This window comes from Tinamus guttatus, unplaced genomic scaffold (genome assembly GCF_059628265.1).
Source record: "Tinamus guttatus ecotype Peru unplaced genomic scaffold, ASM5962826v1 Tinamus_guttatus_pri_ptg000397l, whole genome shotgun sequence".
Classification (NCBI taxonomy): domain Eukaryota; kingdom Metazoa; phylum Chordata; class Aves; order Tinamiformes; family Tinamidae; genus Tinamus; species Tinamus guttatus.
This window is the reverse complement of record NW_028288931.1, coordinates 122,215-257,445: the sequence shown is the minus strand read 5'-3', so window position 1 is coordinate 257,445 and position 135,231 is coordinate 122,215. Positions and strand designations below refer to the sequence as shown.

The following is a 135,231-nucleotide window of genomic DNA, read 5'->3' as shown; positions in this document are numbered from 1 at the left end:
ACCATGACTGACGCCCCTCCGGACCCTGAGGCACAAGCTGTCACCTCAGCAGACCCCTCAGGAAGGTTTGTTTCCAGTCAATCAGACTATGGAGAAGCTACAGTAACACAGGAACCACCAGCTCACATCTGTGTCTAGCTCAAACACTAGTCACTAGGTTCAAGCAGCAACCAAAGCAAATCCAGGCAGTCCTACAATAACCTTAGATCATGAGATGTGAATTAAGAAACACAATAACAACGAGCCCATCCTTTAACAGCAGATTTAGGGACACACTCTCATGTAGACCAGAACTAAGCAGAGAAAAATGGGCACCTGCAGACACTCAATGTTATCGCTCAGAGGAGGATTTGTGGTTTCTTTTTGAACTGCAAAGGACCAGGGCAACTCAGCACACCAGCGGGCAAAATGCTGAGCTACTACCAGCTGTGCTTCTCTGCGTGGCCTCGGTGTCCACGGTTCTCCAACCCACACTGCTGTGCAGCCCACTTGTTCTGTGCTCGGGGTGACCCACTTACAGCTTCTTCCCATTAGCCCAAGCCTGATTCTCACGTAGTGGGGCCAGGTGCCTTGCAGGGGACAGCAGCCACCTGTGGCACGCAGAGGTCAGACAGCAGTGCTGCCTGTGACACTACACTCTGACACTGCATCCCACACAGCTCTGCTCCCTCACCATTTGCGCTTCATGTAGGCAGCAGCTCTGTTTCCATACAGCATGGCGTTGTTGGGGGCTTTCTGGATCGCTCTGCTGTACAGCTGGATGGCTTGAGTCCACTGCTGACAAGCAAAGGCCTCGTTGGCTTGCTGCTTAATTCTCTCCAGGTAGGGAGGCAGCTCAACCTGGGGACTGAGGGGGGAGAAGGAAAGGAGCACAGTTAAGTCTCACAGGTTAACACTCCAGTTCAGCTAAATATCCAAAGGGTTTTATTCTAACATGGCAGATTCCAGCAAGCATGGCTAATACCAGAAGTTTCTGAAAAGGGCAGAAGAGACTTTCCTGCTAAAAAAACAGGTTCAGTTAGTCAGGTAAAGGTTTCCTTATGACCGTTTTTTTAAAACTCAAATTGAACAGTGAGCAGCCTAAGCACCTAATCCTTCAAACTTCAACGGTACACTTTACTTTGACAGCATAAACAACATTTCCAATCCTGTTTCAGCAATGCGTAACTGAAAGCAAATTCGGAAGGAAATGAAGCATCTGAGCTCACAGGGCTGCGCAAGGCTCATGCTCAGCCAGCCGAAATTCCACCCTTGGCAACTCTGCCGCTGTGATGGAGGGGCCACCTAGAGGAAACAAACTGAAAATATTCAGCAAAGCCACTTTGGTGGAACCTAGACTACCCATATATGGCATTAAGTAACTGTGTCTTGACTGTTAACCATGTCTCATCAGCTGGAGGAAAAGCAGCCAGCAAGATGGGCTGCAAAGTCTGCTTCTGCTTCGCCCCCAGCTGCATTCTGCTCATAAAGAATAAAAGCAGCAGAGCGCAGAGGCAGCGGAAGAGGCCTCTCCACCCATTCCTAGCTCAAATGCAGACTGTGAGAGTAATTACTCCAGTGTCATTAGCACAAAGCAATTTTGGTGGCTCCAGTTCAGTTTGCAGTAGGCAGGAGCCCAACAAAGAGCAAGAGAAAGAAAGACTCTTGGTATGTGACAGTCTCCACACAGCCCCAGCAGGTCAGGAAGTTAAGAACCACTTAGGGCAACTAAAAAAGACCTTGTTTCCAGGTCTGAAAAGTCACTTTTCAGTTTCGTCAGCTGCAATTCACCATAAAAAGGGACAAATCTTAATGGGCAGCATTTCTCCCAGGATGCTGTTGCCTGATGTGACTCCTGCTCATAGCTCACTTACCAGCAGCAAAGACAGCCCCTAGGCCAGAGACCCCTTGATAACCAAGTCAAAACACCAAGTAGACTTGCATTTTGCACCTTGTTTAGCAGCAGCTAACCTCAGCAAGAGGAAGAGACCGCGAGCAAAGCCACGGGACTTTCAGTTAGGCAGATTTATCCTCTTACCTCACATGTCCTCGTCCTTCAGACAAGCGGAAGCCATTGCTGTGCAGGTGGATGCCATTGGACACTCCATTTGTTGACGTTTTTCCATTCTGCACTTCTGCGGGTTAGGAAGTAGGAAAAGAAATAAAACAGGGATCAGACCATGCTGTGGCTCAATGTAAATTAAACAATCCTACCTCTGAAATTTTGGAGTTTTACTCTGGAAACAGTGAAACACACACAAAGAACTATACACACAGATGGCAGTTCGAATCAAAATGACTTCGGACTGAACCTAGGCCATAAGCCGAGTACCTGGCTGATTGACTTCTGTGATTTAAAACTACAGCTTTAGAAATCAACATACTTTTACATACCTTTGCATTTTTTTTCCCAATGCATTGAAACAAAGTATCATGGACATAAATTCCAGAACATTTCAATCTAGGAATTCAATGTACGAATTCTAGATTTTTTTTTTTTTTTTTTAGCCCTACAGCTTAAAGGGTAGTCCTAAACTAATCTGCTGAAGGTCATATAGCTGCCTCAACTGCCATTTCCATAGAAAGCATTTGGCTTTGGGTTTTACAAGCTGCCTGCATTTAGGCTGCAGCTGGGAGTGGTCCTGGAGCCATTTTGAAGCTGGGAAACTGGGGACAATGTCCGACCAGGCTTCGGAAGTGTACGGAAGATTAAGCGTGCAGCGACATGCATACACATGAAGCTCATCTTTCACATGGATGCCACCTTTTTCCACAGCTTTTGCCCAAACTTTCTGTGCCTGGCAGCGTGGAGCATTTGCTGCAATTGCACTACTGTGAGCCTGGTCAGACTCCATGCTGGCTTTAAAGCGTGACTGCACCAGACACCACGGTGAGGATCACCCCTGTGCATGCAGGCCAGGTGAGAAAGGCAGGCAGGGCTGGGAGTCTATTTGCTACCACGTTGTGAGCTTTAGATTAAGGCCCGAGTGCTGAGGACGCAGATCAAACGCGGCCTGAGAGCGCTCCGAGAAAAGGGAAGGTGCTGGGCTGGGATCACTCCCGGAAAGAGGAGCCCCTGCCTCCTGCATGGAGCTCCAGAAATTCAGTGCTTACTGCCCACACTATCTGTGTGTGAACAGGCCTGTAAGAAACAGGGCCAAGAATAAAAAGGCTCCTCAATTTATTGACTTTATCAAAGAAATGACTTTTTGTTGCAACTATCCTATCACCAGAAGGGAGATTAGTTCTAGACCAGAGTCTTTGGCTAGGGAATGGATTCTTCTGCCTCCTCCTCAGTGGATGTATAAGGGGATAAACAGATCCATTCTGCATTTCTCTGTGTCTTTCACCATCTTTCATGATGGCATCACACTTACCCCCTGAAGTATGGCACTTCTTTGGGAGAAGAAAAGTGTACGGTCGCTGTTTGTAAGTTAGGTCAAACAAATAGACCTAAGAAATAAAGAAACGAGACAAGAAAAAAAAAAAAAAAGGTAAGAGTAAAACTGATTTCAGTCATGGAAATAAAAGGAGGGCAGGTGGGTACATGACTCCACACACTGTTCATCCTTTGTTATATTCAAATTTCTAACTGGGTAACTTGTTTATGGACATGAACACACTGGATAACAGCACTATCAGTGTCCCATTACATTTCAGCACTAGGTGGAGGAAAAGCAACACTGAGAAACAGAAGCCTTGTATTTCTCATAAGGTAACGAAATCCTCAAGAGAGCTTAAAATGCGACCTGACCAGAAACCAATTTGTTCAAAAAAATGCAACTCTAAGAATATATTAACTATTCTATTAGCAAAGAATATATTAACTATTCTATTAGCACAACAATTTCATACAAAACAAACATTTATGGGCAGAAAAGAGGCAGTTTACTAAACCAAGGCAAATATTTCTCTGAGCAGAGGCCAAGATTTGCAGAGAAACTTAAAAGCAACCCTGCAAAGCCCTGATTTAAAAATGTAATAGATGAATTGTGGATCTGTCAAATTTTATACTAACTTGGTGCCCGCTCTCAAAGAGCGTGCACATACTGTGAGAAAGATCTATAGGGGACAACCACAGAGTAACTGGCCTACAAGGAAAGTTCTTGCTTAATCCATGATAATTAATGCTGTCAAGCGGATTTTCTCATTTCACTGATAGGCTTTACAATAGATCCACGAATATCACCCAATGCTTAAAATTAAAGCAATCCATACCCCAGGTGAAGGCCTTTGCTTCTTTAAGTTCTTTATTTACCAGTTTCTATTACAGAAGCAGTTTGGTGCTTTAAGAATGAGTTACAAAATCTTTTCTACATCAGGTAAGGTCAGTTCCTGATTTTCACTTTTTTCCTCTTTCAGAGAGAGGAAGTGTGAATTGCAAAAATCAGACCAAAATGCTGTTCAAGTTTAATCAGTGGCAGCGTAACAGTTAAATCCCTAATACGAGACATTTAGTCAGAATGAATCAGAAAACTTTAAAAATCAATCAAATCACACAGAGAGAAGTTGCTATACCTGTTTTGAAGAATGTACAACATATGCTGGCCCAACAAACACACCTCAGTGTGAAGCCTTCTGCCAAACCTTAGCTGTCTTCTTACCTGCTCCCCTCCCATGTTGACTAAAAGCTCGGTGCCATCAGGACTGAAGGTCACGTATGTGGCCACCAGAACTCTCAGCCGGTTGTTGTAGTCTGGAAGTTTCACTGGGAGGTGCCCTGAGGAGGGAAGAGGTCCATACAGATCAGTGTAACTAGTAACTGTCATCTTTGTCCTATCCCAGCTGCTCTATTTTACAAGAGGTTGTTGAGAGAGCAAGGTCATGAAATACAAGCACCTAAGGTATTTTTCACGTTCCTGCTGCTGTTTATTAAATCCTTTCATGGGCCACCGAAATACTCGGATGCACACAGCTGTCTTTCCACAAATTCTAGTTACCATTTTTCAATGCGATCTCCATATGAACAGAAGACTGGTTTCTAGCTAGCTTACTAACTCTGAAGTTTGCAGAATCCAGCAAATCTCAGTTTCAGGGATTCACTAAGTATCAGCTTCTGTGATTTGTGGCCAACTGCAAGCAGCAGCATCTTCGACCCTCTAATCACGTTTCCTTAACAAAGCTCTCAACACAATCAAACTCGAGCTCCTAAATATTCAGCTCACACAAGGGTTCTTTTGCTTCAGTCTGGAAATGTCTTGCATGACTAATTCAGGGGACCTAAGAAATCCTCTAGTGGGACTCATCATAAGCAAGATTGTCAAACCTGGTCTGCTGAACATGCTGGTCTAAGATACTTAAAAAAAAAAACAAATATTTTGGGTGGAGAAAAAAAAAATCAGTACTGCAGAAGAATGCCATCTAGGTTGCTCAGGATCTGCATCTCATTTTTCCTTTACAGGATGAAGAAAAAGATTCCTTCCAAAAAGATTTTAAACAGCAGCCTTGATGGGACCAGTCCCAGAAGAAAGTCTGTAGCCCCAAGGATTATCCAAACCTTGACTTTTTTTCCAATAAAGCTGACAAAAGACATTTATGCTAGACAAGAAGGAGTAAGGCCAGCTCACCAACACATTCTACTGCCAAATGAGGGAATGTGGGTAGGTAACATACTCGAGCAAAAATTCACAACATAGAAGTGAGAGAATCTACAACTCCATGAAACATTGCGGCGTTAGAGAAAAGCTCTCCCAAGCAGTGGTTTCTGGTGCGATGGATAGAAAATTCAGTTTCTTTAGCCTTTAATTTTTCCAGTCTCATCTGTCACCTCCCAGCAGAGGTCCCCATACCTGCCACGTAGTACTGAGCTGCACCATCCGGGAGGGGTTTCTGCCGGTCGCAGAACGTGTGTACTCCAGCTGAAGGACTCTGCTTCATGCTTTTCCTAGCCAGAAAGAAGAGTATCTTATAATCACAGCACTAACTGCTGGAAGCCTAATCTATCCTGACACTTCTTGTTCACACACAAGGCAAGGCCACACGCTTAGACAACTGTGCAGTCACAAACCTGCATCGCACCACCCAAGAGTACTTAGGTGCATCGAAGAGTGTGTGCATAAGAGAAAAGACTTGGTCGAACTGCGTGGTGGGACACATGAACTCCTTGCAATGTCCCCTCTCCACCAGAGCCTTTAACAGGTCCCTGCACCACTCGTGTCAGCCGAAGACGTCCAGAAGAGCCAGTTGCCATTACCTGTGGTTGTGGATCATGCGTATGTCGTACAGCCGCACGAAGGGCTCATTTGCCCCCACCGCTAAGTAGTTGTTATCTTGGGGGTTGACTGTGAGACATTTGGCCTCCACCAGCTCCCCACAATACTCGGTCAAGTCTATCAGGACTTCTGAACGTTTGCTGTTCTCCCGCAGATCGTACTGTCTGCAAAGGGAACAGAGTCAGGTGAAATACGTCATGAGAAAACAGAAATAGCAGAAAGGGAGAGTTTAGCTTTCCATGGCGACCAAACTGAAAATGGCTCAAGACACCACATTCATACAGCTCAGTGGTAACGTACATTTAACTATCTGGCTTGTGTACGAACAGATGACACTAAATACGAAGTCATTCGTGTCACAGGTTCCTGGGAGCACCTCAATTCAGTATGCACTAAGTCTCAGTATCAGCATAATCGCTAAAAACAACTCTGCAAAGTGCACAGATTTATTCAAGCTCCAAATTTAAACTCCAAGTTGTGACCTAACAAACAGTATCTAGTTGGCAACCGGAACAGATTCAGATGGTAACACCTACTCATTTCAGTCTCAATGACTTCGGAGAGAAACTCCACTCTTACATCTGCCTTCCTCCCATTTGATTTGGCTGTTCCTCTCTTGGCCTCCCATTTTCAGCAGAGGAAAATACTCTCCCCAGATTCTCTATTTATCAAAGGAGTCCACATTTCAAAATGAAACCTTACAGTTTCAGGAAAGAGAAAGATTACCTATCTTAAACTCTTCACAGAACCACAGAATAGCTGGGATTGGAAGGGATTTCTGGAGGCCACCTGATCTATAGCTCCTTGCTCTGACAGGGTCAGCATAGAGCAGGTTGCCCAGGACTACGTCCTGCTGGGTTTTGAACATCTCCAAGGACGGAGACTTCGTAGACACTCTCAGCAATGTGCCCCCAGCTGCTTAGCATAGAGACAGTCTCTCATTAGGTCTACGCATATAGTGTGAAGAATCTTAGTCCGATTCATTTTGGGCAGAATGATTAGGGTCCTGTACCTGATTAGCCCATCCTCTGCTGCACTCCAGAAGGTGTTTGGCCACATGGGAGCTGTGGCAATTCGCTTAACCCTGTTGGTGTGATCTCCAAACATGTGGATGGTCTCCTTGACAGTCAAGTCATGGACGTGCACCTTGGAATCTGCAGCTCCCGTGATGAGGATGCGATCCCCTGAATGCGGCAAGAACTGTGGAAGACAGACTTGACATTTAAACTGGAGAAGTGCTGGGGCTCTACATATCTCACTCACCTTCCTCGCAGGCCAGAGAGAAAGCAGCTTGCTTTAGGAAAGCAAGCTTTACTACATCCCCCGTATATGATATGGGGCACTCAAGAGTCACAAACTACAGCAACGACCGTTTCATCAAACCTCTTTTGCTACAGCCATTTTCTTTGGTTTTACATAGGTAAGTAGCGAAGTCCAGGAGCAGCATAAACTAAGAGGAACAAGTATTACATTTAATACAGTATCTCTTAACCTTCGAAATACTAAATTACTTCCTTGGGAAAATGGCTTGCACACAAAGGGTTTCCCAGCAACATTTGAAGATCTACTCTCATGCTGCTTAAGCTGCTGATTTCGTGCTAGCCATTTATTCCTCCTAATCACATACCTTGACAGAAAAGATATTTGCGGTATGCCCTGTGTGCATAGAAAGGAGCTTCTTGTGATGCAGAGGATCCCAGACAATCGTATGCTGATCATCAGATCCAGAGGCCAGCAAGCTAAAAGACACAGAAAAGGAGAATTTTCAGTTTGTGCTCCTCTGTTCCAAGCTACAACCAGTTTTTCAGAGCGGTTTAACCCCTTTAAGTTGACCATTAAGTCAGCTCAAGAAATCTCCTTACCGCCCTTTCTCAAATATATATTTGTGTTATTTCCTATGTGCCAATCCCACACAGCCAGTTGAGGGAGCTACACTAGGCAAATGTCAACTCCACAGGGAAAAAAAACAATAAAATCCATTCCATAGAAAATAAAGCACATGTTTTTAGGCCCTTCGACCATCTCACCAGAGGTTCAGATGGCACAATGGAAACAATAAGAAATGTGGTCAACAACAAAAAACAGGGCCTCCATTTTCCATGTTAGCCTGGCTGCGTTAACTGCCTCCACACCAACCTCAAACCCAAGCCAAACTATTCCCAGACCCAAGCAGCCCAAGCCAGAACCCATTCAGTGAGTCCAAACTGATTGTTAAGTGCAGGGTGTGCCTGTGGTACTGCAAGGAGTTGTTTTGTCTTGTATATCTGTCTTCTGCTGCAGCAAATAAATTTGACATCTGCCACCATCAGCTGTTTCAAACTTACTTCTTTAGGAACAGCTCACTTTCAGGTACATGAAACTGCCACTAGCAAATAATTTGGAAGATTATCAGGCAGCAGACTTTGGGTCTTAGGGAAGTATGTCAAGAACTACAGGATCTTCCTTTCTACCCAGTTATTTCTCATGCAGGCATTGTTTACTCCACTTGGTTAACAAAAAAGCTCCTATTTTCCTCTAAAGTTGCAAAGAGGGGTGAATGTTCTACCTTCCTCCCTTATACATTTGTCCCCCAGCAAAAGCTTTTCACAGCACAGGGAGTAGGGAAACATTCCTTCAAATCAACTGGGCAAATCCTAAAGATTCGTTATAATCTGTAACACCACTTAAAAGAAAAGAACCAGCCTTTAATCTCTACCTCTTAATCTGTTTCCCTTCTGAACTCATTAAAAGGGCACATCTAATAATATCTAGATATATTAACAAAATAAAACCTCTTTTGAAGTGTGAGCTCCTAAACTTTGAGCTTCATTCCATATTCGTTTTACTAGGAATAGGAAAGGGCTGCTTAGAGTAAAATGACCTCTACACTCTTGGGAGAACCTGGCTTACCAGTTTGCAGATCCCCTGAATCAAGGCATGTACTTACTCTCCTTTTTCATTCCATTCTAGACAGTTGACACACCCAGAGTGACCCTGAGCAGAAAAAAAAAAAAAAAAAAAAAAAAAGGGAAGAGAGTATTACACAAACTTCAGACTTATCAAACAGGGCTGTTCTGAGACAAGGACACAGTGAGCTCCCCATACACAACTTGTTCCAATACAAGCAGCTTTTTATTCCAACCCTGGAAAAAAAAAAAAAGGAAAAAAGAAGAAAGAAAAGAAAAAACACCCACATGGCAGATAAGCACCTCCAGAGAAGAAAGACACCCTGTAACAGTTGGGGGAAAAAGGCAAAAATGAAACAAACAAAAAAAAAGTAGTAGTGTTGAAAAAAAGGCAGTTCAGTCTCAGAGGCTACTGGTGAAATCCTACTGTGTGCAGGAGAAGGTGACTTTGTTTCAAAAGCCCTTGGCTAGACTGACAAATTGCATGTACAAGTTCTCTGGGAATGCAGGGAAAATGCACTTTTGATAACTCTTTTTGAAGCACCTTGCTGCTGGGTGACTACATTGTACCTCCCCAGACAAACTAGCTAACAAATGTAACAGAAAGAGACTAAGATAGCACTGAAGAGCACTTGATTCGGGAGACTTGCTTGAGAAGGGGACAGAAGAACTCGTGTCCTCCAAACCAGGACAATCTTAAGCTCTTCTCAAGTTGTATCAGATTGCAGTGCAATAATTGGTGCTTTAGACATTACAGTCTTCACTATTAGAGCTGAATATCTTGATGGCTGGCAGTTAAGGGCAGTTTGCCTTGTTCAGACACTCCAGTTAGGATTAGTTGATAGACACCAGTTGAAGGCTTTGTGTAGGTGCATTAGCTAACCCAGAAAGCTCACACAGGATCACACAGAAATATTCCGGTCTCTCATGCAGGGGAACAACTAAACAGTGTATCTCTTCCAAACAAGGGAAGGAAGCCCCCGCAGCCCAGCATGCCATATTTCCTACAGTTTACTGCAGGACAAGGAGCACATTTTGTTCTTTAAACACTGAGCACTTACCTGCAATTCTGCTTCCAGGCCCAGGCGGCGAATGAAGGGATCGGTGACATGATAGTGGCGTTCAAAGCCTAGCGCACCCCTCTCCTGCACAAAGCAAATACAGGTCACGCTGACTACACCAAACAAAACATCTTCTCCTGGACCTTGCCAGATATTGGGGGTATCCTTCAAATCAGATCCAGGTAAGGGGTTTGTAACCCTTCCTGGAGAGGCTCACCCCAAGACAGAAATAAGTTGCCTGGTTTTGGACAGAAACGGAAGATAAAAAGAGCTTGAGGATGCCTGTCTCTGTTCCTAGCAAGGATTTCAGAAAGGAGCGAAGTCTGCCATTATACAGTATCCCAGTATTCCCAAGACATTCTCACTATTCCCTGAGCCCACTCCCAGGAAGAACACAAGTGCTGGGGTCCTAACTGGACAGTATCCTTTAAGATGGCTTGCTTCATCAGAAACGGAGCTGCAGAACCACAGCACGGGCTGTTCCGCAGGGACGAGGACAGCTGCCACATAAGCACGTCGGGACAAATGAAGGTGAAGAAAAGCAGGACAGTTGTTTCCCCTGTGATCTCACAGGGTTCACAGATGCATTAGCAGATGGCTTGGATGAAAGACAGACAACTGCAGAGGCAGAAGTGAAGGGAGTGCAAGTTGTATTTTGGATGGAACAGCTAACGACTGGAGGAGGTTCCTTCCTGAGACACCTGGCTCGGTCTCAGTCCTGCCCAGCGCCACGTAACAGTCCCACAAAGACTATTTAAGCCTCTGTTTATCACCATTTATAGATGAGAATGTTAACAGCCAAGAGACTGTAGTTATGGTGCTAGGAACATGTTAGTAGCTACAGAATGGACACAAGGAAGGGAATGATTGTACCAAGCTATAGCTCTGCAGACCACTGTTAAATAATCAACTCCAGATACTACAGGCTATTTGAAATCAAAACAGAGACACAAGGTGGTGCGGAGTCGGGGGAAAGAACACGAAGCAAGAGAGGCTTTTTTTAGTAGCTTACATTGCAAACTTCACCCCCTTTACATGTTTTTATGCATTCACTAACACACCGCTTTCGGCAGTGCTGATTATCGGCAAAGCTGCAAGTGATTTGAGGTCTGCAAGTCCAAGTAATAATTGCCCGTTGTGCCTGCTGCAGCTAGTCCTTTCACATTAAGGGATATTTCATTAATGCAGCCATCAGATGACTGATCTGACCACAGTAGAAGTTTTTCCCTACACAAAGGGAAGCAAAACATACCAGTCCAAGGAAAGAAGGAAAAAAAAAGAGTGGGGGGAAATCATTTGCTCTACTAGAGCCAGACAATCTTTGATGGCAAGATCACACAGAAAGAAAGAAAATGCAAAGCAGACAGAAAACTCACGAGGAAAGCTAGTTAAGAGTCCTTTACATTACCAAAAGCACAAGTCGACAGATTTCTCTCTACAACTTTTTAATCTAAAGGAAGAGACCTGCTAATGTCAAAGTATCAAGATGCATTCCTGCTAGGGAAAAGGACTATGTTCTTGTCCTACTGTAAGTTCATCCCAGCTCTTCACTAATGAGGGCAATAGGGTTTATGCGTTTGTCTCTTCAGCTTTTTACACAGCTTATCAATATCTGAGCAGCAGACACCTCTTCAGAAGTGAAAGGAAATAGTCTGACTATTTCCTGACCCAGCATGACACCAATTCTCTACCCGCTCTCCACCCTCCACGGGAGAACATTCGGTTAACACATACCTTGATCTGCCTGTGAATGATGTCTCGAGTAATGTTTACTTTTGCCATCTTCTTCCAGGGGGACAGAGTAAAAGAAGCTATGGGAAGAGCTACTGTGCAACCGGGTTTGCCAACGGAGCAGAGATCCACAGTAAGGGCATTTAATTACCTGCAGGACCCAAAAAAAAAAAAAAAAACCTGAACAAATCTGGCGTTCAAACATATTTGGCCATTTATACCATTTATATACAATATACATATCAGCAGAGAACTTGCAATTCCAGGAGCACATCCTGCCCCACTGCCTTTCTTCCCCCTTTACACTTGCAACCACTTCAATCCAATCTCACTTTTCCCAGTCCCCAGACTCCAAAACAAACACACGTAATGACACGGACAGTCTTCTTGGCATGGATACTTTTTTGGCCATCTCTTCAGACAAGCACTAAAAAGGTTTGCAACTGAGCACGAGAGATTCACTTACCACATTTGATCATCAGCCAAACACAACAACTAAAAGAGCACAAGCTCTTAGAAATCATAACAGCCAACCATCAAGCAACGCTATCATCTGAACACCTGATTATATCAGCAACAGAAAACGGATAATCTTTTAAATCTGCATTTCCAAGAATAATTTGCCTTTTCCACATTGCTAGCCCAGTTCTGCATTTCACGCACTATTCAAGCTCAGTGAAACCCTACAAAGTTACTCTGACAAAACAATCAGTTTGCAAAGTGTCTGCCAACGAGCTGCCCAGCAAAGTACCAGCTACCCTAACAAATGGTACCATTCACCCCCTTTACATACTGCAGGCCAGGCACTATCCTACTTACATAGTCCTACAAGTTGCTTTAAAGAGAAATTGTATTTTAAATATCCATTTTTGTCCTGCATATGCTGGTAGCTTTCAGTTCTCACTAACAAGCATCCACAAGCAGAACAGGCCCAAGTTTTCAAATGGCTCCTCTTTTGACCGAGGGAAACGCTGATTCACTGAAACAAGAACATTTCAGCTACATTTCACAGCTCACCCAAGAGAGGCCCAGCTGCTCGTGAGCCTGTGAAGATAAACGTGTCCTACCAAGATCACACAAGACTGGGCGCCCTTATGGTAGCGTTTGAAGCTCGTTTTACGTGTATGATGAGAAATGAGTTGATAAAATCCACACACAGAGAATATAGGCCTTGAATGCAGGGAGGAGAGGTGATTTTGCACCGCGCGTGTTCTCAGCCCAAGCACAACGAGGCCTTCCTGCCACCAGGGCCAGTTCGTCTCCAACATAAGCCCAGCAGGCCAAATTCACCACAAAGGCAGCACAAGCAGCTGGTAAGCTGAAGGATTGGGCCAACCAGGGCTCCTGCACAACCCGCTCACCTGCCAGCCTGGAATTGTCCTCTCCACCAGAGTTGGCATGCATTTATTTACCCCATTTACTGTCACGTATGTCTTTAATCCACATCTCTTCTATTCCCAAAGCAGCACCCAAGGAGTTCTCAGGCATGCCCAGGAAGGCACCTCGTGTTTTAAGTGCCCTTAACCTTACTCACCCTCATGTTAAGTAATACCTGCTGCACTCCCTAGCTTCATGGCAAGCGGCAGCACTGTCAGTGCCTCTGCTCATCAATATTTCACACCAATCCTTGTAGTAGGATGATTAAGCTATCAGATTTTGATACCTATCCTCTGCTTTTTCAGGCCAGCTTACCACTGCTGTTGTTTCGCCTGTTTATGTAGGCAGAAATCAAATCATGTAGGCAGAAGAACAAAAATAACACCTGCCTTTAAGAATAACCGAACGGCAAGCAGCAAAAGGCCGTTTATTCCGTGAGCATCCGAAGGGGAGAAGGCAGGTCCTGGCCCGCGGCGCTGACTCCGCAGCCCCGCGGCAAACACAGCCCAACAGGATGGCCAAGCAGTTCCTTGTGCCCATGCCTCTTCCCCCGTTAACCATTCCTCCTCCCCACCAGAAAGGCATCTCATTTTCCTTTAAGAGCAGTTTAATCTTCTTTTGATTTTAAGTCCCCAGGCAGACAGGTTACCAAGCTGCAGCCAAGCAGGCACTTACCCACTGATAACTGACCTGTTGCTCTCTTAAGACCCCTGAAAGAATTTCACTCAAATCTCTCATCTCCTGTCCTTGCAATTTCCAAGCAGCTCCTTTTCTTTCAGTGACTACCTAGCAAAAAAACCTTTCCCTTCCTGTGGTGTAAAGGCTTTACAGAGACTGTAAAGACAGGGAGTTATGACGAAACTGCTCCTTAAGAAAGCCTTAAAGTCACTTGCTCTCCATGAAGTCCCATCTACAATTCCTTTCTCTTCTGCCACAAGATTAGACATATCCAGGATTTCCAAAGCAGACATTTGTTGTGGGAATACTGAGGTACACCCAAGTTTGCCACCTCTGCGAAGACAAGCTGACTTTTAGAATCAGAAAGGTGTTGTGGAACTTCTCAACTCACCGGACAGGTCAGAGGTGTCCTAACAGATCGTTGCTCCGCAGGTCTTAACAAGATACTAACTTTATATCTTAGAAGACAAAAGTCAATTACCTCACCCATGAAATATTCCGCTTTCACCACCAAAGGGACAAAAACAGGGATTAAAACAAAATACATTTGATACCATCTTTAAACTATCCAACTAACACCTGCACCTAAGGCTCTATCCTAACAAATTATTCCGTGGCTCATAAACCCGAGAGGATAACTTGTGCCTTTAGCATTTGACTATTAAAAAAATAAGTGGCTTGGAACAAACTGCTGGAATGGGAATGCATGAGTCTAAGGTGCCTCTTTTGCCTAGAGGGAGCTCAGTTTGGTGGCTGAACGTTGCAGGACGGTTAAAGGAGATGCTAGGAGCCTTTCTTGCTTTCATGATGCTGCTCTTGGCTGCTCAGCAGGAATTCAACCGTAAGCAGCTACAGCAGCAAAGAGTTGGGCAACCAGCACAACCAACTCATGGAATGAGGGGATTAAGTCCCAGTGACAAGGAACAATTTGAGATAAATTTGCACCATCACTACAAGCGATGGTCTCACAAGCAGCTTCACTTTGGCTATATATAAGAGATCATCTTGAGCTGTTTTCAGTCATTTCTCAGATGACACTGGAACACATTTCTCCATCACACTTTGGAAGAAGCTCTGTGCTCAATTCCAAGCCAGAGTCACCTTCCCTTGTCCCTCGCTGTTCCAAACTTGCCTGCAACACCACACAGGACTGCAAATCTGGGGTCACCACCACTGCTTCCACCTCATTCACATCCTCAAAAAATCCACCTGAAGGGTAAAGATGACTATATCACCCGTGCTTGGCTGTAGTTCACTTATCCAGCTCTTCTGCTCCTGCAACACATATTTCCAGAGGCAGAAAAAAAAGCTTTTGCAATATTTGCCCTTTAAAGTTGCAGTCAAAAATTAACAAGTCACAGATTTCTACAGGTTGTGGCCTCAAAATCCGCTAGACACTATTGACACTGACAGTAACTTCCAGCTTCTGGAAAAGTTATCTTTCCAAGAACGCTTCAGGGTATGGCAGGGAGTACCAGGACTCTTGCTTTTCCCAGCTAGGTCTTGCAGTCTTCCTGAAGCCCTTGCTGCAAGCCGGGAAACAAAGCCTCGGCACTCGTAAAGCAAACAGTTCAGCCCTTTCTTTTTGTTAAGCAGTCCCACCACAGCTGGGACGCGGGGCTGAGCGTTGCATGAATGAAGTTCCTCCTGGCGGGACCAGCTACGCGCGCGCACGCGGCGGCACAGGGAGCTGCTCTGCGCACCGGCGCTTCGGAACTTGGAGCCTCGAAGCCACCGCCCTTCAGAAAAGCTCCTTCGACACTAAGAATCTCCACAGAACAGCAGGAGCCATCAGTAAAGTTGGCAGCACAACTTCCAAGCATTTGGATGTGTTTCTCAGCCTCTGAACTCAAGGTCAGTGAGAAAGCAGCACTTCACACAGCACCAGGCTTTGCAGATGCGCGATCCAGCCCAACAGAACATTCTCACGACCCTTCCCCTAAACATCCATAAATTCTTTCATCCACCCAGATACCACCCGTGACCCAACTCAGTCACTCAGCATGTTATTTTCCCTACTCTCCTTTTTACCCCGATTTTTCAAGAGGTCACAGGTCAAAATAAAACATATATAGTGTTAAGAAACCTAAGAGCCAGGAGGAAGCGATCTGGTTAGTAATAGACACCTAGGAACAAGGTTTTCCGAGAGCTGAAGCAGTTGCCAGGAGCAGCAGTCGCTCCCAGGCCAGATGGCTCAGCCGTTCCAGTGGGATGGGGTGGCCAGGAGAAGAAGTAGGTTCTGAGATCCGACAAGACTCACCGCACAGGGACACTAATGCCAAGGAAACAGAGCCGTGCCCGGCAGAGCGCGCGGACGGCCACCCCCTCTCTGCCATGCAAGCACTGCCCTTCCGCTGGCAGCGCCATCCTCGGGGCACGAAGGTGTGGGACACTCCTGAGGCCAGGACAAGCAGCAGCCAGCGGAGCCCCGGGGTGAGCAGACACTGTTGGAGGCACAAGGAGCGACCTCCGCTCCAAGCAAAGGGGCTGCAGGGCCCCCCTCCCGGGCCGGCAAAAGCTCCTTCCCCCAGGGAGGGGGAGAGCTTCCCGCGGGAAAGGGGACTAGTCAAAGGCAGCAGGGATCAGAGCTGGGGACAAGGGGCTGGATAAGGGGGAAGGGGGCGCTTCTTACCAGGGAGAGGGTCAGGCTGCAGGCAAGGGGGCACCCGAGGAGCTAACCGGGGGGAGGAGGGGAGTATAAGCGATAGGGAAGGGGGTGGGATACCTGGGAGGAGGGGGTCTAACTGGCAGGGAAGGAGGGGAGGTACCGGGGGGGAATAACTGACAGGAAGGGGATAAGTGACAGGGAAGGGCGCCCGGGAAGCCGAGGGGGCGGGGAGGGGCGGCGCGGCCCGGGGCACCGTTACCTGTCAGGCCTCCCGGGTACGGGCGGTGGAAGTTGCGAGGCTCCATCCATGCGGGGCGGGGGGAAGAGCGGCCCCGAGGCGGGCGGGAAGCCCCGGGGGCGCCGCAGGCCGCGGCGCGGGGAGGGCCCTGAGGCTCGGCCGGGCCAGGCCCCCCCGCCCCCTCCCCTGTTTACCCCTCCAGCTGGCTGGGGCTCGGCAGCTCCCCCCACCGCGCCGCTGCGCTCCCGGCGCAGCCCCGCGCATGCGCCACGCCAACTGCGCCACTGCCCACCGGCCCCGGCCCTAACCCCGGCCCCGCGCAAACGGCGCAAGTCGCGTTCCAGAATAGCGCCCCGTCCCGCCCTCCCAACCGCCGCTGCGCCCGGATTGGCAGCACCGCGAACCAACGGGGAGCGGCGAGCGCGTCCTGAGCGGCCCGGCCAACGGGCGCGGACGGGGGGGCGGGAGCGGCGAGAGGGCTGCTGGGAGTTGTAGTCCGCGGGGGGGAGGAGGCGGGCGCCTCCATGAGGGCCCTGCGCCCCCCTGGGCGCCGACCCCCTCCCCATCCCCTCTCCTGGGGGCTCCTCCTGCCTTCCTCCTCCTGCGTCCAAGCTGGGGGGTTGCTGCTTAAAACCTGCCTCTTTACCCGACTCCCCCCGTGGGTTCCAGGCCTGGTGGCCGTGGCCTCGTTGCCATCCTGCAGCCACCGTCCAGTGTCCGCCACTCGTCACCAAACCGGGGCGGCCGCGGCACAGCGGGAAGTTACTGTCACGAGCCCTGCGCCTCAGGCTCTGAGTGAACCCCCAGGGGAAAACTAATTAACCTAATTACCAAACCATCAGCGTTCTGCCTGGCTATCAGCGTCTCCTTCAAACCAGCACTGCTGGCCAAAAGTTAAGTTTTTTGGGAATAAATAAAAAAAAAAAAACTATGGAAAGAGCCAGGCGGTGGCAGTGTTTGCAAGAAACCTGCCCTCCGTGTCCTGCCGGCGCTGGCAGGGCCGCTGTGCTGAGCCTGCGGGTGTTTGCAAAGCCAGAGGCTCCCGGTGATCCGACTCGCGCCCTCCGCGCAGCCGAGGGAAAATCAGCATTTCAGAGGCTGTAAATCCATTTCTCTAAAATACCGTTTACTTTCTGCAGTTAAACGTTTTGACGCCTATTAATAAAGTGTGACGGATAGCTGAAATGCTCCCTCAGAAGGTCAAGCCGCAGCTTCGGGGTGATCCCAGCAGCACAAGAAAAGTCAGCAGCTTCCCTTTCCTGCCTAGGCAGACGGAGCAAAAAGTCTCTTAAATCAGATGTTGCATCTTGAGGACTTTCCCATGCTACCTGTAGATCCACGAGAGACAGACCAAGGGTTAGCTTTAGTGATTTATTTTCACCTCACATGCCAAAGTTCTTGGAGAAGATAACAGTTTACTGTTGCCTCTACATCTGTCCAGGCTCTTTTAATTAAATAAATAACCTCAGGAGCCATCACAATTGTTCTTACAACAGGGTTTCATCCACTTTTCTCAGTTGCCTCCCTCAGGGAGGATCTAAAGCTCTACACAGAAAAATCAAGCAGGCTTCGGATGCCCTTGACACACAAGTTTCACTCGCTGACGCTGAAGAAACTGGGGCAGGCAAAGCTGGGTTGTTTCAGAGCCAGTGACAGACACAAGTTAAGGAGAGCTCTGGGTACTTCCTCATTCTGCATTTCATATAGGCAGTGATTAAGCGACTCACCTGCGGTCACAAAGAATGGAAACAAGGCGTCCTCTTCTCCGCATCCGACTCCATGCCATGGAAACGCTCTCTCCAAGAGCATCCTCTGGAATAAGGGTGCTGGATTTTCAGTGCAAAGAAGCATCCTCAATTTATGTGGCGGGGCTGGAGGCGAGGGAGGGACACAAGGAAAGCGTCCCAGGGCCCGAGGAAGACAACGATGAGCTCAGACAGGGACGCAGCTTTGCACGCAGCATCTGATCTCGCTCTCCAGGACACAATAAGCTAAGCTCTGGCGTATTATAACTTACATAATTTGCTTGATTGGACTTAAGGCTCCATCTGCCTGTTTCATTGCTTTCCATTTGCAGGTTAAGATCCTTAAACCTAATTACAGGCCCTCCTGGTGCGAAGGTGGTGCAAGTTCTCAGACTCGCAGTGGGCATCTCTGCTGGCTCATAAAAAGCCGCAGGGCGCTGGACCACTCTCCTCACACACAAACTACAAATAAATGAAAGAGCACTGAGGCTGCAAGGCTCTGCCGGGCACTGCTGTGGGCACCAGTTTCCTCGGGAAGTGGATTCGGCAGCGAGTCCCCAAATCCCTGTGTCCAAGAAGGAGGAGGTAGCAGCGTTTTTCTACTTTTCCCAGATTTTGCAGCAACTTCACTTATCCCCACAGCACCAGCCCATTCAATAGTTTGCAAAGCCACTATCCTGCTGGGACCCAAGCAGGCCAGAAAAGTAGGCTACCAAAGCAGGGAGAAGTTAATTTGCTGCTGCATCCACCACTGGCAAACGTGCAACAGTTGGGAAGTAGAGACCTCCGGCCAATGCACGGCTGTGGATTGATCTAGATGTGAGGAGGTGGAAAAATCCGACCCAGTTATTTCAAGGGAGCGTTGAACCAGTTTTCACTTCAGGAACTGTTTCAGAAAGAAACCCAGTGCCAGTGCATCCGTCCTGGGCATCCAGCGGTGTTCCTAGCACCCAGCCCGGACAAGTGTTAAGCGTCATGGATCAGGCTTCCCACGCAGACATGATTAAGCTCTTGCAAAATGGGAAACACTCGGGATTTCTTGCTTAATATCTAGAGCAGCTCAGTGCGATGGCTTGGGACACCGCGGGCAGCAGGGAGGCACTGACGCAGGGCGCCGGTTCCTGCTCCCGCCGCTGATTCACGCGAATTCCCCGCTCGCAGTGGCTGCTCATCCCTTCCAGCACATCACTGCCACAGGGATGGTGTTTCCTCTGCTGGGAAGATGGATGGTGCCATCTTAAAACAAAAATATAATCGTTTTAAATCAGCTGGCGTGACCATCCAAGCCCTTTGCAGCTGCAGGGGGCTGCACCTCTGCCAAAGGAGGGGACGTGATTCCTGTTTAGTTATTGCCCCAGTTTAAAACCCCTGCGTCTGTGAGTGGCTGCACGGCCACGCTCGGGACGGGCACAGCGGAGCCAAGGGACATGGGGGGCCGAGCCCAGCAGTGCCAGCCACCGCCCCGGCTGCGTTTGAGCCTCATGGCATTTCCCTGCAGGGCGAAGGCCGGGACAGGCAGGGACACGGGGGTACCACAGGCGCGGGGAGCCCGGCCGCGCTGCCGCCTGTGACGGGCGCCCCGCGGTGACACCCACCCAGCCCTCCCGCAGGGACACCCACCTGCACCCTGCCCCGCACGGCGCCCCGAGCACCCCCTGCGTCACGCTGCACCCGGGAACTCTGCTCCGCATCCTGCCCCTCTTCCATCAGCACCTCCTTTCTATTCACACCCGCACCTACTTGCACCCCGTCTTCACACTGCAACCTCCACCACCTCCTCACACCACCCTTTGCATGGCTCCCTCCCCTCTGCACGCCCCATCTCCTTGCATTGTGCCCCCCTTTGCATTGCATCCCCCATCTCCTTGCATCACACCTCCCTTCGCATTGCACCCACATCTCCTTGCATTGCATCCCCATTTGCATCACACTCCTTTTGCATTGTGCTTCCATCTCCTTGCATCGCACCCCCTTTTGCATTGCACCTTCCATCTCCTTGCACTGCATCCCCATTTGCACCACACCCCCTTTGCGTTGCATCCCCCATCTCCTTGCTTTGCACTTCCTTTGCATTGCACTCCTGTCTCCTTGCACTGCATCCCACTTGCATCTCACCCCCCCTTTGCATTGCATTCCCTGTCTCCTTGCATCGCATTCCCTTTTGCATTGCACCCCATCTCCTTGCACTGCATCCCACTTGCATCGCGCTCCCTTTGCATTGCATTCCCTGTCTCCTTGCATCACACCCCCTTTTGCATGGCACCTTCTGTCTCCTTGCACTGCATCCCCACGTGCAGCCCATTGCATCGCACCCCCTTTGCGCTGCCCCCCCAGGCGCTCCCCCCGCACTTGCCCCCCCCGCCGCTCGGCGCCGCCCCCCCCTCCCGCCGCGGCCCCGGCGCCGCCTCCCGCCCCCCGCCCCCCCGGGCCGCTCCGCGCTCCGCGCCCGCCTCCTCGGCGCTCCCGCCTCCCTCCCGCGCCGCCCCCGGCCGGCCCCGGCCCCGGCCCCGGCGCGGCCCCGCCGGGCCCGGCTGCCTCGTTCCCGCCCGCCCGCCGCCCTATGCGGCCGCCCGGCGCGCGCTGAGCCCGGGCGCCGCCGCCATGGGGCTGCGCGCGCTGCCCTGGGCCCTGCTGCTGCTGCTGGGGCCGCTGCTGCCCGCGCAGGGCTTGCAGGCCGCCCGGCCGCCCGCCTCGCCGCCGCCGCCGCCGCTCCCCGCGGGCGCCGAGGCCGGGGCCGTGACGGCCGCGCCGCCCGCCGCGCCGCACGACGCGGGGCCGCCGCTCCCGCCCGCCGCCAACGGCTCGGCCGAGGGCGCCGCCAAGGCCCGCAAAGCCTTCCCCGTGCTGGGCATCGACTACGGGCACGTCCGCATCCCCTTCGAGATCTCCCTCTGGATCCTGCTCGCCTGCCTCATGAAGCTCGGTACGTTGGGGTCGTGGTCCCGCGGCCCGCGACCGCCTCACGGCAGGTCGGGATAGGAGCTCCCCGCACACCGGGATAGGAGCCCCCTGCACACCGGGATAGGAGCCCCCCGCACACCGGGATAGGAGCGCCCCGCACACCAGGATAGGAGCCCCCCGCACACCGGGATAGGAGCGCCCCGCACACCGGGATAGGAGCGCCCCGCACACCGGGATAGGAGCGCCCCGCACACCGGGATAGGGCTCCCCGCACACCGGGATAGGAGTCCCCCACACACCGGGATAGGGCTCCCCGCACACCGGGATAGGAGTTCCCCACACACCGGGATAGGGCTCCCCGCACACCGGGATAGGAGTTCCCCGCACACCGGGATAGGAGCCCCCCGCGCACCGGGATAGGGCTCCCCGCACACCGGGATAGGAGCCCCCCGCACACCGGGATAGGAGCGCCCCGCACACCGGGATAGGGCTCCCCGCACACCGGGATAGGAGCCCCCCACACACCGGGATAGGGCTCCCCACACACCGGGATAGGGCTCCCCGCACACCGGGATAGGGCTCCCCGCACACTGGGATAGGGCTCCCCACACACCGGGATAGGGCTCCCCGCACACCGGGATAGGAGCCCCCTGCACACCGGGATAGGAGCCCCCCGCACACCGGGATAGGAGCCCCCCGCACACCCGGATAGGGCTCCCCGCACACCGGGATAGGAGCCCCCCGCACACCGGGATAGGAGCCCCCCGCACACCGGGATAGGGCTCCCCGCACACCGGGATAGGAGCGCCCCGCACACCGGGATAGGAGCCCCCGGCACACCGGGATAGGAGCCCCCCGCACACTGGGATAGGGCTCCCCGCACACCGGGATAGGAGCGCCCCGCACACCGGGATAGGAGCCCCCCGCACACCGGGATAGGAGCCCCCCACATGCCAGGATTGCACCCCGGTCTGCTCCGGGAGTGCAGATCCCAGGGCAGGACTCCCAGGCATCCTGGCACAGGGCACCCTGCATCCCAGGGCACCAGCTCCAGGTGCCCCCCCAGCTATCGTGGTGCGGGACCCCTGGGTATCCCAGCCCCCAGTCCCCAAGTATCGTGGGGCAGGACCCCCAAGCGTCCCCAGACGGGGCTTCCTGTACCCAAGTGCCAGCAAATATCCCGGGATAGGAGCCCTGAGCATCCCAAGGCAGGACCCCCAAACATCCCCAAACAGGGTCCCCCCGCATCTTGGAGCACAACCCGCTGGCACTTGGGACAGGTGTCCCAGCACGTGGCCCCCCCACGTCTTGGGACAGGCCCCCCCCAATAACCTAGGGACCCCCATACATCCTGGGACAGGGCCCTGCAGCATCCGCAGGAAGGGATCCCATGGGAGGGCACCTGGGCACTCCTAGGAAAAGCCCCCGCGCATCCCCGAGCGGTACCCGGAGCATCCTGGGGCCGAGCGGGCTCTGCTCCCTGCCCTGCCCTTGGCTCCCGTCCGGGCAGAGCTGCCGCTGCCGCCGGGCGCAGGGCGTTCCGGGTTCGCCCGGTTCCCTCCGCAGCGCTGGGAGGAAGTGGCCGCTTTGTTTCTTTGCTTCCTTTCCCCACCACGGACACCCGCCGTACGTAACCTTGGAGAAGTCACTTCAGACATCCCGGTGCTGCAGCCTCCTGCGCCTTCTGGGGCTGCAGAGCCGGGCGGCCGCTGGATCCGCTGCCCAGCGGCGGCTCCCGGGTCAGCGAGCGCCCGCGCCCGGGACAGGTCACCCGCCCGGCTGACAGCTCTGCAAACGCATCAGTGTTTGTGTGTTGGGGGGAACGCAGCTGTGTCAGCAAAGTGTTTTCCAAACTTCTGCAGCCAGATCAATACCAGCGGGATGATCCTGGCGGGCTGCTGACACCCGCGGTGGGTCCGGCCTCCGCTGGTGCAGAGGTCAAACTCATCCGGCGGCGATTTTGCTGTCTGCGGGCAGCGATAAAGCCTGAAGCACGCGGGCGAAGCGTTAGCCTGGTCCCGTTTTGCTCCTTGATTCCCTTGGGGATTTAATACCGGAGCGTGGACGGCGCTGCCTCCCCAGGCTCGCCCAGCATGGGCTGTTGCTCTGCGCTTGGGGCACCCGCCGCGGAGGAGCGCGCGGGGCGATGGAAGCAGGAGGATCCGTGCGGAAGCCGCTGGAGAAAGGAGGGGCCAGCAGCGCTGGCTGGGGGCCAGCGGAGCCGCGCGCGCCCGCACTCGCGGAAAGGGCTGCTCGCCCGCGGAGAGCGCGGAGCGGCCGCCGCCGCCGGCCCTGCTTTGGGTCCGGCACTGCCGGCTCGCGGGAAGTTATTTGTGGTGCGGAGCCGCGGCGGCCGGTCCTGCGCCCTGGAGCGGTTATGCAAGAGCGCGCGGCCGGGGACATATTTTGGGAAGAGCAGCCCCACAGCTCCGGCCAGGGGCCTTGGGAGGCTGCGGGGGCTCCGCAGAGCCCGAATCGCCCTGCGTTTCCCCGCGCGTCTCGCTGTGCAGCAGCGCCCTGCGGAGCGGCCTCCCGCGCGTCCCCGCCATCGCTCTCGATGCTGCGTCAGAGCAGCAGGGACGACGGCGCCGGCCCCGTGTAACCCTGGGGCAGGTGCCACCCGCTCCTGCCCAACCCGGCCCCGTCCGGGATCCGAGGTGCTGGAGCAGCCAACGAGGCCCCGTCGCCCCCGCGGGCGCTGGCGGCTGCGGCACCCCCGGCCTTCCCGCGGGAGCTGCAGGCAGCAGGAAGAGGCACTTCCTGGTTTTTTTTCCTTATTCCCAGGAAATGCATTAAGTTTTTCAGGCCTAATCAAGACCCGGGGATGTCCTTTCGGAGGTGGTTTGTTGTGGCTACTTTCCTTAATCCCAGCACAGAAGTTGGCACCATTTTACTTAAAATTCATGGCATATTTTAATTCTGTTTAGGAGAAGGAGTTTTTGATCTAGCTGGGTCTTTCTGAAGAAGCTGCTGCTGAGCAAGAGGGTTATAACTGGCCTGGGGCTCAGCGTGGTGCAATGCATTGCCTGGTGGGAAGGGTCTCGCTGGGTCTGGGGCTTTGCTGCCTTCGCTGGGAAAGGAAAACGAGAGCAAAGATTCCTGCTGGGAGCAGTGAACCGGCCCCGCCGAGGAGCCCGCAGGGGTTCGCGTGGGCTTTGCAGGGGCTTCCTTGGCTGCCTCGCAACCCCGGCCCGGCAGGACGGCCCTGCTTTCCTGACTCAGCACTGGCCTTTCGGCTCAGATGGCTCCAGGAGACGTTCAGGACGATTTGGGCTCCGCCGCAGACGTGTTTCCGCTTTGCTGGAAAGGGAAGGGATGAGTCAGGGGTGTAAGGAGCGGGTCGCGGTGCACAGCCCCTTTGCTGGCCGCGGGCTGGGTGCTCAGGGCTTTATTGTGACCCACCTGCCTGTCCATGACCTTGGACACGGTCATGGTGTCCACGTCCACACGGTGTCAGGGTTACCCTCATCTCCCAAGCACGTATTGGCCTTGTTTTCCAAAAGGAAAAGAGCCCAGAAGCGAGATTTCCGTCCCACATTGGGAGACTGCTTGGATTGGGGCTGCCTGCCTGCACCAAACAGCTCCCCTGCATCAAGAGCCTCTAGGTCTCTTGCTCCGTGTTTGTCACCTCACCAGGCAGCTCGGGGGGGTTAGGGACTTCTTAAACCCCCGTGGCAGACACACGGCCGAGCTCCCTTACGCTGCCTTCGCTCCGCGGCGCGTGCTGGGTGCTCCGGTTTTGGTCGGAGCCTGTAGTAATTCCTGAGTCATTGCTCTGCCTGTTTTTTTTTTTTTTCGCTGTCGCAGCGCTCGGTCTTCCCGTGCACCTGGGGCTGTTGTCTGGGGTCGATCCGATGCATGCGGAAAAGCCACCCGTGTGATTGTGGGGCCGGATAAGGCCGTGAGGGGAGGCTGCAGCGACGCGCTGAGCGCGGGACGTGGCGCAGGGGCACGTGGCGCTTCTCGGCCCCGCGTGCCTGGCGCGTTGGGCAGCGCCGGGAGCAGCTCTGTGTCCCCGTGTGTGTCCCCGTGTCCCCGACGGGCGCGAGCGGGGAAGCTGGTGGGGCCTGCAAGCGGGCGATAAGAGCTGGGCAAAGCGGAGGGAAACAGGCTGGAAAAGCCGAGATGGCCCCAAGCCCTCGTGTGCGTCCCCTGTTTGTATCAGCACAGCCTGTTCTGCACGGGTGCCGAGGATGAATAACCAGGATTTTTGAAATACTGATGCAGCTGGCACTACAAAAGTAGAAATTGCCATGCTAATGAATTTAAATAAGTCTCTTGTCCTGCAGACTTGTTGCGTGCCCGCTTCCTTACTGGGGAGCAGTCCAAAAACATGCTGCGGTTTCGCCTCTCTTTCTTGCCATCTCCAAAGAAAACGGCTATGGTGTTTTTGCCTAGTCTGCCCATTGCAGGTGTCTGAGCAGAAAACAACCAAACTGTTCCCTCTAGGGATCCAAGAAAACCATTAGATTAATTAGGGCTGGAAGAGCGAAAGGTTCCTGCTGCGAAATCCGGGCTGGTGACGGAGGAGGGAAAGCCGAGCGTGTCCTCAGTGCGGCGCTGCTCATCACAGCCCGGGCCTCCCTGGGGTGCCGCTGCGTCCATTAGAACTGGCAGGGTTGTGGCTGCGGCTCCCTGCGGCCCGGTGACTTGGCCACCGCAGCGGTATCCGTCATCCTGCGGCGGCCGAGCCCGGGTCGGTGCTGGTTCCGCTTTGCAGGAGGTGTAGCGAGCGCGCCCGGCCTCTGCACCACGAGCTTTCTGGGGTGCCCAGAGGTCCTGTAGAAGTCGGGGGGTGCAGATGTGGTTCCCGGGCTGCAGGGAGGGTGGCGAAATTGAACACTGATGGTTTGAGGGCAAAGCATGTGAAAAAGGGAATCTGTGGGGTGCAAAGGGGAAAGGGAGAGAGGCTTATTCCTTGAGTAACAAGTATGTAAATCTGCAGCGCTGAGGGAGTGGAGTTCCTCTTTTGGAGAAGAGGGAAAGACAACAAAATGTTCTGTTATATAAACTAGAAGCTTGTTTGGTTTGAAAAAGAGTATTTCATTAATGTCCCCTCTTTCCCTCACTGACGTCCGTTCCCCGCGCCTTGTCCTGGTTTTGGTTAGAGGCTGTGGAGACGATCAGAGCCGCCGAGCCCGTCCTGGGACACGGAGGGATTTGGGCCTCTCCCGCGAGCATCGTTCGGGCGGCCGCTCCTGAGCGGAGCGTGGGCACCGAGGGAGGAAACTTGAAAAGCAGCGATAATGAGGATGAATTGCTGCAGCTGCCTTGTAAACATTGGATTTCTTCTTTTTTCCCCTACCCCCATGGTTCCCTAAGGCTTAATTTGTTCAGATAAAAAATGAAATCCATCAGGAACAGTCGGCAAAAACACGGCCTTGCAGAGCCGAGCCTGAGCCCTCGCGTATGGCAGCGCGGTGGAAACACCCCTGCCGCGTGTGCCGGCGGTCTGGGCTCGGGAGCAGCCGCACTCCTTTAACATCCGCGTTGGCCAGTGTCAAAGTGCAGGTGAAGGAGCGGAGAAGCCGCAGCGATGGTTTGACGTGCACCAGGTATCGATGCTCGGTCCCAGAATCCCAGAATGGTTGAGGTTGGCAGGGACCTCTAGAGATCATCCAGTCCAACCCCTCTGTTCCAGCAGGGACACCCAGAACACAGGGCACCTGGCTGCATCCATGTGGGTTTGGAAGATCTCCAGAGAAGGAGACTCCACAACCTCTCTGGGCAGCCTGTGCCAGGGCTCTGTCACCCTCACAGTAAAGAATCCTAGAATCATTTTGGTTGGAAAAGACCTTCCAGATCCCCGAGTCCAGCCGTAAGCCCATCAGCACCGTGCCTGCTAAACCGTGTTCCTGTAAGTGCCTCATCTACGTGTTCCTCATACAGAGATGCCTCTTGCTTCCCGGTGCCCACCGGCGCGCTGCTCCACGCACCGTGTCTTCCGCGTGCCTTGATGGTGAGCTTCCCTCTGTATCTTCCAAGCATCTTCCAGTTGCTAATGCGCTAGTGGAGGAATGGGAATCCGGCTGCGTGTTGTTCTCCAGCTCTTTTACCGGGCAGAAGAACAAATGCATGTTCCTGCCTGCAAACCAAGAAGCAAAATTCAAATCTGTAGGGACGGACGTGCACACACACGTCGCTGTCTGCCAGAAAAGCAAAGATCGCAATCAAAGGTCTGATCACTGCTGCAATGAACGGAGCAACTCCAGCAATGCAGCTTGGGGTTCCTTCCCCAGCACACTGGATCTGTCCCCCAGGCCACCAGCTTTAAGGGATGGGACTGACCACAGGTTCCTTAGAAGTTTATCTAGTGCTTTGAGACCCGTGGGTGGAAGGCTGAAGAGTGCAAAGGGTTTCTTTTTGCAATCAGAAGAGAGCGAATGCGTTTGCTTGGGTTGCCTGGGACTGACTCATGCGCAGCAGAGCACGCAATCTGCTCCGGCTCCAGATGGGCCATGGAAGTCGCAATGCAAACAACCTCCTGGGACCGCTCTGCGATTCCGCTTAATGGTGGGCGGCAGCAGGGAAATAATTCCTCTCCCTCACCAAGCTTGCAAGAGGCGCATTTGTTGACGCGTTGTCCCTCCTGCAGATTTACAGCAGGAATTTTTTATTATTTTTTTTCAGGGCTTGGAATTATCCTGCCTGCAGGAGTCACGGCATGCTAAATCTTAATGACAGATTTGGAGAGAAGGCAGTTTTCTCACCCCATCGCAGCAGGTTTTTAACAGCACAAACGCCACAGGCTTGTGCAGACGAAGACCTTTAAATAGAAAAGCTGGTGGACACAGCCGGGCTAGTGCCCCGATTTCCTCCGGCACTGCTTTTCCTGCTGCCGTGCCCATCCTGGGGGGTGTATGGGCTTCCAGGAGTGGGCATGGACACTGACTTGGCGTCGCCCGTGTCCTCTCTGGAAGGTTACACGGGAGGCTGAAGCGGTGCCTGCGAGGAGGCTCCGCAGCCTCCGCCATCCCAGTCTCCCCGTGTGGCTGCGTCACGGCAGCATCCGTGGAAAGCGGGCGCAGGAGGAGCGGCTGGACGCTCGTGCTGGCGCTCGGCTCGCGGCCGGCGTGTGCTGCGGCGTGCGTGTGCTTGTCTCGCTTTGCAAAGCCCGGTAGTAATCAGGGATATTGCAACTGCCTCCTCCCTCTGTCCGGAGCGGAGCCTCACAGGTTGTTTCCTGAAAAGCTTTGTTAGTTTTTCCTGCCCGTGCTCCCCACAGGAAATCTGCCCTTCCTGGGAAGGGCGATTGGCATCGGGGAGGTTGCGCGTGGTTGCCCTGGGGTGACTTGGGTTTGACCTGTCCTGCGGCTTCGAGCCCAGCACGAGCTGCTAAACGCTGCACCATGCGTGAAGGCAAGAGGCTGGAAAAGCAATTGCGGTCTCATTAGGGGATTGTCCGGATACAAACTCTGGATTCGGATGCTGTTTTGAAGAACTACTCCAGAGATGCTCAATCTTTACATTAAAGAGAGCAAAGTTTAACTTTGCACCGTGCTGGCCGTGACGCGGGCAGTTTTGCTGCAGAGCTCCCACCGCTGCAGCCAGCGCTGCCTTGACCCCTCCTCGCGCAGCTATTTGTGGCATTCAGCGCCTATTGTGAGAGCTAAAGAAATCTGGGAAAAATAAGGCCGGTGAGCAGTTATGTTTAGCTATTCCCTGGTCCTTGAGCACTTTTCTCTAGACTCTTTATTATTAGGCCTTCCCAAAATACCCAACTCCAGCTGCTTTACATGTTCTGATGCAGTTCAAGGCTATAACCCCAACCGAGGATACTCTTGCTCTATGGAAAATGCAGTTTCCCAGGGATGAGAGAGCTGCGCTGGGAAAGGCCCTGCCCATGGCAGCCGGCTCCGATGGGGAAGGACGGAGCGGAGCTCAGCGCAGCGGCAGCCGGAGCGACGTTTCACCCAGTCGTGCCGGTGCCTCCGCATCCCGTTGGCCTGATGCCACGAGGTGGTAGAGGCCGTAGTGTTGACGCCTTCACAAAACCCTGCGCCGAGCAGGCCTGGAGGTTCAAACGGGTTTGCTAATCCCAGCCGGGGGTTGGGGAGCGGCCCTGAAACGTGCCCGTAAGAGGAGCGTAAGCACCGAGTCGGGTTCGGAGCTCCTGGGCACCCTGCACTGCCTGGAGGTTTTTAAATCAGGCAAGGTCAGGGTTGCTTCTCTCTAGCTTTTTGTTCAGTTTTGCAGCGTTTCCTTGTTTCTGGCCAGTTTTTCCAAGCTCATCCGAAGGAGGACGTGGTGGTTTCACATGCTGTTGTCAAGTGGGAGCATTGGCACCCCAGGGTCCTGCTACGCTGCAGCTCGCCAGACCCTGCAAGAAGGTGCAGGAGCAACATCTCCTCCAGCAGCACCTCCAGTTGCCCCCATTTTTCCTGCTGTGTGACGTTCCTGGGCTATTGGGCGGCAGTCCAGGGCGCAGAGGGCTTCTCCTTCTCCAGGGGGCAATCAGATCTTGGTTAATATCTGTTTTTCTTTGAGTGTGTCCTTGGCTTTTCCTCTAGTTTGAAGGAGAAGCCTTATCTAAACGCAGGGCTGGAAATTAGGAGCTGTGAGTTCTGGCGCCTGCTTGGGCAAGCCCATTTAATGCCTTTTGTCTTGTTTCCTCTCTATAGCAGCGAGGAAATTAATACTGCTCCATAAAAGAGTCCCAGTTGAGCTGCTAATTTCTTTTGAGTGCTTCAGAGATGAATGGAGGCTACGTGCCCTTCGCAGCCTCCGTGCCCTTCGCAGCCTCCGCGCTCCCTGCTCGGAAGCGTTTCTGCTCCCTGCTCCGTGCATGGTCCGGCTGCCCGGGGGCCGCGTCGTCCCCGTTTCTTTGCTCTTCGGGAGCGAGGCAGTGTGTGTTTTCAGACGTGCAGGGGAAGGATGTGGGGACGGCCGGGTGGTTTGCCGAGCTCGCTGGGCCCTTCCGGCCCCGGCTTACGGGGAAGGCGGCAGAAGGGGCAAACTGCAAAGGGAGCAGCTGCCCCGGGCTCTGCACCGGAGGGGCTCCGGGAGCCGAGTCTGGACTCCCGGCTGTGCTTGAAACACGCTCAGTCCTTCCCGGGTGCAGGAGCTCCCAGTCCTTTGCCCTGGATGAAGGGCCCTTCCCTGCTGCACAGCCAGGGAAGCAGCGCGATGCCGGAGGCTCCCGACGGGCTGGCACCTTGCGGCTGTGCCGGGGTCCCACCAGCTCTTGCTCCCGTTCATGCTGCTTCCAGCAGCTCGTGCAAAGCTGGTGTGCAGGTCCCTGCAACGCTCATCGCGGGCTGGTGCCCAACAGCATCTGCTCTTGGACTCATTCGCGGTGAGCTCGGCGCTGTCGCCGCGGCTCTTATCTGCCGCGCCAGGGTCCGAGCAGGTCGCTCCCCGTGTGCTCGTGGGCGTCGAGGTTGGACACGCGGAGCCGGCGGCCGTACCAGGCAGCCCTTGGTCCCCTATCACAGGAAACACTCCGTGCGCCGCCGGCTTGTTTGCTGTGCAAAAGAGATGAAAAACAGGGTGGCTGTTTGAGCAAGGGCGGTCGGCAAGGGGGACGGCAGCGTCACACGTAAAGAAAATAAAGGCGCTGCCTTCAGCAACTAGCAACGGACTTAATGGCTAGTGACCGCTGCACAGCAGCAACATGGGTCCAGCAACGTTACGTGCCACCCAGTGACAAGATGTTGGCCGTGATGGCACGTGATGCTAAAGCAGAAAGTGTTTTAGGCAAAGCTGGGACCCCACGCCAGGGTTGCAGGTTGACGGCAGCAGTGACGTCGGGGCTTGTGAGAGGCAAGGGATGTAATTTAAGTATCATGGTTTTACCAGCTCCCCTTACAGGGCGATGTGAGCTGTGGCTTTGCTCTATTTTTAGGTGGAAATCATCAGCTATTTAATTCCCTCCCAGCAAGTTCAATTTCCAGCCCTTCCCGCGAGAGCCCGGCGCTCCGTGCGCTCCGAGCGCGGGTGCCGGGTGCGCCTGGCTCGCTCCGCGCGCTCGCCGCAGGCTGCCTGCTCCGCGTCTTTGCAGGCTGCCCGATGCTTCATCTCCACGTCGCAGGGCAGACGTGCTCCGAGGCAGGGCCAGGGCGCAGTTAAAGCGTCACTGACACATCCCGGTTGCAGCAGTGGCCGAGGGCCGAGCATTTCCCTGCTCCGCGGGGACGAGAAAACCCTGCTCTTTTTGGGGTGTAGAAGCAATAAAACGAAGCCGCAGCCAAAAACCAGCAGCGTGACCTGGGTTTTTCCCCAGCTGCCAACGTGGTCGGGGACTCCAGCTCTGCCTGTTCCTCGCACGCAGCCGCGGGGCAGCCGGGCAGGCGGCGAGGAGGAGAAGCGCCGGAGCGGCAGGCGGCCCGAGCGCGGGGACAGATGTCCCTGCGGGTGCGGGGACGCGGTGGCGTGCCAGCTCCCGTTGGCTGCTGACGCGAGAGCTAACGAGGCAGCGGCGTGGCAGGAGAGCTGGCGGCAGCATCTTCTCCTGCTCCTCCATCCGCGCGGCGCCCTCAGCCTGCCCAGGGACTGGTCCCGCGTCCTCCAGCCTGCGCTACCTTTTACTCCTAAATAAGAACAGTGTCCGAGCCAGGTTGTGGGGATCCTAGGGCTTGGACCCTGCCCTGAGCCACCAGCCCTCCCTGGTGGCCCCACAGTTGTTTCTAAGGGAAAGAGAAGTCGGTGCAGGTGGAAGGAGCAGCTCCGTGACCGCTGGGGCTGGAGCCCCGTGTCCACGGCGCTGTCTCACTGCAGACATCCCTGCTGCACAAGGGGCTGGCGATCCGAGGGGCAGCTCTGGTTTGTGGGGGTGTTTGGGACTGCTGGAGCGGGCAGTGTGGGGAATCTTGCCTTGCTCAGCATCACTGGGGAGCTGGAAGTCTCCAGCAAAGACATCCCGATCCCTGCCCCATCTCCCCATGCGGAGACGTGCGCGGGCGGCAGCTTCCCCGGCTGTCCTGGTGGTGGAGGGAGCTGCTGGTCCGGGCGCCGCTTGCTCTGGAGTGGGACCGGGGGTGACTTTGCAGCACGGGGGTTGCATCCATCAAAGCATCCCCGTGGCCGGGCTCCACGTAGCCCCCTGCTCCCTCAGGAAGCTGCCTGTGGCCACCCGCATCCCTCCCTGCACCCAGGGGAACCCGTGCGGCCCGTCGGGACCGGTACCTGAAGGGGTTAAAGCGGCCTTTGGAGGGGGCCCTGGTGCTGCCGAGACACGTGGGGCCGCTCCAGGCAGCTCCGCAGTGTCCTTCAGAAGGGCAGCCCGGCCGCGCACGCCGGCTCCCCGCGGCTCCAGGGCTCCCGCGCGGCACCTGCGGCTGCAGCGAGCGCGGGGACGGGGGGGACCAGGTGCCACTTTGCTGCTGCTCCCATAACCCCCGCGGAGGGGTTGCTCTTTTGCAAGCGCTCGGATTTCTCGTGCCTCCACGGGCGTCCTCCTGGAAGCAGCCTGGCTTTTCCGCAGGGCTCCATGCAGGGACACGGTGTTTAACCGTGAGGGCGCCGAGCCGGGCGCTTTGCCTCCGGCAGGGTCGGGAATGGGTGCGATGCCCTTCACGTGGCACCGGTTTCCCCATCCCGGCCGAGTTTCCTTGTGGGACCTCGGCTGCCTGCCTCGGCGGCCGCTTTCTCCGCATTCCTGCCTCGGTTTATCGCGTTCAGGCGGCGGCCAAGCCAAGTGTGTGAAGTGGTTTTCCTTCTCCGTTTCATGCTGTGGCTTTTTTTTATCCCTCGTTAAAGGAAGGAACATTAACCCCAGGGTGGCAGCTGCATTCTCCTGCTGCTTCTCCAGGGGAGCTGGGGCTGCAGCCTGGGAGCAGGGGGATTTGCTTTGAACCCTGCTGAGCCCCTGCAGCAGGGAGCGACTGCTGCAGAAATAAAGCGTGGGATTTTTTTTTTTTTTTAACCTTCCCAACAGCAGGATTTTTTAGGGGTCTGAGTCATCCTGCGCTCCGGAGCGGCGTCACGAGGGCGGTGAGGAGCGGGTGCTGCGACACGGGCACCTCGCTGCTGTGGGGGACGTTGTCCCCCTGCCCTGCTGACGAGCAGGGGCTGGGCCGTGCGGGGCCGCGCGGCCGGAGCCAGGATGGGAGTCCCAGGCATCTCCCAGCCCTGTCCTGGGAAGCCAGGGATACGCCCGGAGGCTTCACCTGCTTCCTCTCCCCATAAACACTCGAGTGTTTAATTAAAAGGCAATTAAAAGTGTTCTTTCCACAGTGTTTGGGGGAGATCTTTGTGCGAGGGGAGTGGTGCCAGAGCTCTGACTAAGCCTGACCTTGGATCCCGTTCCATATGGAGCCGGATTACTGCGGCGGAGCGGCTGCGGGAGGGGACAGGAGTCCCAACAGAGCAGGGGAGGGGGATGCCGGCCAGGCACAACCCTGCGGGGGCCATAGGACACAGTCCTGGGGGATTCGACTGGGGAGTTCTGGAAAACGGAGTGTCTTTTGCACCCTTTTTTAGCCAGCACCCAGTGCCAAAGGTGGATTTGAGGGAGGCTCCGCAGGCTGCAGCTTGGGATCTGGGGCCACACACTCCTCCGGGCATGTCCCTGGTTCTGCCGTGGGTGCCCAGGCCTCTCTTCTATCCCATTCCCGAGTGCCGATCCCATACGGTGGATTTGAGTCATTGGGATCTTCTGGCTGCTGGATGGAGCTTGTATAACAGCCCGTCCGCGCTGGTTTAACCCAGCTGCTGATAAGGAAGGTGAAAAGCGCACCGAGCTCCGAGTCTTTCCCAGGCTATCGGAGCGGGAGCAAATATTTGCCAGGCGCTGCAGCGGCCAGGTCCACGGGCAGAGGAGCCGGGTGCTGCAGGGACCCTCTGCAGCCCAAATGGGACCGGCACCAGCCCCGTGCCAGCGCTTGCAGCCTGCGTCCCCATCTCATGTGGCATCTGAGGCCGAAGGCCACGTGCAGGCTCGCCTGCTTTTACAGCCTTCCAGCAGCTTTCGTTGTTGGAAATCTCTGATTTGAAGGCTGCAGTTTCCGCCGATGCCCGATGCCCGGCTGGAGGTGCCCACGGGCTCCCAGCTCTGCTCTGCCGTAGCCTGCGCGAGCCCCGGCTTCCCTGGGGATCTCTCTCCTTCTCCACCTTGCTGGGGACGTGGCTGTGCTGTCCCGCTGGCCCCACCAGCCTGCAGGGTGTGTGACATGCGTGGGGAGCATTTGATAGGACTCTTAACGTCTGCGTTTCCCTGTCCTTGTTTGCTCAAGCTTGCAGGGTTGATGGTGACTCAACGGTTCGTGCTTTTTGCTGCCGTGATGTTTCCTTATGCCTTTGATAGCAGAGGGACTGTACAAAGGAAGGAATTGGGGGTGATGGTGCATGGGCTGTGCTCGTAATTTGGGAATCAAGGGTCTCCCTTAGCAGGGAAATGGCATCTGAAGGGACTTGTCTTCTCTTGAGGAGGTCACAAAGACCAGCAGGAACCCACTGGGTGCATCCCCGCGGCGCCGGCCGCGCTCTCCGCTCCGTCGCAAAGTGCAGATGGCAGAGCCGCCCGTCCGGAAGGAGCTGAGGAATGCGGCGCTGGGGGTGCCAAGACGAGCTCCTTGTGCGAAACCGCTTCCTCTGCCAGGGAACAAATGGGCCTTACTTTGGAATAATAATTATGAAGCCTGGGATATTAGCCAGGAAAATTCAGCCCCCAAATCTGCTGTGGGGCTCAGTGTACTTGGCCAGGGACCTGGTTGCAAGGAGTAGCTCCGCTCTGTGAGGACGTGACTCTCATCACATGTAACGGAGAGGTGCAGAGCAGCTCTGGTGGGATTTGAGCACCTATGAGACAGGAGCTCTTGCAGAAGCCGGCTCTGCTCTGGGTGGTTTCTGACCTGTGAATAAGCAATGCCAGGATATGTGAGCATGGTGAGCCTGGTGTCCATGTCACAGCATGGGGAAGAGAGGGATGGAGGAGGGAAACTGAGGCACGCAAGGAGCTATGAGCTTGGAGTGCGGAGGGAGCTGGCAGCAGAGCTTCCTGCAGACGTGTCCTAGTCCATGCAGCAGCCTCCGGTGGCCTCACCAGCGCGTGTCTTACTCTGTCCTCCTCCTCTCCAGGTTTCCATGTGATTCCCTCGGTGTCCAGCATCGTTCCTGAAAGCTGCCTGCTCATCGTGGTGGGCCTGCTGGTCGGAGGCCTCATCAAAGGCGTGGGGGAAAAGCCCCCCATCCTCAACTCAGAAATCTTCTTCCTCTTCCTCCTCCCACCCATCATCCTGGACGCTGGCTATTTCCTGCCCTTGCGCCAGTTCACGGAGAACCTGGGCACCATCCTCATCTTCGCCGTGGTGGGGACGCTCTGGAATGCCTTCTTCCTGGGCGGCCTCATGTACGCCGTGTGCCAGATTGGCGGCACCGGCCTCAACCACATCGGCCTGCTGGCCAACCTGCTCTTCGGGAGCATCATCTCGGCCGTGGACCCCGTGGCCGTGCTCGCCGTCTTCGAGGAGATCCACATCAACGAGCTGCTGCACATCCTGGTCTTCGGCGAGTCCCTGCTCAACGACGCCGTCACGGTCGTAAGTGGGGCAGAGCAGGCGGGTGGGTGGTGGGGATCAGCCACGAACACGGGGTTCTCTCGGGAGCAGCGTCCCGGGTGGTGGCACCGGGGTTGGCAGCGGTCGCTCGTGCAGGCCGAGCCGTGGACGGTGCCGCTGCCAGCCGAGCCGCGGCAGCTCTGCTCGCCTCTAACCTTTTGCGGGTGCCAAGCTAAAGATAGCAGCTTGAGACACCCCAGAGGTGGTTTAAGGTTCTGCTTGGCTGTTTGGGGAGACCAAAAGCACGGCCAGCAAGGGGAGCCTGACCACTCGTTGCCTCTCTTGTCCTCCCCAGCCGCAGGATGAGGGATGAGAGGGGAAAAGCCAAACGGATCCACTTCCCTGCCCCTGGTTTGTGGCTTTTGGCTGGTTGCGGGGAGCAATACCCTTACAGGGACTTTTGGGAGCTTTCGGGGACGTCTGTGTCCAGGTGTCGGCTTGGCCAACAGTGTGGCCTCCTCCTCTCCGCAGTGCTGACCTCTGCATTTCCTTCTAGTCCGTTGCTTTTTCCTGGCGCTTCTCCCATATCCCATCTGTCCGCTTCCGAGCCGGCTGCGCAGCCTGCTGCAGAGGGGGGCGAGGAACGTGCTGTCCCAGGGCAGGGCTTTTCTCCTCTCTTGGCCCGGGGCTCTCAGCAGGGTCTGTGTCCCCTCTCCCATCGCTGGGGAGCATTTTTGCCTTCTGCTGTCACGTCTGTCCCCCTCACAGGGCCTGGCACTGCCTGGCGAGAGCTGGCACCTTGCCCTCTTGCTGCTCGCAAGTGTCACTGTCCTTGCAGGAGACTCAGAAACCAGTTCCCCTCTGCTGACGCTGCTGCATCAGCTTTTCCTCTAAAATCTGCCCAATAAATATGTTGGAGGTGGGAGATGCAGCCCATAGACTCCTCCTATGAGTTTACCCTTCTAGCTACAAAATGACTTACGGGTTTGAGCTGTTGCCTGTGCTGAGGTGGGCAGATGTCGGGTTTTCTCTGCGTGTAGCTGTCAGGTGTCCTCAGCCTGGACCTCGTTGCTTTTTGGAAAGCAGAAATAGTCTCTTGCTGGGTCTGACCTTGACAAAAGCCCTTCCTGGAGCAGCGGTCTGGACTCATCAGGGATGTGTGTGTGCCCTGCTGGGTACCCATGTCGGTCCCTTTGCTGCTGCTCCCAAGGATGGTCATTGCATAGGGCTCTTCTGAGGTGAGGGTGCCGCTTGCCAGTGAGCGGGTTGAAATCCTCTCTCCCTTCTGCCCCCAGGTCCTCTACCACCTCTTTGAGGAGTTTGCCAACTTTGAACAAGTGACCATTATCGACATCATCCTCGGCTTCCTCAGCTTCTTCGTGGTGTCTCTGGGCGGCGTCTTCGTGGGCGTCATTTACGGGGTGATCGCTGCCTTCACGTCCCGCTTCACCTCCCACATCCGCGTCATCGAGCCCCTCTTCGTCTTCCTCTACAGCTACATGGCCTATCTCTCCGCGGAGCTCTTCCACCTCTCTGGCATCATGGCGTGAGTTGGTCTCGGGGGACAGGAGGTGCTCAGTGGGTGCTGAGGACCTAGGGAGCCTGTTTGCCCCAAAACCTCAGCCCTGCAGTAAGTGCCATCTCCACCCCAGGGGCCTCTAGGATGGTGGCTTTTGCCCTGGCTGGGTTGATAACACAAGGGCAGCCCCTTTGCAGGTGCCCAGCACCCATGTCCCCAGGGAACACTGTGACAAGCTATTTTTCTCACTATAACTGCATCATTGCTGCCCCACTGTGGTCAGCATATCCCCAGTGAGAGCCAGGGATGTTTGGGATATGCAGGAAGGTAGATGAGAAAAACATCTCTGTTGAGCTGTCCTGCAGATCCTGCAGCACTGGCTGCCTGTTTCCCATTCTCTTGGTCCCGGGTAGCAGGCAGGGCCTGCTGAGCTCTCAAAAACACCATGGTTTTTGAGCTTGGTTTTTGAGCATGGAGCTGCCATGGCTCCATGCTCAATGCAGTTGGAGCTGCCTGGCTCTAACACTTGCCTCCACCCTGTCACAGGGAAGGAGAAGCCTTCTTTGCCTTCCCTCGAGGGCCTGCCTCATTGCAGATGGCCCTGCCCTGCCCTGGGCTTTAGTACAAAAGCACAAAATGCTGCCCCGGGGCCCAGTGTTGTGGTAGTCCCCATGGCTGCTGAGTGCCCCAACCTTGCTTCTAGGCTCATCGCCTCCGGCGTGGTCATGCGGCCCTATGTGGAAGCCAACATCTCCCACAAGTCCCATACCACCATCAAATATTTCCTCAAGATGTGGAGCAGCGTGAGCGAGACCCTCATCTTCATCTTCCTGGGTGTCTCCACTGTGGCTGGCCACCACTACTGGAACTGGACCTTTGTCATCAGCACGCTGCTCTTCTGCCTTATCGCAAGGGTTTTAGGTGAGGTGCTGACTTGGGGCAAGGCCTTTGGGAACAGTCCAGGTTCCTCTTACATGATAAGGCCCAAGTCCACCTTGCTGGAGAGCCTGTCACAGATGGAAATGGGATTGACTGGGTGGACACTGCTCTTCCATGGGTCTCAGACCTTCCTGGTCCTTGGCCTTGTGGAGAGAACAGAGTGAAACCAGGTTTGTGCTCAGCCACAACTTCAGAGCAGGCAGATGTGGCCTCTGTTGTGGGCCTGAAGCTGGTGAAGCTGCTGACTGAAGCTGGTGGTGGGGCAGCCATGCAGGGCAGCACCCACCTGTGCCCATGGCCTTGAGACTATGGCAGTGCCCCAGGTCCCTTTGGGTCATCCAACATCCACTCACCCGAGGCCACTTCCCCATTCTGTAGGTGTCCTGGGCCTCACCTGGTTCATCAACAAGTTCCGAATTGTGAAGCTGACACCCAAGGACCAGTTCATCATTGCCTACGGGGGCCTGCGGGGAGCCATTGCCTTCTCCCTCTGCTACCTCCTGGACTATGAGCATTTCAACATGAGGGACATGTTCCTCACCGCCATCATCACTGTCATCTTCTTCACCGTCTTCGTGCAGGTTGGTGGCACGCCACTATGTAGATGGGAAGGGGGTGTCCTGTGGGTAGCCCGTCCATATGGAGAGCAAGGACCATGTCCCCGAGCTCCATTCTTGACCCTGTCGCTCTCCCCCCTCTAGTTTGCAAAGCTGTTCAGGTCCTCTGGCAGGTGACACCGGCAAAACGGAGCCCTGCGTGGCTGCTCCTGCCTTTGTGCTTTAACCTCTGCCGTGGGGAGAGGTCTAATCTGCCCTGGCTGTTCCCATTCCTTAGGGCATGACCATCCGGCCCTTGGTGGACCTGCTCGCGGTGAAGAAGAAGCAAGAGTCAAAGCGCTCCATCAACGAAGAGATCCACACACAGGTAACCCGCTGTGCCAGGCGGGCCCTTGCCGCGCGCTTCGCTTCGCCGCCTTAGCCCTCTTCTCTCGGCTTCTGGCCACCTCTGCTGCTGTAACCGGGCAGCTTTACAGAGCGGGAGCTGCCCCTAAGTCGGTGCCAAGGTAAGCGTGGATGGAGCAAGGGCTCTTCCCCGTCTGTGTCGTCTGGTGCCTGCTCCGACCCAGAGCTCCCACGTGTCTCGTAGTGCGGCGCCCGGCCGCGTAGGAACGTGCTGCCCTCCCGAGGCCCGTCCCGGACCCACAGCCCTGAGCTCGCACCCTCGAGCATCGTCACCCAGCGTGGCGGGACGAGGGCGGCTGGTGGCCCCGCGAGCCACCGCAGCCCTGGGTTTTCTCTTCCAGTTCTTGGATCACCTCCTGACCGGGATTGAGGATATCTGTGGTCACTACGGCCATCACCACTGGAAGGACAAGTGAGCACAGAGCTTTTATGGTGGGACTACGTGGGTGGGATGGGGGAGGTTTGGAGCTGCCACCTGGTAGCATCCCCAGTGCATCCCCCCGGCTTGTCCAGCCTCGTGCGCTCCCCCCAAGGAACTGCAGCCCTGGGTTGGGCGTGCTGGAGGCTGCACCTCTTGGCTCACAGCAATTGGGGAGCCACCAGCATCTGCTCCCTGTGAGACCTGCAGGAATTGAGGACCATCCAATATTGACCCTGCGCTTGTGGGGAATGGTCTCCTGGTGACCTGGACTCATCCCGGCGAAGGGGACAGGGTGCCGGGGCAGAGAGAGATCTCACCTATCACCTCTCCCTCCTTTCTGCCATGTCCTTGGGAAGGCTGAACCGCTTCAACAAGAAGTATGTGAAGAAGTGCCTGATTGCGGGGGAGCGCTCCAAGGAGCCCCAGCTCATCGCTTTCTATCACAAGATGGAGATGAAGCAGGCAATCGAGATGGTGGAGAGCGGGGGTATAGCCAAGATCCCCTCGGCTGTCTCCACAGTCTCCATGCAGTGAGTTCCCCGGCCTCTGCCCATGCTGTGCTTCCAAACAGCTCCCAATCCCACTCCGGACTGCCTGCTCCCTGCTTGCCACCATTTGGCTATGCACATGATGACAACTCTGCTCTATCCGTGCAGGAACATCCAGCCCAAGATCCTCCCTGTGGAGCGCGCCCTGCCAGCCCTGTCCAAGGACAAGGAGGAGGAGATCCGGAAAATCCTCCGCAACAACCTGCAGAAAACCAGGCAGAGGGTAAAGTGTCCCGCGGCACCGGGCCCCTGTGCCATGCACGTCCCCTCCCCTTCCCCGACACTGGAACTCTGCTGTCTCTGCCTGGGTGTCCACTCTGCTCTTGGCTGTAACTGGGGCCTCCATCTCCTGGGCTGCGATCCTGTGCTCTGGGGGGCTCTTTGGGGACACGGGGACATCTCTGCTGAGCTCAGGCCCCCTCCCATCAAACTGCAAACCTGTCTGGTGGGCTTGGAGAGCAGCAGATTCTGCCTCTCCCACCTGCTCCAAGGCCTTTGCCGATTCGGGGCGGCGAGGGATGGTCTAGGGAAGGGGGGTGTCCGAAGTGGGCGCACGTGTGCGGTCCCCACTGGTGGCTGCAGCATCCCAGGCAGTGCCCCATCTCCAAGGGAAGCAGTGCTGCAATCTTCCCATGCCTTTCTGTGTGTTTTTTTAACCTCTGTGTCCTTTTCCTGGGGCCCTTCTCAGCTGCGATCCTACAACCGGCACACGCTGGTGGCCGACCCCTACGAGGAAGCCTGGAACCAGATGCTCCTGCGGAGGCAGAAGGTCCGACAGATGGAGCAGAAGGTGCCGAGGGGACTCCAGAGTGGGGGCAGGCAGGGAAGGACGTCGATGTCCCGCCCGCAGAGGGTACCCAGGGCTCAGATGGTGGCAGGGGACTCGGGGCCAGGACCAGGGCAGGGGAGACGTGTGCGAGTTGTCCGGATCCCGTGGCTGCTGCTTCCCTGGCCTGGGGGTGATTCCAGGCATGGAGCATCCTCATGCCGCCCTCCCTGTGCTCCGATTGCAGATGAACAACTACCTGACGGTGCCGGCTCACAAGGTCGATTCACCCACTATGTCCCGTGCTCGCATCGGCTCAGGTACGGAGGGACCAAGCGGTCAGATTCCCACCAGGGAAGTCGGGAGGGAGGTTGGGATCTGGGCACATCCTGCAATCCGGGATCAAGAATGCAGCGCTGTGCCGGCACATGCCAAGTCGGCAGTCAGTCGGCAGAGGGCAGCTTTGGTCCTTGCAAATCGCATGTCTGGGGCTGGATTACCCTGCACTTTTCCAAAGAGGCAGTGGAGGCCAGAGAAACCACAGGAAATTGGAGAGAAATTGGAGACTAAACATCCCTTGGACAGCCTGAGCCCCTGCTTCCCTGCGGGAGCCCTCAGGTTATGGGTTTGCTCGGTGCCGGCACCCCGGCTCTCTGACATCCCTCCCGCCTCCCCCAGATCCCCTGGCCTACGAGCCCAAGGCGGACTCGGAGAACCTGCCCATCATCACCATCGACCCGGCCTCGCCGCAGTCCCCCGAGTCCGCGGACCTGGCGAACGAGGAGCTCAAGGGCTCCAGCCACGTCTCATCCTCGCCCGAGGAGGATGAGGAAGGGCTGGTGATGCGCCCGAAGGAGCCGTCGTCCCCGGGTACCGACGACGTCTTCACGCCGGGCGCCAGCGACAGCCCCAGCAACCAGCGGATGCTGCGATGCCTGAGCGACCCGGGGCCACGGCCGGAGCCGGAGGAAGGGGAGCCCTTCATCCCCAAGGGGCAGTAGCAGCCGCGCAGAGCCGCGCTCACCCACGTACGGAGCCTCTTTCTTCATTCGTTCTTCTTTCTTTCCCCCGCTCCCTTTTTTGGGTTCCTCCGTCACCACACGCACCGGGTTTGGGAAGGGGATGGACAGGGACTGCCAAGACAGCTCTGCCCAGCGAGCCGCGGCCAGGGCGGGATGGACAGTCTCCGCTCCGGGAACGCCGCGCCGCCTCTCCAAAGCCTGCCTTGTTCAGGAGCAGAGCGCCCGGAGCCGGGAGCCGCCTCTGCTTCGGAACCCAAGCACAGACCACTTCACCTGGGGCCCTTCTGGGGCCTGCATGGATGCTCCTGTGCCGCAGGCGGGAACGTCTCCGCCAGCCTGGGAATGTCTCCTCCAGCACTGCATTTCACGCTGGGTCTTGTTCAATAAGTATCTATAGCCATGCAGGGGGGACGCAGGTGCCCCCGCGCTTCCGAGGCCCCTCCGGGCTGCTCTGTCCCTCCTGGATCGCCCGGCCGCGGGGGCTGCTCGGCCCCTGCCCCGCGCCTGCCTGCGCCCTGCGCTTCCCGGGGCAGGGAATGCCAAAAGCACCGGGTGCTCCTTAACCAAAGACCGCCACTGAGTCGGATGTGCAGGGGGCCACAGCCTGCAGATGATTGTATTTCGTTTTTTTACTCTGTGTGTTTTTTTTTTCCTTACCTATCCCCTAAAAGTGCTTGGGAAGAGCCAAGGGTCCCCTCGGAGGGGACAGACGGGGTCCTTGGCTTGGAAGGAGCCGGCGGCTGTCAGCTTGGCCGGAGGGAGCAGCGAGCGGTTGGGTGCCCTGCAGCCCCTCTCCGGAGCGTCGTGCCCGCTGTGTCCCCCTGCGCCGTGCCTTGTCCCGCGGCACCGTCCCCGCCGCTGCTCACTCTGCGCCCGCGCTGCCTCCAGGAGGGAAAAAAAAAAAAGCAATGAAAATTCTCTCTTGTTTAAAAAGGGAAAAAAAAAAACACATGTAAAGAGAATCTTGTTTTTTTTTCATGAATATTCTAATAAATTAATGTTAATTTTTAGCGGGTTTTTCTCTGGCCGGTCAGGCGTCCAAACCCTGCAGCTGGGCTTGGCCATCACTTGTGGGGACAGGGAACATGTCCCGATGCCTGGGTGCCCAGAGAACCGCCAGAAACCTCCTTCGAGCTCGGCAGCTCTCCAAACTTGCCTTGCCAATGTTCCTCCTTTTGAATTTTGGGGAGAAAGGAGGGAGTTTGGGGCATATTCCCTGGATGTGCGGCCTCCGTGGTCGCTCATACCTGAACGTGTTCCCTCGCTGCAAATTACAGCTCTGCCGTGAGCAGGCGGTGACTCAGGTGCCAAATATCCAGCGCGCGTCACGGCTGGCCTTGCTCACGCGCTTAAAATTCCCGCCGCCTGGGGTCGATGGAGTCTCCGGGCCGGGATTCACCCCATGCGCTGGGATGAGCTGGGCGGCCAGCGTCACCCCCCTCTGTGCGACTCGGGGTGTCTCGGCCAGCAGGTCACCCCGGCCATGTGGGATGCGGGATATGGGGCTGCTGGAGCGTCGTGCCCCTCACGCATGCGCCAGAGCCGCACGTGCGGCCGCCCTCTCAGTTTTGGCCATTCCTTAAATGTGAGAAGCCGCCAAGCAAAGGCATTTCCAGGATATTCTGGTTTCTCTCCCAAGGCATGAGTAACTTTTCTTAATGAGGACAGACTCATCATCCCTGCGGCGCGGGGCCGGCACCGCAGAGCCACGGCCAAGGAGCGCGACGGGGCCGGGGCCGGGGCCGGGGCCAGGGCCGGGGCTGGACTGGGGCCGGGGCAGCCCCCGCGTCCCTCCCGGCTGCGGCCGGGCTGGAGGAAAAGCAAAGCCCCGGGAATCACGGCTTATTCTCCCAGCTCGGCGGCCAGCCCAGCACGCGCCCCACACTCACCCGTGGCCACCCGCTGCCCATTTCGTTGCCTAAAAAGCCAAGGGCCAGGGCGCTTCCTGGACCAGTCACTCCCCGTGCATCACAGATGCAAATCCTGGTGGTCGGCAGCCCCGGAGCCCCGTCATGCTGCCGAGCCCGGTGACATTTTGCAGCCGCCCCGGGGAGGTGACACTGCCGTTCCCCAGCCCTGCGTCACCTCGGTAATGACACCCTGTGCCGCGGTGGTGGCTTTCATCCCGCGCCCCCAAGCTTGGTGGCTCACGACACCTGCGTGGAGGTTGGCGCCAGGGCTGGCGCTAGGGATCATCCTTCCCAGGAGGCAGATGGAGCCACTCAGGCCCTGCGGGGACTTTGCCCTTTCAGGAATGGTCCTCACTGCCTTCACAGAAAGCCCTGTCCGAAGGTCCAAAATCAGAGAACAGTTCCTAGTTTCCCAGGTTTCTGGTTTTCTCCATGCTTGGCCACGGCTCCGGCTCAACTCAGCCATGCCGTGAGGTTTCCAACACATCCCGGGCTTGCCAAAACACCTTCGGGCTCAGCTGCACTCCACAACGGAATTTCTGCCCATCCCAGTTATTGCCACCATTCAGGAAAGGGAAGGAAGCCCCTAGGGAAGGGCTCCGACTTTGCAGCAGCTCCTGGCCGGAGGTGGCCCCACACGCTGGTGGCACCACAGGGAAGGTCCCCAGCAGCCCTTGGGGGACAGGACAGGGGACAAACGGGAGGTTCATTTGCCAAGGGAGGTTTTGCACACAAGCTAGCCAGGATGAAGGGCTCCACCTGCTAAGTCCACAGCAGTGCAGGGTGGCGGGCGTGGGGACGGTGGCACAGGGCTCAGGACAGTGGCACATGTGCACAGCAATAGCCAGCACATGCATGGGTGCAAGTGCCATATGTATGTGGTGGCCGGTGCCTGCCTGGGGTGACCAGCATGTGCGCAGGGTGGCCAGTGAGTGGGGACGATGCTGGGGGGAGTCCTAGGAGGTGGCAGGAGGAATCCCCCACCCTGGGTGGCAGCGTGGTCACCTCAGTGGCCCTGGGGGGAGACCTTGTCCCTCGAGCTCGCTCAGGTTGTTCCTTCACACCCTTGTAACAGTGGGTGGGAAGGAGCCAGCACCTGGTGGCACCGTGAGGGCCCAGTTCCCAAGGGATGAGGGACGGGAGCCCCTGGCCCCACGCGGGCTTCGCTGCGGCCCCGCACGCAGCATCCTCCACCCGCAGCCCGACGCCACCATTATGGCTTAATTGCCGGCAAAACAAATGAAGGAAGCCAGGGTCAGCCCAGCTGAGCTGGGAGGAAATGGCTGCAGATCCGTCCCTGCGCCTGCCGGCACCTCTCCAAGGCACTCGTTAGGTGATGGAAGCTAACGAGCCACCTGGCCAGTCCGGCCAGAGTGCGTCAGCCCTTTTTAATGGGAGTCTTCCTCACCCCGCTGGAGTCTTCCTTGCTGCGGCTCGGTGCTGCCGGCGGGAGAAACCCGCATCCCGGCTCCCTTCCCAGCCTGAGCTCGGGCGCCCGGTGCGCTCCCGCTTTCCCAACAGCCCTGGCACGGCCTGGCCTCTTGGGAAACGCTTCCCGACCGCACTCTCCTGCCCCAGCGATCAAAGGCGTTTCGCAAGGAGAGGCGCTCATCCCTCTCGTTTATCCATTTGATTATTTTCTTTCACATCAAGTTCCTTGGAATTTCACTTTCCCGCAGCGCTTCCCTCCTTCCGGCCACCCCCGTTCCAGCAGGGCTTGGCACTGGGCACTCCACGGTGCAGAGTGGGTGCCAGGGCCCAAAGAGGAGGGCGCCTACGTTGGGATTTCCCTAGCAAAAAATGTTGTGATTTCTCTTTCAAGAAAAAGAGAAAAAATGCAATTTTGATGGGAAGAAAAAGAGAAAAGTTGTGGTTTTCACTATCAAGAAAAAGGGAAACATTGCAATTTCTCAAGCAAGCTGCGATTCCACAAGGAAGACCCCACACCCCCCGGGCAGGTCTACAAAGACAAAAATGACCCCGTGATGCCCCCATTTGGGGGACAATCTATCAGATTTGAGGAGTTGCCCCCAAAACGCTTGACTATATTCAAGCAAGAGGGCAGCGCCGGGCTGCGGGGTGCCGGCCGTGGAGCTGCGGGACACGGGGCCGTGGGACGCCGGCTCGCCCTGTCCCCGGGCCCCACGAGCCCCCGCGCGCGCCCCACGCGCCCCCGCCTCCCGCGGCCGCTGCCCCTTTAAACTCCCGTCCCGCTCCCGACCAATCACCGCAGGGATTCCCACCGCCAAGGGGCGGGGCCTCTCCATCTTGTCCCGCCCACTCCGCCTTTCATCCCGCCTTCTTCCCCGCCCTCTTTCTCCCATTGGATAAGGACGTTCACCTGCGGCCAACGACAGAGCCGGAGCGGCGGCGGCGCTCGCCGGCGATTGGCCAAGAGGCCGGGCCAAGAGGGGGCGCGGCCGGGCGCCTATATAAAGCGGCGCCAGGGCGCGGGCGAGCGCACTGCTCGGCACAGCCGGTGGCGGTGGGCGGGCCGAGGCGGTTCCGCTGCAGCGTCCCGTGCGGGCACCGGCCGCGGGGCCCCTTCCCTCCCTCCCCCCGCCCGGAACACCCCCCCGGATCCCTTCCCCCCTCCCTCCCCCTCCTTTTTTTTATTATTTTTTTTTTCTCCCCAAAATCCCGCCTCGGGCTCCTCTTTCGGCCGCGTTACGCAGGCAGCGGGGCGGAGGGGACGATGCTGGCGGCGGCGCTCGGGACCGACGGCTCGGAGCAAGGCGACGGCGGCGGCCGCTTCAGCGTCCTCACGTGGCCGCAGGTGCAGCGGCTCGACCAGATCCTGGGCGAGGCCGTGCCCATCCACGGCCGCGGAAACTTCCCCACGCTCTCGGTGCGGCCGCGCACGATCGTGCAGGTGAGGATGGGCCCGGGCGCGGGGGGGACGGGCTGGACTCTGCCCCGCTGCCCCCTGTGGGGCCCGGGGATCGTTGGGCAGAAAATAAAAGCGCTGAGGCGGTGATATCCGGCCCGCCTGGCCCCCCGCCAGCCCGGCCTGCGCCGCGGCTCCGCTGCCGGGGGGGTCTGCGGGGAAAGGGATAATTCTGCGGGGGAAAAAAACATCCTAGTGCTTAAAATGCTGCCCTGTCCTGCCAGGGTGGCCTTGAGCTGCCGTTTCACCCGCATCCCACCCCTCTCGGGCTGGCCAGGCTGCAAAATCTTGATGCCCAGCAGAGAACTGTGCTTGCTTCTTAAGCCTTGGATGCTCTTCCATGAAATGCCCCCATCCTGCTGGAAGTGCATTGCTCTTAAAAGCCGCTTCATGATTTAAACACCAGCTCGAACGTCAGCGTCCTCTGGTTCTTGTCAATCTGGCTGTATCCTCCAGTGGGCCTGATGGTGCTCAAGTGTTCCTGCTAGCTTAACCATAAAGTAATAATGATGTTTAATATTAAACTGACAGTGTAGCTCAAATAAGCTGATGCATATTCATGCTTGGGAGGTAACTTCATTCCTTGGTCGTGACTCATCAAATGTAAAATCAGGCATGTTGGCTTCTAATTAAAAAGGCTATTTGCCAGCCCAGGACCGAGGTGCCTTTCACAACTAGCCGAGCGTTGGGATTTTGTGGAAGCCTCAGCTGCTTGAGAAATATTCCAGCTTAAGTTTGGGAAAATAATCGGATGGCATTTGAAAAGCTCCGCTTTGTGCGAAAGCTTTGGCTGGTTTCAGATTCCTAGAGTTCCTCCTGCATTTGTGGGTTGTTGAAGTGCTAAATATCAGCTGTTTGCGCTTCCAGAGCCTTAACGAAAATCCAGGCAAAAGGACTGCTGCTGTTAGATGACTGCAGCCGGATTTTAATAGGGAAGCAAAACACTGGCAAGCCGGGCACAGTGCTAGTCACATCTTCCATCACGCAGCACTGCTCCGACAAAGCCGAAAAGACCCAGTGTGGAAGCTGCTGAAAAGGATGTTGCCACTAGCAACTTCAAACACCAAATACTCAGGGCTGTAATTCTGCCCAGCCGCGCTGGCAGACCCTATATTTTGGTGTGACTAATGTGAAAAGAGTAACCCGAAAGGCAGTGACTTGGCTGGTGAGCCATGCACTGTTCCAGCTGTCGGAGCGCGGAGATGGCCGAGCGCAGGTCTTTTTTTTTTTTTTTTTTCTTCTTTTTTTGTTGTTGGTTCCTGGCTGTCAGAGTCAATTACGTGAACCGCGCTTGACGTGAGGTACTGTTTTGGGAAGCAGGTTGGTAGCTGTCTAACCCCTCAAATATCTGCCCCTCTGGGGAAAACACATTCCTGAGCCCACTAGCTGCAGCTGGGGAGTCGACCTCAGGTGCGCGTCAGGTTGAGACTAGTATGGTGAAGGCTGCCGTGCGCTCGCGGGCCCTGGAGCGTCTGTGCAGAGGCCACCCTGGCTAAGAAGCAAGTTTGTCACTCTAGTCTAGAGCTTCTTGACCCAAGTGGATCAAAGTGGGGAAAGGCTCAAGGGGTTGGTGCTGTTATGTCTTCCGAACAGTCACTGCCCGCCTGGGCTGGACTCGGGTAGCTTCAGTTGTGGGGTTATGAGCCTGAAGCTTATGGTCCAAAAGGCTGTAGTTCCCGAGCCAAGCCCCAAATGGAATTAAGTAGATGTTCCTTGGACATGGCTGTGAAATTGATCTGGAAATGGGATCTTGTCCGAACAGTAGTCCTAACTCTGTGACCTATATCCTGTTTCATGCAAGTCTGGTAGCTTAAACTCTTACTTCCCCAAGTAACGCTGTGCAGAGCTGCACCTCATGTGAGCAGCTTCAGCCTAATAGACTGTCCTGACTGATCAGTTGGCAGTAACTCTGCTGTAACCTCCCACTTGGAGCTCCTCTGGATTAGCCTGTGGATACCCTTGCTCTCCTTGTGGGAATAAACCAGCATCTTGTTCTGAGAACTGAATTTTCTGCCTAGCTGCGCATGTGCAGTTGAGAACAGATATGTTCGTGGCTGGCTTGGGTGTTCTGGTGGGGACTTGGGACTTCCGATGGTGAATAGCTCCCTGGTTAACTGTTGCCTGACATGTGACTGTCGCCATTTGGTTGGCAAAGAGCCCAGGCACCCTTCTAGTTTGAGCGGCAATTGCTGGTGTCAGGGAGCAATTGAGAAACAGTGACAGAGAAGCTGCATCATGAGATTTAACAAACTCCTGAGCTTATGATTTAACAAGTTTGAGAACATTCCTGCAGTTATACTAAAATATCTTGCATTTGCAAGGGCACCTCAGGGTCAGTGGCCTATCTTGGCTTTGTCAATGAGTGGACTGTAACATGGAAAAGTGTGTTTTGGAGTCCTTCACCTTGTAGCGTTTCTTCTAAAAGCTTTTGGAGGGGGACAGCTTTACTGCTGTCCCACTGTAAGGCTGCTCTGAGAGCTGCATGATCAGGACAGGGCCCTGTCTCAGAGGAGCAGTTTAAGCCCTTCTGTGATTTTTTTTATTTTGGGGGGACCTCCCTTGAACTAGGGCAGCATTACAGACTGAGTAGTTCAGTCAGACTCGCTTCTAGTGATATAACTTGTCCATTTGGACCCCAAGGTTTAGTTTTTTTCAGCCTTGCTTCAAACACCAGATGATCAGGCTGCCTTGCTAAGACTTTCAAGACCTTTTGTGAGAGCTAGAGATGCATGAAAGCAAGAGGAAGGACAGGCTAAGCTTCTGGTGGAAGATGTTAACTTAATCTCCCTGAGATCTTTGAGCTCAGTTAAACTCAAATTACAAAATGATGCCCAGAATGTTTATTTTATGGTCTTAAGGTTATTTTAGCCTCTTGCATGTTAAGTAGTCGGGCAGGTGATTCAGCTTCATACTAAGCGAACAAAGCTTTGGAGGTGCCGGTGGGTGTGTTGGTACTGAGCAGGCAGCATTAAAATCACTGAAGTAACACCCCTAAGATGAAAGCTCTTGTGCTTGATAATATGCCAAGTTCAGCACAAAGCTCTGACACACTGGAAATTGTTAGGATACACTTACTAGTTAGGACATGAACTTGGATGTGCCTGGCTTGGGCTTTTGAGCAGTCTGGCATCTTGATTTGCTTTTAATGGATCTTGACAGGTAAAGGAGATGGCTAAAATGAGTGAGCCAACCTGATTAAATCAACAGGGACTGCTGCAGGCTGCTGCCATCTCGTATTTAGCAGGGACTTCTTTGGATCGACCAGTCTTAAGATTTAACACACTAGAATGGCTCTCTGCATCTGCCCTGAGTTAGCCAAGAGGAGGTGGTGAAGGAGCACCTCAAGCCCTGGTGAGGGGAAGAGCAAACTGCTGTGCTGGGAGGGAAACACGGCTGCTGGTGTGCAGCAAGAGCCTCAGAACGCAAAGGAGCAAGGAAATGAGACTGAGGCCTTTCCAAAGTGACCTATTTGTAAAGGAGTAGCTTTCTTTTTCACTGGTCTTGTATTGGAGAGACCCATATGAGTGTGGGGAGCAAATCCTGCTGCTGTCACCTATCTGCTCGGTCAATGTTTTCTTGCCTCTCACACTAAGACTCTCTTCATGTCTCAGGTTGTCCGTAGCCGCCTGGAGAAGAAAGGAATTGCAGTCCACAATGTCAGGTTGAATGGCTCTGCAGCTAGCCATGTTCTCCACCAGGACAGTGGCTTGGGGTACAAAGACCTAGATCTCATCTTTGGTGTGGATCTGAAGACCGAAGATGTCTTCCAGCTTGTCAAGGATGTGGTCATGGATTGCCTCCTTGACTTCCTCCCAGAAGGTGTCAACAAAGACAAGATCACCCCAATGACTCTGAAAGAGGCCTATGTGCAGAAGCTGGTGAAAGTGTGCAACGAGACCGACCGCTGGAGCCTTATATCGCTGTCCAACAACAGTGGGAAGAACGTGGAGCTCAAATTCGTGGACTCCCTCAGGCGGCAGTTCGAGTTCAGTGTGGATTCCTTCCAGATCATCCTGGATTCGCTCTTGCTGTTTGGGGAGTGCTCAGAGAACCCCATGGCAGAGAACTTCCACCCCACGGTCACAGGGGAAAGCATGTATGGGGACTTTGAGGAGGCCATGGACCATCTCCGGAACAGGGTCATTGCCACGAGGAACCCTGAGGAGATCAGAGGTGGGGGGCTTCTGAAATACTGCAACCTCTTGGTGAGGGGGTTTAAGCCCAAATCTGAAGTGGATATGAAGGCACTACAGAGATACATGTGCTCCAGGTTTTTCATAGACTTCTCTGACATTGGTGAACAGCAGAGGAAGCTAGAGTGCTACCTTCAGAGCCACTTTGTTGGGATGGAGAGCAAAAGATATGACTATTTGATGACCCTTCACAGGGTGGTCAATGAGAGCACGGTCTGCCTCATGGGACATGAGAGGAGGCAGACCCTGAACCTCATTGCCATGCTGGCTGTGAGAGTCCTGGCTGAGCAGAACATCATCCCCACGGTGACAAACGTTACCTGCTTCTACCAGCCATCTCCTTATGTCAGTGAAATAAACTTCAACTACTATGTCACCCACGTGCAGCCCTTCCTGCCTTGCAATCAGTCCTACCCCACGTGGCTTCCCTGTAACTGAGCCAGGACAAACTTCAGGGTCTGTCCTCCAAGGTATTTTCTTGCCTTGGGGAGTGGGGTGGGTAGGGAAACCTTCCCAGAACTGCAACAAAAGGAAACTTCTTGGACTCTTGCTCCAGCATCTTGTTTCCGGGATGTGGGGAACGAGGCCTGTCTGCTGTACATTATGATTGGATGTGCAGTGTTATGGAAGCTAGATGACTTGGACGTTTACAGGAAGACTTGATCGCTTATTGAATTCTGTAGGCAATGGGGGAGGGTGGGTGTGTGTGAGGGGAGATTGTAGAATTACAGTAAGGTAGAGCTGCACTGCCCTGAATTGGATCTTTTTTTTTTTTTTTTTTTTAGTGCAGGAGGTGTTATGTGTGTGCAGACTTGTGGTTTCTGAAGATAGAAGCCAGAGTGGCTAATTCCTTTGTAGGACCAAAGAATCCTGTATAAGTGCCTGTAACAATATAAACACAACTGTACTGTAAACCTTAATTTTTCTTTGCAGGGGTTGACATCCCGAGAGCTTGAGGGGGAATGTCTTGAGAGGAAGAGATTTCAGCTGGGCGAGGGGAGGGTCATAAGATCATTTCTAAAACCTCGCTGAAGCAAGAAGGGGGTTGCAGGTTATGCGTTGCTGAGACTTTTGGCATGGCTTGCTGCCTGTGATGGACCAGCTGTAGCAAGTAGCTGTCAAAGCTGAGTTGCATAAACAGGGGCAGGCTTTGGGTGAATGGCTACATGTAAATGCCTCAAACAGGGGACTCTGAGCTGGGTTGGGAAGGTGCATGGAGGTGAATGCTGTGCTGAGCTTTCTGGAGACAAGGCAGCAGGGACCTACATGTGAATTTACTTAAAGCTCCTGAGTCTGCAGTGCCAAAATGTCATGATGTACATAAACAATATGGCAGAAGATCTGTCCAGGAGCCTGCCCTAGGCTACTGTACATAACTATTTTCTAGGAGAATTTGAAATGCTGCTTTTTTTGTGGGGGGAGGGGGCACGCAATGTGGTTTTAATGCGCAAAGCCAGGGGCCAGCTGAGTTGTCTGGGAAGATGAGGCTTATCCTTGAAGCACAAACTGGGCAACTAGTCATCTCTAGCAGTCGCTGTGGTGGGAGCTGGAGCCTGTGCTCTTCACAGTGACATTTTTGGACTTTGGACCTTTCCAGCCCCCAGCCTCCTGTGGCCTGAAATCTTCCCTCTGCCCTTGGGCAGGTCCTGTCTTCAAAAGCAGCCTCTTTCCACCTGTGTGATTCCACATGTGCACAGCAGATAGCATTTTGAATTCATTCCTAGTTAGAAAACGAACCTGTGGGGGTTTGTGCAAAAGTCGGTTGGCCTTAGGAAAGTCTTCTCCAAACAAACTCTTGTGTGTGGAGAGCTTGATTATCTTAGTCAAACATGACTTTGAAGTTGTTGGCTGTTTAGAGCACAAATAGTCCTTCACTGAGATGCCTGGTTTGCAAAGCCCATTCTCATAGAACATCATCTCAGATTTAACTATGCATGGTTGGAGAGGTGGGAAAGCAAGCCGGCATTTCCTGGATATGCTGCTCTGGGAACGCTATGACTTCATGGTGCTTCCTCCAAGGCTAACATACTTGAGTATCTTTACTAACCTGTTTTTTTGTTGTTTTTGTGACAAAACTGTAATAGCTGGGCAGCCTGAACACTCTAATAAAGACTAGCTACTTGGAATGTGTATAGCCAGAATGCTACCTTTTTTGGGGTGGGGGTGATATGGGGTAGGGGGGAAGGATCTGGGAGCTTTTGCACATGAGGTAAACTAATCTTAATTTGGTCTGGCTTTGCTTCCAGCACAGTAAGAGCTGAAGAGGAAGTGTCACTAATGCTGTAGTTATTACAGGTTTAACGATGACTTCCTGTAGAACGGCTTTACCTTCGCAGACCGGGCTTGCGTGTAGATTCCCCAGCAGCCCAGTAATTCCTTGGTGCCCAGAGCCTGATCCCTGTGATGGGAGTTTGGGACCTTTTCAGTGTAAGGTAAACTGGTTTAAGGGCTGCTTTTGAGATCCTAAGTATTCCGCCTTCATGGCCTCAAGGGAAGATTATTTTATTCTCACAATTTAAGCTTCAAATCTACATAGATGACATGTAGCATGCTTTTTTACAGGCTTCTTACTCTGTACCCACAGACACATAGCCACACTAAGCTGAAATTCCCTCCCTCCTGTTTAAGATGTAAAGATTCCCTGCAGCCAACAGCTCAGTAGGGCAGTTTAAGTTGAGATTGCACTTTCGATTTATGGAGTGTGTGTGTGTGTGGTGGGACTCCTGTGAATGGGTTGAATCTGAATTTTCTAGAGCTCTCAGTGATACTGTGCTGCCTCCTGTGAGGGGGAAATTGGAAGATTCCAGTGGCTTGAATGGCACTTGATTTTGTTTAAAATGTTTTTTTTCCTACACCTGTATCACTTGTCATGCAATGGGCTTGACATAGACTCACTAGATTCTTTAGAATCTGTTACAAATAAATACAATGTATTCAAAACTGTTGGATTTTTATTTATTTGTGTCTCAGGGTAGTGTGGTGGTAAGATTTCTGGGGAGGGGAGGTGGAGGGAAGAACAGACTTTAGCCCAAATGGTTGCCTTGAGAGCAGAACGTGCAGGCTGCTGGGCTCTTGGTCCTTGGTCTGTCCAAACACTACTTGTACTTCAGTCCCCAGAGCTGGAGTGGTTCTGAAGTGCGTAGCTGTTGGCAGGTTACTCCCAGGGCTGAGAGAGGCTTCTATTTATAACCCTGTTCTTTAGTGTTGGGCATGTTCCCTTTTCCTGGTGGCCTGTGGAGCCTCCGGTGGGGGAGGGAGTCCTGCTGTGGCTGCTGCTCACTTGATGGGAATCCAAGATCCCGTCCTGCGAAGGACCTCGCTGGGAGTCTCTCATGTTGTTAACTGCTTTCCACAACTTCAGCTGCTTCTGATGGTTGTGAGCAGCACAAAGACTTGAGTAGCTCAGATGTGCTGATTTTGTGTAGCTGACCCCCCTGTAAAGTCTTTCCTCTTAGAAAGAGAAGGTATGGAGCTCCAAAAGGCCCATTTTCCAGCTAGATCAGTGTTCAGACCAGATCACTGTTCGATGACCGCCTGTAGCCAGGCACAAGCTCCTCGCAAAGCCCTGGCCTCCCTCCAGCCTAAGATGAAGTTTCACTTCCCTTGTTGAGCTACAGGCAGTTCTGGTTCCCCTGCAACCATCGGACTTGACAATGCGCCAGTCACTGTTTGGGACGGAGTCGCTGGCTCCGCTTCTCCAAATTCCTCCCATACAGGGGCCGAGCTTCCCTCTGACAACAGGCTGGGATTGTTCCTGCTGGGCTGGCACCCGGGTTACTCACGTAAGAATGCAGCCCTATTGTCCCATTAAGTAGGACTTAGCCCTTGCAGAGCCAATTCCTGTATGAACTGTGCTGGCTTTTCTTCCAGACCTGTTGACGGTGCAAGGGGCTGTCTGCTTGCTTGCTAGCGTGCAAGCCTAAAGCCTCCTTCCCCTAAGTGCATCTTATATTTGCAGCAGTTCGAAAGACCTTCTTGCTGCTGGGAGGAGGTGCTGCAGAGCCCTGCTGCTGTTGATGCCCTGGTGAATAAGCTGCCTCTGAATCTGTGACCCTGAGCCGAGCAGCAAAATCCCTGACAGGGTTGGCTTGTCATTGTTGGAGAGGATCAGCCTATACAAAAGGATGTTGGTGGAAAGTACTAGTTGCAATCAGAAAGGAGCTATCAATGTTTGCAACGGAGATTTGGATCCCTCTTTTGTTAATTCTCAAATAAAGGCGTATGTTTTCTCACAGGGTGGAGTCTGTTGTGTTTTTTTTTTCCCCTAAACAGAGGGTTATGGACAAGTCAGGGTGCCCCTGAGCAGCTGGTTTGTATATGAAATGTAGACTCTAGGAACGAATGCATTAATTCATCGTGTGCTGGATGTTAAGTGCTTCCACCAAGCCTTGGCTCCAGCACTTTACTGCATGTTATGCAGTGCGTAGAGCTTAGCTGGGGTTAGAGAACAGAATTAGGGCCATATTTAATGTGATAAACTGTTGAATGCTGTAAAAAAATGCTGAAGAGCTTCAGGTAGTCCTGGCTCCAGACAAGGGTTCCTTCTCTCTCCAACTCTTCCTGGGTATAATGGGAGTGGGTTTTTTTCCCTCTGTCCTAGTTATTCCCTATTTTTAGAGCATTAGTGCTTTGCCCAAGCCAGACTGGTCTGGGTCATGCTTGGCCCTGCTGAGCTCGAGTGACCTACTGAGCCAGGCATGGAGCTTTGGAGGATGCCTGGGAGCCTCATAGTAGTGGGACATGTGGCCTGCAGCTCGTCCCAGGGTGACCGGTGCCTTTAGGGACCTGCTCTATCAACCACATCCACTTGTGGGGATTTCATGACTTGCAGTTGCAGAGGTGCCTTTGGTCAGGAAGAAGGTCTGACTAGAACATCAGCAGATGCAGGAGTTTATTTTGTGTCTCCAGAAGGTATCTAGCTCCATCCTCGACACTTTTGGCTGTCTGTAGCATCCCCACTCATGATACAGGGTAAGGCCATCCCTGTGCCTGCTCTATAAGGTCCAGAGGGGTGTTCATGCTGCATCCTTTGAGATGATCCCTCTCATCGTACAACGAGGTTCCTCCATGCGGGTGTTACCAGCTATTTGAGACCACAGCGGAGCACAGCCCGTCTGTGCAGCTCCTCTTTCCATTTATAGCCGTGTTGAGGCGAGCCAGGGCGCAGACCCTTGTGCTCCGGCGCCCGGTGCCAAGCAGGAGACAAACGCTCCATTGAGCGGGACGGCCGAGCTGCTCGCGGCTGGGCTGGCGCATGGCACAGCCGTGGGCTGGAGCTGCAGGGGAGAGCGCCTTTCCCAGCAGGAAGAGGCCTGCACGGAGAAACGTGCGGCTCGCGGCTCCGGCTGGCTTCGCTCTCTTATCTCCTGGCCCCCATCACTGTCTGCTCAAGGCTCTGGGTTAGGCTTGAAGATAAGATTTTGGCTTCTGTTAGTGCTGATTTGGGCAGGCAGGGGATTTGAAAAGATTTTGCCTGCTTTTGGATGTGACCTGTGCCCTGCCTGCTTGGCCGGACAGGCAGTTCCAAGGCTGGTGAGGAGGTGCTACCGCGGGCGACCCCGGTTGTCACCTGGCTTGGTCACCTTCTCCTCTGACTTTTTCCCCTTTTCTGGCATTTTTCCCTTCAGGTCCAGTGCACTCGGTCAAGGGTGGTAGCCTGAGTCCCAGCAAAGCCCCGCGTGCTCTGGGCTCCCTTCCTCGCGGCTCCCGTTTTCCCAGTATCCACTCCCGGTGGCTGCACCCCGGCTTGACGTCGCAGACAGGCCTGATCGCAATCAGCTGCTGGGATGCAGAGCAGTGCCGGGGATGATGGGCAGCACCGTCACCGCACTGGGGTGCAAAAACGTTCAGAGCCTCCCCAGTGCTTGCCAGAGCTGCCGCGTTGGGGATGGGATGGTGGCACTGGGCCATGGGAGGTGCAGGGCAATGCGTCACGTTATCTTGCTGGCGCAGCAAGAGGGAACACGCATTTTTCCCCTCCCCAAAGCTCACATCACTTTTTCCCAAGTGGCCTCGCCAAGCCGGAGTTGCTCCTGGCTCACACAGGGAGGTTTCCCTTTGGCAGCGGAGGGGAACGCGCTTGCTCCGCGCGGGAGCATCCCGCTGATCCTTGCCCTGTCCACCGTATTTACCCTGCTTATCTTGCCGCTATCAAAGCGCGGCTCGAGCAGGAGCAGTGTCACCCTGCCTTGCACGGCTGCTCCCCGCGCTCTTGCCCTACATTTTTGCCTTGTAATACAAGGAGGGGCTGGGCTCATGACACCCTCTCCTCCTTCCCCCCCTGGAGCCGCAGGGCGGCGGAGCTGGAACATCTGATTGCTTTAAGCATCCCTCTACTACTCTGCAATTAGAGGCCATTTCATCTTGAAATCCTGGCTAAATCCGCATGGCCACAGTGTGACTCACGGAGCGCCTGCTCCCCTAATGGAGCCGGGATGCATTCCTGACGGACTGGACATGGCGGTGTGAACGTGCCGCTCGCTAACCGCCCTTTCCCAAAAACCACCCGTGCAACAAGTCGAGCCAGTTCCTTGGCCTGCCCCTCCTGCAGCGCGGCACCAGCTGCCGGCCCCACATACCAGCCCGGACATGGCCCTTTGCTAAGCACGAGCATGGCCAGAGCTTCCCACCTTCCGATGAGGCTCCAGAGGCTCTGGGCTCTGCTTCAGCAAAGAGTAATTCCCTGCTTGGGTGCTTATGAGCACCCAAGTTGTGCTGCCACATGAGATGCTTAAGGAAACGCTGATTGAAAAAGGTCAGAGAAGCAGGAGGGACCCAGCGCTTCCCGCTGCCGTCTGCCGAGCAGCTGCACGCTCCCCCAGGAATGCAGCCTTGGAAGGCGCAGGGCTAATTTGGGGGTGGATTCGGATATCGGGGCTCCTGCACGGCGGGTGCCAAGTGCCATGAGTCACCAGGCCCCGCGGCCCCGCGTCACGGCCGGCCCAGCCCGGCAGCGCCCGCACGCCCCACGGCTCTGCTCCACGCGCGGCCTTTGGAGCCGAGCGTGCAGTTGACGATGGTTGGGTCTAATTGCAATAATTGGCCAGTCGTTAGCTGGGTGTTCATTTGTTTTATACAGCATAATGCCCAAGCTGGCCTGGGACAGACGCCCACATTTCCTGGAGGAAAACTTGAACCGGGGCTGTGCCGGGCTGCTGCCGGGGCCGCTCTGCTCGCAGCGTGTGCTAACATGGACACTGCTCCGCAAGGCAGCCTGGGGACAACATCGGGGGAAAAATCTGGCTTCCGGCAGGATTTTCCCGTCTCGCCATCCCAGAGGTGGGATCAGGGCCGGCACCAGCTGCATGTGGGCAGTGGGGATGTAGCTTGGCCCCACGCAGGGTGCTTGCATAAACCTTCGAAAGCTGGGATTACCTGCGTGATCCTTTAATTGGGGAAAGCCACCCTATCATTAGACTTCGCCACAGCCACCTCCTCCACTTCCCTCCTTGCTTCCTAGTTTCCACTCGTGCCAGCCTAGGTGGCCTTTTTTTCCTCTCTTTTTCTATTTTAGCAGGTTTTTCTCCCCCTTTCTATTCCACAGGGGGCCAGCAGCTGCCTGCATTTTCCCTCAGGTGTTCTGGGAGCTGACTGCCCTGCACAAGGTTTCTCATTGCAGGAGCCATCGGGACATCGCCACCTGCAAGAGCACACAGTCCTTCCTCCACAGGGACAGTCACGGACACGGATGGGGACATCCTTTAGCCTGGCTGTGGAGCAGCACATCCCTCTCCATGGTATGAGCTGGCAGCTGGAGCCCATTCCCTTGATATAATGGCCTTTCCTTGAGTCTTCCCAGATTGCGGCAACCTTGGTGTCCCAATCACCTGCTCCTGGCTTGAGCTCTGGGTGCAGGACGGGTGAGGACGGTGGTTTCGTGTTATTTATGTACATAACGGCAGGGTTATCAGCAGAGCCCGGAAGAGGGGAGATAGCAGCATTAAAAAAGCTCGGATTTATAAGGCAATTACAAGGTTATGGCGACAGGTTTCTAAAGGGCACAAGCCCCCATGTGCATAAACATTGCACTCTCGGCACGCACAGAGGGAGTCAACCTTGTCACAGCACAGAGCCAAGTGGCCTTTACATGTTTTTAATTGGCTTTATCACTAATCAAATAGCCAGATTGCTTTCTGGTTTGGTACACCACGGTGGCAGGGGGACAGTGATGGGTTTCCTCCCCTTGCCGGGCAGGATCTCCTGGTGGGGATGGGGCACGGCCAGCCCAGCATTTCACTGTCCACGGCTCCACTTGGCTCAAAGTCTCCCCAAAAAGGAGGCTTCCCCAAGGCTCCTTTCACCTTGGCCCTTGCTAAGAGGAATTTCACCATCAGAAGGAAAATCACAGGGATCCAATCCAGCCAGCATGAATTTTTCCACCTGACGTGCCAGAAAGCCAAAGGCACAGTGTCCCCGTGGGGTTTGCTTGATGTCCCTTGGGCTGGGAATGGATGTTCCCAGCCTCCCATTCCCGCTCGGTTCCCATGTTGACTCAGGCTCCGTGGAATGCCAGGAGCTGCTGGCTACAGGTGGGTCCGTCTTGGTGCTGCAGGGGTTTTCCGATGTTCTGGTTGTGTGGGCTCCTTGTCCCTGCAGGTGGTGCCAGCCTTCGGCCTCATGGAGGGAGCCCGTGCAGCCAGGGAAGGGGCTATGGATGCGGCACGCTCTGCATCCGAGCAAGACTGGGATTTGTGGGACAAGGAAGCGGGATTGGGGATGGCTTGGGGAGCAGGGGAGGGGATACGGGTGACACTGTCACCAAAAAGATGCAGAACAGAGGATGTGTCTCTGAGCTTGTCCTGCCAAGCAGCTCGGATTTGGGCACTGGGGCTTTAGTTTCAATTCCCCATCCTCCCGCCTGTGCCAGGGCGAAGTGAAAGAGGAACCGCAGCAGAGGTGACTGAGCGTGGGGGACACGCGAGGACGCTGTTTGCTTTCCCTATCAGCGGGACGGGAGCAGGGAAGAGGCAGCAAGATAACGCGGTGCCCAGGGCTCACGCACCGCAGCCCTGCTGGCACTCGCCAGACTTTCCATGGAAAGTCATTGCCTGGTGATAGCCCCGCACTGGCGGCGGGCCGGGCCGCCTGGTCACCCGGGGCCACTGCGCACATCCACCACCCGTGCGGCTGGAGCAGCCTTCAAAGGCCACCGCATTCTTGAAACATTTGACAGCAAAAAAAAGCTCATTTTAGGGTCTAGATAGCTATAGCTGCCTCCAGCCCTGGTGGGGAGTCCAGATAGAGCCTTGGACCCCCCGTTCAGATGGCAAAAGGAGCAGATGTCGCCGGGTGAGACCCTTCTCCTGCTCACCCCAAATCCAAGAGGATTTTGGGGCCATGGAAGCACAAGGACATGGGTCCCACCCCGCACGTCCCCTCCTCCCCGTGTGTGTTGTTCTTGGCCAGCCCGGCGGTCGCAGGCAGGAATGTTTCCCCCGCTGCTGAGCGAAAGTGGAGGCTGGAATTGCTGGAATAGCGACAGGCTGAGTAACAGCTCTAACTTTATTCTCCCAAACAAAGGGCAGTGTCCCAGCGCCAGGGCCGTCCCCGCTGCCGCGGAGGCCAGCGCCAGGGAGCGCCGCGGGTGCGTGGCTGGGGGGCCTGCTCCGAGCGCGTGCTGCTCCCACCGGGAAGCTCCGCTCTGGCTCTCCGCATCGTTTTCCCTAAGCCAGCTTGGGATGTCAGAGCCTCCCAGATAGAGCCGGCCTTGCCCGTGCGGCTGGGGGAGGCTGCACTCTCCAAAGCAAATATTTGGGCCAGGCGGCAGCTCTTGGGACAGAGACGGGGTGGTCCCAGTGCGGCACCCAGCACTTCTCCTCCCGTTTGCTCCATGCCAGCAGCTCCAAATGGTGCAAAGTATCAGATGCTCCTGGCTTGCTCTCAATGCTTGAAGAAACGATGCTCCAAACGATGCTTTGATCTGAAAAAGGTGCAGGGAAGGGCAGCAGGTACCAGCGCTGCCACCAGAGCTTGCCCAGCCCTGGGCTGGGAGCTGGGCATGGAGCACTCCCCTCCCACCCTGTTTTTCTTGGAAGCTGCAGCGGAGTCAGATAGGGAGCCTGGGCCAAGACTGATTCACCGGGACCGGCCCCAACCCGTCAAGCCCCACGGCGGGACATCCTGCAGGCGCTGCTGCCATCCACGGTGCAAATCCCGTGTGCCCTGAACCCCTGCACTCCCTGCTTCCTGGAGCGGCCTCAGAGCCAAGCGGGTGTCAAGCAAATGGGGAGGCCTGAGGTTAGGCCAGGTTAACAGTCCTGGTGCAAGCACCTCCTCCTCTTCCTCCTGGGGGAGGCAGCCACGGCCCCTTCCCCAGATACACTTTGCTCCTGCTGATTTTGAAGTTGTTCTGCGGGAGCTTTTGTGATTAATCCCCTAGATGGGGCTTTGGGAACCAGGAGAAGGCAGCCACATGGAATGGGCCACCTGGTTGCTGAGCATTCACCCTTGTGCCTAATGAAAGCCCCTTGGGAGCCTCCCGGTAGCATCGTCCCGCCAGGCACCTCGGAGCATTCCGGGGACATTCCTGCAGAAGCTCGTGCTGCCCAGGGCTTCCCCTCTCTGGCCTGCTGTTCCTCGCCATAAGAGGAGAGGCAGCGGGTGCAGGAGAGGAGCTGCCGCTTGGCTCCCTCCACAGATTCCTTTCCTGCCCGTCAGCGACCAATATAGTGGCCGGCGTCAGCCCCTTGCTCCTCTTGTCCCCCCTGCATCCAGCAGCACAGGGGAAGCAGCTCCATGTGCCAGCGGCACCGGGGAAAACACCCACTTCCCACCTCTGTCAGGGAGCTTCCCCAGCTGAACTAACCCATGAAATAACAGGAGGATTGGAAAGATGGGGGCTTTTGCCCCCCCGCAAAAATCTCCTCTATCTGGCAGAGCCCGCAGATGCATTTTTTTAGCCCCTTGGGCAGGGGACTGCCATTGCCGCCACCGCCAGCAATAACTGATGCTCCAGGGAACTAATCGCTTTAAACCCCTTAATGAAGCACGATCATGTTACAGGTCTCTGGATTGCTGTGGATTAGCAGGGACGGCCACCAAAACGTGCTGAGAGGGGAGTTCGTTTCAGCACCATCCCAGTCCTGGGTGTAGGGAGTCGTGCGGGGGCCGGAGCGGCCCATCCGCGGCATTCCTGGGGTCGGATCAGGCCAGTGGGGCTGAAAATAGAGCTGCAGCTGGGACTGCTGCTCCTCGAGTGGCTGGAAGGGGCTCCATCCAAGCGCCAGTCATTGAGGCCTGGGGATATCCAATCCCTGGAAAATTGCTGCCTGGATTCGTGCCTCTGGTCTTTTCCAGAGGGTACCTGCAAGGAGAGAGCGGGGGCATCCAACTCGCAAACACTTTTGATATTTAAATCCTTTTTAAATGTTGAAAAATGTTTTGGGATGCTACATCTGAGCGAGGATGAGACCTGAGTGGAGAGCAGGGTGTGCGGATCCCATCCCAGCATGCCAGGGCTGCATCCAGCACCAGCAGAGAGCAGCATGGCCAGGAATTAGGTACATTAACTTTCGGGGCAAAACAAACCGATTGCGAGGGTTTAACCAGCTCAGTGACTTAAGGAGCTTTAGCGGGGAAGGGAGAAGTGGAGCAAGACGTGCTTAGCACAGTAACACCAGCCAGGATTGAGGAATAAGCTGGGCGGCCGCGCGCAGCCCGAGTAGTCTTCGGAGCCCTGGAAAACAGCCAGGACCGAAGGCAAGACAGGGGCTTGTCCTGCTGGGGAATCCTTGTCCCAGTGCAGCAGCATTCCCAATGGTCTGGTAGCAGAACACTCTGGCTTTCCTGCAAAAACCCAGCTGCTCCCAGGCACGACACTTGCCGGGATTGCTCTGGGGCTGGGTGCACCGAGCACAGGAGAGCAAAAGACCCCAAATGTCACAACCAGCCTCCATCTTACCCCCAAAAGGAGCTTGTTTGTTTTATTTTGGGGGGAATACAAGCCGGGTTCAGGTGCTTGATGATGCTAATCAGGCACACTGGGTCATTACCACCCCCTAATTGGGGCTAATTAAGGCTGTAATAGCCTCTTAAAGGAGGCAGCACTGGCAGGGGGAGTAAGGAAAGAAAGCAGCACCATCCTGGGAGGACAGGGTTATGGGTGGCTAGGACGTGTCCTTTAGGCGCCCGCAGGGCTGTTTGCTGCAGCGGTGGGAGCCCTGGGTGCGCAGGCTTGCAGCGCGTGCCGGAGCGCACCGGGGAGCCTCGCGCACTGCCCTCTTGTGTCACCGTCTCCGGTGAGCACAGCAAGAGCGAGCGCGGCCCTTCTGCTCCTGGGGCTCCGGTACGGGCGGGCTGGAGCACCGCAGCATCGTCCTGGAGGGACCCTCTGGCTTCAGGGAGCTTCTGGTCCTGCACATTGAGTGCCTGCATGCTCGGTACAAGCCCCATGAGAGTTGCTAGCAAAGGAAGAAAGTCACGGCTTAGGACGAGTGTGCCATAATGGGTTTCAGGTTTGTGGGTTTTTTTTTTTTTTCTCCCTGTTTTTCTCCTGAGAAAGTCTGCCATAAAATAATATCATAAAGCCAAAAGCATTAGTGCTATTTACATAACATTATTAGTGCTGCTGGTAAGGGGCAGAAGTGTAAATGTAAGTTATATAAAGCCCTGGGCTGGGGAGACTTGTGGGGACAACAGGCACAGGAGAGGCTCCAGCCTCTGGTTTGGATTCAATCTCACGTCAATTCTACCACAGCCTTCAGGTGCATCTCTCCACTGCTGGCAAAGCAGGGACACATCCCATGCATGGATGCACCGTACCCCTTCACCGCCTCCTTGCACTGACCTCCTCTACAGCCGGTGAAATAGGAAGGGGCTGGTGACCCAGCCGGGAAGCGCAGTGCCCTGAGTGTTCAGCCTCCCGACAAAACAGCTGCTGCTGGAACAGACTGCGCCAAGATGGTTATTGCACTGAGACCAAAGCATGGGGAGGAGTTGCCACATTGAAAGATTTTGAATGATTTTTGGTCTTGACAGTTTAATGGAGTCATTTTTTTTTTTAAGGTCTTTTCCTGCAACTTTTTTAAGCAGGTTCTGCTATAATCAGGTCAAAAGCTGATTTGCAAATAATCACCGGGGAAAAAAAAAGGAAGATTTAAGTCCAAGCTGTGCATTTCATACTATTAATTGAAAGCCCAGGAGAGAGATAACATGTCCCTTCTGTCGGCTGAACCCTGTAAGCTGCTCTTAGCGTCGGGCTCTCCTCCTGCTCCGGGGGGAACTGCCTGCTCAGGATTAGGGCTGCGCGCACAGGGAAAGCCCGGTATGTGAGGGGGTTTAGTAAAGGAATGGGGGGGCTCACATCCCTGCAGAGCTGCCAAGATGCTTTTCCAGGACAGACTCATATATGTACATTTATGTTCACATATATGTGGTGCCTTGCTGAGACCCCAGATCCAAAGGGGCTTTTCTGATACAGGGAAGCTCAAACCATCTTTTCCAAGCCCCCCCACCCCGGCAAAAAAGTGAGTTATTGGAGAAATCCACTCCAGTATTAATGTCATTACTGAGGCTTAGCCGCTAATCCCCGCTCCCATCACCCTCCCCAACACCTAAAGACATTGTCGAGGACGAGGAAACTATATCAAAGTTTACTGATGCCGGTGCTTGCTTCCAGCAGCGCTGCGTGAGCTCGCTGCAGCACCAGCTGGAATGGCGCGCGTTACATAACAGACCTGCTGTCTCGCACGGCAAGGTAGCCTCAACACATTCATGAGTCAGGAAAATCCCCCGCCCCCCCCACCAGCACCCAAGTCTTCACATTTAAAGAAAAAAGAGTGGGCGACGATCTTCCGCCACGTGGGAAAGATTCATGCAGCGCAGCGGACAAGCGATGGCGCAAGCTTGGTGCAGCAAAGCAAGATGTGGCCAAGCCCCCATCCCTGCCGCTTGCTTGTGGCATCTGTCCATGCTTCCTGTCCAGGCGCTACTGTCAGAGTCCTCCATCCCCACCGCTCGCTTGCGGGATCTGTCCATGCTCCCTGGATGTTTCGGCTCCGGCAGGGGCTTGCAGGCTGCAGTGTGGAAGCGATGCTCGTGGTGCCGGTCCTCTCTCTCAAGGCAGTTCTGGGGCTGTGGGGCTGGTCCCAGTGGTAGGGGGACAGCAGAACTGGAACTTTCTGCCTGGAGCAGGATGTCACATCCTCTGCCTACCTTGGCGCGGAGATGCCGGAGCCCTGGGCACCGTGGCCGTGCTCTGTGGGGCGGCTACATTCGGAGGAACAGGGGTGCCCGGCCGGACGATGGCTTTGGAGGGGCAGTGTCAGCCTGGAGGGGCTTTCAAGTATTGTCCACCCAGTCCTAAACGTCCAGCCGAGCTCCAGGGGAGGCAAATGTAGAGGGAGTGGGTCCTCCTGGGCTCGTTGCTGCTGCAGGGCCACGTTGGCCAGCACAGGGCCGTGTTCTAGATGTGCTCCAGCCCCAGTTCCCAGGGTGAGACAGGTTTGGGGTTCCCAAGACACCTCGCAGGAACTGCTCTTGCCCCACTTGCCTTTTAGAGGTGACTTCGGAGAGGGTGCTGAGAACAGGTCCCCTGAACTGCCCCTACATGCAGGGTCCCCACATGTCCCCTAGAGACCCCAGGCCCCATAACATCCCTCAAGATGCAGCCTGCCAAGGGCATCTTAGACCCCACTGGGTGCCCTGGGTCTCCCCAAGGACCCTAGACCCTGAAGGGTCCCTCTAAGCCCCTTCCCCTGGTCCTTCAGGACCATCCCCCAGGACACTCCAGACCCCAAAGGGTCCCCTTGATCCTGCAGGGTCCCTCAGGGCACCCCCTGAACCCCAGACCCCAAGTAGTCTCTGGGGTCCCCCTGACCCTGCAGGGTCTCTCAGAACAACCTCTTAGGCACCCAAGACCCTGCTGGGCCCCCCTCCCTCCCCAAAGGGTCCCCTAGACCCTGCAGAACCCCAAAACCCTCCCAAACCCCAGATCCCAAAGAACCCGGGGGGGGGGTGAAGCTGATCCTGCAGGGTCCTTCTGAAAAACCTCCTGCCTCCCCCCCTAACCCCGAAGGTTCCCCTGGATGCTCGAGAATCCCTCAAGGCCACCTCCTAGGGCACCCAGACCCCGCTGGGTCCACCCAACCCCAAAGGGTTCCCTAGACCTCACAGGGTCCTTAGGGTACCCCCCAATCCGCAAAGAGTAGCAGAGGGGAGGGAAGGGAGCCTTGACCCTGCAGAGTTCCTCAGAACATCCTCCTGGAGCACCCCAAGCCCAAAGGGTTTCCTAGACCCCACAAGGTCCTTCAGAGCACCCCCTGAACCCCAGACCCCACGGGGTCCTTCAGCGGAACCTCCCAGCCCCACCCCCAGCAACACCAAAGGGTCCCAAAGACCCCTCAGGGTTCCACGGGGCATCCCCCAAACCCCAGACAGTCCGGGGGAGGGGGGGGTACCCTCAGACTCCACAAAGCACCCCCAAACCCTGCCGGGGGCCCTGGGGATCCCCGTCCCCCCAGACCCCTGGGGACGGCCGCTCCCGCCTCCCCGCTCAGGCGGCCCCGCGCGCTCCCGGGGCGCCCCGCGGCGCGGGCGAGGCGGCGGTGGCGGCGCGGGGCCGCGCGCAGGGCACGCAGGTGCGCAGGGCGCGCGCGAGCAGCGCGGCGGGGCGCGCGCCCCGGCGGCGCGCGGGGCGCAGCCGCAGCAGCCGCAGGGGCCAGCGGCGGCGCAGGCGCGGCGCGTGCGCGGCGAGCGCGAGCTGCGCGTGCGCGACGCCGGCGCCCAGGCGCGCGAGCGGCTCTGCGCGCGCGGCCGCGCGCAGCTCTGCGCGGCGCAGCGCGCTGTGCACCTGCCGCACGCGGCTCTCCAGCTCCGCCGCCGCCGCGCGCCGCCCCTCGGCCGCCTGCAGCCGCCGCCGCGCGGCCGCCAGCTCCCGCGAGCCGCCGCTACCGGTGCCGGTGCCGCCTGTGGTGCCGGGGGTGCTGCTGGGCTCGGGGCGCCGCTCGCCGCCCGCTGTCACGGCCGCCATGGTGACGGGGCCGTGCCGCGCTGCGCCGCCGTTTTATAGCCCGGGGGCGGCACCCGGCGCCGCAGCGCGCAGCGGCCCCGGCGGGGGCGGCGTGGACGCATCGCCGCCCCGTGACAGCCCCTGCCGTCACCGCCCCATCCTATCCTATCCCGTGCTATCGCATTCCATCCCATCACCGCCCCTCCGGGCATCGCGCACGGCTCGGCACGGAGCGGCACCGAACATGGCACTGGCCCCAGGCACAATCCCGGCACGACACCGGGATCAGCACCAAGCACAGCCCCATCTTCACCCCATCCCAACACCGTTACATCACCACCCCATCCTGTCCTATGCCACCCCATCGTCACCCCTCCCAGCACCATGCACAGCGCAGCACCGGGTACAGCCCTGGCACGGCCCCGAATCGGGCACCAGGCATGGCCCCGCCGGGGGTGGCACAGCCACTTCACTGCCCCATCCTATTGCTGCCCTTTCCAGCACCGTGTTCCGCTTGGCACGGAGCGGCACTGGGCATGGCACTGGAGGGGGATGGGGCTGGCCTGGGGATGGTCCATCCTGATCCCACGTCCATCCTGATCCCATGATTCGTGACCTTGGGGCTCTGGATGCTTCTGCCCTGCCCGGAAGTCTTTGGGATGACTGGGCTGGGAAGAGTTAATAGGATGTGCTGGGGACGGTCACCAAGGTGGCTGCTCGTGAAGGGGATCCTGGGCTGTACTGGGGGAGTCACTGGGAAAGGCGGGGCTAGGAATGATTCCCTGGGAGGGTTACTGGGAAAGGCTGTGGTAGGAAAGGTTAATGGGGAAGGTTACTGAGAAAAGCCCATCTGGGACAGGCTGGATCAGGGTCTGTGAGGAGGGCAGGACTGATAAGAGTTACTGGGAGAGGCTGGATTGGGAAGGGTTACTGGGAGAGGCTGCCTTTGCTTGTGAAGCCCCTCAGAGCAGCCGCCAAAGAAGCTCCTGGTGCTCCATCGGGGACACGGGTGCCGGCGCGGGAGAGCGAATGCGGCGCAAGGACAGTGTGTCCTTGCCAGCAGGCGCTGCCACCAGCCCCCTCATTACGTAAACATCATTAGGGGAGCTCAGGCTGGGCTGAGCCGCAGGGGATGCTCGCAGGCAGCCTTGGGCTCCGCTCCTCTGGTGTGTCCCACTGTGCAGGTGTGAGAGCATCCACGAGCAGGGCTGGCAGTGACAGGATGTCAAGGGCTCATCCTGCCTCCGTAGAGGAGGAAAGAAAATAAAGCTAATAAGATAAAAGAAAAACCTAAAGCTGTTCTAGACCTTCCAGGCAGGAAGGACTTGACACCTTGTCCAGTATAGTCAAATAATAGAGAAATGCAAGAAACCACCCCCTCCTCTTCACCTCCTAAGGGAAAATGTTATTCCATGTCCTGGAAACTATCCCATGCTGCTCCAGGATCCCTCCTCAGGCTGCGAAGCTATTAATAATTTAGCAGGGGAGTCTGAATTTAGCTCAGATTAAACCTCTGATGCAAACACCAGGTTGAGAGCTTTGCCCAGGCATCAAAGCCCCCATCTGTGTTACCAGCCCCTGCACTGCCCGTGGGCCCTTGCCCAGCCAGGAATGCTGCTTTAGATGCTTTGTTTCGAATAAATCAGCATTTGGAGATTAGACTTTTTGTGGGAATGCACTTAATCTGCTTCGTCTGCCTGGGCTCCAGTGATAACCTAGCACGATCCCACTGCTCCCACACACCTCGTCTCACTTCTCATGCACTGTCCAAAATGAGGGCCTATTAAAATCATTAGCTAATTAATGCTGTTGCAGTCCGTCCCTCTGCCATTTTCCTGGGTCTGATGCTTGGGGGGTTTACAGGAGCAGAGCTGCTGCAGGAGGGAAGGGAAAACCAGGGAATGTTACTGAGGAAGGAAGTGCTGCTGTGTCCTTGTCCCCAGGTGGCTGCTGATGTCTGTTTGTGCCATGGAGGCTGCAGCATCGAGGCCCCGCTCAGTCCTTGGATGGATGAAGCCTCAACCAGGAAATCTGTGCAGGGAGTGCGGAGGGAGCCACACCTGCCCTGTCTCCTCTCACAGAGTGGATGGAGATTCCTTGGGATAAGGCGGGGTGGGGACAGAGGTGGTTGGAATGGGGATCCCTGGACAAAGGGGATCCTTGGGGATGGTGCTGTGTGGGGATGGGGATCCTTAGAAGCAGAGATCCCCAGGATGAGAATTTCTGGGGACAGGATTGTTGGGGGAAGGGATCTTTGGGGATAGAAATCCTTAGGGATGAGGATCCATAGGGACAAGGAACCTCAGAGAGAGGATTATAAGGAATGGAGACCATCAGGGACTCAGATCCTTAGGGATGGTGACCCTTTGGGACAGGGATTCTCAGAGACCGGGATCTTTATCAACAGGGATCCTTAGGGACGGAGATCCCTGGAGACACAGATCGTTAGGGCCAGGGATGCTTGGGGACACAGATCCTTCAGGAAGGGGATCCTTTGGTCAGTGCCCTTTCGGGACGGGCACCTTTGGGCACGGGGCCCGCCAAGATGGGGCGGCCCCGCTGGCACCGGCCCAGCGGGCGGGGCAGTGCTTCGCCTCCGGAGGCCTCCTGTCCCTCGCGGCGGCCCGTAGGCGCCGCGTTATGTGGCGCACCTGGCGCAGGTGAGGGCGGGGCTGGGCGCTGCTCACCTGGCTCGGCAGGTACCGCCGGGGCGGGGGGGCCGCGGCGGCGGGGAGGGGGTTGGACCGGGACCGGAGCCGCCCCCGCGGTGCCCGCCGGTGCCGCTCGGGCCTCCCCGCACGCGCCGGCCTGCGCCGGGTCCAGGGCACCGCCAGGCCGCGGGGGGTGCGGCCCGGACCGGGGGGCACCGGGCGGGACCGGACGGAGCTTCACCTCGCCCGCTCTTTCCCTAGGGACCGGATCCCCTCGGTGAGACCGTGTCCCGCCCCGTGAGTCCCGTTAAACCTCTCGCTCTGAGGGCGAGTGCGACCTGCCCAGACTTCCCACCTCTCCCTGTTCCGCCCGCCCCCGGTTCTGTCTCCTCCTGCTGTCCCAGGGCCGTCCTGCCCTTTGCCCCCTTCCCGGTTGGCCAGGGGCTCCCTAGGCCGGGCCTGGATCTTCTTCCTGCCGGGGGCAGCGCTGGGGGGAGCCCCTTGTCCTCGCCCGGCTGCCGCCTCCCTCCCGCCAGTTCCGCGTTTGCCCTTTCTGGAGCCGGAGCCGCTCGCCGGGCTCCCGTTTGGCAGGAGGAGCCGCCTCGATTCCGCTCCCCGTGCCCCGGTGGGGGCCCAGCCACAAATCACGGAGGCCACATTTGGTGCCAGGGCCGGGGGAGCGTTTCGGGGGAGAGGCTGCTCCTTGGGGTGGTTTGTAGCCAAAACGGGGGAGGGAGGAAGCGGCCGGGCGGCCCCTGGCCGGTGACAGCGGGAGCTGCCCTGGTCAGCAGGGCCATTCACAGACTGCGGGCAGCGACCTGGGGCTCCAGGCAGCAGCCCAGAGACGCGCGAAAGCCCCTGATGTTCCTACGTGTGTTGGAAAAGTCGTATCTGCAAACCGCGAGGAAGGCTTAAATCTTCATTCACACATCACAGAAAAATAAGCTCAGCTCATTTAGGGTCTCTGGCCTCTTTTCAACTTTGGCTTTTATAGCTTCTAAAAAACTGTACTGATGCAGTTATTGGCAAACTGATGCAGCTTAGTTAACATTTGCAACTTTTTAGCAAATTTAGCTTTCTTGAATCTTTCACAGGAAATCAGCTCTTTGAACAATGAAGATCCTAGATCCTGGGTAACTCTTAGATGCATGAACTTTCCACGAATCTCCATGCCGCTCTTCTGAAGCAGGCACTGAAATTCCTTTGGAAGGATCCCCTTCATCCAAAGCACCTGCGTGAGAACAGAGAAAGTTCCTGACTATCTAGTAAGTATTTGTTCAACCTGTGAATTTTAGCTAAGTTTTTGTGTGGGACTGTTAAGAGCCCAGCTGTGTGCTTTGCTCTAGACTTTTGCTCGCACTAAGGCGAATCCACTGAGTCCCTGAGCTGGATTTTGCGTGCACTGGCTGAGAACTTTCCAAGCTCGTGTTCTGGTAGTCCCAGAAACGTGCACTGCGATTTGGAGGGGGTGAGCACAGCGCTCAAAGCTGGAGGTTTTCTTTATGCCTGGTGCAGCAGGAGCCTTTTGCAGCACTGGGTGAGTTGTATAATCTCTGTGCCTGCAGGTCTGTTTCTGTAAAGCAGAGATAATATTCTCTCCTATATCAAAGATGCTTTGAAATTTCAGGATAATAATTGCTATATAAATTAGTATTACTGTCCACTGCAATGCATGAGTTGGATCTCTTGATGAGACCTTAGGACAAGCATCCCAGGGAGGGGTTCTATGCACAGATTTGTTCAAACGTGGGTGTGTTTGATTTTGACTTTTGTCAATTTAAAAAAAAAAGAAAAGATAAAGCTTGGGGAAAAAAATGCTGTTCTAGCATCAGCAATCAAAGCAATCAAAACTCTCCTGATGCTGTTTTCGGAGAGCGCTACCTGCACAGCATTTAGAAGGATTGGAGCGTCTGGGGCGCTTACAGTTAACATACCGGCCAGGAATATGCAAAAGAAACTCTAGGGCCACATGCTACTTTATGAATTTTATAAGTTAATGGAGCTGAAGTGTTCCTGGAGAGCAGTGCAGTAATATAACCACTGCCTGTGGAGCTCTTTCAGTCTGTCTCTGCTGTTTTGTGAGGGCAACCTGCCCCCACTTTTTTTTTTTTTTTTTTTTTAAAAAAGAGGGCAGGGCTGTAGTGTGAGGTAGGACAGGTTTATATATTTGTGCTTGAGGTGCCCTATAGAAAGTATATACTAGAGCAGCAGGAGATTCCAAAAATACTATACTGTGGCTTAACCTGACTTCCCTAGCTATTGCTCCATAACAGGGAGATATAATGTGCCCAATTCTGGTAGTTCTGTGCAGCTACATGATGATAATAGCATCTTGTAAAAATAGCTTAATCTCATATCCACTCCTGAACTTACTATGTTAGCAGAGTAGCAAGGAGAAAAACTGGAGTAGGTAGTTTGGAAGAGGATTTCTGTGTTAGAGCCTTGTAAAAGTTTCATTCTTTAACATAACGCAGCTGTAGCAGGACTGGCAAAATCTTTGGTGTTAGTAGCACCGTTGTTGCTAAATGCTCTAAATTTGAATAACATGGTATAATCTGTAGTCTGAATTGGCAACTTGCATAATGACTGTTTGCTTGGCATGGCCGCTTAGGTACGAGGTGTTTTGAAATGGATAAGTGTTGTTAGAGCCCAGCTTAATCCCAAAGAATGCAAGACACGGGAAGCCATGTAAAAGAAGCTACTTTCCCTTTAGAGCCTGTGAGGCAGCCGGCTCCTCCTACAGCTGCTCATTTATTGCCTTTGGAACAACGGCTCTGGAGTCTGCCTCTGCTTCCAGCTATGTTCAGCAAAACACTTCTGAAGGTTGCTGAGATTTGGTGTCTTAAAAGTGGCCCTTTTGAAACGTCTCTTCTGATTTGGGCATCTTCTGAAGGAAGCAGCAAAGCTGTAGGAGTCAGAGAACTCTGAAATACAGACAAACATCCCTGTCTGTATGACAAACGAGGACAGCATGAGTCCTAAAGCAAAATGTTACTGTAAATCATTGAAATGCTGAATTTGAAAATCACTAAGTTTGGGTGTTAGGACCTGCAACCCCTCTGTTGATCAACGTCTTGTTAGGGTTTGACTGGCAACAAATGTTTTGTTTGATTTGAGACCTTGTTCTTCAGGTGCCTGAGTAGTGAGCCATGCTGGGCCGAAAAACAGGACTCCCCCAAAACTTAAACAGCCACCACCGGATGAACCAGTCGTACCAGGAGGCCGTGCCCCTACGGAGCAGACCATCCAAGGAGAGTGATGTCAGTCTGGAGGTGCTCAGCGGCTCTACGCCTGAGATCAAGCAGGGCCGCAGCAGAGCCCAGCAGATGCGGGATAGGAAAGGCCGCAAAGGCGACCTCAAAGACTCGAATGGGAGAGAGGCAGAAACAATAACCTTTATCTCTGGTACAGCAGAGGCTCCCCAGACGCAGAGCTTGTGCTGTTCCTCTCTGTCTCAGGCCTGGAACACGTACAAGGCTGTTTTCTGTTGTATAGTGACCTGTGGGGGCTACTTTCAGGACTGCAATGCCTGTATGACCTATCCAGGGCCTGCTGAGAGCTCCACTGATGATGGAAAGAATGGAGATTACAATGGGCGGCTGCCAAACAGCCCTGCCAACATCTCTCCCACTGAGAAGAATGGGAACCAGATCAAAAAGACCAGCATGGGTAGCAGTTTCAGTTACCCAGATGTGAAACTAAAGGGCATTCCTGTCTACCAAAACAGGAGTCCCAGTCACCATCTAGATTCAGATTCCTGCTGCAAAGAGCTGCTGCCAGATAAGCCCTTAAGGAATAGCATAGAAAAGCCACCGCTCCCCAGCAGCCACCGGAGCTCGGAGGAGTATTACTCGTTCCATGAGTCTGACCTGGACATCAGCGAGCTGAACGGCTCCATGTCGAGCAGGGAGATTGACGTCCTGATCTTCAAGAAACTCACGGAGCTCTTCAGCGTCCACCAGATTGATGAGCTGGCCAAATGCACGTCAGACACCGTCTTCCTGGAGAAGACCAACAAGATCTCGGACCTCATCAATAGCATAACTCAGGACTACAACCTGGATGAGCAGGATGCCGAATGCAGGCTGGTCCGAGGCATCATACGCATCAGCACCCGGAAAAGCAGGGTCCGGCCCCAGATTTCGGTCCCAGCCAGTCAGAGCCGTGAGAAGTCCAGCAGAGGCAACCCACCAGACAGCGGCAATGAAACCATGCTGGAGTCCATGGTCCTCAGCCAGGACGGTATGTGCAGGTTGCTCTGTGTTACGGCTTCAATGTGATAGGGGTCAAAGCCACAGGGATGTGAATGCTTGGAGGTGGCAACGGAGGGACGTTGAAAACTGATCTCTGTCTTCAAGCTGAGCTTATTTTTCTGTGATGTGTGAATGAAGATGGTTTGTTTATTACTGGAGACCTCTGCTTCTCACCAGCCGTTGCACTGTGGCTTGCTTCATACTATCTTTTACTGTCCTGAGCTTGCCCTGAGTAATACAAGGGCTTATTCTGCTGCTTGTGTGATAATTCTGGCTTTCCTCCTCTCCTCTAAGCTAGGTAGAGAGCCCATGAGACAGGCTTAACTGGTGTGACCAGACAAGCTGGCTAGTGCCAGGAGATGTCCAGTTACTAGGCTGGCTCTCTTCCCCCTGCGTTACTGATGCTCTTTGCTAATGCCACCTTTAGACTATGGTGACCGAGCTGAGATTCTCCTCCTCGCTGGGGCAAGGAGAAGCTAATACGTTGTCAGTGCAGAGGGGAGCAAGGAGCTGTTACGCAGCACGAGTGGTTGAGGGGTTGCTGCCTATTTCAAGGACACTCTCCTTGTCTGGAGTAACCTGAATCTAATGCCCTCCAGAAGAGCATGCAAGAGAGCGTGTGGTAGAAGGATCCTGAAAAGCAGCCTGCACGGGCAAGGAGATATCCAGGAATAACAAAGGAAGCTGGTTGCCTCTTGTCCTTTATGGTTGAGCAGTACAGTTGCTGCTCCTTCCTTGTATTTAAGGGCTGTAAAGCTCAGATTACCAAGACAATTGTGGAAGCAGCCTGAACAATACCCCAGTGCCTGCCTTGTCACCCAAGGGTGGTGCCTGGTGAGGGAGAGCCCTGTGCAGCTCCGGACAGGTACCTTTTCTCTTGAGTCACAGCGGCCCATCCTTTCCTCTCTCAGGCCTTCTTGCTTTTCATTCCAGATTTGGCTGTGCAGATATCGGAGGAGACGCCAGCAGATGTGATGGCCAGGAACATGAGGCGACACAGCAGTGCAGGTAACGTTCCCATCCGTGGGGTCTAGCTGCGGGAGCATTGCTGTGGAATGTGGGCAATGCCCAAACTTCCTGTATGCGGAGCTCAGTTTTCATTATCTGCAAAGGCTGAGCTAAAACATCTGCCTCTTGGATTGCTTCAAGCTGCATAGATCTACTGAGCTTCAGCAATGAAAGGGGCCCAGAAACCTGGGGTCAGCCCACAAAGGTTTGTCCTTGGGAAAGAAAATGGACACAAGGTGTGGAGTATTCTGGCTCTGCCTGGTGCTTGGCCAGAGGGCTTTCAGTCTCCAGGTACCCCAACAAAGTTTGAGGGAAGCAAGGTTATATTTGGGATGCAACCAGCTTTGGTCACAGCTGGACAGCTCTGGGAATGAAGGGAAGGGGAAGCAGGAGGAGAGACTTCATGTGCTGATCCTCACTACATGTCATACTCCAAAGAGCTGCCCAGGGCTAAAAGGCAAGTTTTCTCCTGCATACTAACAGGAAGGTGGCTACAGTACAGGCAGGGTTGTTCCTCGCCTGTGGGCTTTGTGTGGCTTTCTCCTCCCTTATGATACACAGAGGCCTTTGTGGCAGCTACTTGCCTAACATCTAGGCCCTTGGCTGCTATAGTTCACACTGTCTCATGTAACCTTCTCTTCTCTTTTCTCTCCAAGGATCTCCAACGAGCAGAGATTCCTCTTTCCGAGACACAGAGACTGACTCATCTGGGGCACCTCTGCTTCAGGTGTATTGTTAAGGAAAAAGACCCAAATAGCAGGTGGGCACTATGAGGCCTCGCAGGCAACCTCATTTCGACCCTTTCAATCCTTTCAATACAGAGCGTGCTATGCCACCTTCCCCCTTGCCCCCAGTCTGCTCTTATCCTTTGTTGAAGCCATTCCTCTCTCGTTGGAGTTGGTTTTTTTTGGTTTTGTTTTGTTTTTTTTTTTTTGGACAATGTTGAACATCACGGAAATGAACTGTGGATCTAGTGAGCTCGGAAGGTGGACTGTGTGCCCTGGGAGGAGAAGACAAACAAGGAAGTACTGGATTTTATTTTTCTTGGTATCTAGCTTCAACAACCTCAGTGGCCCAGCTCTTTCCCTGCTTTGAGAATCTGCTATACAGTTCTTGCTCTTTTTGGCATTGCATAAGTGAACTTGGGCAGTGAATAATCATATAGTGTCTCTGTTTGTCACAACTCCAAGGTGAAAGCCAAGGTATTAGCAGCACCCTTCTCTTTAGGCATCCAGATCTCTACTTAAAATTGCTGGCTTCATGGTCCCAGAAATATAAGTCCTCAATCCATGGTATTTACAGTAGCTGGATGTGATGTTTTCCTGCTGGACTTTAGTGGTCATCTGCCACCCTGAAGGAAAAGGTTTGGTTAGTGCAGATCACTTAATCTTTGGCCTCTTGGAGTGTGCCTCATGATCATCAATCAGGAGGGACCAAGTGCCTGGACTGCTGCTGTGCTCCTGTCTCAGTTACCGAGCAGACCGTGGAGATGAGCTTTGCTGCCAACCCGAGGTGAACTCCTGGCATGAGGTGTTAGGAAACGGCAAGGGTAGAACTGACCTGCAAGTCACAGATCATTCTCGCTCGTCTCCCAGGCTCTCTGCGTTGCCCTTCGTGCTTTGTTTTGCGCCGATCCCGGGGTAGAGCCTTGAACTTGGGGAGAGCTCCCGCTCTCGAGGGAGCTTCGCTAACAGAACTGCTCGGTTCTGCCTTGCTGGGACTGGTGGCTCTGTTGCACCAGCCCTGTCACCACCAGCCCTGGCGCTGCTGGCCCTTGGGCTCCCTCCTGTGCAAGCAGCAGCTCGTCCTGGCTGCAGCCGCATCTTTCCTGTGTGGCAGTTCCCCCAGCTCAGGCTAGATTTGGGGCAAAGCGCCGTGAGGTCGAAGCCAGTGCCCGGCTCCCTGCCCAGTGCTGACCTTAGTCCTGCTGCTCTGGGCAAGGAGGAGGTGTCTTCAGCAGGAAAACCCCAGGGCAGAGCCCCCCGTGCTGCTCCCCAGCCTTGCCTCCTCCGCCGGGCTCCGGGCAGCCTCATGCAGCCCTCAGGCCCAGATCTCAATTTAAGCAGCTGTTTCACCTACTTACAGAGATGGTGCCATCAGCCCTATCACCAAAAATCGGGAATAAGCTTCATAACACCGGTGTAGTCATAAGAAGCATCACCTCAGTGCAGTGGTGGAGGCATGGAGGATAGCCCCATGTCTTGTGAATGCCCTAAGGTGCCTTTACCTTTTATTTCTCTATTATCTACGCACACATTAAATTCTTGGAATGATCATACATGTTCATCTGATTTCCTAGAACTAATTACAATTCTGCCTGCTCCCCCTGCCCCCCCTTGTCCCTTGGGTGGCCTCTGAGGGTCATCTCTCCATGTCCAGTGGCTGCACTCGGGTAACTCGCTTCCAGCTGTGACCTCACTGTGGCTCGGAGGGTCCCGGTTTGGTCCCGGTGCTGCCAGTTCCTTGGAGACGGTGGGTGCTCCTTGGCTCCAGGCCCTGCCGGCTGTTGTGTCCCGGCTCCCCGCGGGAACCTCCCGTCCCGCGGCCGGGGCTTCCCGGGGACTTCTCGCAACGGCCCTACGGGGCGGGTCATGGCCGCACTCGCTCCACCCCCTTCTCTCGTCGACCAATCGCTGCTACCTGCTTAGCATAACCCCGCCCACGAGGCACCACCCCCCCAAAGGCCGCGTGCGGCGGAAGTCGGCTGTACCATGGAGACAAGGAGAGAGGCCGCTCGTGTAACCGCTCTCTATGGTGAGTCCTCCGCGTTAACCCTGTGCTTCCGGGCCGGAACTGGGGTGGGAACCGGGGCCTGAGGCAGGAACGGGGCTGGGGCGAGGCTGGGGCCGAGCAGGTCTTCGGTTTCTGGGTTCCCCTCAAAGCAGGCAGCGGTGCTGAGCACCGTGCGCCTCCAGTCCGTCCTTTGTCCTTTTGCCATTTCAAGGCTGCTCTCAAAGCAGCCGAGGCCGCTTCCCCAGTGCCCTGGGCTGGGATATTCCCTAAGGAAAGTCCAGCCAACAGCTGGTGCTGGATCGGGGGGAGCTCGGGAAAACCCCGGCAGAGCCTGCGAACCGCGAGGCTTCCTTGTTGGAAGGTGGGGGAAAGGGAGCTGGCCTTTCCTAGACCGGGAGCGAGTGTCCCTTGCAAGGGCCACCTCCCTGGGGACCTGTCAGCGCTGGGGGAGCCCAGCCGCCCCCCGATCCCCGGTTTAACCCTCCCATTGCAGCTCCAAGCCATGGAGCTGACTGTGGCCCTTCCCCAGCCCTGCTCGGGGCCATGGCCGGTGCCAGCGCTCACGGCGCGCTTTGCTTTGGGTGCAGCTGATGCTCCCGTGCGGCGGGAGAGCCCTGCGGGTGCCGGCGGCCTCTGCTCCGGAGGGGGGCAGCACTGGAACGGCTTCTCCACGTACCTGGAAACACACGTGGGACAGTGAAGGGACCTTCGCCTCCCGCCTGCCCAGGCGGTTGCTAGTGCTCAAGACACGGGAGCTTTTGCCAGACTTGGCTCCCGCTGCCCCTCAGATCCAGTTTCCGTGCCTTGGTGGCAGAGAAGGCCGCAGCACGGTCATGCTCAGCTAGGGTATTTTCAACTCGTAGGTGGCATTTGCAGCAGCTGGGGACAGAAATGTGCTGCCCTTGTACAGGCTGTCCCTGAGGAAGCTGCCATCTGGGAGCCAAAGGGTGGGTTTGGTTCAGCTTGGCCCAGGGAAAGTCAGTGACAGCAGGGTGGTTTGCACAGGACAAGGCCGGCAGGCGCAACACCTTCTGTTCCGCTGGCCACGAGGGTTGAAGTCCAGGGGTAGCGCTCGGATCGGCTGCAGTCCACAAACACAGCCCAGGCCATTCACCTGCCTGCGGCTGAGAGCTGAAATCAGGGCTCGGTTCTGCTTGGAGGACTCGGTTAGCTTCCTTATCTTTCTTCCCTGCAAAAATTCCCCTGCCCAGTTTCCTCTAGGGCTCCTGCCACCACCTTTGCTGTCTGCTCGGCTGCAAGGGAGGCCACTGAGATGAGAGCCTTGTCCCCGGGAAACTTGGGAATGTCAAAGGCACAACTGCACCACCCACTGCTGCATGGTCCTGGGTGACGAGACCTGGTGGGGAAGAGGACAAGATGCAGAAATTGGGGTTCAGGAGTTGCTGCATTGCAACTCGAGGCAGCCCTGCGGTCCCGACGGGAGCACTGCTCCGCTAACGGCACATGGGGATGCGGGCAGCTGCCGTGCAGCCCTGCACCACCTGATCCAGGGGATTCTCGGCCTGACCTCTCGCTTGGTGAGGCCGGACTCAGGGTTCCTGGTGTTGGCTAGATGGAGAAAAGGCGGTAACAAGGAAAGGACAAAACGGCAGTTGGGGCTTCAGGTGGTGCTGTGAACTGCACATGTTCTTTGCTGGTGCCTGTTTGCCACGCAGGTGCCTGTCTGTGCTTGCTCCATAGGAGAGGCCGGATGCAGACCCTGCTGCACGTGCAGAGCCCAACCCTGTTTTCTCTGCTGCTCCTCCAATGCAAGGAGCAGCAGAGCTGCTGCTCCCAGCGCACACCCGAGGAGTTGGGGAGGCTCGTCTGGCCCTGAAACACCTTGGGCCCCCTGCGCTCCTCACCCCTCACCTACGTGTGTCCACAAGGTCACTGCTTACCTGGGTGCCTGCTGACCCGTAAAACTGGGAGACTAAAGGCAAACAATGTCCTACTACTCAAAAATAAAAACAAACAAGTGAGGTGTCCCAACAGGATAGACTTTGGCCAAGCAGGTTTTTTGGCTGTCTATGCGCATTCCCTCTGGTAGGATATGGAGATATCTCGGCTGGGATAGAGGTGAGAACTATAGCACCAGGATTTTTGAGTAGCCTGCGAAGAACTAATGGGAGTCCAGGTTTTGGGGAGCCATCAGAGATACCCAGACTTTTCCTTATTGGCTTACCAGGAAGCAGAGCTGTGGCAAGGGTGGCTTCCCCAGGGCAGTCGCGCTCTGCTGCACAGAGAGCAGAGTCTCGTGCGACGGGCCTTGGTCATTGCCAACGAAGCCTGGTGAGCTTTCGGTTGGAGTCCGTCAGCATTTCTGAACAAGAGACGCTCAGCTCCAGGTGCCAGGGAGCATTCGGTCACAGAAGGAGCCCAAGAGCCTGAGTGCAGCCCCAGGCCCTGTCATTCACAGGCACTACCCACTTCAGGTCCCATCCAAGCCCACACAAGCTGCTCAGATCTCTCCTGCAGGAAAAATCACGCGCTCGCCCTGGAAATAAGCCACTCTCTCTCTCTCTGTTGCACTGCAGTTTTAACAAGGATATGAACATGCAGAGTGATGTCGCGCATCAGCAGGAGCTCCGGGAAAGCAGCACCACCCATCAATGGTCAGCAGGGAGAGAAGCTCTTGGCAAAGAGGCAGGAGATGCATTCCCAGTGGGAAGGGCAGCCCTCCGAGACCCCCGGACCCTGTCTTTGACCACAGGCTCTCCAGTCTTCCCCTTTCCTAGGGCAGTAGGTCAACCCACGCACCCACAGCTCTGCCGAGCTCTATCTGTTCCCCTTCTGGAAAGCACAGCAGCAGCAAAGCAGGAAGGCACCCGAGTGCAGCTTGGCTGCTAAACCGCCTGTGTGGATGTGATTTACCCTTGACCCATTACAAGGGAAAAGAGAGGAACCAGTTTTGTGTTTCCCCCATTCAGTCCCTGGCCTCTGCTGCATGAAGCAGACTGATTCAGAGGAGGAGCAGTGTCTTTAGAACAACAGCTCCTTCTTACCAGTATGTTTCCTTTTGAAGGCCCAGGGAGGCAGAAGCAGAGCAATGCACTAAGTACTTTTTACAAAATAAGCAGCCTCTGTTTTCACAGGACAGCAGGAAAGCCAGGGGGGGAAGGGGTAAAATTTAAGAGTACCTTCTGCCAGAACTGAAATGGCTAAGAGGGGATTGACAGCTCTAAAGACTCAGGAAATTAAACTCAGCAATATATTGAGGATATGTTCCAAAACCTCGTGAGTCTGGCTCCCGTAGACTTAACATTAGCTTTTTTTTTTTTGCTGCTGTAGCCTCCTCCTGCTCTCCTAACTGCTGTAATTGTCACAGGCGGCTCTGACTGATGCGCTGCTACAGGCCGACTCTGTGGCCTTGCGCTCTGCTCAACATGGGACAAGAGAGAACAACATCACCAAGCTGCCTCTGTGGCAAGCTTGGGTGGGGATGCTGGAAGTGTTTACTCGCCCAAGGTAAGGGATCCCTACGTATCCTGCCATACACATCCTGCCCCATTCGATGGGCTGACTGAAAGGGGCGGGGGGAGAAAGGGAGGCCTCAGTTGAATTTAGCCTTTGAAAAGTCCATTTCTGGATGCTGTTCCATGAACCTGCAAAGCAAACAAAGACAGGAGGTTGGTATGAGCCAGCAGCAGTCACAAAATAGTGCTGCTTAGAGAGACACGGTGCCTAAGAGCCTGGTGCCCCCCTCAACCCGACTTGGGTCGGTTGGGACCATTCTGTTGAGCTCCGTGGAGCAGAGTCCAAGTCTATTCTAGAAAAGCTTTCTCCCCATGTCAGTGGTATCAGCAGCGCTACCAGCCAGCAAGGCCAGCAAGTGTAGGCACGTGAGCTATTAATTATCAGACACTCTTGGACAGACACGTAGCAGCTATGACAGCGATTGTGGGGCAGAGGGGAGATTATGACTTAAGCTTAAACATGCTTAAACTTCCTGGAGACAGGGGTAATGATGTCTCCACAGCTGCGACAATGAAAACTAATGAGGGGAAGTAGCCAGAAAAATCAGATCCCTGATTTAGGATTTGGTGCAACCTGATTTCAGCTGCACTGCAGTCCCAGCAGATATTGCTGTTTGACCTCCAGCTGCCACTTCAGAAAGTTCTGGGAACAGCACCCTACACCTGCAAGTGCTTTGTGCCTGCAGAAGCCCCTTCCTTCCTGCCCGGGCCTGCGGTTCACCAAGGGATCTGTGTGCACGAGGTCTAAGCAAAGGCAGGCCCTTCCCTCCCTCCCTGCTCTCATCTTACGGGTTCCCCTGAAATGTCACCATGGCATTCTGCTTTCCATTTCCATGGAAATATGTGCTGCAAAAACAGTGTCCTTGTTTAGCAGCCAGGAGGACTTGACTGGCAGAGATCAGGATTTGACTGGGAGTTGTCAAGTCCACTTTGACCTGGCCAAAGTCTAAGCTTTGTATCCGTTCTCTACCAGCCAACACAGAAGCCAAATTTACAGAATACTGAATGAGTGACCTTGCCAGGGTGCTATCCTGTACGTGCACTTCCCAGGAGGCGTAGACTGCCTCCCATTCCACTAATTCAACAAAAAGACACTGAGCAAGTATGATTATTGCTCTAAAATACTGTTTCACCCTTCCCTGAACTCAGCACAAGACACTGCGTGTTGATCAGAGCTTCTGCCAGTGCTGCTGAATCAAGGAAAAGGGGAGACAGGAGCAGGAAACAAGTTGGCTACGTTAATCCTCCTTCCAGCCCTGAGATAAAACGCAGGACTGCACTCACTGGGGAAGCTGCCTAACCCAGAGTTACCCCACCCTTTCTCTCATGACCTTGGGAGTTCCGTGAGTAATTTCCCTGTCATTTGTGCCAAACAGGGCAATAAAAACATAAAAGTGCTATTGGCTTGGAGACAGCTGTCTGATGGCAGGTGCATGGCGGGGAGAGATTATCTGGGCTACTAAACAGAGGGAGATTAGAAGACAATCAAGACCATATTAAAGTTCAGTCCAGATGGTACCTCCATCCCCAAACATGCTTTCTGGACTTGAAATCAGATTAAGAGAATTCTGCAAGTAGGCTGTTCCCAGAATTTCCCATTTCTACCCCCACTGGCTTTTATAGACAATAGTGGTTGGCCAATAATTCCATGACTATATAACTGTGGATATGAAAACAGGCAGGAGTCAAGGCCAAACCCATTTCCTGGTCACCTGCATTGTCACGTATTTGCGTGAAGGAAGCACAAAGGGGTTTGGGAGAACAAGGGCCCACAAATTAATGAGGTCTACGCACTTTTTCAAAATGTCTTGCTTCTTCTGTTCATCGGATGTGGGGAGGCCCATGGATTTCTGCCGCTGATCATACATCATCTTCTCCACCATACTGCGAGTCTCGCTGTCCAGGTCTGACAACTGAAACCAAGGATTTTATCAAATTTGGAATTATATGATAGATCACATACAGCAATACTCCCACTATTATGTTCATGCTGGTAGAACAAGGAGCTAAAAAGCAGAATATGAGCTGGGTTGAGCACTTTGAGAAGGCTCTATTGAGTAAAGCAAAGGGAATCTTTACCTTTGAGTTCTCTGGGTTTATTTTCTTGGTGTTGATTTCTGGATCTGTTGAGACTAGTTTGTTCCACCATTCCATCTTGTTGATCTGAAGGGAGGAAGAGGCAAAAAATATTTTACTCTGTCTTGGCTTGCTCTAGGAATTTTGTTTCAGTCACAGTGAAAATGTGTTGGAATCAAACCTTGTTTGTCAGCTTTTTAACTGTCAGAACAAAAAGAACAGAGTTTTTTTGTCAGATCCTTATTTCCCTACAGTGCCAGACAAGCCCGAAACCTCCCTGATTCATCCTGTTCTACCTTTTCCAGGTGCACGGTGACTGTTTTGCCATCTTCTATCAACCAGGAGCTCTCCTCCACCTTCACTTCATTGAAAAGCTCTCCATCAATGACAGGCGGGTGGCCCTTCAGGCTGACTTTAAGGCGTCGTCTCTGGATGTCCACGATCACATCCTTCCCCTTCAACCTGAAGTTCACCTTGAAAGGGATGGCCAGCTGGACCAGAGAGAGATCAGAGCTGAGGAGCAAAGCAGCAAAGTCGCTTCTTACTCTTGCATTGCTGTTCTAAGATTTACTGCCTTGGCTTCACCAGTAAAATAACTTTTCTCAGAGTACTGCACATGCAGGAGGTAAAAGGATACAAGCATAAACTTGACAACAGGATGGCCGATGTTCCTCAAAGGGACCATAATAAGGTGAGCAGACTTTAATGTCCTGTTTAAACATGACTAGCATTCAGGCAACATCAACTAAAGCTTCTGGGACTTCCATTTAGTTACCAACCTCTCTTGCTGCAACTGAAATGCTGCTGGTAACTATTAACCACTTTACACGGACAGTTAAGATAACACATCTTATTCCAGAGGCCCTGCTCATTTTTACCAGCACCTGCTTGTATTTCACAGCTAGAACTCCTCAGATCCAAGGCAACACTTACATCAAGTTCTGAAAGGGTCTGTGTCCATCTGTAATTTGGAAGGTCAGCTCCATTACCAGAATTGGGTTTAATTTTTCCTTTATCCTTCTCATCTTCCTCCTCGTCCTCTGAATCCTAAACAACCAATTGAAATGTAAAGAAAGAGACTTCCAGATTTGCAGATGTCCTTCACGCGTAACAACAATTTTGAGTTTTTATCAGATTCTCGAGTCAGCTGCATGTATTTGACATTCACAAACTTAGTCCAAAATTAAAATATATCTCTGTTAAAACATGATTAAAAAAAGGAAAAAAATGTTGGAAATGTTTGGAAATGAGGTGTATTATAACAAGGGCTTAGCACAGAAGGCAAGATAATCTTCAGTGCCTGTTTTCAAAGGCAGACAGGATATCCCCTCAAGCTCCCAAGAGTTCTCACAGCTGTCCAGAAACATTTATCTCAGTGTTATATAAAGTCCCTAGGTGAGCTTTACCTGTCTGTTGGAATCTGAAGATTCACCTTCACCATCCGTGGATTTCACTAAGCCACTGTTTATCTCTCCTTTTGCCTCTTTTTTCTGTTTAAAAAGAGAATGAACGTGCTCAGATAGTGTTAGCAACGGGTTACTGGCCTGACGCTATGGGGCCTCAACCTCTTCAGCTGAAACTCCTAAAACGCAGCACAAAATTACACCCAAAACCGAGGGAATCCAGGGTTTCAGGAAAGGCCTGCTGCCAAAGGAGAACCTGCTTAGTCCTCACACTCCTTGACCACTGCAGAAGAGGGCCGAGCTACAACGAGACAACCTGTTGAGGCCAGAAGGGGGACTAGTGACTACGGGGAGAACCCTCTGGTCTCCAGGGTCTGGGATTCCTGATGGCCAGACACATGCACCGAACACTGCTCTCACCTGAGCGATTTCTAGCTGCAGCCTTTCCGCTTCCTCGTCCGTAAGCTCCTTAATCCTGGGCTCATTAGCTTCCTGCTTTGCTTCCTTAGCGAGCTTGGCAGCTCTGTCTGCCTTTTCACGCAATTCTGCCTCTTGACGAGCCTTTTTTTCCTTCCGCTCCTTCTGAGCTAGCTTGTTGTGATGGTTAAAGGTATCTGTGATCAGCTGAACAACAGAAACACATAACAAAAGGGTTTTAAAATCACATTTTTCAAACACAAATGAACTATCAGCTCCCTACCATATGAGAAACATGAGCACGTTTTGCCAGTCACGCTGTGCCGTGACTTTTCGTTTTCACCCTAGTCTTTTTATTGAAAAGTTTGATTGGATGTCAAAATATTTGAATGTAACCCTACCTAGTAGTTCTTCACACAGGGAGCAGATTTCCAGAAACAATAACAGATTGTCCATTTGCTCTGTACTGTGTGCAGTCCCAAGAGGAACTAAAGGTTGCCTAATCTATCCAGGAAAGCTGGGGCAAGGAGACACTACACCCTAATTTCTGTGCCCTCTTCAGATTTAAGGTGACATGTTTCTTAATCTCTCCCTGAGCATTGCAAGGTGTCAAAAACTGTTTTCAAAGCACTCCAATCTCTCCAGAGGGGAGCATCCGAGCTACTGCAATAACCTGCTCCCCAGAGAAAGTGTAACAGACCTGCTCCACATCTGGGCTTTTCCCAGGCATGAGAGAGAGATTCTTCTCAAATTAATATTTAGATTACAAAACAGCACGAGGACAAGACCTTTACCCTAAAGAGATTACAGAGGTCCTTGAAATTTTGCTCCTTCTGTAACAGCAAGTGGCAGAGAATAGAAAGAGCTAGGTATTACTTTAACCCTGCTGTCGTGACTCACAGGAGAAATATTCTAAAGCTCATTGAACTTTTGGGGAGCTGGGTCCTACTTAAATCTTGCCCCCAAAGATATTTCCACCTTCCCATCTTGTTGTGACTAAGAAAAGGAAAATCTCCAAGTCTCTGATGCAAACAGCTCTGCTGCTCCGAAGGAAAGCCATGGACGCAGGCAGGAAGCCAGAGCAATTACCCCATGGCCGATAATGCACAAAACTGTGCAAAGCAGCACGTAGGAGATCTAAGTTCTGTTCCACAAAACCACACAGACAGAAGTTGAGAACAGAAATCAAAGTGGAGTGAATTTTAGATAAGGGTTTCAGGTACTGGCTTCTATTTATTCCAGGAACTTTAGTGAGGAATTGGCACTTCTCTAAAGTAGTTCAGAGCAGTCAGGTCTTGTGTAGTTTTGGAACCAAGCCCCAGTTATTCCTGCTTTGCTTCTACAGAGGAAAGAGATTTATTTACACAATTTGAGTGCAGCATCTCCTAGGATACTGAAATCAAGACCTGTATCTCCCAGCCTGTTCCTAACCACAGGACAATGCACAGTGAGTAAAAGCTATTCAAGTTGTCCAAGTGGGTCAGTGTGAGCACACACTCTATTTCCCTCAACAAGTTTCCTCGCCTCATCACTCTACACCAGGAAGACTTCTGAAATGGCACCACATAAGAGATCCTTTCTCTCCCTCTTCTAATCTCGTTGATACCAAAGGACGAGCAAGGCGGGGGAAACTTTGTATTTTGCTGTGGTTACAAGCATATCAGAGGCAAGTTAGGAGACTCTTCATATTCAGCACTTTTTCAGAGGACCATAGTGCATTTTAGACACCACCCAAAGTTGCTAAGGACACTGCCACTTTTCTTTTACAGGGAGCACAATAAGATATAGATCTGTAAAGTTATTTGCAACAACAATAGCTAGGACCATCCACATTTATCAGCACTAATCACTGAAATTCTACTAAAACATCATGCTACGTGGGGTATATGGTTCTCAGGAATTTGAAAGATTTGCTCATTAATCTAAGGAAATAGCAGCTGACTTCATCTCATTCTTATTTTGAAACCAGCCCCCTTCCCATCCCTAGATGCTCTAGGATCCAAAAAGCATCAGCCCCGCAATGAATATTGGCTTCTTGGCAAGACTGCTGTAATCACCCTCAGGCTGGAAGCCAGGAGGGGAGGTGAGGGGCTCTGGGCCATCCCCCAGCATCTAGACAACAGCGTTACACAAGAGTCAACAATCTGAACGACAGGGGAATGGCTGCTACATTGGTAAGTACAAGCAAGAGAACTTCAGGAAATCTAATTGAGGTTGGAAAGCTCTGGTTCTTGTTTCCCTACAGTGAAACTAATTAGTTTTACAACCCTTGGGCCAGGCCAAGAATACGTGGTGGGTATCAGGTCTCTAAGGCCAACAAGGCAGCCTCAGCGCTCGGATTTGCTGCCCAGGGCGTTCAGTTCGTGCAAATAGGGCAGCGCAGAGACAAACGGGCAGCCGCATGTGCAGAGATGTGGACTTTGTAATTTTTTGCGATGAACAAACAAGGTAACCCGGGGTTATCACAGCTGCAGTGTCTGTCACCGTTAAGTCAGAGTGTCTGGCAGATTTGCTTTTCAAACAGGCCTTTGGCCAGAGCGTGGCAAAAACCTGCACCATTGGTATCACTCAAGCGAGCAATACACCTCACCTCAGGTAGGGGTACCTTATTATTACCTTGTTTCAGGGGGGTATTTCATCAGCATCACAGACTACTAAGCCCCAGGTGCACCAAGAGCTTTGAGCTGCTCAATGAGATAAGTCTTAGCACTGCACACACATGGTTAGTAGGTAAGCTAGAAGATACAAAAGCTTGAGAATTTTTCTTTCTGTTTTTTGTTGTTGTTGTTTTTACCTTTTCTGCTACTCCATCTTCTCCGCCAGTGAAGAAATCAGTTTTGCGCCTCAGGAAACTAAAGAATGTGTTCACCAGCTTGTAGAAGTGCAGGGTTTGGGGTAAAGAGAGAGAGAAAAAACAAGAGCAGCAGTGAGACCAGATCTGTCATCTTCTGTCTCCTCAGCTGTCTTTATGCCTCCTCATCCTTCCTACCCATGGCTGTATTAGGATCATATTAAAATCAAACCCATGACTGGTTCCTAGCAAAACAATTAGGAACTTTTGTGGAAACCTAGCTTAGGTTTTCCCCATTTTCAGAAGAGGTGTTTGTGTTTTCCATGAAGAAAGGGTGAGCAGTTCATTCTCAGGTCATCTTCCCTTAGAGCTGCATCAGCTTTGAAGTCCTAAGCTGTTCCTTAGACCCAGGTGACGCTGAAACTTCAAATATTTTAATAGACATATGTATGTATATATACACACATACACCAAAAATCCACTTATTTGGCTGTCCTTAGTATTTGCAAGCACACCTTCCCCAGTCTGTGTAGCGTTTGCTTTTACAAAGAACTACTGTGTTTGTGCTCGACTGCCTCGAAGCAATGCTCTGTGCTGCAGGGCAGGTGACAAGACAGCACCGCCTGTCTGGCGTCCTTGAGGGGTTATGAATCAGCAGACCAAAATACACCTGCGTGGAATAACCAGCTTCGGCGGGCCCGGTTTGTCTTTTTTTTTTTTTTTTTCCCCAGGAACGTTGTTGTTCTCGGTGTTTAAGCCAGAAGCATCACTGCAGTGAGACCAACTGTTCCGAACGGCGTCACCGTCCGCGCCCCCCGGTGCTGTCGGGTCCCCGGGAGCCCAGAGCCGCTTCCAGGGGGCGAGGGAGGACGAACCCGCCCCGCCCCCCCGACCAGGGAGGCCCGGCCCGGCCCTTCCCCCGCCGCCTCCCGGGGCCCCCGGCGCTGCGGCCGGCTCGCGGCGGCGCTACCTCGCGCACGCCGCCCTGGTGCTGCTGCGCCATGGCCAGGAGCATGCCGTCGAAGCGGTCCTCCTGCTCCGCCGCCTCCTCCGCGCTCAGCCCCATGCTGCCCAACGGCCCCCAACGGCAGCCTCAGGCCCCGCTCACGCCGGTGCCCGGAAACGGAAGCAACGCGAGCGGAAGGGCAGCGGGCGCGCGCGCGCGGCGAGCAGCCCTCCCCGCTCTCCCTCTCCGCCAATCCCGAGCGCCCGCGCCGCGCCGCTCTCTTCGCCCATTGGCAGCCGCGGCGACCAATGGAGGCGCAGGGAGGCGGGGCCGGCGGCGCGGGGATGGGCTGCCATGGCGACGGCCGCGGCCTTTCCAGAAAGCTCCGTGAGCGGAACGGGCGGGGGGCGGTGTTGCCTTCCCGGGGTCAAAGGGCGGAGGTCACGCCGACGTCACAGCCCCCATCCCCATGGTGGCGGCATCGGTGGCCATGAGGCCCCCGCGCGTGGCCCGGCCAAGGAACCGGCTGCTGCGGGGCTTTCCTGCCCAAAACTGCGCCCGTTGCGCAGGGATAAACACACCTGGAAAATAAGGATAAGAACATAACAAAATGGCCCAGTCTGATATTTCTCTTGTGCCCCAGGCTGCCTTTGCGGCGGGCTGGGTACCGTGGCCCTTGCCTGGAGTTCACAGGGTTTCTCCCGCTTCCCTGCGCCACCGGGAGTCCGTTGGGAGCAAGGTTAAGCAAACAGGCGCCGATAAGGCAACTTCCAGGCTGCTCCTCCCAAGGCCGCAGCGCGCGGGCTGTTTGTGGCCGCCGCCGAGGGCCGTGTGTGCGTGTGAACCTCTTGGCAGCGGCGCCTGCTCAGCAGCGCTGCCCGATGACACGGTGGGGCCTTGGTGCCATGGTACCGCCTGGGTTAATGGCTCTGTTTATACTGCTGGGGCCATCACGATAAGGGCTGCCCAACCCGCGGCTGGGCCCCGCTGGCACTTCATTGAGAAAACGGCCATTGACTCCGTGCGGGGAAGGCGCTCGCTGCAGCCAATCAGCCTGGGATGACCCCATGGTTTTTTTGTTTTGTTTTGTTTTTAATGAGGACTGCTTAATCACAGCGCGGTCAAGGCTGGGAAGGGGTGTTTCACCCGCTGCCTGGCTTTATAAGAAGGGCCGGTTCTAACAGCTGTGGGCTGGGAGGACAAGCTGCACCCAGGGAGCGGTGACGGGGTGAGGGGGACAACGTGTCCTGCCTTGCGGATTTCCTCCCTCTGCAGCAGCAGGAGCTGAATTTTGCCCAGGATCCAGACACCCAGCTCAGCCATGACAAGCAGCAGCGTGGATGTGGCATGCGAGAGGTGCCAGTGCCACAGCGAGGACACCCGCACCGCCATCCTCTACACCCTCCTGAGCCAGAACCTGAGCCAGAGCCGCGTGAGCTACGGCCCGGCCCAGCAGCGCTGCCTGTGCCACCAGCGCCGCACCGTCTGCCTCCGCACGCCCCACGTCACCTGCCAGGCAGCCTCCGACGTGCTCGTGAAAACCGTGAGCTTCATGAGGAACCTGCCCTCCTTCCAGCTGCTGCCCCGGGACGACCAGCTCCTGCTGCTGGACAGCTGCTGGGCCCCCCTCTTCCTGCTGGGGCTGGTGCAGGAGATGGTAACCTTCGAGGTGATGGAGACGCCGGCCCCCAGCATGCTCAAGAAGATCCTTCTTGATGGCCAGAGCAAACAGCAGGAGCCCGAGAGGACGCAGCCCACGCTGGCTGCAGTGCAGCGGCTGCAGTGCTGCCTCAACACCTTCTGGAGCCTGGACCTGAGCCCAAAGGAGTATGCCTACCTGAAGGGCGCCATCCTCTTCAATCCTGGTGAGTGCCAAAGCCCCGTCCATGGGGAGAGAAGGCCCTGTATGCGTGAGCACCTAAAACTCCATCTCCTGGCTTGGAGTGGTTGGGCATGGGCGGGAGTGTGCACAGGAGAGGAGGGCTGGTTATTTTCTCATGGATACCTGTAATTGCCTAATGCTGCTGGCCTGCACACAGAAGGGGCCTCAGGATTTAGTTTGATGGGTCTGATTCTCCCCTGCTGCTCAGTAGCCCCAAGGTGGCTGTGTCTCAGCAGGGCTGCGTCTAAGGAATGCAGCGCTCAGAGATCCCAGCAGAAGCAGCTGGAGGACAGAGGAACAGGAGAAACGGGAGCTGTTTTCCAGCTTCTCTCCTCACTGTTTTTCCCTCCTTTCTCTCCATAGATGTCCCAGGGCTGAGGGCCTCCCTGTACATTGAGAGCCTCCAGCGGGAAGCGCAGAGAGCACTGCAAGAAGTGCTGCGGCCGCTGCACCCCGAGGACCAGGGCCGCTTTGCCCGTACCTTGCTGATCGCTTCCACCTTGAAATCCATCCCTCCCGCCCTCATCACGGACCTCTTCTTCAGGCCGGTCATCGGCAATGCGGACATTGTCGAGCTCATTGCGGAAATGTTCTACGAGATCGCGAGCCGGCAGCCAGCTCCGGCGTCGCACGTGGCACCCTGAGCGGCCACAGCTTTGTGGACGCCAGTGCTGCCTGTTGCAAGTGTCCCAGGGTGGCAAGGTCTGGGAGCGGGATTGGGGCAGGCACTCTAGACACTGAGAACGGTGTGTGTCGCTGGGCCTGAGGAACAGCTCTCCACGGCTGTCGTTTTCAGCCGACAGATCACTTAGGTTCCGCAGATGTTCACGGCAGCTTCGCTCACCCCATGCCCGTCACAGGGTGTTGGTGGCTGTGTGATGGGTGTCTCCCTTTCTGTAGCGAGCTTCTCAGCTGCCTGCAAACGTACTGGCCTGCGACGCAGCACAGGGCTGGTTATGTCCATCCCTTCTCACGCAGGGAATACCTGGCCCCACTGAAATCAATGTTCATCCTGCTGTTAACTCCAATGGGGTGAGATTTGGTCTCAACTAACTGTCCGAAGGGCCGGATTCTGCGGTATTTAGGTATGCTGAGGAATCACTGATCTGGATATTGCCAAGAAATACAACAGCATTTCTCTCAGAGCAATGAACTACTTAAGAGTAGCCAAATCTATTGCCCATAGTGCTGCATGAACACCAGGGACTTCATCTTAACTTCATCTTTTACACTATGCAGATGCTTTTCATGAATTTGAGGGTGGCTTGGACTGTCAACTTAACTCCATTGGCGCGACAACAAGTGACCCACTGTACACACTGCAGAAACAAGCAGAGCTATTTTAGTGGTAGAACAAAACATTCCTTCCTTGAGTTGCAGCTAGTTGCACATGTAGCATGTCTGGAAAACTCGCTCCTTCTGCCTACAGCTTTCACAATGAGTTCAGATGTCAGTATTTTGTAAGTCAATATTCTTGTGGTTTGTATATACGAGACAGTAAATTATTTTTTTAATAAAATGTTTTGCATTCTGGAAAATGTTGGTGACCTTTTTTTCAGAGATGGTGGTAAGTTTTGAAGCTTTCTGTGGGGTTAGAAAATCCTGCTGCAAGTCTGGCACACAAATGGCATTTGAATGACAAGGGACAGAGACCTTCCCCATAAAAACCGTCCTGCTTTGTCATCACACGGGAGCGTCGCAATGGGGACACGGCGCATATTGTTTGCAGTCATTGCTCACAAGGGCTGTCTGATGAACAGCCCCGCAGCAGGAAATCCTTTGTGCACCCAATAGATAGAAATTAGCAGAGGCAGCAAAATCAGAGCCCTTCCGCTTGCCACTCCTCTTTTTCTCAAGCGTTCAAGTCTCACCCCAAGGGCTCTCAGGCAGATGCAGCAGTTGTGGGAGGCTGATGCCGTGACTCACCTGGATGTGCGCACAACTCCCGGTGGAGATGGGAAGACCATCCCATTTTCTGTACCTTGCTGTGCCAGGGGGAGGCGTAGGTCAAACCAAGCCTCCCTTTCCCTCTTCACCCCCCAGTCCTCCCTCCTTTGCATGGACGAGCCATGGTGTCTCAGAGTGTCCCTTGGGCTCACGCAGGGTCTCAGGAACCTGGCTCCACGCGGATGCAGCAGGGAAATGGGCTGGAAATTTGCCTGGTGGGAGGAAGGACCATTTTCCTACGGCATCTTTCATCCCTCACCTCCACTGCGTGATCTCATGCTGCATTCTCCACGAGGATCGTGAGTCACTGCATGCAAGGAGGCCCGTGCTGCCCCGGGCCAGGCGCTGAGGTGACACCTGCATGAGTCACGGCTGTAGGGTGCCCTGCAGGGCCATCGCGGCAGCTGCCCGGACCCGGGCACGTAACCATCTCAGCACGGCTAGAAGAAGGCCCCAACCTCCTGCTGACATCACCAGGGCTCATGGTGGCCCTCCAAGGCCATGACCCTCAAGGGGCCTGGTCCTCCCCGGAGCCCGTGACCCGCCTTGGGGATCGCCGGTCCCGCCGGTCCCGCCGCGCTCCGGGCCGCGGCGCTTCTCGCTGCCGCCAGGCGGCGCTGCAGCCCGCGGTGTGCGGGGGGAGACGCTGACGTCATCTCCACGCGCGAAGTGACGAGGAGCGTCCAGCGCCGGCGCGGACGCTCCGGGGGGGGGGGGGGGGCGGTAAGATGGCGGCGCCCAGCTGTGGCGTCGGTAACGGGGGCGGCGCGGCCCGTTACTGCCTGGTGAGCGGCATCCCGGCCGCGCTGCGCTCCGCCCAGCTCCGCCACTACTTCAGTCAGTTCATCGAGGCCGGCGGCTTCCTCTGCTTCCACTACCGACACCGGCCCGAGCGGGCGGCGGCGAGCAGCGGGGAGGCGGCGGCGGAGGCGCCGCGCACTTGCTCGTGCCTCGTGGCCGTGCGGCCCGGCCGCGCTCGCCGCTTCGTCCGCATGTACTCGGGGCGCCCCTGGCTCGGGCCCGGCGGGGCGCGGCTGCCCGGGCGCTGCCGCGTGCGCAGGGTCCGGCCGGGCCCCGGGGCAGGTACGGCCAGGAGCCCCGGTCCGCGCTGGGCCCGGCCCCGTTGTGGGCCTGGCTGCGGGTGGATACGGGGGAAGCTTTGGGGACCCTTTGGCACGGATTTTCCCCATTACCCCCATATTTTTGTCTCCTGGGCAGTCAAAATCCCTCATAGAGTTTTCTCCTTGCCTTGAACATGGGTTTGGCAGAGGCTGTTTTGGCTCTGTTCATCTTCCACATCTATAAAGCACCTGTAACAGTATCCAGGAGGGTGCCTGGGTTATTGCCTTTTTGGTGCCTGTGTTTGTTCCTTCTGCCCCCTCCTCCTGAATTAATTGCTTTTCTCCTGCAGGTTCGGAGATGTTCCCCTATGGAGGTGACAAGGTGGCCGCAAGCGGTTCTGTCACGGAGGTGGATTTGAAACGGCTGCCCGAGCTGAACCCCCCTGCGTTCATGCCACATGGGAACGTGGGAACACCCTTGAAAGTTTTCCTGGCGTTGATCCGGGCCTGCAGGCTGCCTCCCCGGATTATCAAGAAATTGCAGCTGAATTTTCCCAAGACAGGCTCGTCCCGTAGGTATGGGAATGTGCCTTTTGAGTACCAGGACACCGAGATGGTTGCAGGAGAAGGAGTTTATACTGCAGCAGGGGATGAGATCACAGAGGACAAGGGGCCTGTGGGACGATCTGAGATGTCTGAGCCAGTTGCTGCTGAAGAGGATGGGAAGGGACAGGAGAAGGAGGAAGCAGCGGAGTTGCACTCAGATGATGTAAGTGGATTTCTCCTGTTAACATCTAAGGTTAATCCTTACGGCTACAAAGCTGTGAGGATCGATATAACTCACTCGGAGCTTATTCTTTTTAATTCTATTGTACAGATCATTTGTCTGAAAATGGGGTTGGAACACGGTTGTTTGAAACTTGGTGGCCAAGCCCTTCAGTACACATAAATGTCTTAGAAACTGATTGTCCAAATCAGGCCAATTTTAGTGGCATAAAATTGTTCAGCTCAAAGGGCTTGGCCCAAAAGGACAAGCAGAGGCTGATGCTGGTGCTCCGGGTGGAGATCTCTGCCCTGCTACTTGGCGGGTTGACCTGGCTCTGCTTGTAAATGATGTGGCTGCAGATTTGGAAGCACATTAGTGTTCTCGAAACAACATGTGAAGCTCTATGAATCCTTGACCTTGGATGCCCCTGTGATTAAAATTAGTCATTTCATGTCCTGAGAAAAATGGTTCTTCTGACAGAGACTTCTAGACAGCTGGGCTGGACAGGCTCCCTGCAGACTATCTTGCTCAGCCCCAGCTGACAGACAGTCGTCTAGCCTGTTCTCATTAACCTCTGTCATTAGAGAAATGGTACAATCCCCAGGCAAGCCATTCCTGTTCCTCACACTCCTCGACAGTGTGTGCCAGGATAAACCTAGATGCCAGATCTTCTTTGCTGCATTTTTATTCTATTAGGTGATCCTCGCAACAGCGGCCACAGAGAACACTTTGTTCCCTTCTTTACAAACTACTTATTCAACAGCTGCCTTCAGTCTTTTCTCCTCCAGACTAAACAACTTGACTCTTCTAGTCTTTTCTCCCAGACTCTGTTTCCTGGATCTCCAGTCATTCTTTTGACTGTTTTTTAGTTGGCTACTGCCTTCATGAAGGGCCGGGCCCAAAACTGGGCAGCCAGCAGCAAAGACATCAGTCTGATCTATGACTCTCCCAGCAAGCTGCTTCTCTTGAATTGATGGAATCTTTCCTTAAGGATCTTAAGGAAATTAATTTGTCGCTAGTGCTGACTTTATGTACAGCACGCCTGCTCCTTAAATGGGCATCTTCGCGTTACGAATTGGTTGTGCTGCTGAAAGGCTGCTGTGAAGTGGGTGTGATGTGGTGTTTTTCATCACTTCTGTCTGCTGACTCTGAAGGTGGCATTAGTCAGGGGAGTGAGATCATCAGTGCCAGTCATGTCAGTGCCTGAGAACAGCAGGCTGGAACGCGCTCTGTTGACGCAGCTGTTTCGCAGGGAAGGCCTCGCAATGGACCGTGAGGGTCAGGGAAGCAGAGAGGAGGCTGGGCCTTGTGCTGTCACTATTGCACCTTTCGCTGCTGCTTTTGCAGGACAACGATACCTGTGAGGAGTGGGAACGACACGAGGCTCTGCATGAGGATGTGACCAAACAGGACCGTGTGGAGGAGCGGCTCTTTGAAGAGGAGATCGAGCTGAAGTGGGAGAAGGGTGGCTCTGGGCTGGTTTTCTACACGGATGCTCAGTACTGGCGGGAGGAGAACGGAGGTAACAGCAAAGTTTGTCTCGAGTCTGAGTCACAAACTGGCACCACAGGCTGGGGACTTGGGAGCCCAGTCCTGCTGTAGCAGCTAGATCAGATGTTACCCTGTGTGGTTATTCTTGGTCAGGCATCTTACCATCACATTTTAATTCTTCCCCTTCTTATAAAGTCCATAGTTAAAACCTGTAGTTGTTCAACCTGATGGCCAGAGACCCCTCTGGTCCTCCTGGTAGCCTTTTATGCAGACACTGGTTTGTGGCATCCCCAATATGCATTCTATTTCATTTTGTTGGAGAAAATGAGCTCTGCACTGATCTGTTAGGTTTTCTTTGTCAGACTTTCACAGTTACCACCAACACCGATTGTTTCCCTCTCTTGGCAGATTTCGATGAGCAGACTTCAGATGACTGGGACGTTGACATGAGCATCTACTACGACAAAGGTATCTGATCTGAAAACCCTCCTAGGAAGTGGTGGAAATAAGGAATTCTGAGCCTGCAGAATTTCTGCAATGGGGAGCTATGACTCTGTTATCCTTTAAAAGTGTCTAATATGTCAGAGTAGTTAAAGCAGCATTTTTTTTTCATGTTTGGCAGCAAGGCTTGCCAAAACGAATAGGTTCTGCCTCCCTGCTGCTTGGCACCATGGGGGAAATCACAGCAGTGAAAGACTTTTCTGGGTTATGCTGCTCTGATTTTAGCTTCTTTCTTCCTTAGATGGAGGAGATAAAGACGCTCGGGACTCAATTCGGATGTGGCTGGAGCAGAGACTTCGCAATGGTTTAGAGGATGGATCTGTTTCAGGGCAACAGATTGGGACTTTTGAGAAATACACTAAGGTAAGCTTTGGATGAGTCCTCTGGAGTGGATGGAATGGGCCAGGAAAGGCAGTGGGGGTGATGCTTAAAGGAGGTGGGTCTTGGGGGAGCAAAGGGGTTGGATGGTCTAGGGGGTAAAGGTTCTGGGCAGGATGGGGCTTTATCCAGCATCTCTGCAGAATGAGTGAATCCACTGCTTGAGTCACCCTGGACCATAATTGGGCTCATTCTGCCTTGGTGCTGGGGCAGGCTAATGTGGATCCGCTTTTTCCCCTCTCAGGGCATTGGCAGGAAGGTGTTGGAGCAGCAGGGCTGGATCGAGGGGCTGGGGCTGGGGAGCAGCAACTTGGGAATGTCTGAAGCTTTGGACAATGAGGGTCAAAACCCCAGATGCAAGCGGGGACTAGGGTAAGTACCCAGCCTTGTCCTGCTGGCATGTGTTCAAGGCTTCCACTGGGTTGGTAGGGCAGATACCTGGCAGCAAAAGTTGTGGAGTGAGAAGCAGAACTGGAAGGCCATTCCACGGATCTGCCTGCCCTTCTGCAGCAGGCAGCAGGACCTGCCACAGTGCTCTGGAGATCAGTGCACTGCATTTCTAATCCAGAGTCTGCCCGGTCAGATCTCCTTGGAAAGGATTTATGATGCCCTGTGCTTGCAGTGTTAGAGCAGGAGGATGGGACCCATTGCAGGTTCATGCAGCACCCAGACCTGGAGGGAGAGAAGAGCTGTGCAGGAGTTGTGCTCTCGACCGAAGCTGTGATTGCCTTTCCCATGTGTGAAGAGCTTGAATGGCCTGAGACAGAGCTGAGCACCTCCCCTCTGCCTTCTCTGCAGGGGTTTCCAAAGCCTTTGTGCGTTTCTGTGTTACACTGTGGGAACTGGCTTTTGTTCTAGAGCCATCACACAGCTAAGAGTAGGATATGAATCGTTTTCTCCCTGTATCCCCCTGCTCCTACAATGCAGAATGTGAAGGAGATAAGTTGGGTGTAGAGGGGCTTCCCACTGCCTCGGCAGTGCTGGACTCAACTGTCCATGCTTCCCTCTAGGTACCACGGGGAGAAACTGCCGACCTTCAGCAAGGCAAAGAAGCCACGGCCGAATGGTCCTGTCCTCATCTCCACCATCTATGATGGCCCTGAGCCCGTGGACAGTGGTGACCTGCTGCTCAGGCGACAGCCAACCACTGCCATGAAGTACAGACAGGACATGCCTTTTGTCCGGGCATCCTGTGGCACTCGGGAGAGACCCAGTGCCCCGTCGCACTGAGCACACACTGTCACCGAACGTTTGTACTCGTCCCATCTCCCTCCAGCAGCAGGCTGGCCCCTGCTGCTCTCGGATCTGTTAATACATTTATTTTTGGAAGAAACCAAGTTATAACAAAAACTGCCTTTGTGGGACTTTTTCACAGCCACTATTTAAGCAGTGATTTCCCTTGGCTGAAATGCTTCATCCCATTTGTTCAATGGAGATGGGGACTGTCTGATTGGTGCTTTAAAGCCAAAACTGGGAGGAAAGTTGCTGCCTAAGACCCGGGGGAGGGCAAGTACAGACAAGGGCGGACGTGGCACGGTAGCTGTCCTGCAGAAAGCTTGCTGCTGGCCTGCAGCCTTGTGCTGCCTGGGTGTGACGATCCTACAGTCCCAGGAGAAACTTGTCTTGATGAAAGCCGCGTCCTGGCAGCCTTCGGAGGAGCTCTGCGGGAGGTGTCTCCCTGCGGTCGGGTGCAGTGGTGCTCCTTTCCATGGCTGTCGGACACGCAAGGCCACGTCCTGCCTGTTTCTTTGACACAGGCAGCCTTTCCCAGGCACCAGAGTCCCTGGTCTCTGTCCTTTTGTGACCCTGCACTGCAGCCTTAGACCTGCATTAGCATTCTCCCTGCCTGCAAGCTCTGACTTGGTCACATTAGACTGGCCAGACACCCCGGACTCCTTCATTAAGGTTCTAGCCATGTTGCAGAGAGCAGTTTCCCTTTTCTTTGCCAAGTCTGAGCATGGTTGCAGATGGGCAGCCAGGAGCGCTTGGCCTTGGCTGTGAGGCCGCTGTTGCTCCTGCAAGCTCTGGCCTCTCTTGGAGGGGAGATTAGGCCTCACCATGCTCTGTGTGAGGCTCCTTTTACTCCCAAACCTCAGTGGGTTTGTCTGGGCACGTACTGAAACCTGAGGCTTGGTTACAGAGACCTGGGACTTGGTTACAGAGCCTTGGGATGAGTCTGGCTTCTGCTGCACTGATTAAATTAAAAAAAAAAAAAAAAAAAAAAAAAGGAAGAAACAGATCTGAAACTACAGCTGCCTCTGTGTTTTTTTTTTTTTTTTTCCCCTGGTTGAGGCCCGATATCCAGCGCTGCTTGTGTTAATTATTTTGGGGACTGGATTTGGGAGTTCTGCAGGGAATCTCCTATTCCGAGGGGCCGGCGTGTGGACGCGAACCCGCGGCGCTCGGACGGGGCTCGGCGTCCCCGCTCCCCGCGGCGGCGGCGCGGCCCGCCGGCCGCCAGGGGGCGCCGCGCTGGCGGCGGCCTCGAGCGGGCCGGAACGCGGCGCGCGGGGGCCGCGGAGCCGCCCGGGCCCGGGGCCGGAGGCACGGTGACGGTGACGGTAACGGCGGGGGTGCGCGGCCTCCTGGGGCCGGGGGGCGGCGGAGAGGGAACCTGGAGGGACGGAGGGGTTGGGGCCCGGCGGGAGAAGGACCCGGGCCCGGCGGGAGGGACAGAGGAACATGAGGGGACGTGGAGGGGAAGTTCAGGGAGGAACATGGAGGACATGAGGGGACATGGAACCGGAGAGCATTGGGCACAGGGGCAGCCTGGGGACACGGTGGCAATGGGAGAGGGACACACGGGCCTTGCCACGTCGAGAAGGACCCAGATAGGGTGAAAGTCACCCCAAACAGTAGCCCCTGCCCCGTGGGTCTCGACAGGGACCTGCATGTGGCACCTGCACGTGGCCACGGTGGGTGGGATAACAGGGCACGTGGGGCAACATCCTGGCCATGGTGCTTCCCCTGCTCCAGTGTTGCAAATTAGCTGCCAAGCTCGGAGCCCAACAGGTCGCTCGTGGGCATGGATAAACCATCAAATCTGAGCAGCAACTTTTGTGTTACCAGGAGCAGGAAATGAGCTGACATGTCTAGCAGCAGCACAGGGGCCTCGCTGGCCTTCGGGCAGGCGGTGATCGGGCCGCCGGGCTCGGGGAAGACGACCTACTGCCATGGCATGCAGCAGTTCCTGGCCAGGATCGGGCGCCGCGTGGCCATCGTCAACCTGGACCCCGCCAACGAGGTGACGCCCTACGAGTGTGCCGTGGACATTGCCGAGCTCGTCACGCTGCCCGACGTGATGGAGAACTTGAAGCTGGGACCCAACGGCGGCTTGATCTACTGCATGGAGTACCTGGAGGCCAACTTTGACTGGCTGCAGGAGAAGCTGGCCGCCCTCCGCGGTCACTACTTCTTGTTTGACTGCCCGGGGCAGGTGGAGCTCTACACGCACCACAGCGCCCTGAAAAACGTCTTTGCACAGTTGGCCAAGTGGGACTTCAGGGTAGGTCACCACCTGTGTGGGCTCAGGGGTTTTCTACCATGTAGTGGGAGCTTTGGGTCCTGGATGTGGGTAATAGTGGCTGTTTTATTTACTAACCTCTTTGTCCTTTTTTTGTTGAAGGGGTTTATCAGGGAAGAGGGTTTTTGTCCCCATTTCGTGCTTGGAGGGATTGGCAAAACCAGGGACTTGTCCAGGACTTTTGCAGTGGCATTATCAGCACAGAACACGTGGATTCTTCTCTCCTAGACTCTCACCTTGCTCGCAGCTCCTGTCTGCAGAGCTCTTGTGCTTTATCTGGGGTGGGGCCACTTTTTGGAGCAGGGAGGTAGATTCCTGTGCTGGGGAAGTGGGGGTCCTTGGCACTGCACTGTGAGAACGTCAGGCGTCATCTGAGGCCCAACCTGCCGCTCCTGCAGCCCGTCGGAGTCGCTGCGTGCAGTGTCATACGTGCCGGGTGCTTTCTTGCACAATGGAAGATGCAAATTAGGAAATGCGGGTGAGAAGAGTCCCATAACCAGGGCCCTAACTTGCCTACGTTGCATTTGTTTTGCATTTGGGCCAAACCATGAATGTGCAAACCATGTATGGTGTGAGCAAGAAAGGCGGGTTCATTTGCTTGAGAATGTCACTGGGAATCTGCACATTAGAATTGATTTTTATTCAAATAAACATACATGAAATTCCAGTTGCTAAAAAAAGATGGTTACACTCCTTTTTTTTGATGGTCAGTTTAGTGCTTACACTTGCCTGTGAGCTTTAAACTTGCTTTTTCTGCTGCAGAAGCAAAGATGTGACTCAACCGCGCTCTACTGGAGAGCCCTGAGTTTGAGTAACGTTGTGTAACAGGCAGTAACTTAACAGAGATCTCAGACCACATTGTTACATCTGCATGAAACACAAGGAATCAAGCTGCTTATTAATTTAATTATTAATTATTATTTCAAACCACATGACAATTGTTTCTCCCAGCACAGCATGGTATGCTACGGTTACTGTGACTGACTGCTCACCGTGCATGAACATTCCTGTGGGGAAGGTGGAAATCTCACGGCAGTCCTGCAATTCAGAGTGAGAGTTAATTGCAACTCCCACCCTGCAGAGTTCAGAGGAATGTCTGTATTTGCTTCATCTGCAAAAGAAAGAAGTCCTGAGAAAGAGGAGAGCAGTGTCTGTCAGTACTACTTATGTCCATTTATATGAGGAGGATGTTTCATATATATATACTAGAAGTTAGGTGGTAACTGTCATTTTGTGGGAACCGATGAGATTATGATTGAGTCTGAACAGATTTTCTTGTAGTCACTTCTTAGATTGTCCCAGAAATGAGTAGAGGGACTGTTTGCTGTATCTGACCTTGTGCTCTCCCCTTGTGCCTCTGCTGTGCAGCTGGCTGCAGTTCACTTGGTGGATTCTCACTACTGCACTGATCCTGGCAAGTTCATCTCTGTCCTCTGCACCTCGCTCTCCACCATGCTGCATGTGGAGCTGCCCCACATTAATGTCCTCTCCAAGATGGACCTGATTGAACAATACGGCAAGCTGGGTGAGAACCTTGGCAGAGTGAAACATGGAGTTGGGCTGGGTCTGGCACAGACTGGCTTTCGCCAGTGTTTCTGGGAGATGGTTGGGGAATAGGTGTAGATTTTGCAAGGTTCTTGGTGGCATATTCTGGCTGGGGAAGCCCCAGTAACTGTAATGTTAGGAGCACAGTTAGGCTAAGATCTAGTGCAAGCAGAAAGATGGACACCTCTGGAGTTGTTTAGCCCACATGAGGGCTGAATCACACTCCAGAGGTGCTGTGCTTTGGAGGCAGATGCTGAGAGGCCCTTGGCTGGTGTTTCCTTGCAGCCTTCAACCTGGATTATTACACAGAAGTCCTGGACCTCTCCTACTTGGTTGATCATTTAGCTTCCGACCCCTTCTTTAAAAACTACCGCCGCCTCAATGAGAAGCTGGTGGAGGTGATTGAAGACTACAGCCTTGTGTCCTTCGTTCCACTAAATGTCCAGGTAATGCAGCAGGAGAAGTGGACAGGGAGTGTTGGACTTGTAGGCAGCGCGTTTAGTAGCAGCTGGGCTGCTGACAGGCATGAGAAAGGATACAACTGCCACAGTTATGCACCAGAATCCCTCACTGCCTCTGCCCCCAAAATCCTGGCTGCAAGAAATAGAGCCATGAGGGATGGAAAGCTTTAATATTAGGAGATGCAGGGGTGGAAAAGGGCAGGAAAATGCACCCAGACTTGTAAATGGCTTGTGACCGCGGAAGGAATAGTAAAAGCTAATGAGACTGGGCCTACATAGGCCTTGCGTCCTGGACAGACTTCTCTTCTGCACCTGCATTTCAATTTTGGGCAAAGTATTACATTGTTGAATTAGGGAGCACAAGATAATTAGTAGATGGGAGGGACACATTTGTGAGGAAGGGCTAAGATGTTCTTTTTACAGCTTGCTGAAGTGGCGACAGAGGGAGATGTGTGGAGAAGGTGGCAGGAGGGGGTGAGAGGGTGAAGGGTATTGGCACCTCTTGTACTCAGTGCCTCAGAGGAGATCTAGGGAAGCCCAGTCTGCAGCTCAGTCCCTTCTGCTTCTCGACCTTGCGCTCACTGGCCCACTCTGCAGTGCACACAGTGCTGGCTCTTGCCTCCAGGGATGGCCCAGTGTCCCTGTGTGTCACCTGCTCTACTTCCAGGACAAGGAGAGCATGCGGCAGGTGATGCAGGCGGTGGACAAAGCCAACGGCTATTCCTTTGGAGACCAGGAACACAGGAGCCTTGAGGCTCTGATGTCGGCAGCAATGGGAGCTGATTTCCACTTCACTTCGTATCCTTCTCCACTGATCTCTGTTGCCTTGAGTTTTGATCTCTCTTTCACGGCTTGGGGAAAGGGGGTTGTGTGTGGAGCTGGCAGTCTGTAGGCCCAGGTTGTTAGTAACATAACATGATGCTGTTTGGTGATATACGTGCAGCAGGTCAGTGTGGCTCAGCCCAGATCTTAGCAGACAGTTGTCCGCACCAAAGCCACCACATTTTTTTTGTTAATTGATGTCTTAAATGTGGGAATAATCTTTTGACATCTTCCCTCTTGTTCATGCTCACTTGCACTGTTTCATTCCGCTTTGTCCAAACCATATAATTGATTCCCCTGTAGTTGTCAGGTTTGTGATCAACCAGAGCCAGAAATAACTCAGCTGATGCATGCTGTTACCAGTACTGCTGTCTTCCTGCCAGCCTTTAGGCTAATGTTGGGGTTGGTTCCTTTCTGAGAACGTTAGAACTCCTTGCAGAGAGGAGTGCTTTGAGCCCAGCCCCTACTGTCCTGTTTTCCTTGATTTGCGAGTTATCAGCACGCTCGCGGTGCAGGAGAAGTATGTGCGCTCTCAGGACAAGGCCGTGGAAGAAGAAGTGATGGACACGTAGCACGCATGCCTCTCCCGCAGCCAGTCGCTGTTCTAAGAGCTCTCCTTTTTTTTTTTAAGGGATTCTCTGTGTCGCTGAATTCAGACCAAGTGAAAGCCTTTGCAGGCAGCAGTTGGGCCCCCTCTCAGTACAGGTTCCATCTCCAGTGCTTCTGCCCCAAGGCACAGAGCTGAGAGCAAGGCAGCTCTTTCCTTAGGAACAAGAGGGATTTAGCCAGGTCAAGGCATGGTTAGCAAGAGAAGCAAGACACAGGACACTGGCCTTTGCCAATCTTCTCCTCCCCATCATGACTAAGGTCAATCCAGGGAGAAAAAAAAATCAGTTTGAGCTGTCTCTTCTACAATGACTTTTGTAACAAAGGTTCTTGGTTTATGGCATAGGAGGAATGTGCATGATCCTCATATTGAGAGGTGCATCCAGGCTAAGAAGCCATAAATCTGTCTCGAAGAGGACAGAAGGATGGTTGTTTTTCTTTGTTTTAAAAATAATGATGGACTCTTTCTTAATAAAACACTTCTCCATCTCGCTTTCATCTGGTGAGTTTACTGAACCTGAATAAATAAAACTGAGAGTGCTACAAAGCCCGGGGCTAGAAAGCCAGTGGTGGGAACTTCACAGCAGCTGCTGCGTTGTGTAGTTTGCAGAAACAGGCCACGCTTGCAACGTTGCGTTTCCCTATGATCTACCTGAGAACAGACAGAGCATTTGCTGGAGGGAGTGGGGACGAGCACGTGTGGGATGTGAAAGCAGGTCACTTCCCGCGCGCTGCTCTGCCGGGGCTGGGCGCTGCATGCGGCGAGCGCGCGGCGAGCGCGCAGCCACGCACAAGCTGCCAGCTCGGCTTTTGCAGGCTTTTGATTAAGAAAGACCCTGTGTGACTCAGCAGGAGGTTGGAGCACATTGTTTGCATGAGGGCCCTTCCCCAGCTGCTGGGCTTGCTGCCCTCATCCACCTTCCATTTTTTCTGGACATGGTTTTTTTACAGCAGCTTCTTCAGATCCCGAGTCCTGGGACTTTCCCTGCTCCTGTGTAATTCCCTCTCCGGGTGGCTGTACCTCCTGGCAGGGACGGAGCTGCTCCCAGACTGCACCCCCTGCCGCAGGACAGTCAGCGCTGGGCTAGTTCTTGCATCTCGCTGCTTTTGTGACCAAAACTTGGGGCAATGCAGACACGTAGGTGGCCAGCAGGGAGAAGGGGTGAGAAGACACCCGCTGTCATGCACACACACGACTTTGCACATCAACTGGATCATCATGCTAAGAGATTATGCAGCCATTTCAAATATAAAAGTCAAATTCCCATCTGCTCTCATTTATCAGCTCCTAAGTGCTTTTCCAAAAAGCACAGGGACCTCCCTGGTTATTCTCGATTGTGGTGGCTGCACTTCAGTGTTATCTCAGGCTGGAAGGCTAGAATTCAAGCCGAAAATCAGAGCCAAAATGTTAACCATGTATCTGCGCCTTGCAGACTTTGATCCTATTCATCATGGAGCTCTGTGGTTGCATTAGGGGGATGCAAGAAGTGATTATAAAATGAGAATTTTATGGCTGATTTTTATGGCTTTGGGAGATTTGGAGCTTAAAGGGTATTGTCGGGTCAGAGTGATGTTATGAAAGCACCATCAAAGCGTTTGCAGTAGCCGGGCTCTCCCATTTTAATACCCACATGGTATCTGCCACCCCAGCCCTGCGGGGCTGTGCCAGTGCCAGAGGGAGACTGAAAATCCCGGGAAGCTTCTGCCTGGTCCCAGCCAAGAAACATGGAGCTCCAGGGAGCCAAATCCTGCCCAGGTTGCACTTGGCACAGGGTGGGCTTGGGCAGCTGAATCCTCTCTTGAGCTGGGGCTAAAGCCTGACATCCCCATCACAGACACCCCACAAGCTGCTCCCTTGCAGGGCATGAGCAGTGCGCCCGCCCCGGCCCCAGGGGCATCAGAGCCCCCCAAATACTGGTGCATTTATCAGCCCCCAGCCCCACAATGCTGTGAACATCCCTCAGCTCTCCTGTGTAGCCCCCGTGGGAGCCCTCCTGGCCCCGAAAAGCAGCTCAACCGGCCTGGGGGGGCCGGGACGCCTCAGCGCAGCCGCCCACGCGGCCATGCTGCGATTTTGGGCGCTGTCGAAATCAGGCTCCTGCTGCCGCCCGGACACCCGGTTAACTCCTCGGCAGCCAGCAGGAGCCCTGGCATCCTGCTGAGTTTGCAGAGCCACCTCAAGCATGGGGGTGCCACACTCTGCTGCCCATGTACCCCCAAAACCACTTTTGGGGGGGTGAAAAGCACCCTCCCTCTCAGTCCCCTACTGTCCTCCCCACAGTTCCTCCAGGCCTTGCACCCCCCCATGCCAGTTTAGCCCTGGGTTTGGCTCCTAAATGGGCCTGGTGGGTGAGTGAGGGGCTGGGGAGCGGGCAAAGCAGCCGCACGGGGGTCTCAGGGGTTAATCCCAGCAGGGCCCTGGGGCAACGCATCCTGGGAGAACAGGTTCAGCTCCAGCTTCGCACAGCCCAGCCTCCCACAGCGGCACAGCAGCCAGCGGATTCCCACGAGGCAGGGCCCTGCTGAGCACGCACAGACCTCAGCACAGCAGTGGCAGGTCCCCAGGCAGCTCGAGAGGGGCTGGGGCCCAGCCCAAGGAGGATCCCTGGATAGGAATGGGGATGGGGACGGGGGGGTTTAGCGCCTGCAGGGTACCCGGTTATGCCTCAGGTCCCCCAGTGAGGAAGCCGCTGGGGGAGGATCGGGGGGGGGATTTTGCGGGGGGTCTCGGCAAAGCGGGCGCCAGCGGCTGAGTCACAGAACGGCTGCTCCCCGCTTTCGGCATCAAAGCCCTGCGCCCGCCCACTGCGGCCCAGCCCGAATCCTCCCTGGATCCGGTGAGCTCATTCCTTGCCCGGGGTGCTGTGACTGCGCTCGCTGCTTAATTAGCTCTTTCGTGTTGGGACCTGCATTGCTGGGGCGGGGGGGTGCACAGCCCTGGCGTTGGGGAGAGGGCAGAAGTAATGCCCTGTACAAGGCCTGGGTAGCAGGGAGCTCTGCTGGAAAACTGGGATGGTGGTCACTGGGAAAAATCCCCCTTGGCTGCAGCAGTTTTCAGGGGAAAAAAAAAAAAAAAAAAAACACAATGCATTCCATTCCCAGGGCTCCTCAATCCTACTCCCACCACCCTCCGGGAAGCCCTTTCCCCCCACCCACCCCCCTCCCAACCCACCAGGGCTGGCATGGCCACCCCGCTCCCACATGGTCTTCATCCTCCTCCTCCTCCCCGCAGAGACGACGCAGAGCACAGAGGCAGGCGTGCACGTGAACGTTTATTGGGGATGCTTTGGCCACCAGCTCAGTGTCCCCTGACCCTGGCCCGGCACCCAAGTGGAAGATGCAGAGCAAGCCAAAAGCCCCAGCCCCCCTCCCCACCTTGCCCCGGAGCTTTGCCTGGCTCTGAAAGAATTAAAAAGGGAGAAAAATGGGGGATGAATGTGGGCATCCCACTGCCTTCTCCCACCCTTCCTCCCTGGTGTGCCGGAAGAACCCCTGGATTGGCAGCCGCTGTTCCTGGTGGGACAGGGGAAAAACCGAGACGCCTTGCCAAAAACAAAACAAAACAAAACCATGGAAAACCGGAGATGGGAGGAGGTGGGCACCAGGTCCTGGCCCTGCAGCGGCAATTCAGTTCTTGGGCTCTTCACCAGGCTCACCACCGTCTTCACCCGAGCACTCGGCTGTCCATAGCGTGAGGTTGTCCCTGAGCAGCTGCATGATGAGGGTGCTGTCCTTGTAGGAGTCTTCGCTGAGCGTGTGCAGGTCCCCCATGGCCTCGTCGAAGGTGGTCTTGGCCAGCGCAATGGCCTGCTCAGGCGCGTTGGCAATCTCATAGTGGAAGACAGAAAAGTTGAGGGCCAGCCCCAGGCGGATGGGGTTTGTGGGCTGCATCTCCTTCTTACTGATGTCCATGGCCTCTTGGTAGGCTTTCTGGGCACTGTCAATGGTCTCCTTGCGGTCATCGCCAGTGGCCACCTCAGCCAGGTAGCGAAAGTAGTCGCCCTTCATCTTCAGGTAGAAGACCTTGCTCTCAGCCTCGCCAGCCTTCTTGATGAGGAACTTGTCGAGCAGGCCCAGCACCACGTTGCAGACACTCTTGAGCTCCCCTTCTACCTTCTCCCGGTACTCGTTGACCAGCTGTGCTTTGTCGTCGCCCTCCTCCGTCTTGTGCTCGATGCTGGAGATGACCCTCCAGGCAGAGCGCTGGCAGCCCACCACATTCTTGTAGGCTACTGAGAGCAAGTTGCGTTCCTCATTGGACAGCTCGTCACCGTGCTCCACCACGGCCTTCATGAAGTCCGCCATGTCCTCGTAGCGCTCGGCCTGCTCAGCCAGCTTGGCCTTCTGCACCTGGTGGTTCCTTGCCATGGTGGTGGTGGCGCGGGGGAAGACGGAGCCGCGACGAACAGGGCCGGCAGCCGTGGGAGCGTATGCCGAGTGCCGCTGCCGGGATCCGCTTTTGGCCGAGTGTCGGAGCCTGGAGCAAGAACGGGAGGAGCCAGGAGGCCGCGCGCAGCCGCCCTGCCCGCTGCAGCCCCCGCCCCACCGCCGCGCGCCCTGATTCATCCCCAACACCCTGGGGGGGGCATGGGGGCCCAGGGACCCTGCCCATGCCCCAGGGATGCCCCTGCCCCGTCCCACTGCTTGGGGGTGGGGAGGAAAAAAAGGGGTGAAATGGTGAAACACCAGGTATGGATGGGCGTTAAAATGCTTTTTAGGGCTTTTCTCCCCCAAAAAACATGCATATTAGTACTGGGGCAGGGGGGAAAGCAGGACTGTCCACCCAAGATGCATCCCAGAGCCGAGCCCTTCCCATGCCCCACGTTAAAGGTGAAAGGCGCTCCGGCAGCAGGACAGACAATCTGGGCTCCAGCACATTCAGGGGCTGCAATTTCCAGGGACTTTTTGAAGTGATCTCTCCCCACAAAAAAAAAAAAAAAAAAAAAAAAAAAACCCACAATCGCAGAGCTTTTTTTTCCCCTTTCCTTCTTTCTTTACTCTTTTTTTTGGGGGGGGGTTTTAAGGAAGCCCCGTGGTGCCTGGCCGCGCGCAGACGATTAGGATCAGCTTGGCGCTCGGCAGCAGTTTCGCTCTCAGCCTGTCGGCGCACGCCGGGCGCCCGCGGCTGCCTCAGCGGCCGGGCCACGGCGCGGGAGCGGGCGGGAGGCCGGGGCGGCACCCGGCGCCTTATCGGCGGCACCGCCACTTGACTCATCCCTGCAAACAGCCATGTCCCTTCCTGGCGGGGTGGATTCGGGATCTTTCCACGCGGATAAGGCTGCAGGCAGGGCAGCTGGAGAGGGCAGCTGGGTGTTGCCATTTTCCTGCTGTTTTCCTGCCTAGACCCCTCCTGGTGGCTCTGCCCATCTGTTCCTAGCCGGATGAGTGCAGCCACAGGCACTGCTGTGGCCATTGGCGGTTGGGGATCCAACCCCTGATCTGCCACGGGAGCAGATGACACCGCACTCGTCCACACAGGCCCAGTGCGGAAAGCGGGAGGAGATGGGGCTGAAAGGGAGTGCGTCTCCCATGCACTGGATCCAGGATGGACTCTGGCGTGGGGCTCACCAGAGCTGGGCAACATCCATAGAAACCTGGAGGGGAGCAGCTTGCTGCCACCATCCCAAATTCAGCACTCGCCTCTGGTCCCAACCTGGCTTCAAGGTGCTGCCCCAGAACGCGGGCAGCTCTACACTGGCTGGTCCCTGTGGCATGAGCATTCCAGCTATCTGTCCCCATTGGCAACTTTCTGCAGGGAGGAGACTCCTGCCAGACCCCCTTAGCTGATTCAAGTCATTCAAGGAGCAGGGCTGTCTCTCAGCCCCTGCCAAGATGGGGGCTGAACCGCTGCCAAATTGGTTTGAAATTAGCCAAGAGGCTGCAAAAAACATTCTGCTCTACCGGTTTCACAAAGGGAAGAGCTCCGATTCCGCACATCCCATGGGGGCCAGGGAGGCAGGGCCTGGCTCGCCCCGGCAAGTGCCCCAGAGCACGCTGCAACGTGCAACAAGGGGCCAGGGCAGCTCATCCCCCGCGCAGGAGGATGCAAAGCCGGCCAGGGCCGACACTGGCCTCAAGGCCACGGCTTGCTCCGGAGTGGAGTAGAGAGCAGGGCGCTTTTGGCTTGCGGGCAATGCAGCCCCAGGCAGAGGCCCACGGAGCCGGGACGGCCGCACCAGGCTCAGCTCCCCACCCCGCATCGGGCGAGCGTGCATGAAGCCGAGCCGCTCCCCTGCGCCACCCAAGCAGGAGCCAGCCACTCACTTAAAGTAAATAGGAGAAAATTTATTTATTTATTTGTTACAAAAGGCAAAAAAATAGATTGCAAACTCTAGCAGGTCTAAGCTGGGCTGGTGGGTCATGTCCAGCTGGGCTGCAGCTGGAGGACATGGTGTGTCCACGGCCAGAGAACCCAGCCTCTGCTGCGGCCTTCCAGGAACGCCGAGTGCATAGCATAGGAAGAGGTACACTACAAGGATACGAGCTGCTGGGAGGGAGGCTCTAGCCCTTTGCCCTGAAAACTAGAGGCGCCAAACAGAAAACACAGAGAGCACCCGCACCAGCTCCCTGAAAGAGGGAGGCCCGTGGGGACATGGAGGCAGCAAGAGCGGCTCCAGGACAGCCTCGGTCATAGATGTGCTCATGGCAAGCTGCTGCTTTCCAAGCTCTCTTGAATCCCATGTGGCATCTTCCAGGATGTACCAGCGGGGAGCTCCCTTCACTGCAGAGTGGGGCTCCAGCAACCCTGTCCAGCCTCGTGCCCGTTGTCCCTGCACGCAGGGGCAGGTAGGAGCTGTGGTTATTGCACTGGACAGGGTGTTGTTATGGCTTTGAGCTTCACAGCTGCAGGACGGAGGCTTTTCCTCAAGCATGGTGGCAGGAGGGCAGCAGGCATGGGCCTGGAGAGCGGAGGCACACACGGTGGCAATGGCTGTTGCTCCGGGGAGCGGCTGTGGCATCTCCACTTCTCTTGAGATGCTCCAAGAGAGGCAGAGGGCTGCAGGCCACGAGAGCTTTAGGGCCCTCACCGTACTGGGGTGCCCGCGGGACCGGAGAAGGTGGGAGAGAAAGAGAAGGTTAGTAGCAGAAACAGTATCAGAAGAAGTGGGGAGTAGGAAGCAGAGCAACTGTGGCTGGCTAGAGGGATTGAAGGAGCACTGTGCTGGCAGGAGCAAGGTTGACAGTGGTTTATCCTACAGCTAACCCCAGCTCAGACGGATCAGGTGCATGAGACCCTGTGCAGCCAAGCCAGGGCAGAAGGTGATGTGGGATATGGCTGCTCCATCCAGGAGCCAGTGCTAAGGTCCCCAAATCCAACCTGCTCCATGGACAACACTGGGATGGCAGGGGCAGGATGCGAGTGGCGAGGAAGATCAGTCTGCTCAGGGCAGGAGAACAGCTGCAGGGGTCGAGCATACGCAAGCTGGCACCAGGCTGTGTGAATGGAAGGAGGTGACAGGGATGCCACAATGTGCTTCGAAAGGAACTTACCTCAACTGCTGGCATAGCCAAGGAGCAACCTGGCATTACAGAGAGCAAAACTGAGGTACATGGGGAAGCGGGTGAGGGAGTGACTGAGTCACAAGTGCAGCAGTGGCAGAGCTGCGAGTAGAAATGTGCTTCTGGCTTCCAGTCCTCTGCCCAGGCCCTGGCTCGCTCTAACCCAAACCCCTGTAGCAGCACAAACCACAGCTGCAGTGCAGCCCGAGGGGGTGTCACACGGACCTCTGTGCAGCTGGCGGCTCATGGACCCCATGGTCATGTGGTGGGGATGAGATGAGGCGCTGGAGCAGATGGATGACTGGAAGGAGGGAGAAGAAAGTGCTGCCTTACCAGCTAACCCTCAGAAATGGGGCTAACATCCGAGGAGGGGGCTTATCCCGTCACGCAGTGCAGGAAATGGCAAAGTCCTGGCAGGCGTCCTCCTGGGGAAGACACCAGAGATTATGCAGCTCAACGCGTGCCGGCACAGAGCAGGCTGGGTTAGGCAGGGAGACCTTGGACTCGGAGACAGCTGGGAAAAGGACACGCGACCTCTGCAGGATGGTGCAGTCGGAGCTGGATGCAGGATGAAACCACATCCATGGAAAGAGTGGGGCAGGAAATGCCTCTTGGCTCTAGCAAGAGCCAGAGCACCACAGAGAGCTGCTGGGCTCTGCTGCCAAATGCCATCATCCCGCAGGAAGGTGCAGGAGCTTCCAGGAGAGGTCTAGGACCAACAGTCCAACTCCCCCCTGACAGAGGGATGTTAAAAACAGACACCTGCCCTCTTCCATGTTAAAGGAATAAATAAAAAGAAAACCCAGGCACTTAACTCTTTAAAAATATAATTTTATTATGCTGAGTAACAAAAGAAACTGGTTTAAATAAAAGCAGGAAGGCGCTGGGCCCCCAGCAGCACCCCACATTGCCCCGGCAGCCTCGGCAATGGGCGCTCCCTGCATGCCGGCCCCTGTCCACGCAGCCTGGCGCTCCTGCCGCTAGAAGGGAGCACCGAGGCTCCTTGAAGGCAGTGACAAATCCCTTCAGGAAGATCAGGAGAAGCAGGGATGGCACCACATGGTGCTGGCTTCCTCCCTCCCCAGGTGCAAGATGCTGTCACGCAAAGGTGACAAACTGGGGAAATGTTTGGCTGGGATGAGCCTCCAGGAGGAAGCAGGAGGGTGTCACGGTGCTGGAGTTGTCCTGCCCTCCTGCTGCACCTCCCCGGCTCTTGGCAAAGGGGAAGGTAGCACTGGCAGTCACAGTGAGCTGACACCAAGATCCCAAACACACGGCCAGGGGAACCTTTCCAAGGCGCGAGAAAAAGTGGTATAGGAAAAGCAACCCAGGAACTTGTTTTGCCACATGCCAGTCCCAGAGAGGTGGGGGAAGGCGGCAAAGGGACTCTTTCGATGTTAGTACCGGGGGTGCCTGGAAGATCCCATGGCTGAAAACCAACACAGGTTGCAGAGAGCCTCATGAAGGAGCTCCAAGAGCTCCCCCAAAGCGGTGCGGACAGCCCCGCTCCCTTCCGCCTGCGCTAGCAGAGGCAGCTCTGTCAGTGGCAGCGGGTGAAGCACAAGGGTGGCTAATTCAGCAGGGCCACACAGCCCCTGCAGACACCCTGACTCTGCCCAGGGTGGAAACCTACGTGGCCAACCCACAGAAACCTAAAACCAGGTGGCTTGACATGAAACACTGCAAGTCTCTGCCCTGGTGCTAACATGCACAGCACTATCTACACCAGACATAAAATGTTCTGGGTAGAAAAAAAAAAATCTACAAATTGTGCAAAAATATCCAGCAGCTTTTAATAACACGATTCAAGTATTGCTAACAAGGTCTGGGACTCTCCTGTATGTATGCTCCAGTGTTAGGAACCCACAGAGCTGCCTGGCCCTACTCTCCCGGCACAGAGGCAGCCTGGGACATGCCAGGACACAGGAATCGTTCCCGAGGGACTGTGAACAGTCCTGCTCTCATCTGCTGGCCAGAAACTCAAACCCAAGAGCACAACATGAGGCTATCAGAGACCAGCACCCACCCACTCACTGCTTCCCCTGGGTAACTCTAGCTAGGAAGGATGTGAATTTACCTGCTCTTCTGGTGCCTTTAAGTGTCCCACAGACAGGAGCCAACTGAGCTTTCCTAGCAAACTGAGGTCAAATCCTACAACTGTTCCTTTCCAGGCAGCATCTCACCATGAGAGCTGCAGAACACTGCACGTTTTTCCCTTTTTCCCCGTGAAGATGAGTTTTTTTTCCTAACTTGTGCCCTGGCTGCAAAGCATGCTCTTTCTAGCTGAAACAAAAACACTCAGAGCTCTTCAGTACTCCCTTAAGGACCAGCCAGAAAATGGGATCAAACGGCAGCTGGGACATCTAGCCAGCTTCCATGCCTGCTGGGAGCCAGGGAGCCCACCCAGGAAAACAGCCACAACTTATCCAGGCACAGCAGCTTCCAGAAGAGAAAGCTGCTCCTGCAGCTCCTGCGAACCCAACCATTAAGACACAGAACCCCTCCACATAGACACAGAGGAAGAGGCATTCATGGAGACATTGAGAATACCAGGGAACTTCCACCTCTGCCAGCCCAAAAGATGAGGCTTGACAACACAGCTCAGAGGAAGAACCGGTTGCTCGCGTGCACCTCCCCTGCTTGGCCCACCTCCTTACTCCTTGTGCTGAACACAGCGACTTTGGAGCTCCAGACTCAGCGGGCTGGTGGCTCTCACACCTATTTGCTTCCCAGGTACAGTGAGGACCCACTGCTTTCTGCTCAAGTCTGAGAGTTTTGCACGCTCTATCAGTCAAAAGTCCAGGCCGGCCACATCACAGTGAGACAAATAACCAAAAATAATAAATAAATTAAAATTAAAAAAAAAAGGCAACATATGGCTCTGAGTCTTTGGCAGCTCTGCATCACAGGGCTGTCCTGCCTGAGGCCAGGGAGATGGTAAGAGGGGAAGGTAGTGGCTGGAGTTTGGTGCAGGCACAACTGGGCTACGACACAGCACCACTAGGGAATGCCTCCTACCATGCTGGTGTCAGTTTTGGCTCCAAAGGAAGGGATTTCATTCTTAGGACTGGATGGCGTTCCGACTTCTGGCTGAATAAATCCTCTTCTGTCTATCAAACTGGAAAACAAAAGGGAAAAGGGCTAAGTAAAGGGAAAGGAGTTACAACTCGCAGGACACGAAGACTATAAGCTACGTGCCAGCTGAATCAACCAGTTTCTACAGAGAGAGAGGGGGGAAAAAAAGCGGGGGGGGCAGTCTTTAAAGTTTGCACAAGATAAGGAAGTGCTAAGCCTGGTAGTGAAAACTCCCTTTCCCAGCACCAGGAGAGCAGTCAGGTGAAGGAGCGGAGAACAGACAGCACTCAGTACAGGATTTTGGTTTGCCCAGCCATACCAAGCATGTGCCCCCATCCCAGCATAGAGTTTTAAAGCAGATCTTGACCCATTCAGTAGATGTGCTGAGAAGCTGCTAAATCAACTCTGCCCACAAAACCTGACATTCAGGCGCCCCTGTCACATGGGAGCTCATAGACTGCAGAGGTTCAGAGATGGGTCTCCTTGTGGGAGCTGCTAACCAGAGCATCAGCAGGAGCGGTTTGGACAACACAGCTCCTCGTCCATTAGACGAACCACAAACACATCACACAAGCCACCACGGTCTTTAGACAGTAAAAGCTTTGGGTCACCACAAACCCAAATGGCAACTGGGAAAAAGGACTTTACAACAGGAAAACATAAACGAGAAAGAAGGCTTGGCGTAAAATGCTACTCTCCTGCCTGCTCAGCTCTCTCAATCTGCAGATTTATAGTTACTGAGTGGCAGCAGAGGTATTTCAGCAGCTCCGGACCAGTAAAGAGCTTAGGGGTACTTCAGAGAGCAGGGCAGGACATAGGGCAGGAACAGAGAACCCAGTGACTCTACCTATGTGGCCTTATTTGAAATTTCAGGCACCTTCCTCTGCTGTTACCTTACACTGAGTTAGCACCTCTGGGATGCTCTGTGTCAATCCCAAGAGGATCCCAGCAAACAAAATATGTCTCAAGGAGACCTGCACGTCCTAAGACAGGCTGGGAGCTCCAAGTCAGAGTGCAGGTCCTCAATTCCAGCAGCCAAAGGCTGGGGCACTCCAGCCCGGCTCAGCCCAATTGCACCCTCTTGTGACAAAGATAATTCTACACTGCTGATGAGATGAAGGAAGAGTAGCCCAGAGGTGACCACGCTCCAGGCCCAAAACTTTATTTTATTACACAAGGAGGGAACTGCCTGCCTTTGTTTAAATGAATGTTCTGGTTAACTCACAGGTAAGAGAATTTGGTAGAATGTTATTAAGCAGTTCAGGAATCCGAGTGTTGCTTAAGGAACAATCTGATCTGGTGCAGAACCTTGCTGACTGCTTGCCAAGATCAATCCTTGCAGTACAGGAGGAAAAGTATCTGTGTTAGCAAGTACTGTTCAGCCTCATGGAAGCAGACGTGTTTGGCTGGCACAAATCCTTGTGAATTCACACTGTCTGGAGCCCCTCTCGTAGCAGGATGCGCTTCTCAATGCGCTCTTACCTGGGATGGAATGGCCCACACAGCACCGCACAGCAGTTTGTGAGGATACTTTTATGGCTGTAAGGATTGGCAAACTCTGAGCCCCTCTTATTTGACCAGGACCCTTTGATCTGAAAGGAAAAAAAGATACACGTAGATTAAGATGGGAAAGATGTGATGTAATTACATGATAATAAAAAAAAAATCAGTTAAAATCCTTGATCAGGAGGCAAACAACTTTTGTCTTGATAAAAATAACCTCCTCCTCTTTGCTTTACCAAGCAGGACAGCTGCAGAAAGGCAGCCAGAGGAGACAGCAATTATGTTCTCCTGCCTTTAGGTTCAACCGTGCAGCTACAAAGCCCCAAAGCTATGACCTTCTCATACTTCATGGCAACTTGTTAGCATCAGCGCCTTCAACTCTAGCCTCTTTACCCCTCATTTTCCACCAAGCTGAAAGCTCATGGAAGCAGCACTCTTAGCTAGAGATATCTCGTGTGCTCCTCAGGCTAAGCAAACCCCAAGGGGATTCCCAGGCTGTTCTGCTAAGGAAACAACATCACCTGTCCACGCCCTGAGCAGCTGCCACTGGGACTCTGATTTCGAAACCCCAGACGAGTCAACAATGGGCACGCAAGCGTGGGCAGATGCTATACCTGGCCACGAGTCCCTGGCTGAAGCAAACCATTTACCACCACATTTCCTCTTTTTGTTTTTACTTCCCCTCACAGGGGGCAGCCCAAGCTGGCAACCAGAGAAGTAATGGGCCGTATGCTCTGGACTCGGTGCCTTGGTGCCCTCAGCACACGGGCGCAGCCTCCATCAGCTTCACTTGCATGGCCTGCCACAGTCCTGCTAATATCTCTAGACAGAAGAGAGGAGGAGGGAAAAAAAAAACAAACAAGCAAACAAACAAGCAAAAAAAACCAAACACACACACACGCACACACACACACACACACACACACACACAAAGAAAACCACACAGGCATTTCTTCTGTAGCAATGGAAGCTTCCAGCAAGCATTACAGGGATCTGTGACCTGAAGGGTAAATTTTGATTCTTCCCAAGGATTAGCTAGATCCTGCTTTTCCATACAATCTGCCTTGCTCAGGGTACTCATCCAGCCCTTTGAGCCTGCAAGCACCACACTCTTTATGGTAAATATCTTCAGAAGGCGCCTGTACATTATTTGCCTATTGCACTTGAAGTGACAGAGAAAAAGGGACTTGCCCAGGGTCTCACAGGAAATCTGTGGTTGCACAGAATGCTGAATTAAGACCACCCATGTCCAAACTAAAACCCACACCTCTGGGGGCAGCCTTCCTTTTTTAAAATCTCAGAACTCCCCATTTAACCAGAAAAGAAGAAGAAAAAAAAAAGTACATAACTTTTCAAGCATTTCAGCTAGTTACTCCCTAGCCTGACACTGCCAAGGAACACGCACTGCCCTCCCAACATGATGTCCTTCTGTTGTGCACCATTTTCTATGCATGCATCTATCTGAATATGCTGCACCCAGTTGAGGACGCCCTGAAAACGTCACCTCTGCTTAGAAAGCAGCAGGGCTGGCAGCCCTGCGTACACCTGAGAGGTGTCCTTTGCACCCCTATGAAAGGACAAGCATCCACGTACTTACATCTTCGTTCGTTGTCAAGTTGGAGGCGACTAAATAAGTGTGAAAACCTGAGAGGCCCAAAATAGACCAGACAGAGAAAAAACAAATCACCAGCTCCAGCACAGTGAAAAATAAAAATAGAAAAAAAAAAAAAAAAAGGAGTCAAGGAAATCAAAGAACTGTTTGGGGAGGTACTCATGGTGAAGACCGCATGCACTGGGCCTTCTAAGCACCCTCAGCATTGAGGGGTTGGCCGAGAAGCCCACACAACACAGGTACCTGCTCATGCCTTCTTCTAGGGAAAAGGTGCCCCCATTCCCAGGAAGGAGAGAGCATTTCAGCGGCAGGGACCTAAATATGGAATTAAAAGTCCTACCACTTTGGTGGTAGTATCAGTCTACAATGGAGAGATGCCTGCCTGCTCCCACAGGCAGCTAGGGGCTAAATTAGGTTTTGGAAAGTACATCAGGGTGCCCCTCAGAAGAAGACATTACACTCCCACATTACACCATCAGTTTTGTTGCACTGGAGCTCGGCAGGCCAAGCAACTGAGAGCATTAGAAGGATATCTTGCGGGTGTTGTCTTCAGCGTGGTAAGGAATCCATCTCTCTGAGAGCCTACAAAGCAAAACAGGACAAGAAACTATGTTCCATTAGGCAGCCTCTCATCTCCAGGCAACCTCCCTCACCGCCGAGTGCACAGCTGTCCTCCTGCAGGTCACACGGATCTGCCTGGCTGCCCAGAGTCTGTGACTCTACAGAAATGTCAGTGAGCAGACGCAGCTCCGCGAGGTTCAGGGCTGGCAGGCAAGTCACTTGCCCTGTGAGATCCAGAGTAGATGCATCCAAAGCCCTCCAGTCCATGGCTGCCCTAGCATCACACACAGCCCATCTGCTCTGGAGGGAATAACCTAGTCACCAAGTGCCACGATTTCTCTGCAGTAAAGTGCAGGATCTAGGGTTCCCGGCAGTAGGACTCATATTTAACTAGCAAAGACCAGCCCCTTCTCTGTCCTCTAAGAACAGGGACTATATGCTTCAACAGAGCCCCAAGTTGCTCGTCTCCAGGAGTACAATATGCTCATTACTACTAGTAACTGCAGTACTTACGCAGAGTGAGGTGGGTGACAACACAAGCGAAGATGAAGGCAGTCAGGAAGGAGAGGGAGAGGATGAAGGCATAGAAGTAGCGGTAGTTGCGCTTCCCCACGCAGTTGCCCACCCAGGGGCAGTGGTGATCAAATCTCTCTGAAAGAAAGCAACATCGTGAGGACTGTCGTCATCTCACATGCGGTAACAGAGCGAACAGAGAGAACCTCCGTGGATCCAGGAGCTGCAAACTGAGCTTCCACCCACTGCACTTGAAGATCAGAACCTCTTAGCAACAGTACATTAACATCAAGTTTCAACGAAGCATTGCAGCCTGCTGATATGCCCTTTTATAATATTAAAAGCCAAATCTTTCCTCTCTCCAAGCCCCATATAAATGCAAACCTTGCGCCTGGTATAATCTACTATTACTAAAACTGAAAGAAGGCAGGGAAAGTGCAGATGTTTTTCCACTATCTTGCAGTATTGTGTGTGGGTGCTCAGCATCATTGCTTCCCTTTGGTGCAGTGGGCCCCTCCTGCATTCTTCCGAGCAGAAAATAGTTTTCAAAGTCATGAAGATACGCCTCTAAAAACCACAACAACTGCCTAGGAACCCAGAGCAGATGCAATACATCTGGAAACACGCAGAGCTGTCTTCTCATGAAAGGGCAAGACGGCTGCAGCGTAGAGCCAACTGATGCAAGTAAAACACATCAAGGCAGGAACACGCCTGCTCCTCCGCAAAGCTCCTTCCCAACGCTGTCCCCAGCACGGCTACTATCCAGTGAGCTATTCTGGTGTAAGGAGGAGTCACAACATCCACAACTACACCCAGGCACATGGCTAGCAACTCGCAGCCTTTTCTTAAGAGAGTCTTTGGGATCCTGCACCAGTCTCAGGCCAGTCAGCCCTGCAGAGAGCATAATGCAGAGCCTCCAGCTGCCTGCAGCACACGAGATACCCACCCCTGAGCATGGAACTCTCTGGACATGCCACTCTACCACATGCCACCCTCCTGGCACTTCAAGTTGCTCCTGCACAGCCAGGCTGAGCAGGGAACCTCATCATCCTCTCATTTCCTGCCTCACTCATTCCCCCCATCGGCCTAGGGCCCAGTTGTGTGGAGCTACCAGAGGCTTTTCTTCAGATTTTCATTTTCTCCTGCTCCTCCTGTCCTAACAGGACCCAAGGGCACAGCAGGAAGATGCAGAAGGGCTAAATCAGTCTGTGATGCTGCCTCCACAGCCCTGCCTTCAGGCAAGGAGCTTACGGCACTGTGCCACCACTCTGCATCCTCACAGAAAGAGGAGATGCAGTATCCTCCAGTCCCAAACCACTGCACTGGCCTTTTATTTGCAAGAGAAACAAGAAGCACAATTAATATCCCACCACATAATCCTCTAAAAAGAAGCAAAAGCAACCCACCCATGAATCTAAAGCGCTCCCCTTCCACAAAGGATGCCAGCACATTCCCAGCCTCCGGACTTACCAACGCAGTTGTCGCAGACGCTGCAGTGAGAGGTTCGCGGAGGGCGGAACATTCGGCAGGTGTAGCAGTACTTCAGCTTCACCACGTACTTGTTTATGACCACCTCCATGGTGCGGGCTGGTGGGCGGTATGTGGAAGTACCCATGTTATCTGCAAGGAGAAGGAAGGATGAGCAAACCACACCAAGCAGCTGCCTGCTAAGGGCTGGCACGTGCTCGTCCGCTCTCATCATTCCAGTGCTGAAGCTGGGAGGCACCTCAGCCTGCGGTTTCCGAGCAGGCAGCCCAGCTCTCCAGGGAGCTCCTCGCAGCCTTGTTTATGCTCCCTTCGTTGTCTGTTCAATGGGAATGCTGCTGGGATGCGCCAAGAGGAAATAATATCTGCCTAACACTTTGAAAACATAAAGCAATATATATATATACATAGTATAAAAGCGGCAGTGTTTATAGGCCCAGTAACACCAACTCATCTCTACACGTCCGACAGATCACAAGAGAGGCATGTGATCCATTAATACATGTGCGGCTCCTCCTCCGCTCTACGCACAGGACTGAATTTAAAGAAATCAGGAAACTGTCACTTTAGGGTAACCTCAGCAAAAGCACATCCAGCCACTGCCAGCACATGCCTCTCCAACCTGCAGCTTACATCAGCAGCACAGCCATAATCAAGAGACTCGTCTTCATGATATAAGGGGAGGATGGCAGGTCTCAAGTGCTCCAGACAGATTTCACTGAAATTGGACACACGTACATTAATAGCATGAGTGGACTATTCATCTCCACATTGAAATTAAAATAATTTAAGGACACTACACATTGCATTTGGGCATGTCAGCATTTGACTAGTAATTTGGGGCTGACAGCTGCAGAGTTTCTCCAAACAGCAAAAGCGTGAGCTGGGAAACCTCTGTATCATGTCTGCAATTTGGAGAATTATTTTGAAATCCTTTTAATTCACCCTTAAAATAATACCTTTCCAGCTTTCAGGAACTGTTTGAAAATAGAGACTTACCAGTGAGCGAGTTGAGAAGAAAATTAATGGATTATATTAACAGTAACAGCTGGCACAACTAGCAGCTTCAGCAGTCAGCTGAAGGCACAGCTTTAGGCACTTTTAAATAGAAACAGGGATAACCACTCTGACGATATTTTAAAACTAGTTGCATGGGCAGCCACAGAATTATTACCTTGCCACCATCTTCAGTGGGTACAGATTCAAGTTCTCTCACATTCGTTTGGCTAAAGCATCTGCTACCAAGGACAACATCAAAGCCATGTACAGATCCCAAATGCACACACTTTCTTGGCTACCACAAACTCAGTGTGACAGCAGTTTTTAGATAGGAACAAATATTAGCAGACTGCTAGAAACCATTAACAAAGGAGTCCTTGAGGCACGGCAGGCTACAGGGCAAATCACTGCCTTAAAAAAACATTCCTTTCTAAATTAGTTATACTAAGCTCTAGCCACTGATATTTTGTAGAAAAACTTGCAAACTCCCTCCTAGTTTGGATAACTTTCAAAGTAATTAACACACTGTAACAAAAGGGTAGAGACTCTCTCAGTCTAGTCTTTCTTTTTGGGGAAAAAAAAGAGAAGCAGAAGAGCCAGCCAGCAGTCTCAGCACTGCCTCTGCAAGGCTGTCCTCAGAATCAGGCTCCTCTTGAGAGGCACCAACACAGTGTGGAGGGGTTAAAAACAGTAGCAGTTGCTGAACTGAGTCTTTTGCTGTCACTACATTCACCTGTCCCAGTGCTCTTCAGGAAGCATGGGATTTTCAAAGGCTTCCAGAGAAGTCGAGACAAGCCTGAATTAAACTCCGTAACAGCCAAGCACAGAAAAGGTAACTTGAAGCTCCAGGCTAAACCTGTTCCATGTGCACATGCACCAATTTCACAGTACTGGTCAGGAAAAAAAAAAAAAAAAAAAACACAGAGAAGCAAAGCTGTGGCCCAGGCTGCCCCGGCAACAGGACCCCTGCTCACCCCAGCTGTGCTGCCTTCGCCTGGAGACCTTCTCAGCCGGGGTCTCGCTGCATTCACACAAGCAGAACGAAACACTTGTAGAGAAAAGCAAGCACACGGGGGCTAAACACGGCTCACAGCCTTTTTCCTTATAAGGCTTAAGCTTTTGAGCTCAACCCTCGCAGCTTGCGGCCATAACTAAGTAGAGATTTGTTGTGCTTTACCAGAAGCAGCTCAAAAATCCACTAAAACCAGCAGCAGTTCCCACAAGGGGTGGTGCCAGTGCTGGGTGCTTGCAGCTAACATACAGATTACATGCTCAGTTCCTCTCATATCAGTCTTCACAAAAAAATAAAAATAGTGTCAGTCATTTCCCCCCCTCCACTCCAGATACAGCAGCCAGGAATCCAGCCAGGAATCCCAAAGCCAGGGTGCTTTTAAGGCGACAAATCCACCAATTCCTTTTACTTCAACATTTCTCCCCTCAATTCAGTCTCGCTCTGCTTCACGGTCCTGCCACCTTCCCCATGCTAACAGTAGCAAGAAACACTATGTCAGTGTTTGTCCAAGCAAATTCACTGCTCCTGCTCGCTGGTGACCACCCAAACACCAGTGCAAGGGAGGCAGCAGGAACAATCAGAGGTAAGATTATCCATTTGGCAGTGGACCACACTCGGAATGGGTTCAGCTGCCTGCAGAACCATTCTCAGGCTCGGTCTCTTTTTTTTCAGCATCAATTGAGTTTAGCTGCAACTGTTCCATTAAAACACAAAAAGAACACTTTATTTCTGCATATTTTTAGAACAACTTCTCTAATTCAGGAAGTCAACTCAAGGATCCTCTCCGTCACCTGTTGGCGAAGGAAAATTCTCCTTTCAAATTCCAGAAGACAGAGGAATAGCAACAAAAGGCCAAGCATTAATGCTATTTATCTTCTGGGCATGCTTCTGGTTTCAGCAGTTTTATAAATATTACTTAGTTAATCCTCAGCAGCTTTCCTTCTTATCAGGGTCAGCCACATCATGTCACACAGTGAAAAAAAAATGTGGAGTAGTAAAGAACTGACTCTTCCAAAAGGAATAAAATAAAATAGTAAACAAAAGTTTTGTAGCCTGGATTAGAATTCAGTGAAAATTCAGTGGAATTCAGACCATCACAAATCCCAGTGTCAGATCTGAACCACTGCCTAGATATTGAAAATGCTGTCACTGTTTAAAAGCAGCGCACAAAGGGGCTCTGACTGGGGACTCTACTGCTTCAGCTGCAGGTAAACAGACTCTCAGGGTATTAAGATTTAGGGCACTGATGCTGCCAGCTCCTCCTCATCTGAATTCTGCATGTGGCCATGTGGCCACTGCCCAGGCAGGTCTGAGTCCTGAGGGCAGGAATAGTTACAGCCTCCAATCCCTTGCACAGGCCTCTGCTTGGGAAAGTGACGGAACTGAACAGAAAAGGAAACCACCAGCACTTCCCTGCATATCCCCTTCCCCAACCTGCTGTGCTGCAGGAGCTTTCACACCTCTCAGCAGGGCTCCTAAGACACCCTGGGGCCTCCTGATCTGAAGCCCTTCTCCCCTAAGGTGACTATTAAGGAGCCAGGACTGGCTGAGCCTGAAATGCGCCCCCCACACACATCAAAACAAACACAGGAAAGGGCAGAGGAGTCTCACCGATCCGCTTTTCCAGATCTGCGGCTTCACTTGGGGTGGCTCGAGGCAGGATACCTGGATCTCTGAAGCTTGTCTGGAGCAGACAGCTGATGACAAAGAAGAAGAGGACTGCTGCGATAACAGGGATGGCCAGGGTCAGGTGACTTGCAAGAAAGGGGCAGCTGTTAAAGAAAGAAAAAGAAATCATTACAGATCATGCTTAGAGTACTTGCCATCAGCTACTGCATCAAATACTGTAAATTACTACGGAGTAGTGGACTAAAACACTGCTGCTTTGCTGAGATCCCTGGAGAAGTAGTAAACAGCCCAGAAAACATTCTGTCCCTCTGGAGGTGCACAGGAAAGACAGGTCTTTGAAGCAAAGGCAGCAGAACCAGCTCCTGTACACAGATTCCTGGTCTTTCTGAAGTTCCAGAACAGTGTTTCTAAAGCTGTCAGCCGTCTCAAAGCCCGGTCACCCTCTACAACATATATATGTAAATGCCCTAACTTAACAAGGGACCAAAATTGCCACAAACATGATCTCATTTGGTCCAAAACACGAAGTTGAAAGGGAAATATACTTTAGTTCAACACAGCTTTGTTGTCTCTGGATGACTTGTGTCCTCACTCAAAACATCTGGCACTCTTTGAAGGGCACACACTTCAGTACTGAGACTGCTGCAACAGGCCAGCATCTAAGCAAATAATGCCTGTTGCTGGTCTTGCTGCTCCTTGAACAGGTAGCAGCAGGACCCAAGGACGTTTTCCTGTATGCAGGGACCACAGCGATTGCAGCGCAGCTCAGTTGCTCACAGCACAACATGAACACAGCTCTTGTGCTGCAGCCCCCCTCGTACTCCTGCCTCTGCAAAGGGATTTCTATTATAAGCACTGACAAGTAACCTGAACTTGAGTACAGACACGCAATGTGTTGCAGTCCGATGGCCACGGGCAGCTCCGAGTCTCCATGACACAGAGAGGCAGCTTGAGAGGATTAAGGAACTTTTGTGTCAACTCCTGAGCTCAGCAGTCCAGAACAAAGCAGCCATCAAGCAACAAAACCCCTCCGACCCCTCCGCCTAGCCCCTCAGTGCTCTCCAGCATGGAAGCGCAGAAGGGCCTCTGGAACTCTGAAACGGGGTAGCTTTCTTGCCATCCCATTCCTGGGAATCTCTGGAGTTCTCCTTCATCCTTCAGGCAGCAGAGGAAATCACACACAAAAAAGTCAACTGCAGACACAGGTAAGATGTATTGCCATATATCTAGCAAACCATAATCCATGCCATAGAAGTGCACCGCTGTAAAAACAACTTGGAAAGCCCCGGGGCATTTTCAACCAAGAAACAGTGACTAGGCAAGAAGGGAAGTGCAGATGTTGTTTCCTCAGCCTTGTACAAAGCAGTTACTGCACTATTATCATCCATTGGTTTCAGATACAGCAGAGAAAGGTGCCCAAAAGTCACAGATGACACTACGAAAGGAGTGTTTGCGCAGGTATCTATTACTGCCTCCCACAGCTGCCTCCCAGTTTCAGCTTGTCTGATTGTTCTTTCTCAGAACCTCTAGCCTGACCAAATACCTCAATACTGCTGACTGCAGGCTCAGACAGCTCTGCTCTGGGCCTCAGAAAGGTAACACAGATCCCAAGGCAGGAATGAACCCTCCACTTAATAGAGGAATAGGGAAAACAAGCTCCCTTCCCTCCCGAGAGGCAGAAGGACAGAGACAGAACAGCAGAAACGCTAGGAGATGGCCAAGAATAAACGGAGCTCTGTCGGCAGCTCCTCTCAGGCAGCGCAGGACATAACGGGTGTTCTGGGCTCTCCCTTCCTGCAGGGCACAGGATCAGGGAGATTCTTGGTCTGTCTCAGAACTACCTTCCCGAAAGGAGAGGGAATCTGCAGAGATGCAGTTCTCCCTTCCCCAGACACAGCTGCATAAGGAAGGGAGAGCTCCAGCCCAGACCCTCAAGGTGAGGCGCTCCAAGTCAGAAAGGGTTTTGCCATCCCTTGACACTCTATTTCTGACTCTTCCACCCACCAAAATTCACTGATCTTACTGATTTTCTGGCTTCGCAGAAGCCAGAAAATTCTCCCTGGTTGGCTTGGAGGAGAAGAGATTGCAGGAGGGCACCCAGGACAGGCAGCTGAGAAGGTGATTCCCTGCATTGGTCATTGAGGATGTTAAACCTATTGGCAACATTAGGTTCAGGAGACGAGCTCTGGGCCGCCTCTACCCATCCTTCTCACCCTGGCACAGAAGAAAGTCAGTGGAAGAGAGTGGAAAAGTCTTTGAGCTCTCCAGCATCACAGAGAGGGCTCTGAGGTGACTTGGACCTCCCTCTCCCCAGGTAATGGGACAGGGCAGAGGAACCAGAGCTTCGCCCCAGCACAGGGCCAGGAACTTTGCAGCAGGGGAGCAATTTAAGGAAAAAGAGTGCAGAAAAGGGAGCAATACCAGGACTCCGTATCTTGTCTATAGCTCTTCTCCCTCCCAGCCAGTACAGCACAGTGTGAGGACACCCCCCTCCAGCCAGCAGCTCTGCACAGCGGGGCTGCAGTCAGAGAACACGTCCCTGGAGGAGAACTGGGAAAGCGCCAGGGACAGATTCACCTGCAGGGAGGCAGACCCCAGCACAGGACACCCCAGAGCCCCCAACATGGGCGGACAGACACCAAGGAAGGGGGGCAGAGCCCCAGGGGGTCCCCAGAGCCCCCATGGAGAGGCGATAGACCCCGAGGAGAAGGCAGAGCCCCCAGGCCGGACGATCCGGGGCTGCCCCGAGCGCGGCACAGGGAGGACTCACTCGAAAGCAAAGAAGAGGCCGCTGGTAGCCAGGATGAGGCCGAGCGTGAGAACGAAGACGCCGCTGTGCCGCGCCAGCATGAGGCGGCCGCCGCAGTAAAAGCGGTTGCGGCCCGGGAACACCTCCCATTTCCGGCGGGGCCGGCGGGCGGCGGCGGTAACGGGCTGCTCCGAGGCGACGGCTGGGCCCGGCGGCGCCGCTACCCCCGGCGGGATCTGCCGGTACTCGCAGTCCTTCATGGCGCCCAGCCCAGGCAGGCGCCGCGCGGCCCGGCCCGGCCCGGCCCAGCGCCGCTCCCGGCCGCGCCGCCCGCTCGGCGGACGTGTCCGCCCCCGCTCCCGCCGCGGCGCCCCCTGCTGCCGCCGCCGCGCGCCGCAGCCGGGAGCTGCGCTCGCAGGCGGGCAGCGACACGCGGACACCCACGCGCGTAGTCGCGTGGTGAAACACCCCCGCACACGTGCGTAGAGGCCTGTGGTGAGTCCTGTGGTGAACCCCGCTCTCACACACACACTGTCCTGTGGTGGCACCCCCCTTGTGCACCCACACACGCACAGTCGTGTGGTAAAATACCCCTACACATGCACTCGGAACCTGTGGTGAAACAGCTTCACATACACACATACACCGTCCTGTGGTAACACCCTCCTTGCATATGCTCACACTGTACTGTGGTGACACCCCCTGACACACACACACACAGAGCCCAGTGATGACCCCCCCTCGCACACACGCAAGGACACCTTGCGCCTGTGCCGGGCAGTTTGGAGGGGGACGAGCTGCTCGGCCTGTGCAAGGACATTCTCAAGAAAGAGCAGCACGTGGGTTCCCAGGGCAGGGGGGCTCCCTTGGCACTGCTGGCAGGGCTTGGATTTTGCAAGCTCTGAGCCAGCACCTAAAGGGACTCAGGCTGGGACAATCATCCAGAGACGAAGAGCTAAAGAACATAGAAGTGGCGACAAACACCAACATTTTTACCCCATGGCAGAGCAGATCCTTTCCGCATGATGACACTCGCAAGGAAGGACGTTTTATGCCAAAATCAAAAATGGTCTCCCCTGCCACAGCAAAGACCTCAAAGAGTTTTGTGTGTGCTGAGCTCCACGTTCTCCATGCAAAGTGGTGGTCCTAGGATGGGAAGAAACAGGGCCTTCTGCCTTCTGCTGTACGGCAGCCAGCACAATTGAAACGCTCTCTTGGACGATTCCCCACCGCTGCTGAAGAGAGCAGGAAACAAACTGCTGCTCCCTGGAGGTCATTTCCTCTCCCAGGACCATCCCCATCGCACCTCCCGCCTGCTCCAGCCCTCACATTTGCCAAAGGGGGAATTGTCACTTCACTGAGGAGAAGCAAACTACGGTTCCTGTAAAATCTACTTTTTTATTGGTGATATTCATGTACTGACACACAAACTTCCAGCTTCTATCCCATAAAGTGTTGAGTTGCAGCCCAATCCCCTCCATAAGCCCTCAAGAGCAGTCCTGGAGAGCAGCTGTAGCCATCCTGGTTGTGCCTAGAGCTCCCCAGCAGGTCTCACGCCCCAGCTCCTCTTCCCCTGTAGCTCCCTGTCCTCCCACTTCCAGCACTGCCCCGCGATCCCCACTCCACGCGTCCTGCAGCTGCTGCCGGCGCTGCTGTCCCCCGACACACGGCTTGATGCATGGAGACAAGTACTTTGGCAAGGGGGGAACCTGAGAGGTCCAAGGGACACATACGACACAACGGCGTCCTCCCACGGGGGCTGCGAGTACTTGGGCTGCAGGTGGTGGTTGCTGTGATTTCAAGGGCACTTCCCCAAGGTTTTCTACCAGCTCGGAATCTGGCAGCAACTGTTCTTTGCCATAAATAATTGTTCAGGGACGGTACTTCACAGAAGATATCATGGAAATACATTCCTGGTCCCCGGTAAACATAGGAACTTTTGCCCATCAGTAAAGAGCAGGAGCAGGACACACTAAGAGTCACAGCAAAGAGGATGGTACTGATTGATACTTCTGCCCCAATACCACCCCACAGATACAGATAGTCCCAATTGCTAACTATGTCCAAGGCAAGAAATTACAGTGCAAAACGAGTCCCAGTAGCCAGTAGGACAGGAAGTATCCGAGGATGCATTTGGTCATAGGGGTGTTTAATCTATAGTTGCGCAGTAACCTCACAACGGGGTTTTCAGAAATCCCTTTCTCACAGGAGCCAGCAAGAGAGTTACCTAAAACAGACTTCTCAGAGAGGGATGCTCTGGTTTCTTTATCAGTCCCTTCACTCCAGAGCAAAGGTTCATGTTCTTGAAGCAGGTGAGCAGAAAACCAGTACAGGATCGGCGTGGAGGAGCCAAGGAACCTGGTCAGAACCTGAGAACAGGCAGAGAATCCCATAAATTGAAGGTCTTTGACTGTAACCAACTCCAATTCTGCAGAATGGAAGGAACAATCTATCTGCCCAAAACAGATTACTGATAAAGAGCAATGAAACACGGTCCTATTTCATGGTGTTAGGATTTATTGCACTTGGAATGAACCATCTCTCAGCTCGAGGATGCTTGATTAATGAAGTCAATTGCATAAGCAAACAGACGGTCTCCAGGTTTTGGGCAAACCGTCAAGAAATCACTGAAATCCTTGACACAGCCCAGCTTAGGATGTGGGCAGTAGCAGTAGCTTCAGAGGAGATTTGAACCTCCACATTCAATCTTTGTTTTTCCTGTATTTCCACTGCTGCCCGCAATGTTTAGGATCTAGCTGTATTCTGGGAAGGCCCTGGAACACTTTCTAGGGACTGGCAACAGGCTCCAGATCCTTTCATTTCTACCCAACATGATACTGCTGTTCAGCAGGGTTTGGCCAAGCTTGCATTCAATGTTTGAAATGTCTCAAATCAGCTGGTACCTTTGATCCAAGTGCTAGTGTCCTCACCATATGAAGCAACCTCCCTTGAGGAATTCTCCAGGAAGCAAGAGGAACTAAATGGTTTTGGAAACTGACAGGGGAACAGTTCCTAGAGAGGATCGGAAGTGTTTTTGGAAGCAACGTCTGCATTGTCCTGTGCCTGTCCCACAGCCCAGAGAACTTCAGACTGTGTCACTGAGTCCCTCAGCCCCTACACTGTACTCCCTTTAAGTAGTCCCTTCTCAGTGTTGCTCTGAATGTCATACCTGCACGTGCATGCAGAAGACTCCGAACAGCAGCAGGACTGTGGCGTGGACAACGTACACCAAGACAGCGGGGCAGCAAAATCCAGTTCCTGGTTTATCCTCTCCTTGTTCTTCTTCATTCCTTCTCCTCTCTAGACCAAGAGTTAGGCAGTGCCGAGGGTTTGCAGTGAGGTAGGTCCAGGCAGCCCATAAGCCCAGAATTGTGACAGGCAAAGCAAGCAAGAAATTTGGCACCTGTCTGAGCTCATAATACCTCAGAAAGCCCACATTCCAGTAGGCCTCCTGAATGTAGGAATAGAGCACAGGGAAGTGCTGGGAACACCAAGGGGGCTTAAGCCTATCCACAGCAGCTAGACGATAGTCCTTGTCCAGAGCCAGCTGTAGCAGCAGCTTGGGAATGTTCTGCGACAGGCCAGTGCCAGGAACACAGAACGTCATGTGAGCGTAATACTGAAACAACACGAACGGCAGGAAGATCCCAGCACACGCGAAGATGACTGAAGATGCCAAGCTAAGGAGTTTCCTCCACAATGTAGGGAGCTTCCTTACCAATCCCGGACCCACCTGGAGCTGGAGGGCAAAGCATTTACTGCGGGAATAGGCAAAGAAGCCAATGTTGACGAGCCCGTTGGCCCGCACGCCCGACGCAAGGGAGAAGAGCAGCCCACTGTGCCAGCTCTGCCCCTTCTCCAGGTGCCACATGGCACTGAATGCCAGGAAGGCAAACATGCTCTCGGAGTAAGCAGCTGCCATAAACACATTGGCAGGGCTAATACAAAACAGAAGGGCCGCAAGGAAGGCCACGCGGCGACACCGCAGCACGGCACAGCCCAGCTTGTACAGGGCAGCTGCTGCCAGGACAGAAAAGAGAGAATTAAGGAGAGCAGCTGAGAGCAGCAGGCGGCTCCGCAAACGCAGCAGCCGCTGCAGGGGCCACAGGACAACTTCTGCTGCAGCACGGACGCTCAGGGGGAACACTGGAAAGAAGGCAAAGTTGTGCTCGTACACGTAGCCTCGCTCGGCGATGAACAAGAAGTGCTCTGCGTCCCAGCGCGAGAGGCCTCCCAAAAGCCCTTCCAGGAGCAGGTCACAAAAGCCTGGCTCAACCAGGCGAGGGGGAGAGAAGGCATCTGCAGCGTGATCTGGGATCAGGAGGTTAAACAGAGCCTGGAAAAAGAAAGGAGGACTCAAGTCCAGCAGACATCCTCTTGTATCCTACTGGAAACCCCATGCCCAAGAGGATCCTCAGGTTTCAAAAGGCACAGAGCTCAGGCCGGCAGGTTGTCTAGCAAATATCTTTGGGAGCATCGACATCTGAACTGAATAAAACTCTGGAAGATACCCAGCATGGGTGCTCACAGAACCTACTGTGCCAGTAAATTTTGCAGCTTATTGTGATGAGCCCCCTGCAATTAATTCAGCGTTGGTGGAGAAAAAAGAAGAGCTACATTTAGAAACGGGCCTAAAAGACCTACAAAACTGACACTTTACAATGAATCACACACATCTGGACTAACCAGGCCCTTGGTGTTTGTCATACAGAGTCTTTCGCCTCAGCTGATGGTTCCACTCAGCCCTACCTGGTGGTTAACAGAGCTGTCACCATCTGCCAGCTGGTGGGTGACTTGCTACCAAAATCTTTCTCACTTCAGATTTTGTTTCACCGGGGCCGTGGCTACAGCCAGGCTCTTTGCTGGCTGCCTTGGTACACATAGGTTGGGCTTAGTTGACCCAGCTCATGCTCAGAGAGGGGTGTCTCTAGAAAGGAGGCTTGAGAAGAATGTGCAGGGGGAGATTATTGCTCCTGCTCTGAGGATAAGCAAAGGACTTCAGCCTGCTCTGCTGCCAACCCAGCCTCTTGTATCAGCAGCATGAAAACATGGTAAGTTATAAGGGACTGTATATAATTTTATTTAACGGCAACCTGTCTCCTTGGATGCAGCTGGTCTCTTGGCTCTCCAAAGGAGATCATTTTTCAATCAGGCAAAACCAGCTAGCTTGTGGTGCAAAAGGCAGTACCAAAGAGAGCGGCCTTGGAATAGCAAACAAGATGTTAGAGCATCCTTGGCTTGGGAACGGGGACTTGCCTGCAGCAGGAGGGTCAGGGCCCTGCAGCACACAGCAAACCGCAGCAGCTCGTGCAGGTAGGGATCTTGCCCCTTCACCAGCTCCATTCTGAGCTCGAAAGTCGCCTCGCTAGGCCACTGATGCCAGAGAAATTCCAGCTTCAGAAACCTAGATCAATAAACAGAGAGCAGAAACGTTGAAAAGTCCTTTGGGCTTCAGGCATGTTTGTAAATCAAGCACCTCTATTTACTTTTACAAAGTTAGAAAGCAGGAAATCTACATGAACAAGCAAGTCACTTATGAAAGAGGTCATGGAACTGGGAGATGATGCAGAAGCCTTCAATACTCTGCCTATAAAAAATATTCCCTGACTTCTTAACCTTGGATAGGACGCAGGAGGGAAGTCTAACACATACCCTCAGCCCACTGCTTACGGGGCCAGCATCTACACCAAAAGCAGTGTCCTCAGCCTCCCGACTGGCTTCTCAGCAGAAACACCAGCAAGTCAAGCCACATCTATGCTCACATGCAAGTTCCAGTGTGCTCAATGGGATTTAAACCTTTCTGCCTTACTAGAAACCTAAGTAAATGTAGTCTCTGAGCGTATTACACATGCAAGCACTTTCATGACTGGGGCTCTCTGCCGGTCAGACGCTCTTCTCTCCTCCCTCCTGCAGCCTGTCCTGTGTTTCCTCCTGGGAAGCAGAGAACTCCTTTATTCAGGACTGTTTTCCATGGTACTGATCTCACAAGCTGTTTCACAGTGAGGTTAAATTGCCTTCTCAGATACGGAGGCCTCCCAACACACCCTCCACCGATCAAAGATAGCATCCTCCTGACACAACATCTACATATCTCCCTCCCTCTACCTCTATTTTTTCAATATTTTGGCAAAGGTCCCGGTCCCCAGAGTGAGAGCATCTGCCTGTCAAGGAAATTACATATGCTAAGGTGGCTCTTTTCCACGGCTTCCCTGCAAACCTTACCTGGGAGATTTAACCACTTTGAGGAGTCTCACTGCTTTCCTTTCTTTACCCTCTGAATTGACACTTTGGGATCAGCTGTTAAATCTGCTGGCCCAGAGCCACAATCTGCTGTGTCAGTTTTTAAGATAACACGTTTCTCCTGCTGCTTCCCCAGTTGCCAACTGCTTTTCAGTTCGAGAAACAGAAGATCCAGGGTACTCTCGAAGTTCCAGTGACACCACATCCTGCGCCATTTCCTACCTGACGTCTTTCTAATCCAGGCTGGCTTTAATACAAAAAGATCCCAAAGTGCTTCACAAGTGACCACCTAATGATATAAAAACACTCCGAGATCTCCCTATCCTCATTTTACAGACAAGGAAAATTGAGGAGCTGCCAGGTTAAAAACTGCACAGGAAAATAAAACAGGCAAACAAACAAACGAGACCCAAATATACTCATTTATGGCTCCAGTCCTTAACCACAGGGTTATGCTTCCTATTTTGCCACATGTAACACTTGTGGTTTTGCTCACATTCTGCTCTCGCTCCAGAGCATTCAGAGCTACAAAACAAGCGGTGAGAGGCACAGTCTACTGAATCACAAAGCTGCTGTGTTATTTTAAGAGAGGGGATACTTCAGCCCAGCTGTAAATTCTATTAAAGCACATTCACAGCTGCAAATCTTATTAAAGCATAGAGGCAAAAAAAAAAAAAAAGTCCAAGCACTTTAAATATTCTTTTAAAAAGCACTGAAAAAAGCCTAGCAGGAATGTGCCAAAAAATCTCACATCAAAAGGCTTTAAAAAGCCTGTTCCTGTCAGGATGCAGCACCCTTTGTCACAGAGAGCAGCTAAGTCTACAAAAAGCTGCAACCCACAAGCCTTATTTTGTCAGAGAACATGGTGTAACATGGAGCTGGAATATCTCTACACCAAAAGCCCCAAGAAGCACTGCTTAAAAAAAGCATTTAAAGAATGCACACACACACACAAAAGACATAAAAAGGCAGAATTGAGTTAAAAATATATCTGCAGGAAAAGATGTAAAATCTTAATATTAAAGGTATAAATCTCTCGATGTTCTGCGTTTCCACCTATCCTTTTACTCAGAGATTATCAGTTCTTTCGTGCTCACTCTACATTAGAAAAAGGCCGCATACGCGAGCGAAGTGGATGCTGGATAAACTGTCATGTAAGAGCAATAAAAAGCCTGTAATTGTGCAGTAGGGACCGGCTGCCACCCGAGGGCAGCAGGCACTTGCTGCAAAGGTATTTCCTCCCTCGTCAGGGCAATCGGTTCCTGGTTATGCTGCTGCAAACAGAGCAATGGTTTCAGCATTGCTTGGCATTGCTGCAGTTTGCCGTTTGATTAAAGAGATGCTCAAAACACATCTGAGAAATTGTTCTAACCAGCTCTCCAGAGAGAAAAGAGTGAATTCCAGAAATCCTATTGGTTTAGCACTGTTTCCACTGCTCCAGCAGCCTGGCTTCGCTGCGGAAACCAGGCCACTTTCACTCTTGCCCGGTTTTGGCTGCTGCTCTGCAGGCAGAAATCGCGATATGGTTTCAAAATGGACCTGAACGGAACAGGGTTGAGAAATGTGAACGTTTTTAGAGCAAGCACCGCGACGGAGCCCACATGCAAGCGGCTCCAAAAGAGTCTTTCTCTATTTTTCTCTGTGCTTTAACATCTGCTTAACTGCTGTGCCAGACAAAACTGCAACAAGAAATGCCCGCTGCAAAGTGCGCTTAGGTGCCCGCAGGAGCTTTTGGCAAGAGAGATGCTAGGCACAGACAACTCGCTTTCTCTGGTATTTATTTCTGACAGCTAAAACATTTGAAACACTCAGTAAGAACATTTTCATGGTTGGATACAATTATCACGTGTATGTTTAATAACGGACTAATATTTGTAGCCGCATGGAACCAATGGGCACACGAAGCATGAAAGGGCTCAAGCCCGAGGCAGGTGGGATCGAGAGCGTCCATTAAAGCTGCTCTTAGCTGCTCGCAAGCGGCCTGACGGGCGTGCGCCGCTGTTCCCCAGCACGCGGAGCTGCTCAGCCCACGAAATCGAATCTTTCCAGGGCGTTTGTTGTTAGCCAGATCTTTCCAAAGGGTTGGCTGGAGTATCCAGCACTGCCCTGGGGAGGGGAGGGGAGACGCAGCCCCTCCTCGTCCTTGCCCAGTTTAGCTGTTTTCTAAGTGTCAAGAGGAAATACTCTGGGTGAATCCCACCCCAGGGAGGATGGATGCGGTCGATCCCCACCATTTTTTGCTCTTGCTGCTGAATCTTCCACCAGGAAGGGGGAAAATTGTAGTGGGATCTTTAGCGAGGAGGGGGGTGGGGGCAGGATGGACAAGGGATCCCCAAATGCCCATGGGCCCCTCATGGGTCTCCCTGGGCCCCTCACGCCGTCCCCCAGCGCCGGGTCAGGGGGAGTCTCTGCAGCCTGAGGCACCTGAAGCTGCTTCGAGCCCCCGGGGGATGCAGCCCCCGCGGCGAGGGGGTCTCTCCCAAAGGGGGATGCGCAGGCTCTGGGGCGGGGGGAGAGGGCTGCTCCCCACACAGGGGTCCTGGCGGTGCCTATGACCCCCTTCAAAGGGGCCATGAGGTGGCTCCGGGCATCAGGAGCATGTGGAGCCTGGGGGGGCACGGAGGGTGCTGGGATCACCCCGAGCCCCCCGGGC

General features: G+C 54.1%; 11 protein-coding genes and 1 long non-coding RNA gene across 13 annotated transcripts in view; 6 read left to right on the top strand and 6 right to left on the bottom strand.

The window, feature by feature from the left end:
- The window catches only part of WDTC1 (WD and tetratricopeptide repeats 1), a 21,480-nt gene extending 4,630 nt beyond the window's left edge, over positions 1-16,850 (bottom strand). Inside the window, exons 1-12 of the mRNA XM_010211088.2 lie at positions 16,791-16,850; positions 11,872-12,019; positions 10,138-10,221; positions 9,118-9,164; positions 7,819-7,930; positions 7,204-7,391; positions 6,173-6,355; positions 5,769-5,863; positions 4,584-4,699; positions 3,357-3,432; positions 2,018-2,114; positions 674-847 (exon numbers count right to left, since the gene is read on the bottom strand). Coding sequence (XP_010209390.1) covers positions 674-847; positions 2,018-2,114; positions 3,357-3,432; positions 4,584-4,699; positions 5,769-5,863; positions 6,173-6,355; positions 7,204-7,391; positions 7,819-7,930; positions 9,118-9,164; positions 10,138-10,221; positions 11,872-11,919 — 1,220 coding nt within the window. The 5' untranslated portion in view covers positions 11,920-12,019; positions 16,791-16,850. The remainder of the gene's footprint in view (positions 1-673; positions 848-2,017; positions 2,115-3,356; positions 3,433-4,583; positions 4,700-5,768; positions 5,864-6,172; positions 6,356-7,203; positions 7,392-7,818; positions 7,931-9,117; positions 9,165-10,137; positions 10,222-11,871; positions 12,020-16,790) is intronic.
- A 4,259-nt stretch (positions 16,851-21,109) lies between these two features.
- SLC9A1 (solute carrier family 9 member A1) lies at positions 21,110-42,258 on the top strand. Its single transcript, XM_088531042.1, has 12 exons — positions 21,110-21,437; positions 35,432-35,892; positions 37,146-37,396; positions 38,073-38,290; positions 38,687-38,889; positions 39,143-39,232; positions 39,612-39,682; positions 40,048-40,221; positions 40,348-40,462; positions 40,928-41,029; positions 41,253-41,325; positions 41,684-42,258. Exons 1-12 carry the CDS (start codon positions 21,116-21,118, stop codon positions 42,004-42,006), a joined length of 2,403 nt encoding a protein of 800 aa, XP_088387168.1. The 5' UTR covers positions 21,110-21,115; the 3' UTR covers positions 42,007-42,258.
- Positions 42,259-46,632: 4,374 nt separating this feature from the next.
- TENT5B (terminal nucleotidyltransferase 5B) lies at positions 46,633-51,931 on the top strand. Its single transcript, XM_010211108.2, has 2 exons — positions 46,633-46,809; positions 50,436-51,931. The coding sequence occupies exons 1-2, from the start codon at positions 46,633-46,635 to the stop codon at positions 51,453-51,455; spliced, it is 1,197 nt and encodes a 398-aa protein (XP_010209410.2). The 3' UTR covers positions 51,456-51,931.
- An 18,879-nt stretch (positions 51,932-70,810) lies between these two features.
- Positions 70,811-75,625, top strand: KDF1 (keratinocyte differentiation factor 1). The gene is made up of 4 exons (XM_010211089.2): positions 70,811-70,879; positions 72,746-73,856; positions 74,801-74,875; positions 75,532-75,625. The coding sequence occupies exons 2-4, from the start codon at positions 72,764-72,766 to the stop codon at positions 75,612-75,614; spliced, it is 1,251 nt and encodes a 416-aa protein (XP_010209391.2). The 5' UTR covers positions 70,811-70,879; positions 72,746-72,763; the 3' UTR covers positions 75,615-75,625.
- A 5,525-nt stretch (positions 75,626-81,150) lies between these two features.
- NUDC (nuclear distribution C, dynein complex regulator) lies at positions 81,151-88,838 on the bottom strand. Its single transcript, XM_088531041.1, has 9 exons — positions 88,742-88,838; positions 87,775-87,852; positions 84,984-85,187; positions 84,567-84,650; positions 84,094-84,207; positions 83,457-83,651; positions 83,164-83,247; positions 82,879-82,997; positions 81,151-81,213 (listed from the first exon to the last, which is right to left on the bottom strand). The coding sequence occupies exons 1-9, from the start codon at positions 88,835-88,837 to the stop codon at positions 81,162-81,164; spliced, it is 1,026 nt and encodes a 341-aa protein (XP_088387167.1). The 5' UTR covers position 88,838; the 3' UTR covers positions 81,151-81,161.
- Positions 88,839-90,038: 1,200 nt separating this feature from the next.
- NR0B2 (nuclear receptor subfamily 0 group B member 2) lies at positions 90,039-91,243 on the top strand. Its single transcript, XM_010211099.2, has 2 exons — positions 90,039-90,582; positions 90,963-91,243. Exons 1-2 carry the CDS (start codon positions 90,039-90,041, stop codon positions 91,241-91,243), a joined length of 825 nt encoding a protein of 274 aa, XP_010209401.2.
- On the bottom strand, positions 90,283-90,657 carry LOC148593391 (uncharacterized). The gene is made up of 2 exons (XR_015913723.1): positions 90,555-90,657; positions 90,283-90,425 (listed from the first exon to the last, which is right to left on the bottom strand). It is a non-coding gene; the product is annotated as an uncharacterized LOC148593391 (long non-coding RNA).
- A 2,022-nt stretch (positions 91,244-93,265) lies between the features above and the next one.
- Positions 93,266-98,093, top strand: GPATCH3 (G-patch domain containing 3). The gene is made up of 7 exons (XM_088531040.1): positions 93,266-93,629; positions 93,958-94,376; positions 95,721-95,895; positions 96,273-96,332; positions 96,607-96,728; positions 96,988-97,115; positions 97,754-98,093. The coding sequence occupies exons 1-7, from the start codon at positions 93,275-93,277 to the stop codon at positions 97,971-97,973; spliced, it is 1,479 nt and encodes a 492-aa protein (XP_088387166.1). The 5' UTR covers positions 93,266-93,274; the 3' UTR covers positions 97,974-98,093.
- Positions 98,094-99,816: 1,723 nt separating this feature from the next.
- GPN2 (GPN-loop GTPase 2) lies at positions 99,817-103,676 on the top strand. The gene is made up of 5 exons (XM_010211092.2): positions 99,817-100,248; positions 101,635-101,791; positions 102,097-102,257; positions 102,940-103,070; positions 103,594-103,676. Exons 1-5 carry the CDS (start codon positions 99,832-99,834, stop codon positions 103,664-103,666), a joined length of 939 nt encoding a protein of 312 aa, XP_010209394.2. The 5' UTR covers positions 99,817-99,831; the 3' UTR covers positions 103,667-103,676.
- A 3,651-nt stretch (positions 103,677-107,327) lies between these two features.
- On the bottom strand, positions 107,328-108,069 carry SFN (stratifin). The gene has a single exon (XM_010211090.2). The coding sequence runs from the start codon at positions 108,066-108,068 to the stop codon at positions 107,328-107,330; it is 741 nt and encodes a 246-aa protein (XP_010209392.1). The 5' UTR covers position 108,069.
- Positions 108,070-111,570: 3,501 nt separating this feature from the next.
- ZDHHC18 (zDHHC palmitoyltransferase 18) lies at positions 111,571-126,598 on the bottom strand. The gene is made up of 9 exons (XM_010211110.2): positions 126,360-126,598; positions 123,572-123,732; positions 119,935-120,084; positions 118,465-118,602; positions 117,924-117,972; positions 117,376-117,478; positions 115,758-115,867; positions 114,219-114,318; positions 111,571-111,625 (listed from the first exon to the last, which is right to left on the bottom strand). The coding sequence occupies exons 1-9, from the start codon at positions 126,596-126,598 to the stop codon at positions 111,584-111,586; spliced, it is 1,092 nt and encodes a 363-aa protein (XP_010209412.2). The 3' UTR covers positions 111,571-111,583.
- A 1,517-nt stretch (positions 126,599-128,115) lies between these two features.
- PIGV (phosphatidylinositol glycan anchor biosynthesis class V) lies at positions 128,116-131,929 on the bottom strand. Of its 2 annotated transcripts, XM_088531039.1 has the most exons (4): positions 131,595-131,929; positions 130,072-130,674; positions 129,508-129,957; positions 128,116-128,707 (listed from the first exon to the last, which is right to left on the bottom strand). In XM_088531039.1, exons 1-4 carry the CDS (start codon positions 131,679-131,681, stop codon positions 128,396-128,398), a joined length of 1,452 nt encoding a protein of 483 aa, XP_088387165.1. In that variant the 5' UTR covers positions 131,682-131,929; the 3' UTR covers positions 128,116-128,395. The 2 variants fall into 2 exon arrangements, with proteins under 2 accessions (XP_088387165.1, XP_010209395.2); XM_010211093.2 differs by having other exon boundaries at positions 129,508-130,674.
- Positions 131,930-135,231: the final 3,302 nt, after the last annotated feature.

Excerpts from the sequence above, each read along its gene's own strand:
- SLC9A1 (XM_088531042.1), top strand. The coding sequence starts at position 21,116 with ATGGGGCTGCGCGCGCTGCCCTGGGCCCTGCTGCTGCTGCTGGGGCCG. Across the intron at positions 39,683-40,047 it reads CATCACCACTGGAAGGACAA|GCTGAACCGCTTCAACAAGA; the intron begins GTGAGCACAGAG and ends GTCCTTGGGAAG. Across the intron at positions 41,030-41,252 it reads TCCGACAGATGGAGCAGAAG|ATGAACAACTACCTGACGGT; the intron begins GTGCCGAGGGGA and ends CTCCGATTGCAG.
- GPN2 (XM_010211092.2), top strand. The coding sequence starts at position 99,832 with ATGTCTAGCAGCAGCACAGGGGCCTCGCTGGCCTTCGGGCAGGCGGTG. Across the intron at positions 102,258-102,939 it reads TCGTTCCACTAAATGTCCAG|GACAAGGAGAGCATGCGGCA; the intron begins GTAATGCAGCAG and ends CTCTACTTCCAG. Across the intron at positions 103,071-103,593 it reads GCTGATTTCCACTTCACTTC|CACGCTCGCGGTGCAGGAGA; the intron begins GTATCCTTCTCC and ends GCGAGTTATCAG.
- NUDC (XM_088531041.1), bottom strand. The coding sequence starts at position 88,837 with ATGGGGCTGAGCGCGGAGGAGGCGGCGGAGCAGGAGGACCGCTTCGAC. Across the intron at positions 84,651-84,983 it reads TGCAGCTAGAAATCGCTCAG|AAAAAAGAGGCAAAAGGAGA; the intron begins GTGAGAGCAGTG and ends CTTTTTAAACAG. Across the intron at positions 84,208-84,566 it reads CTTCAGATTCCAACAGACAG|GATTCAGAGGACGAGGAGGA; the intron begins GTAAAGCTCACC and ends TTGGTTGTTTAG.
- TENT5B (XM_010211108.2), top strand. The coding sequence starts at position 46,633 with ATGCTGGCGGCGGCGCTCGGGACCGACGGCTCGGAGCAAGGCGACGGC. Across the intron at positions 46,810-50,435 it reads GGCCGCGCACGATCGTGCAG|GTTGTCCGTAGCCGCCTGGA; the intron begins GTGAGGATGGGC and ends TTCATGTCTCAG.
- ZDHHC18 (XM_010211110.2), bottom strand. The coding sequence starts at position 126,598 with ATGAAGGACTGCGAGTACCGGCAGATCCCGCCGGGGGTAGCGGCGCCG. Across the intron at positions 118,603-119,934 it reads CGTCTGCGACAACTGCGTTG|AGAGATTTGATCACCACTGC; the intron begins GTAAGTCCGGAG and ends GCTTTCTTTCAG. Across the intron at positions 115,868-117,375 it reads ACTTGACAACGAACGAAGAT|ATCAAAGGGTCCTGGTCAAA; the intron begins GTAAGTACGTGG and ends TTTTCCTTTCAG.
- GPATCH3 (XM_088531040.1), top strand. The coding sequence starts at position 93,275 with ATGGCGGCGCCCAGCTGTGGCGTCGGTAACGGGGGCGGCGCGGCCCGT. Across the intron at positions 93,630-93,957 it reads CCGGCCGGGCCCCGGGGCAG|GTTCGGAGATGTTCCCCTAT; the intron begins GTACGGCCAGGA and ends TTTCTCCTGCAG. Across the intron at positions 97,116-97,753 it reads AGATGCAAGCGGGGACTAGG|GTACCACGGGGAGAAACTGC; the intron begins GTAAGTACCCAG and ends GCTTCCCTCTAG.
- SFN (XM_010211090.2), bottom strand. The coding sequence starts at position 108,068 with ATGGCAAGGAACCACCAGGTGCAGAAGGCCAAGCTGGCTGAGCAGGCC.
- PIGV (XM_010211093.2), bottom strand. The coding sequence starts at position 131,681 with ATGGAGCTGGTGAAGGGGCAAGATCCCTACCTGCACGAGCTGCTGCGG. Across the intron at positions 130,675-131,594 it reads CCCTGACCCTCCTGCTGCAG|GCTCTGTTTAACCTCCTGAT; the intron begins GCAAGTCCCCGT and ends TTCTTTTTCCAG. Across the intron at positions 128,708-129,507 it reads TCTTCTGCATGCACGTGCAG|GTTCTGACCAGGTTCCTTGG; the intron begins GTATGACATTCA and ends GCCTGTTCTCAG.
- NR0B2 (XM_010211099.2), top strand. The coding sequence starts at position 90,039 with ATGACAAGCAGCAGCGTGGATGTGGCATGCGAGAGGTGCCAGTGCCAC. Across the intron at positions 90,583-90,962 it reads CGCCATCCTCTTCAATCCTG|ATGTCCCAGGGCTGAGGGCC; the intron begins GTGAGTGCCAAA and ends TTCTCTCCATAG.
- KDF1 (XM_010211089.2), top strand. The coding sequence starts at position 72,764 with ATGCTGGGCCGAAAAACAGGACTCCCCCAAAACTTAAACAGCCACCAC. Across the intron at positions 73,857-74,800 it reads CATGGTCCTCAGCCAGGACG|ATTTGGCTGTGCAGATATCG; the intron begins GTATGTGCAGGT and ends TTTTCATTCCAG. Across the intron at positions 74,876-75,531 it reads GAGGCGACACAGCAGTGCAG|GATCTCCAACGAGCAGAGAT; the intron begins GTAACGTTCCCA and ends TTTCTCTCCAAG.